Here is a 121,896-nt window from a genome sequence, read left to right as displayed (position 1 = left end):
CTTTTTGGATTGCCTCCTTTTGCCTTACAAATTTCACCTCTAATATCGTATTTATCTACTTGGGGGAAATGTAAAGGAGTCACTTCAGGCTTATATAAAATATTCACATCACATTTATTCTCTCACTCCACTACTAATATTCTTAAGGAGAAATTGCAATCTCGATTATCCACCACTTACAGGGACCAAGAATGGATAGATTTATTACTCAATTTAGGTAAAGGTGCCCGGGAATCCAGATTGAAATTTTCTTTATTCAAATTACTCCATGACTGGCACTGGTCCCCAGTAAAGTTGAACAAGGCAAGCTTACTTCCACATACGAATTGCTCGAGATGTAATAATTATGGTTGCGATATCATGCATATTATATGTGGATGTCCCATGATTCAATCTTATTGGCATTACATAGGCCGGACATTAAGTCACACTGTTTCATTGCAACTACCGCTTTCACCGTCCACAATTATATTACATGATTTCAGATCCTTTCAATATCTTTCTAAACCTCAGAGTAGACTTCTGCATACTGCATTAGCAACTGCCAAAATCTGCATACTCAGATTATGGAAATCTCCAACTCCACCATCTCCAGAATCCTGGCTTACAACAATGATACAAACTGCTTCCCATGAAAGAGTTATATATAATGTAAATAATCAGTTAGATCTGTTTAATCGAATTTGGGCCCCCTTCTTCACACTAGATGATACTTCAGTGAGAGATAGTGCTTCTTCTACTTCTATGTCACATACCTATACATCTTAATCTATTATCAATTTGAAAGATCTTTCCTTTTTTTATGGAATCTTTTCTATCTTGCAAGGAAATTATTTTATTGGCTATGTTTACAGTTTTCCTCTTCTATCACATTATTAATATGATATTCAGATTATAACGGTTTTAGTTTTTTCTGCTTAGATTGATGATATTAGCATCTCTTATAATATATACATATCGCTCTCTTATCTTATTTAAATTTTCTATTGTATAATTTAGATTTTACTATATTTGTCATGATTTATCTTTTTACTTTCTAATGTGTTGACCTACAGATAGTATCTTTTATCTAATGCAATGTTTATATAATTAGACAGTGTAATTAACATGCTACACATTTTCCTTTCCATAGTATATTGAAATGAGTTAATGTAATTTATTATTTATTTCACATATGGACTAATACTGTTAAATATTTTATATGCATTGTTTTTGTACATGAAATACTAATAAAAAATTATATCACGGAAAAAAAAAAAAAAAAGAAACATATCTGAACTTCAGAATATGGAACAAGCCAGAGCATTCAAAGAAATACAAGATATGCACAAGGATGCATTACAGAGAACATTCCATAACAGAGTGAACAAGTAGAATTCCAGGAGGAATTCTAAATCAAACATTCTAAATAAAATACAATCTATTTTAATACTATACCCTAGTTATAAGTAACCTGTCTCCAACGGCAGCCCTAGCTGGAGTCACAGATGGGTAGATTAAAGCAAGGCACAATTTTAACCCAAATACACGTTTACCAAGTGGAGTCCCGTTGTTAGGAAACAGTATTCAGCTTGGGAAAGGCAGAGATAAAATAGGATGAAATTGATCCAAATATGTACCAACCCCACAGAAACACAATTTAGAAAGAATCATATCAAATATTAACTTTTTCGTTTGAAAAAAACTCCAGATTTCCTTGACGGCGAAATAAGGAATATATCCAGTGTACCTGTCTTCTCGGGATCGAGCAGGCAAACTGTATAGATTATTCCTCGGTAGCCTAACATGGCCGTACCTGAAAATTCATCCTCTTATATTTTTTAAATCACGTTTCAAATATGCTTGAACAAATCACTGTATTTTTAAAATAAAGCTCCCGTTTCCTATTATTGCTACAGAAGAGATGTTATGATTGCCTCATTGCCACCGCTTCAATTAAGGTAAATATAGTCTGAAATGACTGGAGCGCTCACTTTTGTTTGGTCTGAGAGTTAGCGTTCTAGATTTTTAATACGGTGCCGTGTTTACCCACACCCAACATGGCAGCGGCATGACCGGCGGCTGTAAGCATGCGCACTCAAGTATAGTCTGACATGTTGAAGTGATGGACTAAATGATCACTTTAAACCGAACGCCGCCCGCCTCGTTCCATGGCAGCGGGCGCGCGCCAGGAGGGCTTCCAACGAGAGCTTGAGTTGAAGAACGGCTCGGTGCTGCGCCTGGAGCAGCGCGGCCTGGGTGACGTTGGCTGTGTGGTGTGGGATGCAGCGCTTGTTCTGGCCAAGTTCTTGCAGACTGAGGATTTCTACGACCCACGCTCCCAGCATGTACTGCGGGGCTGCTCGGTGCTGGAACTGGGCGCAGGCACTGGAGCCGTGGGACTCGTGGCGGCCACACTAGGGTAAATATGCATTAAATTACTGCTCATCGCTGAAGTTCTGCTTTATACAGAGTTTTGACCGTTTTAGGCAATCCTTGGTGCTTTAAGTGCAAATTTAGACGTGCAATACAGTACACACAATTTTATAGAGTTCCTGTTTGTTCTAGTATAGTACCGGTACTGTCACATTAAATGTACTGCAGCAGTCCAGTTATTCTTCCTTTCAAATATTATTCTCCCTTTCAAATTAAATAAGTTTAGGCACTCAGAACCTAACAGCACCTTCCAATTTAACGCACTGACCTTTCTTAACACTTAATGGCGACTGCTCTAACATTACGTATTAGCTGCGGGGAGGGGGCGGGGCTACCTGGACACCTGTGAACCCTTTACTAAAACAAAACATTGGCATTTGGTTTCGCCAATCGGCTGCATGAGCAGGTTACAGGTACTGGTGTCTGCTGAAATGGGAAGTGGTGTCTAAAATGGGCCACCATGGATCCCGACTTAAAATCTGTCCACATGTTTTTAATCGGACTGTTCTTTCAGCAAGTGTCTTACCTTTTTTAGATTTTTATATTTCTTTAAAGTTGTGTAAAAAAAAAACATAATAAACAATAGGGAGAGAAGCTAAAGTCCAACCAGTGTTTGATGCAAACTAGCAGGCAGCAAAGCAAAATATCAAAGACTATTGTCCTTTCAACAAACTAGGGCTCACACAAAAAAATGGTCACTTGGAGTAATGCACTAAAACATGCAAATTGTGGTTTAATATATACATTTTCGCCTGCTGCAAAGCAAAATATCGAAGACTATTGTCCTTTCAACAAACTAGGGCTCACACAAAAAAGGGTCACTTGGAGTAATGCACTAAAACATGCAAATTGTGGTCTAATATATACATTTTCGCCTGCTGCAAGTTGACGAAAGAAGGTGCTGTGATAACAATAAATTAGTTTCAGCAGAAACATGCAGGTTTCCTGAACTTTTCTCTGAGGAACCACTTGAACAGCCTTGTAAGGAAGATAATATTCCTATCTGCAAATACTGTACCTGTTCTCACAAAACACTGCTTCCCTTGCCTGCTTTGAAAACAAAGTTACATTTGCTAAAGTGTGCAATTTACTTCGTCCGACATAATGGCACCTGGACCTACCATGGCCTAACAAAGCTGTCAGTAAACACAATACAATATAAAGCGTTGAATTAAAACAAAAACAATTGATTTCCTGCTGAATGCATGCTATACATGCATAATAATGTAATATGTTTTCAAAAGCTTCTTTTTATGAATTACCTACATGTAATAATTTCTCTTCAGACACATGCGAGGTATATAGCATAATAATTATATTTTGCTGTATTTTAGGGCACATGTTACAATAACAGATTTAGAAGACTTGCAGGATCTGCTCCATGTTAATATTGAAAAGAATAAACACCTTATCTCTGGGTCTATTCAAGCCAAGGTGCTGAAATGGTTGGTATGTCTTTGAATTAAAATTTTTTTTTTAAAGTGTGCTGTGTTGAAAGCGTTGTCTTGACTTTTCAGAAATTACCTTTTTTGAAAATCTACTCCTATATCTAACTAAGTCTGCATGTCCGCATAGCCTTTGTAATTGTACAATTTTAGCATAATGGTTATATACTAAACAGAAATTGCACTTCACGTTCGTTTCTCATGACGAAATGTAATGCATTTTTGCCTTCACAATCTGTCTGCTTTCTATTTATTTTATGTGTTTGCTTTAATCCCCCTCATTTTTTTCTCCAAAGGCGTGCGTTGATTTATGTTTCAAGTTAAAACTGTGATGCACATGTTTATGACCAGTCTGTAGAATATGTTTATTTTACTATGATCGCTTACTCTTTTTCATTGTCAGGTTGTTAAGAGCATTGTTCCCTGATATTGTGCACATGTACGATTATTGGTTATCTTGTATGTGATTAAATATTTTTTTTGGGGGGGACAAGAAATGATGTTGGAGTAGTTGATACAGTGGCTGACATAAAGGAAAATACAAGGTCTGTGCCCTATCTAATAAGTTATTCCTCCTATGCCCAGCTCGTCTATCTGTTCCTAGGTTTGTGTCCAATGGGGAGGGCTTTAGCCCAACTCATAGCTCAGTCTCATTAAATTTTTTATTTACGAATGTATCCTTTTTGTCGCACATTAAGCTGTCTTTTAAGACTTCAGCCTCTGTGAGTCTGCTCTTTTTGACTTACTCGCTATGTCAATTTGCCTTCTACCGTTGGAATTATCACTGGCCAAGTGAATGGGGTTTTGGGATGCTACCTCCGATATAGACACTGCAGCAGGGGATACTCACAAGGAGATATCCCCAGCCCCAAATCCCTTTTTGTAAATGTGGACTCTGCTATTGCTAAGCCATGGAAGGGTAACACTAAAGCTCTAATACAGTTATTCCCATTGTTGGGAAGCTTAAAGCATTTGTTCCAGAGATTAAATCTTTCAAATTCCTTTAGTCTTGTAGAGTTATAAGAACACAAACCAAGAAGAAAAATGAAAGGGAACAGTAAAGACTGCAATCTGTTACCAAGCTGACCAAAATACGTTAATCCAACATAGTCTCACCACGCCAGTGGTTCTTTTGTTCGTTCTGATAAAAGCTCCTTTAATGTTCCCCCCAATAAAATACATTATTGGCTTTGTGCCTGTAGGCCACAATATAGTCTGATAAGGCAAACAGTACATATGGCAATTAAACATGCAATGTTCAAATATCTTTTTTCATTAAAGGTGAAACCTCAGTGCAAGGATCATAAGAGTTTAAAATGATTTACCCCAGTTTTCCTTTGCGCACTTAGGGAAACTGTCGCAAATGTGTCTTTTTAATTCACAGTCAAGTGGATATCCGTAATAACCGAATTTGTCAGAGTTTGCTTGGGTAGCAAGTGGGTACTCAAAACCTATTGACTCTGATAAAGATGTACTATTTCTTCAAATGTTGGAGTTGAAACTATAGTTCTGTCCTTTATCTTTATTCTACTGCAGCAAGGGGAGTGGCCCTGAGGTGCACTATGTGTCACTCACTCATATCCTGTCTGCTGCTGTGCCTATATCACATTATCTTAATTATTGTCTATATTGTTGGGTGTGACAAATGTGGAGGCACGCCTTGCAGGCTCTTTGCTGCTGCACAGAAACAAAAGTTATAACTTGCGGACGTTCGGGATGTGAAATCTTCCCATCGTCTAATTCATTGGCAGTAGTCGCAGCTCCAAATGCTAATTGCTTGTGCCCTAGATTGGCATGTGTTTGAGCTCTTAAGAGGGCTTTTAATGAAGACACTTTATACATAAACTCCCTCCTCTAAAAACGATTCACAAGATCATCCCACACGTTGTTTTACCCGCTGGTTATTCACTTCGATTACCTCAATCCAGGCCTGCCAAATCCTCATTTTTGCTTCGGAGCCTACTCTCCTTTCTGATAAGCAGAAGGAGTTTCTTCATTCCTTTCATTTGCATCTTAGCTTGAATGGCTAGTTCTTCAACTAACATTCGGACATGTGAGCCTATTTTCTTAGAGCTTTTAAAGGCAGCCAGGTAGGTCTTCTATAATACCTTTTTTGTTCGTGCACTGTGAGATATCCTCTAAATCTTGCTTGTTGCTGTAGACTTTAAGATTACATTGTTTCTGGATACGGATATACTATAACAGTTATTTTTAATGCTATCTATTCTGTACCTGATGGAGTTTTGTAAACTACTCCCAGATACGTGTTATAACAACATTCTTTACAAGATCTGAACATTGTTTTGGGTATTTTGGTGAAGCCTTCGTTTAAATCCTCGCCTTCCTGTGATGCCTTTACATCAATTTGTTAACGTTTTGTGCTTGTTGCTTCAATAGGTGCTTGGAAGTTATACTCTATTCTTCAGACATTATGGTTATGTCGTATCAGTCCATACTTAATGTTCAAGATAATTTAGGATTTAAATATGTATTAAGAGCTCTGTCTTCTTTTTTTATGCATGATGTGCCTAATTCCAACACGGTTGCTCCATCAAAATGTGAGCAAGCCCTCCGATTGTTTTATTACCGAAACAACAATAACATTAACATTGGGTAGTTTTATACCTCCTGGTGGAATTGAATCTCCGAGGAAAGTCTCTCGAGCCTTGCCAGGAAAGATGGGTCTTATATCGTCTATTGCTTTGACATATTATGAGTTCCCATTTTGATGATTCTCATGCTGAGTACCAAATGGGGAAAAGATCATTACATGTGTTTTCAGAACCTATCCGCAAGAATTGTCAGGCGTTTGCATGTGCACCCCACATACATTATGTAACTACTCTCCTCAGATTGATAATGACTCAATTTGGGATGGCCGTGCTGTGGTATGTGTTTTGTTCCATGCACTCTGTGTGTTGTCTGTATTCTCTGCTCGATAATCTGTTGGCAAGAGAATAAAATAGAGGGTAGTCTGACGTAAGAGTAAGGCAAATTGTTTCTATTCAGGGGAACTGATACTCTTATTTGAAAGACTCCCTGTGTTGCCAACACTCAGTCGCTATACCCAACCCAGGTCCTTGGCAGATTCCTGTGTTTGGAACTGGAGTTTGGCATTAACAGGGTGGTTTGAGAAGTATTCATATGGGGGGGGGGTGCTATGCCTCCTTCCACGCATTTTAATCTGTTTCTGGGCTCACATAAATATAGAGAAAGTGTCACATGAGTTGTTTGTGGAGCAGGAACTTTGCATTAAGTTTATCAAAGCCACTCTTGGTGAGTAACCTCACCTAAATGGTATATAAATAAATGTAACATTGCAAAATTAATTTGCTCTATTTTTAAAAAGAAAACCATTGTCTTAGCAGCCATGAGTTATGCTTCAGCAATCCGCTACTAACATTTTTTATGTCCCTTGATGTTGGACCAAAGCAAATGCGGCATTTAGGTACCGATCAACACAAAAAGGTGATGGACGGAGTTCTGAAACTTTTCAAACACTCACCCCCAGTCAGAGATGTGGGTTAAATCCATCGTTCTTTTACTCACCATGCCACCTCAGTTTGGACCCAGGCATATGCAGTCGTGAACCTGGCATTACCATGCCGCAACTTTATCTGGCATATTATTTATCTCCATGCAATAAAATACTTGCAGCAAACATCCAAATGTGCTGCCAACTGTCCATTTGCTCCTTACCTTAAACCACAGGTAAACTGTTTGGAGCAAACTGCAACTGCGAACTGGTTCAGCTTGGGAGGGATATATCTGTCATGTGGATAGTTGGGTGTGCCAAACAACATTGTCGCTTTTCTTACAGGTGAGTGATCGTAGTGTGTGCTCTAAATTTTATTAACTTGACACCAGGGACCTTCATAAGTAGCACAGTTTGTTTAAAAAAACAAACCTGCGCTTTATGGGTTGGTGTACATGTTTGTATTACTCCACTTTAGACACATGCCAGAAAAGCCATGCTTTTGAGACCGTCATAAACCATACAGATATATAGCTTTGTATATTATGTTCATCATTTTTAGACTTGCAGTTACGTGTATGTGTGTGATCTATTTTTTTGTACATTTCTTACTTTTTATTTCTAGGGGTGAGGATGTGTCGGACTCTTGTCCCACACCTGACTACATACTCATTGCAGACTGCATTTACTACGAAGAGGTGAGTATCAGATTTGCAGAAGATGGACTGCTTTTAGATTTGTTTAATTAAAATTGAAGCAGAGATCATTTTTTGCTTGCATACATAATGTTAAATCTGTTAAATGCATGTATCACAATTTACATACTGGACTACATAAGAAGGAACTTATGAGCCATCGCCACCCAGTTCAGTTGCCATAATCCTCATTTTTTGTTGTTAATGTTTGCTGCTTTTTAAAAATGCTGGCCAAGATTTTCAGAAGTAAGGTTTCAGTTTTTTAAAGCTCACCGAGTTCCACTGTCATGCATTCTGTATATTCAACGATATTTATTTAATAAAGATATAAATGTAATATACATTAGTTTTAGGTAGTCTGTCCCGTTGCTTGTGCAGCCTAATTGTTTTTCTGTCACACCTTTAATTATCCCTATGCTGTAGACATCTTACACCGAAACGCAGGGTTTAAGAATGTACACGACAGCCGAGTGTATACTTTTATAGGTCTGTATCCCATTTATTCCAGTTGCTAAGCCTGTGCATAAAAAGAGAAGACTATACGCAGGGGGTCTCCAACCTTTTTGTGATGAGAGCTATTTTTGTTCAATGAAAATCATGCCGAGCTACTATTATTAATATTATAAGAGAGACCACATTAGACAAGTTTGCATTAGTGGCCACCATACGCAAGATTACCAGCAGTGTACCAGCCAGAGTTGCAAGCAGTAATGTAAAAACGTTTTTTTTCAATTTGGAACATGTTTATGTGGGTAATAGATAACAGCCATTGCTGTAGTGCCTTTTAGTACTGAGCAAATAAGCCCATACACTACAACATTATCTATCACTTATATATCAGCTTTAAAAATATTTCATAAATTCAGCCATTTTTCTCCAAACATCAGTTCTGAAAATACATACATTCGTCTCAAATACACACACTCAATTTTGGTACAATAACATAAATTCAACAAAGCAAAAGCTTCTAATTTAGCAGGCATAGCTGCACACAGGAGAACTACTAACAGGTAGCTGGAGAGCTACCAGTAGCACACAACCTACTTGTTGGAGAAGCCTTCTCCAGCTTGTTCCGACCCTGTCCAAGTTTGTGCCAGGTAACGTTATAAAATTGATATATCAACCTTGCAGCCAGATTGAGAAAGGGGTGGGGGGGGAGGGAGCCTGGCTCACTTCAGCTCTTAGCAACCTATGGTTATAAACCAATAGTTTACCTAGGTGTGGCTATAACACATGCATCTGATTCTTTGTTGATCTTTTAGACGCTTTAAGCAATCAATGGTAGAGTTTTTAGGTATTGCTTGAGATGGCCTCTCACTAAGTTAATGCATCCCAATTAACTTAAGAATGATTCTTGTTTCTCCCTAGCGCATATCTGGATTTTCATCAGTATATTACATTTTGGGTTTCTGACTGATGGGAATGAGTAAATATGTGAAACCTTAGAATCCCTTTTATCCATCTGAAACTGGTAGGTACATGTAACGAAAACTGAAGAAAGGTTAACCAGCCTTCGATTTCCAGTTTTTGTTCCCTTCACTTGCCAGCAGCAATACAGAATTCAAATATTTAAAAATAAACTCATGCAGATTTGCACATTATTTTGGCACTTTCCAGTTACAAAACGTTAAATAACTGTAACCTCTCAAGCCATTTATGTAATGAAAATCATCAGTTCTTACTTAAGTCATAAAATAAAAACTTTGAGATCTCTTTAGCTATCTTGCCGAGCTAATGCCCTCAAATATAATACACGAGAGCGGCGCCAGCCTTGCCTGAGCCATTGTTTGCGGTATGTGGCACTCATGACACATGGAACATTGATTGTTCACGGGCCTACAGTGGTTCATTCGATATGAATCTGCATAAAGACTTTGCACTTTTAACATTTTACTCTGCGTTACTTAATACTCGGTATGATAAAAAAAAAATCACTGGGTTTATGCTGTAGTCTGGCGTGCAGGTTTATGGCATTGGTGATCAAGCTCCAGGAAAGTGACTTGAACTATGTCAGTATATAGGTCTGGTGGCCTAGCTCCTGTCACCATACCCATTGCCTCTGCACCGGTCACACATACCCCTTACCCGCACTCTCAATAATAAACTTTCTCTGGGCTCCTGAACACAACCCCTAGCTTGTACCACTGTCCCAGGATAACTTTTAACTTGTGAAGGTCTCTTTCTGGAATGGTCGTACTCTATCTTTAATCACTACTTTTGGCCCAATGTGAATGTCCCCCCTGTATTTGGCCTGCTGCAGCTCATATCTTCGTTGTTTGTGCTGGGTTTTTCCTTCAACCAGCTGAAGTCCACATTCATGTTCCAGTACTTTGTACACCTATTTATGAAGTTTGATACCTCTGTCAGAGCAAGAACCAAGTCTCCAAAACTTGGTTTCTTTTCCTGCTGGGCGAGCTGTTAATACCTGACCTGGTCTGAACTGTGTCACTGAGGGCGTCTCTTGCCTTAGAACCCCACTGAACAGGCTCTAACTGTACTGGGGTTAATCAGGCTTATGGAGACATGCTACAGAGAGAATTAATGTTCTTGCACACATCCTCCACATCAGAGGTTGAACCTATCTCCTTCCAGTGGCCGGGTACCATCTCATCCATACCAGGGGTTTCTAGGACTGATCCATGGGTGCTGGAGATCCCATGAATACCCATGGTACGCTTTATTTACCAAAAGCACATTTTAAAAGTGGAGGAAACCTAACTTCTAGGTTGAGGTTAGATTCTTCAGGCAAAAACCCAGGAGGAATACAGTAGCTAAAAAGAAGCCCTTACAGTATCTGGGTTAGGACCGCTTTTTCTGGAATCCTACGTAATGCATTTCGCCACGCTTCTTTAAGGAGAGATGTAGAAATATGTAGTGACCACTCCAACATAGTCCAAGTGCTCAAAGATGAAGTTTATTGATAATCTGCCTTGAACGTGACTCCTCTCTTGCCAGCACAGAGCCAACTGGCAACAGTAGAACCCACGTGCCGAAGGGCTCTATCACGACCTCAAGTAAAGAACGTCCACAAAAGATGCCTTATAGGCATAACAAAGTACATACCCATACCTTCTCTGCATCTCAATATGGAGGCTTCAAATAGCTTCTGTATCTTTGAATCAATTATTCATGGAGACAGAGAAAAGAAATTCTCTCTTCCTGTACGTTCTGAGCAGTAGGGGCACCCCACCTACCCGCAGTGCCTTTGGTTTCTGGATATTCTGGTTGTAAGTTCAGGAATAGACCAGGCAGCACAGAGCTATATCCCTAATGACATACCCTATGAACATCTGCGGCAGAATATCAGGCAATCCCTTGTATTTTAAGTTTTCTCACTGGAGGGAGTGGCAATGCCAGACTAGGATCCAAAAGCAGCGTTGTCATATTTTGTCAGACCGGCCCCCATCCTGCATGTAGTGGGTGAGCCTGACCACTACAAGGGAGGTTTGGCCAAATTCCCCCCTTCCAAGATATTTTTTAAAAGAAAAAATTGCAGATATGGGGCGTTTTACAACACATTTTCACTATAGAATCTTGTCCAGTGAGTGGATGGATGGGGATTGGAGACAGCCTGCATGGCTTGATGAATGAATAGTTGGATGGTGAGTAGTGAGTGGGTGAGAATTCAAGAATGGGTGGGTGAGAATTCAAGAATGGGTGACTATGGATAAAGTCTTAGCTACGTGGAGCAAATGGTTGCAATGCACTGAGCAACTGTGGGCGATTTAGTGTTCATTTGGCCTTCTGCATTAAAAAATTCTCTCCCAAACACTACCCCTACCAATTCTTAAGAAACCTATATAGCCTGGATATATTTAACACGGTGCTCTAATTTAGTGCCTTAAAGAACTAAACTCAAATCATCAAGCTTTGAGCTAAAATGGGACAGAGAAGGAGATTACTATGTAGTGTTTGAATTGCACAACTTGAGACCAGGAAACTTTCATAAATCCCAGCTTCCCCTTGACCACATTGTATTACCCTAGGCCGTTTTTCACACCCCCCCCCGTGCCTCCTTTTCCTTCATCACATCAGAGCATCTTGAAATACATCCGTTCGGGGTGTGCTCTGCACAAAAGCAAAATACTATGTTACTTTACTCCATCTTTAGCAACACCTAAGGCAACATTTAAGGGAAAAATACTTTTGACGTCTTCTTGGTTTTCTAATAGCTTTGTCGTAAGGGCAGTGGTGTTGGGGGCATGAATGTTTCCAAGTTCATAATTATAATCTATTGCTTCTAATAATTGCCACTACATGCAAATACTTAATTTAATATACTTAACAGAAATGCAGTGAACCTGCCACATTATAAAGAAATACACTGTTTTCAAGAGTCTTTTTCATATACGTACTGGACTCTGAGCCAAGCTGCAGCAGGCCACTCGCCCCTCGTCCCCCTAAAGCCTTGAAGGTCAGCCCTGCTTGTGGTGACACTGCAGGAGGCAGGGACCACCTAAATGCAAAACAAATGGCTTTGAAGAGATTGTTCTCACAGGGCACGCTTTAACACCATTTGTTGTACAGTGTTTATTTTTCAAGCACTGAAGTTCTTCAAGCTGGGAATGTAACTTGTCCAGCCTCCCAGCAAGAAAACCGACCCCCGACAGCACTGAGACTGCCCCCCCCCCCCCACCCTGCCAAATGCCCTGTGTCTGGTAGCGTCAATCCGTTCCTGGGGGGATTTAAGTGGGAAAGGAGTTGTTGCAAGGGGAAAGGCTGTTGCTTGGCGAAGAGTTTACACTGTTGTGGTGTTGACTTCAAAATGGTAATATATGTATGTTACAATGATTTAATTTTAAAAAAGCATTGAAACTGCAAATGTAACTCAATAATAATTGTACTAAAAAGTTTCACATATTGCTAAACTGTTGTTGGAGCTCAATGGCCTAAAATGCTACAATTGGTCGAAGTGGAGAGAGTAGAGCGGCAAAATAACAATACAATTTAAAAGCAAAATGTTACACCCAAATCCCCCCTCAAATACCGTTCATTAGTAAGTATCCCTGTGCTTCCAATTCTGAAAACCAGCGTTCTTAACACTGCAGAGTTGCAGGTATGTGACACCAGTACAGATAATCAGTCAGATTGCAGAGTTGGACTTCTAGGAAAGGCCATGGTAGACTCCACTTGTGAGAAGACCAGTTGCTTCCCTAGGGTTCCACCATGTTTCTCGTTGGGAAAAGCACAAAGACTACTAGGCCACAGCTGCCAGTTCCCTCGTCCTGATTAGCGTTTGAAGGTGTAAGTCCGAAAAGTCTAAACAACTGTGCCAGAGCAGATTTCTGCAGGATTGCTAAACACTATTTTCACCGTCTGTGTAGGCATTTAAAGCCACCATTACTACCTCGCTGTGAGGCGCACCTGTTTCTCAATGTTGTCCGGGAGAACCTGAAAAATAGTTCCCGGGTGCCTATCCCCTTCACATTGCATTCCCTACTGATCCATCCTAACCCTCTAGAATTCTCTGACCAATGACTCTTTTGATAGAGCTGTCGGAAGCCCCAGGACTCAAAAGTGGGTACCTCCTGCAGAGGTTATGAAGGGTTCCTTTCCTTTTATCCAACGTCGGAATGGAATTTACCACACAGAGCTTCCATCTTAGAATGTAAGTCACTTACGCCTTAAGTTTTGCCATTTGGAGATCCATCTGAACAGTGTGCATTACCGCCATCGTAATATGTGCCATTTTATCAGCAAAGTAGGTATGACTGGCGTTACTGGCATCAAAGCCATTTTTCTGTTGTCCGCTCCACCTTCTGTGAAGTGTCCAAAACAGTTTGTCCCTTTAGGCTCATTCTTATGAGCAACATTAGGGTCCAAAAAAAGTCTTGATTTCTGCTTTGTCTGCCACAGGGACTTTGTCGGAAAGTAAACTGCTACTGAAGCACTGTTATCCAGTGGCAGAATAAGTCACCAGGGACTTAGTGCACTGTTCTGGACATGGTCCCAGGCTCCACTCCCAGGGGTGCAGCCTCAAGTGTGGTGGCAACCATGGCAGCTTGGGTTGCCGCCCCGCTGGCAGCCCACATTTGGCATTGTTCTCTTTCCTCCCTCCAGCGATCCATCAAGTCTCCTCATTCAGCATCCCCCCCCTCTCCATTTAAGAGTGTGCTTAAAAAGAAAACCTCCTATGTGAACAGTCATCCCGAACAAGATGATGAACCCTGACTCTCCACCACTCAAATGTCTCGACCACCCATAGACATAATTCACATGTAAATACTTGCCTCATTCTTTATTACAATCATTACTGACCTGAGCGCACATCTGTTATCCACTCGCCAAACTAACGGACCTTGTATCAAATTGATGCTGGATTTATCCTCATGAGACGATACAGAGACTGCAAATTATTCTCTCCATGTTCTTCTCCCCCAAGTACTCCATTCCCAGGGTCTATTCTTGCATCCCTGCCTCCTTTTACTTTCCTCGAACACACCTATTCCTGAAGAACCTAATACTCAGACCAAACCCATGCTTCAAAGTATTCCACAAGCATACCCTCATACTCTACAATCACAAATCAAAATTCGCTTTATTCAATTCAAGTATTAAATCATAAAAGCATGGTACAAGAAGAACGTAAATCAATTCTACAAAATGATTTTAAAAGCCATTAAAAAACGTTATTAAAAAGACTTCAGCCTCGTACTTCATCGTCCAACATGTGCATGGGTTAGAAATGAGATCCTGTTGATCAGAATGAGGGGATGAGATATTACATTGTTTTTCTAGATCTAACAACCCCTTTCATATATTTAACTATACAATCATTGAAAATCTAATTTTCTAAAAGTTGCAATTTAATAAATGCGAGACAGCATTGTCTCAGTCCTAGCTCTTTTAAAATTGGCAGAATCCATCTTTTCCTTAATGTATAAAAATTGCAGAAAAGCATTGTGAATCGTGGTCTGTGAGGATGTATCGTCACATGGGCAAGGGTCTAGGGGATGTGACCAATCGTTCTTGTTTTGAAATGTAACCATGTTGTTAAAGTTACCTAAATGTAAGCGTGTCGATAACATCCTGTCGTAACTTCCCTTTGTATTTAAAAGGTATGGTTGTATCCAGAGCAATTGGTTCTCTCTATCAGTAGGTTTGTCATTATTAAGAGACAATCTCAAATTCTCTGACAAGTTAATGCAGGTGATCTTTAGTTCTTGCCTTTGCATGGTAGAGATGCTAACAGGGTAGGAGAAATATTCAGGATGTCCCAGATTGACCACAAAGTGCTTGACGTAATTAAGCCACGGGATACTTGAAGCACGCTGTAGGCTCAGGCAATCTTCAATCACGTCCCTATTCAGACCTGTGGCCACGCTTCACCAGATCTTATGCCACAAAAGCACCGACTGCATTTTAATTAGGTCAGTCCGATATGCCATTCCCAACTTGGCATGGACAATATACGTAGCTGTTTGTGGTAGCTAAAAGATATCTAAAAAATGTGTTCTCAATTATCTGCAGTGAATCCACATTTACATATCCGAGCTCCATACACAGCAGTTGAAATGCATCTAGCGTTGTAAATTGTGAGCAATTCTGCGATGGGACGCTTGCCTAACTTCCTGGCAACATTTGTCAGAGCTTCTATGGCTTTGACAAATTGCAATTTTCTTGCTCTACTGACGTATGCCTGTGACCCCCCTTTATCGAAAACAATACCGAAGGTATGCAAAATAATTAACAAATTCCAATGTCTTGTTGTCAATAACAATGTCCCGACACTTAACACTAGGCTAGCCATATTTCATAACATATGTTTTTGTTATATTGACATTGAGATCTAAGTTAGACATGTTTGTTATAAAACTCGTGACGCTCTTTTGCAAACCAATTTGCGTGCGGGATAAAAGGACCGCATCATCCGCATATAGTAATGCTCCTATGGGTCGTTTACCAATGCGGGGTAGATCCCGACATTCCCTGGATAATGTAACACCTAAGCCATTTATGTACATAGGAAGGGGGCTAGCACACACCCCTGCCTAACCCCCTTCTTAACAGCGAAGTTTTGGCTACGTTCTTCTGCACTGCCATAACGGATACTTGCCTGGGCTCCTTGATATAACGATCACACATTTACACTACATCCTATAACCATAAGCTCCAAATCTAGCCATCCTAAATACCACTAAAGACCAATCTGCACAAGCAACCTCCAAATATCACTTTCTCTCAACTCAGTTACACACCACATCAACCATCTCTTATTCATGACATCACACCTGTCAAACCTGGCCAATGAAAAGTAGTACTCTAGTTTCTAACTCATATTTTGTAGCATGTCTGCCCTCTATCTAAGGCTGAGCTTGATACTATTGCTCTTACTTAAAGGGATTCTGCTCATTCTCTATATCACCATTTTAGCTCTAGGGTGCCTAGTCGCCTGCCTCGGTAGAGCAGTAAAAACTGGTGGGCGTGGGAAGGGTGCCTTAATCCACAAGAAGTAGCTCAAATGCAGACTGGTTAACTGGAAAAACTCCTCAACCTGGAGATTATACGGCATGATACCTTAACGGCTGAGGTTGAACATCCTATACATTCCACCTCTTGACAGAAATAGATTTACTGATGGTTTCCTTGATTTATAGCACTCATCTCTTCTGATCATATTTTCTGGGAGGCTTCATCATCCATTTGGGAAAATTACTAAGCCACCAACTTATCCCTTTTCCAAATTTTCCTATTTGACATCAACCTATTGCAACATCTAATATTTGCTACCCACAATAACTGCTCAACCCTGGCCCTGATTTTATCTTTCTTTTTAATAAAGGTACACGACAGACAAAACTCTAACCCTCTCAAATTGAAATGATCAGACGACCTTTATTTCTTTCAAAATTCTGACTGTAGGAAGCTGGCTCTATATTTAATGTACTAAAAGGAAGTACACTGTTCAGAGATTCCAGGGGATCCCCAATTAGTGTGTAGAGGTAAAAGCAGATCATTCTAATGCCCTTTTTGTGGTAGTGTGAGCAAGCAGTTAGGCTTATCAAAGGGTAGTGTTAAGCATTTTGTGTCACACACAGAGGCAATAAATAAAACACACTCAAGAATAAATCTGGGACTAATTGGTTAAAAATAAAGTTGCATCTTTATATTTTTAGAAACCAAGAACTTCGTTCAATAGTGAATAAATGCTTTGTATGTCGATTTTATAACCAAATGCAGTTCAAGACGCACATACTTATGAGTTTCAAAGAACAGCGGTTACTACCATCCGACAGAGACCGTCACGGTCAGGGAGAAGAAAAGCATAGGGTTAGATGGGAGACTACTGCCAACACATTTACCGTTGTGGTCGATGGAAGCACCACTCCGCCATGGAGTTTTGGGGGACAAAGGTTGACCTGAGTTCAGGGAAGTTCTACTCCAGGGGAGTCTGAGTTTTGGAAGTCCCAGGGCTCGGACACGCAGGCAGTTCTTGGTCAGAGATGCCAGAGGTCTTGGGAAGCAGAATTAGTTCTTCACTGCTGGCGTTCAGCTATAGGTGTGGTGAGGGCCATCTGTAGCGCCTGGGGCAGTCATGCCCAAGTTGCTGCTTTCACGCAATCGACTCCACCAGAAAGGGGGTACAGGTTCACAGGAGCCGGGCTGTTTCCAGCATTGGTTGCAGGTACTTTAAGGATCCCTCTGGCTAGTGGATGCGTTCAAGGAGTCTGTTTCTGGACTGGTGACCAAAAAGCCTTGGCTGCTTCAAGTTTTGGTTGCCTAGGTGAATCGCATCACACGGTCAGTGCCAGTCTTCACCTTGTGGCGGTCTTTACAGGCGGTGTGCCGGGGACTAGTACCACTTGTCCAAAGGGAGGTCACAGGCAATTGGTGAAGACTGGCAGGGCTCTGGGTTTCTTGGAAGCTGCACAGGTTTTAGGGAGGGACGGCAGGCCACAGTTGAGTCCTTTTGCAGTTTGGCAGGGTTTGGTGCAGGTTTTTTCCTCCGCAGGGCTCAGTTCCTGGATCAGCTGCATGTTTTCTTCCATGGTCATTTTTAGTTCAGTGGGATCTGAGGTTCAGGTCTTGGGAATCAACCTACATACTAAATCTAGGGGCTTTGCATTGGGGGCACAGGTAGTAGCCAATAGGCTACTTATCTTTAGGGTATCTACATCCTCTAGTGACTACTTCCTGTGGGGATGGGCAGTACCCTAACCCTGATTTGAGGGTTTCCCACCATCTCAAGATAGTGGAATTTCAGTAGAAGGGTTCGCCTCATTCGCCCTGCCCTAGGGGAGTGCAGGCTGAGGGGGGACCCTCCTCCTCCTCATCTAAATAATTTTCTTCCTGCCAAGAGTGCAACAGGAAAGGGGGCTTGGCCTCCCCCCCTCTACTTGGGTTTCCTGGCCTGGATTGTAATGGTGGCACTGCCTTTAAACTTCCTGCCCGAGTTGGCTATCCTGTCCTTGGAGAGGTGTGAAACACCCCTGCCCAGAGCAGGTATTGTTTCTGTCCTCTGGGAGTGCGGGCTCTGACCTTATGAGGTCAAAAACATGTCCGGTGGTGGCAGGGTGGTGAGCACTGGCCAGAGACCCCACTAGTGTTTGGTTATGTTTGGTTATGTTTCAGGGGACCCTCTAAAAGGGCCTCCTGTCTGAATGTATTCATACATCCAACACTGGCTTGAGCGAGTAAATAAGACCATATGTTTGGTACCAAACATCTCAGAAATCAGTGAAGCTATCATGGAGCTAGGAAACTCGCGTCCCAGCCCATGTACTATTTGTAGCTTCCCTGTTCACTTACAACATCACAGAATAGACTGGACATTGTAGGGGCATATCTGCTCATGCTGATACGCCCGCCCACACATGGGATATAATGCACACTTCCTCAGGGCTAAAGGCCTGCAGTAGGGGTGACTTACCTGTATCTCATGCAGTGTATGGGTGGAATGGCACATAGGGTTGTGGCCATGTCGACTGTTCGGATATTCCTGCACGAGGAAATGCAGCCTGCAAAGACAGAGTGCATAGCTTTAGTGATGGGGCCCTGGGATGGTACTAGTACTCAGCCCCACCTGACCCTCTTCAGTATTCATTACCTAGGTACCAGGGGTACCATTTACTGGGGATTTACAGGGTAGCTGAAGTTGTTGCAATCGTGGTACAGTGTTTTGGGAAAGAGATCTGGCACTGGGGACCTGGTTAGCATGGGCACAGTGCACTTACAGTTCAAAAACACATAAGGCAAAAAGTGGGGCTAACCATGCAGAAAGAGGCACTTCACTACACTGACGCTAGCGCTTCCTCCCCATGCCAAAGTGGAGGCAGAAATGGTCACATTTGGAGACTTCGAACACAGTTTTGGCAAAGCCAGTAGTGGTCTTAATGTGCTAACACATACATATGCAAATGTACCTATCTCTGATGAATGTTTGCAATGTTCAGCATTCCGTCCATCATTTGTTGCTTTTGCCGCCCTAAGTGGTAAGGGTATGCCCAGAAGTGGGTCCCATGTTCACTGGATTCAAGCTAGCCTGGCTGATGAGGGGTGATGCCTCGAAACCGGTCCCAGGATGCTTGTTTTGGTTCAAGGTAGGACCTGGCTTGGCAGTTCGGGCTGGACTGTTCCCATGAGGCACAGGGTCAAGACTGATTTGCATATGGCTGGGTCCAAACTGGTTTGGCGTGGTGAGCAAAAGAACAATGGATTAAACCCAGATCTTTGTGACTGGGGGTGAATGTTTACATTGTTCAGCATTCCATCCATCTTTTGTTCTTTTTGTCTGTCTCTTTCTGTGCCTCATAGGTCTGTTATTTCCTAAGCTTGTGGAGCGAAATGTAATTATTTATTTGATCTATTCTTGAGAGTCCTGTGCTGTGCAGTACATCAGCTGTGGCGAAGTCGAAAATAGTGCTTACAGATAAGAGGCATGTTGTACAGGCGTGGCATTTACTGTGTGTGATATTTGTACTCTGTGTAATGGCTCATTAAGTCCAGATCTGTAGGCTTTTCCAGGACTTGTTTCTCACAGTTATTGGTGAATGTGGTTAACCAAGGTTAAAGTACCAGAAACACCACAAATGTATGTGTCCTACTTCTGTTGTAATTGGAGGTTTTGTTTGGCAGTGCTGTCGTTTGTAAGTAAATTACCATATTCTTTGTCTAGTCTCTAGAACCCTTGCTGAAGACATTAAAGGAGGTAGCGAGTCCCAACACCATTATCCTTTGCTGCTTTGAAAAAAGGACTATGGGGAAAAACCCTGCCATTGAGAGAAAGTTCTTTGAGGTATGGTTTCTTAATTGGCTATTTTGTTGTCTCTTTTAAAGAAATTCCACTACACTCATTATGATTGTGCCTTTTCTTGACACTGAAAACCCTCCTATTTTAAATCTGAGTTTACCTGGAGGCCTACTGGTCTGTTAAGGCGACAGCAAATTATACCCTTTTTATGTTTAGTGTATGTATGTTTGTCTATTTCATTACAGTTGTAAGTGCTTGTGTTGCCTTCATTTCCAGGGCGCTTTTGTGGCTATTTAAAAACAGCTAGGCAAGCCGATTAAGAGCATGCAGGCACAGCCTCCTCTCTCTTCATCCCTTTTCAGTATTCACCCGAGCTGGATTAGGAGGAGTTTTGAGGGGACTGACTTGCTATGGTTTGGCCTGGATCACGCAACTACATATCTTCATATGCTTTAAAGGTTCCTGTGGGAGGAGGAGCTACGCTCGTAACCAAGATGGCCGCATAAGTTCCCGGCTCCGTCGACCTCCGCCAGAAGCTCATGAATCCTGAACTTTATCCTGAACTCCCGCCGGACTCCCGTGCTGGTGAACAGCATCTGAGTCGAAAGGTGCAACCCCGAAATCTCTGGCGGCCCGGACGGCGAAGCTATGCCGTGCGCCATTCTTGGCCTGCCTCCGATCTGACGCCGGGGCCTCGAGTTTTAACTTGGCCGGGTTGGAGTCGAACAACATCGGCTGTGAAAGGTGGGTGGATCCGGTCTCGCGAAGCGGCTTTTTTGTTTCTCCCTTATTGGATGGTGCCCCGGTGACTGCTTTACCCTGCAACTACAGTGGCCTGTTAATATCGTCTACTTGTTCGGGGATCCGCCTCCCGGAGACCCCGTTGAGCTCCCGGTGGTTCTCTGGGCTCGGTGGGCTTGGCGGCGACGGTGCATCTACTGTGCTGTGGACGTGCTTTATAGTGGTTTCTACAGCGATTCTGCCCTGTGCCCCGGAGAAGTCGACCTCTGGGGTTCGGATACCCGCCCGGTCGCTCATTGAGGGGTGATGGAGCGGACTGAAACTACACCGTCGCTACGCACTGTAATGGCCGCCATTTTGCAGCTTCACGAACGGTTCACCGCCAACATCCAAGGGATGGTCGTAACTGCAGACCGTATTAGTTCGAGACCGGGTTCTGACCCTTTGTTGTTAGACAGCCGAGATACTCCACCCAAGGATACCGTCTTTATTGGCACCGAGGTCCCCGTGCTGAATGTTGATTTGGACCCTCCCAGCAACCCTAAGATGGCGGCTATCAAGGCCGAGAGGACTGGATGTGAGTTAAGCCGTACATTGAAGCCACCCGAGTTGGATATGACTGCCATTATGGAACAATGTGCCTTCTACTACGACTGCCAACTTCGACTTTTGCCTCTTTCTGTGATCGATCATTACCGCCTTGCTGCTTTCTCACCGGTGGATAGTGGACTTGCTCTGACTTTTGAACTTTGCGTACGTTTCTCCTGCTTTTCCTCTCCTTGCATTAACTTTGACACTCTACTGTTTTCTGGTGTTCCTGTTGTGATGGCGGTTCGAGTGGATGTACTCAACGTGAAGAATCATGGTGATCTATGTGTGCTGGAGGGGCTTTTCGTGATGGATCGTGAGGGTTTGGGCTGAACTTGATTACGCTTCAATGCAATGTCTCCCTTTGTTTTTGCTGGGTTGTATCTGTGGGAGCGGAACCGGCTGTACGTTTGATTAGCCTGGTTACTGTTTTTCTGATGTGTCTGGACGGGGTTTGCTATTTCTGTTGAGCCGGGGTCGGACGGGATGTTCTCTTCTTCTTTGTGTACGGCTCCCCTACAGACTATCTCTTGATTTGCAGCGCTTTGCTATTCTGCTGGTAGGGGGTGTCTGCTTTTGGCGGGGGGATGGGAGTCTGGGAGCTCGTATCGTACTGAAACATCCTCCTCCTCCACCTTTTCCCCATCCTTGGGGTGTAGTTTAGGGGGCGACAGGCACACTGCTAGTGGGGTTGGGTCGTAGCCATAAGCAGGGGTGTAGGGTGGTGGGTTGCGGGAGGGTTTTTTATTTTTCCTTTGTTATTTTCTATGACCTTTCTATTTCCCTTTTCCCTCTCCGCGAGAGCTGTGGCTTATTCTCCTGTTTTTTCCTAGCATATCTGGGTGTCACGTGTATCCATCGTATATCCTGTATTTTTGGTGGGTGGATGAGGTGGGGGGATGCCTGCGGTCATTGACGTTTAACTGCTTGCTCCAGCCTTTGCTGGTATTGATTTTTCTCCTGCTCATGACTGTATGGTGTTTCATTGCTTCGTTCGCACGTCCACAGCTGCGCTGTGTTTCGATTGGTGGCGCCCGATATGTGTATTATTTCTCTTGTGTTAAAATAATAAAAATATATATTAAAAAAAAAAAAAAAAGGTTCCTGTGGCCTGTAAAAATGTAATGCCTCCTTCCACGATTGCAGATGTATTGCATAAGTGCTTGAAAATCCTAAGCCTCGTGCAAACAAACAAAAAAAATCTCTAGATGTTTTTCCACCATGTTCATCCTTCCAATTAACAAAGGGAAAGATGAATTCATGATTGGTGTGTTAAGGCATTAAGAATTCCACCTCTTTCCCTTCTTCATCCCTCCCCTTTCCTCTTTTCCTGTCCTCCAGATTCTCATTTACCTATAGAAATGTCTTTTGTCAAGAGTAACTATTAAAAAATAAATGTTTGGGGCTGTGGGACTGTGCACTTTACCACTGCTAACCAGTGCTAAAGTGCCTGTGCCCTCTCCTTTAAAAATGTTGAAATTAGCTTGTATCAAATTGGCAGATTTAATTTACTTGTAAGTCCATAATAAAGTGGTACAACATATATCCAGGACCTTTAAATTCAATGCTATTGGTGACTCTGCAGCACTTATTATGCCACTCATTTAATACCCCCTCCATTTAGCTGGTGTGTGCAGATTTAAACTGCCATTTCAGCTTAGTAAAATAAACCTTTTGCCAGGCCTAAACATTCCTTTTTAATACATATGGCATCTGTAGCGTAGGCCCTAAACAGCCCACAGGGCAGGATGCAGTGTATTTAAAAAAATCTGCACATGGATTTGTACATTTTACATGCCTTGGTAATTAAAGACTACGTTTTTCACTAATGCAAAGCCTGCCTTTACCACTGGATAACACTGGGTTACCTTATTACATTTAATACATGCTAACTTTCATTTGGAAGTAGGAATGTCAAGTTTGGTGTCTATAACAACAGTATTTTTAAACCCTCTTAAATCTTTTTGTTTTTAAACCCTTTATTGGTTATTTGCTTAGATCAAGCCCATTACCAGGGCTAAACATAACAAAGCGGTACGATACAGGTGCAGCACAAACAACAAAAGAAAACAAAGAAAAAACCTGCAAACAGTATATTCGCTCAGTGTGCCCCCATCTCCAGTTGCAAGTATCCAAGCCCCCTTCCCCACTCCTCAGTCTCGACCACACCCAACCCAGTACCCCTCAGTAAGTGCTTCAAAACCACAACCATGGTTGTCTTCCAGGGGATCCTCCTCAATAGTCATAAGCACTGAATGTTCCTGCCCTGTGCTGGGACCCCAGAGTACATAAAAAATATATTTGCCCGGTTGAATGCTGTCCTGCTTCGCACTCCTAAATAATAGAAATATAACCCCCCCCCCCCATGGAGCATACACATGGTGAAGTAAGAAAACACCTGTAAAGGTGTTTCATTCTAATAACATGAGGCACATCAAAAGACAGTTTCTGAATAAAGCGTGGGGTTTTATTTGTGCAACACTCTCTAGCAGAAAGGTTTTCCCAGATGTCAAATGAAACACTATGCAAATGTGTATGTGTATATAAGTATGTGTGTATATAGATATAGATATATATAGATATATATATATATATATATATATATATATATATATATATTACCTACTGGCGGTCGCCAGTAGGTATATATAGTTAGGATTTTTTCTCTATGGGTTTTTTGAAAATTCTATGTCTAATAACTTTGGCGTTTGTGGACGGAATTGGCTGAAATTTTCAGGAAAATGGCACATTTTGTTTCTGAGCAGCAGAAAATTTGGGGGGGGTTCGTCCAGTGGGGGCCGAGAAAAAAGGGGGGTCCCAAAACGTGTTTTTAACATTGAGTTTTCCATAGGGCGGTTGGCCTCACTTTTAGCCCGAACGGCTGAATGGATTTGCACGAAACTTGGCAAAATTGTAGGGACTGGTAGCCCGATGTGCCTTTTGTAGGTCTCAATATATGTGCTCCAGTGGATTTTGAGAAATTAACGTTTAAAAAAAGATATATATCTGTAACAGCGGACCGGGCAGCGCACTGGTTCGCGGACTTTTCGCGCAACGGAGCTTTGTGAAGCGAAGCTGATTGGTTCTCCGGCGTCTGTCAACATTCCAAACAGTCCGTAGCGGCCGCCATCTTGTCTCTCGGTAGGATCGAGAGACAAGAGGAGGTCAAAACAAAGGGGGAAATAACTATAAGGGGGCATAGTAGATCCTCGCTGACCCCCTAGGTTTGATGTGGAGGTTTTAAAAGGGCCCCGCGGGGCAAAAAAAAATAATAATAATAATAATAATTGAACGGCTGAATGGATTTGCACGAAACTTGGCAAAATATTAGGGACTGGTAGCCCGATGTGCCTTTGCTAGGTCTCAATATATGTGCTCCAGTGGATTTTGAGAAATTAACGTTCAAAAAAAGATATATATCTGTAACAGCGCTCCGCTTCGCGTAACGGAGGTTTGCGAAGCTGATTGGTCATTCTGTCACTGGGCTATAGTTGGGCTACATCTGGCTGATATTTGGGCTACATTTGTTTTTTTGTGTGTCTGGCGGCCATCTTTGGGCTACATTGGGCTACATTGGGCTTCATTGGGCTACATTCGGCTAATTAGCAAATAGCTCATCGCAAACTAGGAATGGTAAAGAATCGCTATTTATTCCTTAAAGTTCGCTATTTAGGAAATGCAAATAACTTTGATGATACATATGGCGGTTCATCTCTAACAAGATAAGAAGCATAGGGATACATTTATGATGACTGGCGCATCACCAGGGATGTGTTAGTCATTCTGTGCCGCTGTTCCGTCACCTATGGTGTGCTGCATTTACAATGCGGCGCATCATGGGGCAAAAACAGCACAGATGCGTGATGTATCTGTGCCGTAAAGGTGGCGCATTGCTGGAGTTGTATCGCAAGTGTGATGAAGCTCCAGCAAGGGTCGGGGGTGCCCCTGTCGCAGGGTTTCTGTTCTCACACAGAACTGTGGACAGAGGATTGGAACCTCGGCGAATGCATTGCTGGAGTTGTATCGCAAGTGTGATGAAGCTCCAGCAAGGGTCGGGGGTGCCCCTGTCGCAGGGTTTCTGTTCTCACACAGAACTGTGGACAGAGGATTGGAACCTCGGCGAATTAGGGTGTCCCAAAACTCACGTTAGTAATCAAAAACTATTTAGCAAGCTAGGTACAGTGTCACATTGGATATAACAAACTCTCAATGTTTAGACAATCCAGAATATGAACTTATAGTACCTCAGGATACGTGGAACTCATGAACAGTCGGTCGTTATAGATTTCTTAGAAACCAGAACATGGAGTTAAGAAGAACAGATGTGTATTTGAAATGTTTATTTACTAATGCCGTCTTCTCAGGCGTAGTACCTTAGATAATAAAAGTACACATATTATCAGTAGCAAAATTACCAGCATAGTTACTAGTACATAAAAAGTGAATGGTGATAGTATGTTAACATGCTGTAAATGAATAAGAGTTAGCAACACTTATAAGCAGCCGCGGGCCGTGGAGGGAGTTACGGTGAGGCAGGGAGGCGGGGAGGGGGAGAAGCAGGGTGGAGAATACAAGTACACATATTATCAGTAGCAAAATTACCAGCATAGTTACTAGTACATAAAAAGCGAATGGTGACAGTATGTTAACATGTTGTAAATGAATAAGAGTTAGCAACACTTATAAGCAGCCGCGGGCCGTGGAGGGAGTTACGGTGGGGCAGGGAGGCGGGGAGGGGGAGGGGCAAGGTAGAGAGGGCTCCACCCTGCTTCTCCCCCTCCCCGCCTCCCTGCCCCATCGTAACTCCCTCCACGGCCCGCGGCTGCTTATATCTCACCCTCCCTAATACACATATTATATTATTTGCTAAGAAGGTCTCTTTGTGTTGGTTTAGGGCGTGCCCATACTTTAGTGTCTTAGATTTGAAGGAATCACATCAGCATACACCAGCTCTCTCTTCATGTGAACCGCACCAACTGTTGTGTATGTGTGTTCGGCAAAGCAATATAAAACCCGCCTCATGCCCAGAATTGGCAGAAGTTGCACTTATGTTATGAGTATGAAGTCGTGGAGATCAGACCTCATAACAATTCTGTATCGTGTTGTTCTTGAAACTTTAGCACTCGCTGTACAGATATAGTTTAACAAGTAAAGCAGATAGTAGACCAATAACATATTATTCTCATGTAAACCACGATGAACTACTAGGTGGAAAGCTAAAGCAACAACTAAGTGTCGTGTGCAGAAGTTGCAAAAAAGGAAAAATGGCGTTTAAACCGGTAATGAGCCCATGCTAACTTAACACGGTGTAAAGATATCCAGGACCTAGATGACACCTCCTCATGATCCGGAAACGAACTGAATAAGATAATAGAAGTGCCATCTCATGAGAGCAGATTGCAAGTTTATATGTGGACGGTCCGCAAGGTAAAGCATTAAAAACTAGGAACATTTAATGCTAAAGAAAAATAAAACAGCCAAGTACTTTATCGAGTCTTAAGCCAATAGGCAAGGTAAATAATAAAAACTTGACAAATAAGTCAATGAATTGTCAATGAAATGCTAGTACTCAGCATATCAAACATGAAAAAGGTCTATGACATAACTGTGTATGCAAAATAAGCTGCAACAGCCTCCAATAGGAAGTCACCGTCTTCATCCGGAAACAGTTCAGCCATCCAATTTAAAAGCGGAAAAGAACATACGTGCTCTCCCAGCACCGGATCCTCTATCACCATCAGAGGACAGCTCGGTGGGTTTTCAAGAAAGCTCTGTTCCAAGAAAGACTGTGCTGCCGCCAGTAAATTCCAGGGACCAAGTAGTCCATGCATCAATGCCACAGCCATAATCCTTTCGCCAGGACAAACCAACTCGTGAGTAATGATAGGAGTCATCAGCTGATTAAAGTCGACGTCAGGAGAAACCGGTCCGCAGAGACACAAATCAATGGCCCAATCGAAATCACAGGTCAGGCAGTGAAATACAGGCTGGACACAGGTGAAGTAGGAGAACCGAAAAGATAATCCATATGCCGTGCTTAATATCGCCAACGGCATTGTGCCATAATATTCTAGCATGCGATTGCGGAACAGTGTCAGCAGCTGCAGGGTCGGAGGTTGCATAGGAGGGACATCCATATTTAAAAATGTAAAAAAGCACAAGAGCGTCCGCTGGTAATGCAAGTAAAAATGCCAATCCACGAACCAGAGTGCAGAAAATACAATGAAAGGAAGCAGGGATGACTCCAAAGATTTTCTCAAATGAAGTCACGAGACCACTGGTAACAACTTTAAAAAAGTGCACCAGGGACTTTGTGGAGGATGCGTTAAAGATAGTCGGAAACATGTTGCTGAAATTGAAAGGCAAATGTTAATTGAAAAAGGTTTTGCACCTCTGTATGGGTGTTCGCTATGTGAAGTACGAAAGTTTCACGGGCCGAACTCAAGGCCACCTCTCTCTGAGACAAAAGAGCTCTTATTCTTGCCATGCCGTTGAAACGTGTCTCAAGGTTGGTATTTGTGGCCAGATTGAAAACTCCCTATGTTCATGTGTGGGAGGAAATAGAACATTTCTGCAGCAAATAACCCGTTCACTTACTGTTACGATAAAAGGAATACTTTTAATTAACTCAGAACAATCTTCATTATTGAGCATCAAATAACTACCATTTTCCAACAACTTGAACGTGGGGATGATAGCAGGAACTGGCGTGCCTTGCAACACGCAAGCCATATTTGGTCGGTGTTTGTTGCATGAACCGTGTAAATGTATGTGCCTACACATTAGTGAATGATCTGGCGTCTCAGTGCATTCCTCTCCATTCAGATAAACTTCTTGATCATCTTTGAAACATCTGTATGTGTATGGAAGCGACCAGACCTCATGAAGAAAAGCACTACCTAAAGGTTCATAACGACCTATTGGTATATATTTCATACAATTTGAAAACTTATATAAAGCAAAAGGCAGCGTTATTAAACCGTGGATAAGGCATGTTGCCAAAAAACCCGCAATCCTCTGCTGATGATGTCACTGAGCATGTCATGAATGATGTAATATGTGACATCATCAGCAGTGGATTACGGGTAATGGTATCTCTAGTTTACTCCCTTATAGCTGTCTTTCTTTTAACATAAGTGTCTGTTTCCTTCCCTTATACTTACTGTTTTTGGGTCGCTTCCGGTTCGCGTACCCGCGAGCGAACTGGGAAGCGAACTAAGAGAAATAGAGGTTGGCACAGTTCCAAATATTGTACCAATTTTTTAATAACGGGGAGGTAGTTCTGAAAAGAACTTTTTTTTTTTATTTTTCTGAACATTTTTTTACTGTTTTTGAATTTTTCGGAACAGTTTTATATTTTTTTGGGTTTTTCTTGGAGGGGGCAATGAAAACGATTCATTGTAAAGGGCTCAACAGGAGCAACAAAACAAAAAAAAGAAGTATTTATTATTTTGGGCGTTTCGGACAAACTTGCATATGATAGTCAATAGCTCTGTTGATCAGAGTGATGCTTTTTTCTCCGTAGGAAATGAATCCATCGCAAAATGCGCAGATGTGTTTTACATCACCAAATCTCATTTGTATATTTGGCACCATCTCCCTGCCCTCTGGTCCCGTTACTTCCGGTACAACAGATCTTCTGGCCATAATAGGGAGATTATCTAGGTCGTTCCGAAACTGTGCAGCACTGTAGTTGTTAGGATGCCACCTAGTCATATGGCGATGCATTGTGTAGTTTCCGAAACTGTATTTTTTGTCGGTCCCTCTGGACAGTCTATCTTGACATATAAGGCAAGTTACGTATCTTGCATTTACTTTTTTCTGACCTTTGGGAATTTAAAAAAATTGCCAAATGAAGTTTTCTTTCCGGTGAGACGTCCTGGGCTGCTCAGGCAAAAACTGCCTCTCTTCGTGCTCGTCCTCCTGTTCCTCTTCTTCTTCTTCTTGTTGAATTACAACTTGAGCAGGTGGTCCACTCTTCCTTGGATGTGGTGGAGGTGGTGGGGAAGCACCAGCTGAAGCTACTAAAGAAGCCATTGCTCAGTGATCACAAAGGGTCTTTCTCTCACAATGATGAAAGTCAGAGTGAGGAAAGAAGGAGGGATTTTCATCATTTGGGAAAAACAAGAGTTCTCAACCAATCAAAAGTGTTCATTTTAGATTATATGACCTAGTCTTACATCATTAGGAAACCAAAAGTGAAATGAACCAATGAAAAGTGTTATTACCAAGTCACATGACTTGCTGTGTTTACGTTAAGCGCTTTGCAGGGCCTCCCGGTTTGCTTCCAGAAACCTGCGCTTTGCGACTCGCTTCGCGTACCAGTTCGCTAACGTAGCACGTCATATGACGTATCACGCGACAACGTGAAACGTCATGCGGACGGGAGGCGTCACGATGTTGTTTTCTAACGCGGCACTTGCGGTAAAGAAACGTTTACCGGCTCGCGGTCTATTTCGCGGCATCAAGGTCAGCTAACGGGAAGCTTCCCGATTCGCGAAGCGGGAACGAAGAAAAAAAAATATTTAAAAAAAAAATTATTCATAAACATATAAAATATATTTTGGGATTTAAAGAAGAATACATTTTACAGCTACAGATATTAGCTGTTAAAAAACCATAGGTTATAGACCATATATAGTTAGGAATTAGCATTTACAAAACCTTGAAAATTCACTGAAAAAACCATAGGTTATAGACCATATATAGTTAGGAATTAGCATTTAGAAAACCTTATTTTACTCACACAAAACCATTGAAATTCCATATATAGTTAGTTGCACTAACTATATATCGCGCACCCGCAATCCACTGCTGATCATGTCACATATTACATCATTCATGACATGGTCAGTGACATCACTGATGACATCACTGATGACATCTCAAATGACATCACTGATGACAACATCCAGTGACTGTATGTTTCTGTAAAGTTAAAATATGTCTTAGATATTGAAGAATGAGTGGATGTATAAGTGTCTGGATGAAGGATTTAGTAGGTGCGTGACTGACTGTATGAGTGAGTGATTAAATGTGTCTCACTGAATGCATGGGTTAGTGACTAAACTTTCTTAATTTGTGCATCATTATGTCTGTTGTGATGTAAACTGCTGCATGTGTTGATCATTAGCTATACGAGAGGCTATATGTGTTATTAATTGGTTGCCCAAGTATTTCTATGGGAGATTGTTTGTGTGGGGGTGGCTGGGAGGTGTGTGACTCTGTGCATAGATGTGTGAGCAGTTGATTCACTAGGTGTATGAGTTCAAGAGTGCATGTGGAAAAAGCTACATGGGCGGTTGACTGTGTGCATGAGTGTATTGATGAGTGAATGGATATCTCAATGCTACATGTCATAGTAAGTACATATGTAAAACACAGTACATGTGAGAGTTGGCATATATAAATAACTGTGCATGAGAGCCACTGAATGTGTGAGTGGCTGTATGGATCATTGTGAACTTGTATCAGGGATTGTATAAGAGAGTAAATATGTGTTAGTATATGTTTGAATAAGTAAGGTGTGTATAACTGTATAGTTGAGGAAATGGAGGTGAGATTGTTTCTTTGCATGACTGACTAGGTGTGTGAGTAACTCCATGGATGAGTGACAGTGTGTGAGTGTCTGTATACACTGAGTGTATCTAAGGTTATATTAGAGTCTGAAGAGGTTTATCGTATTAGCACAAGAATGATGTCAAATGAGATGTCATCAGTGATGTCATCAGTGATGTCATTTGAGATGTCATCAGTGATGTCATCAGTGATGTCACTGACCATGTCATGAATGATGTAATATGTGACATCATCAGCAGTGGATTGCGGGTGCGCGATATATAGTTAGTGCAACTAACTATATATGGAATTTCAATGGTTTTGTGTGAGTAAAATAAGGTTTTCTAAATGCTAATTCCTAACTATATATGGTCTATAACCTATGGTTTTTTCAGTGAATTTTCAAGGTTTTGTAAATGCTAATTCCTAACTATATATGGTCTATAACCTATGGTTTTTTCTGTGAATATAGATATATATAGATATATATATATATATATATATGTGTATATATATATATGTGTATATATATATATATATATATATATATATATATATATATGTATATGTGTATGTGCGAGCACTAATAACACACTTGCAAGTAAGCAAATGCAACTGTTAAATATATGGAATAAAATAAAAGCAAATAATGACAATACTGGATGTCCACTGCAAGAAATAAGCACTGTTAAATGCAAGTAATCAGACACAAGGAATTGAAGGAAAGTATGAAAAGATATATACATTGAATACATCAGATGATTACAACCACTGACGACTTGAATGTGCACACAGACACACTCCCACATCACAATGCCAATAATTAGAGAAAATACATCACCGGCTGCAATAACTTCATCTTAGCCCACACCAGACTGGATGATTCATAGCCGAGGACAAGAGACTCAGCAAGCCGGGAACTGTCACACTGAATAAAACGCATCTATCCCTTCAGGTCAAAACAAAATCCCACTTTTAAAGTCAACAGACTCCAGTTTTATAATCTCAATGCACTAGAAGTTTCAGAGAAGACTTCCTCTGCGCCAAGGAATCTTACTGGAGTTGACCGATCTCCCACAAGTATTCCAAAGGCAAAGGAGTTCTCATGTATTCTTCTGCTCTCCCACAGATTCCAGCCCCTTATCTTAGTGAAGCTTAAGAAAGTAGAAAACCTCTCCAAAAGTACAGAAAACAATCTTGAACTTGGATTACCTAACCAACGTGAGTGATCTGGGGACCTGGTTGTGTGTTCACAGCTCAAGCTAGACAGTCAGAATTCAAGAAGGCACAAGAGCATGTCAAAGCCAATAGTACAAACTTCATAAAACTTCCCAATATGCAACATAATGCACATTTGGGCACCACTGCCTATAACACTACACTCTTAAGACAGAGAAGTACGTTCCACACCTTTTTCTCTCTCATGCTTTCAAACGCACATCCCACACTTTCTGTTCCTGGCAAGACTGTAAAAAGCAAACACTCCCACTCTGAAGATTCAAGGAGACACGAAATGCATAGGGCAAAGTGGATTGGAACACATAGAATCAATTAAAACAATGGTAGTCAAAGGTCATCACATTCTTCCAGTACATGGGAGTGACTCTGGCTCTACAAAGGCATAAGCCGAAACGCGTTGGCTTCCGTGTTGGGTGTTGCGGCTATATAAGTGTGGCTGGATCACCTGAAAGGGATGATCATTATGAAGATATATATATATATATATCTCAAAAGAGTTGCCCCACTGAAGCAGTCACACACGAGGGGGTTAACCACACAGCTGCCACAGGCGGTTGCAACACAGCGCTCCTGTCGCGCTTCCTCTTATGAAGCCAAATGCGTTTCGAGTTTAACAACCCTTGATCACTGGCAGGCAATTCATTTCAATAGTGCACGGACTAAGCAGATCGTTTTCAGGACCCCACTTGGGGAGTGAACGTTTGAGCCTAGCAGCATGATTCAAACTACAAGTACCAGCATGCTACGGCGCCCACTGGGGCGGGGCTTTTCATTAAAATAAATCGGTTCTTTAAATTCCGCCTCCTTTGTTCAGCTAGCCAGTGATCAAGAGCATAATGCTTGAAACGCGTATGGCAAAAGGGAAGCCTGCTACCTGATTTGAATCTGTGCAACCTGGGGTGAAAGTGCAGATACCTTCCGTGTGTGGCGATTCCTCTTGGGGCAACTCGTGTGTTTGATATATAGTGGCTGGTCCGGCCACGGAAAAGCCCCACCGCTTGCCAAGGCGGGTCTGGAGTGCTCGGCGAATGGAGCGCTCGCATGAACGGAAAGGCGCCAGCCCCACAGTGTAATACTTGCCAGTGGAGGACAGTTTGGCGAGGATTCTCACCCTCACGGGTATGACATTTTTGAACTGAGGCTGTGGAACCCACTTGGGGAGTGAACGTTTGAGCCTAGCAGCATGATTCAAACTACAATTACCAGCATGCTACGGCGCCCACTGGGGCGGGGCTTATCATTAAAATAAATTGCTTCTTTAAATTCCGCCTCCTTTGTTCAAAAAGAAAGAGTATCAATAGACCAGCATTATAGTGCGTGTAAAGCACTGTGATCTTGTTCATCTTATTGCACAACAGATCATATTGATGTGTGCTCGCGCCTTTTAAAACGCGATGATTAAGTACCAACATAATTATGTCTCATTGCTGCGCAACTAACAAGAAAAGTCTTTTGTCAAAATTACCTTGATAACCTCCAAGCCCCAGTGGGCAACAGTAAAATATTATACGTCCATGGAACCCATCACAGATATCAAGCCCCAGTGGGCATTATAAGATATCTATTGATACTCTTTCGGTTACCTGGCAAAGACGACCTTAACCAATAGCGCAACAGTATATTTAATGAGCCAATGGAATCCATGCTTTCTAAATAACAATATGCTCGATACACAAAGTAATGTTTGACCGTTGGTGGTATCACGGTTTAAAATTAAATTAACATGCTGGTGCATTCTTTATGTTCCCACAATGACAAGGTATAAATCTACGTAATTTACAACATATTATGAATTTACATGTAATGTTAAAACTGTGATGAAATTTACTATTATTATTTCATGAATAACATAAGATGATGAAACCAAGAGTTACTAAGAAATATTACACCAGAAACTTGTAAGAATTCTTGTTATGCCTTGAATCTTAACCTATGACATCATGTCTGCCGCTTTTCCTTGTTTACACATGTGCACGAATCACACTATGGGTGTTTGGTATTGGAGCAAATATATATACATATATATATATATATATATATATATATATATATATATATATATATATATATATATATAATTTATATTCACTGAAAAAAACCACAGGTTTCAGGGACATAGTTAGGCTGACGCTTCACTCGTACAAAACCAGTGAAATTCAGCCGTTCTAGTTAGCTGCTAACTATAATTCGCGCCCCCCACAATGCACTGGTGATGACGTCACATATTACATCACTCATGACATGGTCAGTGACATCACTGATGACATCTCAAATGAGATCCCCCAAGCAGCAATGCTGCCCGGGGGATGAAGTCCACATTAGTCCGGAAGGTCCTCCAGACACAAGGGGACCTCATCTCCCCACCACCAGTGCACCAAGAGGCGCGTTTGCGGAGTGGTGTAAAAAGGGCCGTGGTCTCCCACAACCTCTCAGCACTCCCACTGTGTGGGGCTTACCCGAGGTAACAGGTGGGTTAGTTGGCCCCTAGGAACCCTCTGCATCGAAGGGGGTGCGTTTGCAGAGTAGTAGACAAAGGGAGCGGGGCCTCTGCCGAGTTGCCGATTTTAATGTTTTTATTTTAGGAAGGGGGCTGTGTGGCCTTCTTCGCTTGCCCTTGACCATTTATGGCCTGGGGACTCTATCCCCTGGGGCCAGAGCAATTTTTTGTTTTTGTAATAAAATGGTGGGCCGCATGGCCCCCCTCCCGAGGCCGATTTTGTCCCAAGGGACCCCACCCCCCGGGGCACGGCCATTAAAAAAAAAAAAAAAAAAAAATATATATATATATATATATATATATATATATATATATATATATATATATATATATATATATATATATATATATATATATATATATATATATATATATATATATATATATATATATATATATATATATATATATATATATATATATATATATATATATATATATATATATATATATATATATATATATATATATATATATATATATATATATATATATATATATATATATATATATTTATATTGCTGCACACTTTTCGTATCCCGAAAAAGAAAGGCCGGCACGCTGGTATCCAGTTGCAAAATTTTTAATCACCAAACCCCCCTCACCCCTTACAGACGCGTTTCGCCTTCACAGGCTTCGTCAGTGTTACACTGACGAAGCCTGTGAAGGCGAAACGCGTCTGTAAGGGGTGAGGGGGGTTTGGTGATTAAAAATTTTGCAACTGGATACCAGCGTGCCGGCCTTTCTTTTTCGGGATACGAAAAGTGTGCAGCAATATTGAAGCGTCTCACCAACGCTGGCGTCTTTGGCACCCGGGAAGCAGTGGAGCGACGGCGGTGATTAGAAACCGTGCCTCAAAAAAAAAAAAAAAAAAAAAAAAAAAAAAAAAAAAAATATATATATATATATATATATATGTGTATATATATATGTGTATATATGTATATATATATATATGTGTATATATATATATATATATATATATATATGTGTATATATATATTTTTTTTTATTTATTTATTTATTTCATGGGAGAGCCGCCTCCGTCCTCCTGGACCATTTTTTGGCCCTGTGGACCCCATCCCCTAGGGGGCTGGCCATATAATTTTTTATTTCAAGGGAGGAGGGCCGAGAGCCCCCCTCCCCAGGCTGATTTTGGCCCCATGGACCCCATCCCCTGGGGCCTGGCCATTTTTTTTTTTTTAAAGGAGCGGCCCCCATCCGAACCATTTTCCGCCTTGGGGGACCGATCACCCGGGGCATGGCCAGATGGTCGCTGAACCGCAGGGTGAGCCTGAAGCCCCCTGCTGTCGCAGCCGGCTCCCGTCTCCTGTGGGAGCTGGCTTGGTTTTTTACCCCAAAGGGAGCTACTGAGATGCTCTCACTTGTTCAAAGTGGAGTACTTGTTTGCTATAGGATCACGGGAGATCATTGCCCCCGAGACCTGGCCCACCCGGGGGCCTAGTTATACAAAGCGCAGGAGACATTTGTTTTTACATTTTCTGCTGGATTCGTGGACCCAACGCGATTCCTGCCCAAAAAAAGATAAATGCTTTTATTTGGCCCTGGCGGTCATTGTGGGACCCCCTCAGCAGGCCTAGGGTGTCAGGGTGTTTCTACCCTGCCCCCTTTTATTGTTTATAAATTCAAGAAAAGCAACAGGTCGCATTTCGAATCCTAGTACAAGCAATATGATCAGTTATATTTGCAGCTCGAATGCGGAAACGTACAACGGAACAAAACAGTCAGGAAGCAGTATGCTCTCGTTCAGTGTTGGACAGCAACTCTTGATAAAAACTGGTTCACAGGTTCAGTGTAACAATATGGCACATGATATAGTTAGTACAGAGGCCCATTTATGAGCAGGTCACAGATATCAAACTAACGCATCTTTCCAATGCATCAACGCGCCATCACATCCTTTTCTGCACAGCCTCAGCTAATGTAGCCCTTAAGCTTCTGCAACGATTGGGGAGGGGGCGCTTTCCTCTTGCCGTGCTTTCAGTCCAAAAAGGGCTCCCATATATTTTTTGGTCAAGTGGCCATAGGCATTAGTTCCCAATAGGTTGTCAGCTGAGTGCGACTAAAAGTGACGTCTTGTATCCACACCTTGCTAGTGGGAGCACGTTTATCCCTCCATTTATAGCTACTCATTGTTTGGCAAGCAAGAGCAGCATGGCGTTTCATTTACGATTCTCCGGTTTAGTATCTTTGACATGCCAGAGTAAGCCTATGAGCGGCTGAAGTTCGCTAGGGGTCCCCAAAATCTCCTGTGTTTTGTTAAATATGTCTGCCCAAAAGGCTGCTTTAAGTGGGCAATACCAGGACATCTGCAGGAAGGTGACAGAGGCAGAGCCACACCTCCAGCAGGTGTCGTCAGGCCTGTTCCCCATACGATGCAACTGGGAGGGAGTTCTATAGTACTTGTGTATATATTTGAAATATGTAGTATCCTGGGTTGCTATTAATTATGCTGTGCCATTGGAACCCTGCTTGAGTGATGTAAAATGGAATGTTGGGAGTGGGAACTCACAGTTGGAGAAGGGCTGAACACCTAGCTGGGTGCTCCTGGTGGGGCTTATATCTACCGTACTACAAAGCTGTAACCAACCTGAATAAATCCTCCTGAAATACTACTACCAGCGTGGACTTGGTTACTACATATGTATTAGCCTAAGCTTGTGATTTGGTGAGAGCATTAATAGTTGACTGCAACAAAAGTCCCAAATATCATCCATTATCTAAATGAGTGGGCTGTTTTTAAGTTTTCAGTAACAGACCTGAGGTGACGGCTATTTTGCAATAGAAAAAGCACTGAGAGGCAACATAAAAATTTCAATGCACAAATGCATAGAACATCAATCAATCCAGACTCTGTAAAAAGTGATCCTTTAATGGATTCTTGGACCACTCGTGGTGTAAGATGATGGAACAATACAGCCAACGCGTTTCGCCCTAGATGGGGCTTCCTCAGGACAATTGTCAGAACGCTCCAATCCTATAATGGTCACTGAAGTCCCAGGATCATTATATCATAATACTCCAAATTCATATGGCATAATTCCATTGATACAAATATCCACAAGGAAACACTTTCAGTTTATTCTCCCACTTTGGTACAGAATCCACAGTCGCTTAAATCACGGCGCAAACTGTTCAATATGCATAATGCATTCCAAATAACAAATTCTTCTGTTCACTATGATAGGTGACAATCCTAAGGGTAAATCGCGTATTCCGCAAGCATTACTGCATTTCAGCTCCTGTAAGGTATTCCAGGCATTCATGAGCCGTGTTCCTTTGCGTGGGCATGCAGACTCCGCCTGTGCATATTTCTAAAGTAAAAGACCGACTTCAATTTTATTTGAATATTTTTCAAATGACAACTGTTGCACTGCAAACTGTGATTTTAGGTCTATAGCGTTTGTTGCATGTCTGGACTGTGCGTCTCATACTAATTATGTTTGTGAGTTTATGTAAACTAGACCGATAACTCAGTCATCTCCGTTTATATTAGCTTCTGCAGGTGGATTTCGAATGGGAGGCAGTTCCTCTGGATAAGCAAGATGAAGAGTATCGAAGTGAAGACATTCACATTTTATGCATCCACAAAAAAGTTTAAGGTAGTATGGAATATGTATATACTTTCATGGTGTACTATGCGATATGTGAGATGACGTTGGCTAATCAGGTGTCTGCATAAGGCTTACCAAAGGGAATAGGGGACATTGTGAAATTGGTATTGCTGTTTTACTAACAAGGGGAGGGCCTTTTTTTAACTGTCCTGAGGGATTGAGATGTTAAGGATTTCCCATTTTTCTCTACTTACTCTAAAACCATCAGGCCCTTCATCTTCTCTAACACGGCTGGGATTGGAGATTTTGGGTAGGAGTATCAATGTGACCGTATTAGCACACAGGCTGATCTTAGGCTCGGTCACATCAAATCGTATGCCCGTGATGAGTGTACGCTTCCAAATTTGAGCTTTACAGGGCTTGATCGCTAAAGCAGGAGATCGGGGATCAGCCCTGCATAGTCTTTCTTTGTAAGAACACTGCCATAGAGACCCCCATTGACTCTGATGTACTCTTCTGGTTCATGATAATACACCATGATTCTCCTTACCATAGGAGGAACAATCCCACTCTATGGAGCACCGTCTCTAGGTTTTCCCAGCTCGCCCTATCAGAATGCTTTTTCTGCATCCAGCCCCATAAGGAGAGCAGGGATCCCTTTCCTTCTTGCTTTTTCAACTAAGTGGGGTTCTTAAGGATGTTGCCCAGCATTTGTCTTCCTGCTCAGTGTCCTTTCTCATTTTGGCCAAGTTCTCAGTTAAGAACTTCTGATATTTCACCTTTTAGCTCCAAGAGGCACAACTTGATCCGTTTCAGGAAGGGCATCAGTTGTTGTGTCTGTTAGTAAGGATTGTGATGAATGTTTTAGCATCCAACTTTAGCTAGGTTATGGGTCTGTAAAATGTTCTCTCTTTCATTGTGTATTATAATGCCTCCTGCATTGAACCTGTGCCTGCTATAAGATGGGCTTACAAATTGTACAAGTTGGACAGTGGGCCAAGAGGCTAGAGCTAAACATCAATTGAGCGATAAGGCCTCTTGGGCCTGGGCCCGTGTTTGTATACCCGAAGGGCTTGTTGGGGCTCACAGTGTTTGTGAAGCTCCTCGACCCGATCAGCTGGTATTCTTAACATCTGTAGGGACACAAGGTATTCATTGAACTTGGGGCGATTGCTCCATCCCCCCTTGTAAAGCTTCTGGTAAAAGGCAGAGTAGAAATCCCTCTTTGCCTTGTCATTTCGCCCTGGCATTTCTGGATTGATTACTGCATGCTTTGCCTCTTTGTTACTGGAGTTTCGGATCCAGAAACTTACCTGCTTTATTGTCATGCTTGTTAAAATGTTGTCTCTGTTGTAGGAGAGCAAGCTTTACTCTGTTAGTCCTCAGTACTGTAGTTGGCCAAATGTTTGGCCTTTAAGTCTGTACTTACGCTTCTGTCCCTGCTGTGCTTCTTTGAGTTCTTCAATGGGGTATTCTGCTAGGAGTATATTCTCTGTTGGCCCACACCCTTCCAAATTGTTTTGGATCGTTTGTGTAAGTTTGTATGTTTGTCAGGGGTGTCGTGAACGCCCACCATCCCTGCCGCTTTAGCAGCTGCAACAGGGATGGTTTTTTTGTGGGCCTCTCTTTTCTGCAACTCAGCAGATAAAAGCTTATAATTAACACAAGAAGGATGGGCTTCTGGAAAAGGGAAAGTAGGATGAACAAGTGGATGCACGAGTGGATGAAAGGAAGGGAGGTGAAAAGATGATTGAGTCAGTGAAAGGATGGATGGATGGGTGAATTAAAGGATGAGTAGGAAGAAGGATGGACGGGTGGGTAAAAGGTTGGGTGGGTGGGTGAAAGGATAGGTGGATGTAAGGATAGAGGATTGGTGAAAGGAGGAGTGAGTGAAAGGATGCAGATGAGTGGCTAAAAAGATGGGTGGGTGAGAGGCTGGGTAGGTGAAAGAATGAGTGGGTTAGACGATGTGCAGATGGGTGGTGGAAAAGCTGGCAGAGTGAATGGAAATCTGAGAGGATATAAGAGTATGACTGAAAGGATGGCAGAGTCGTTGGAAGTCTTAAGAGAATGGATGGGTGAGTGAAAGGATGGTAGAGCGAATGGGATACTCAGAGGATGCCTGGATGGCAACGTAAATGGAAATCTGGGAGGATGAATGGACACAATCAATTGATGGATGAATGGTTTTATTGATTGGCTAAGTCAAATGATGGATGTTTGGGTGAATGGATGGATTCATGCATAGATGATGGATGGGTGGCTGAAAAGGCGGATGGATAGGTGGCTGAATGAAATGTTTAAAGATGAAATGATTGAAGGAATGGATGGATAGAATAGTGAAAGATAGATGGATGGATGATAGAATGTAAATGTGAAATGGTGGATATCGAACAGGTAGATGGAAGGGTGAAAGGATGAATGGTTAGCTGCTTGAGGATAGCTGCTTGGATGAAAGGGAGCTCTTCTAGAGAGGTTGAGGCTCACTTGCTTCGCTTGTTTGGTGCCCCCAGAGCTTTGGTTCCAAGTGAGGGGTATATTAATTTTCTGGCTACTCCCTTGATATGTAATGTTGTGTAGTTCCTATAAAACCTATATAGAATCTGCGCGATTAGACATCATACACTGTAGGATTGGTGTCGGACTGATTCTAAACACCCCACCTGGTATGTTGGCCTGTATACCAGCTAGCTCACAGTGCCACTAGAAACTCCTCTTATCAGGGCGAGAATAGTTCTTAGCAACTATCGAACATGACAACCCTGATCCCTCGGGACCCTGGAAACCGTGTACTACTTTTCGCTCAGACACTTGTGCTCACTTAGTCTTCAGAGAGATACATAGAATAAACGGTATGGACGTTTTTCAATAAGTATTTATTTAACAGTCGTTATTCTAGTGTGAAACAGGTGTGCTAAAACAACCAGTAACAGATATAAATGATTTGAAGCACCAAGAAAGTAAAAGGATAGTAGATTTCTACCATTTTGCTATAACCATCAATACAGGCAAGCATATAAAATACATGACAATAAAATGCGAACTCCTACGATGCTACCCTAACTAGATGTACCTAAGTTTACCTAGCAAGTATACAGGTGTTAAGCCAAGAATCCCTCTGTGATAAAGTCAACCCCATTACCTGAAGTGTGAGACTGTGGGACCCCGTCTTGGTCTCGAGTTGGACACCCTTCAAGGGTTGTTAGAACACTGCGAGCTGGAGTATCTACATGCAGAAACCTCAGCGTCTCACAACCGTGTGTCGGCAGGGAAATCCTGATCTCCTCTACTTGTCTCAGCAAGATGTGATGTTTTTATACCCAAAGGTCTCCCCGGGGGTTCTACCTTGCTGTGCCAGTTGTCGGACTTAGGATGACATCTGGAATGAACTTTATACAGGAGATGGTAGTCCTGCTGAGTTTCCAAGAATCCTCCTGCATAATGTATGAGGCTTTTACCAGTGAAAATCCTGCGTTCTGTGTGCAGTGTCGTATCCAGGTAAAAGGTCAGTCCCCAAGAACCGTTATGTGTGTAATGTAGGGGAGGGTATAGGGGAAAGGTTACAATGTTACCTGAGCCTATATTGGGGTACCTACCTGGAATATAACAGTATGTTGGGTATCTCTGAATATCTTGGCTCATTTACAATACTCTGTTGTCTGGGTGCCCCAGCTCTCCCATTTCATTAGGGAATGGGCGTGGTCTGACTTGGATATCACCACTATGTCGACTCCTTATATTTTGAGAAGTGGAGTTTAGGATGCAAATATGAAGTTGATTTTAATGCAGTATTTATGTGTCTAGGCAAATGAGTATAATCTTTAGCTGCAGAGTTAAATTGTTGACAACTGTTTATAAACCCTTGTTCTGTCTGTATCTTTACATGTGTCTATGCATGTGGTGCTGTTACCAGACAATACCAGGGTCCCAAACTAAGTTCCTCCCAGGACTAATACCCCCTGTCGTCCGCCAGTTACTCTCAAATTACAGTGCCCATAAAGGACTATTGTGAAACATGTATAGCTTGTGCATTTAGCAAAGTGTAAGTTCCTCCCTGTATGTCATATGTAGCCTGTCTATCTGTTCTCTCGTGATCATTCAACAAGCAACAATTGGGTTCCGCCTTCATAGTATGGGCTCGCTTGTCTCGGGCGATGCCCAGAACTGGAGTGTTTGATTGGCTCAGATGCTCCATCCATCACCACCCCCTTTCGTACTGCTTTGTTCGCCATAAGTCGGCAGGGTATACTCAGACATGAGTCCCTTGCTCACTTTGCCACTGGTTTCAAGCAAGCCTAGCTGAAGACGGCTGTAATGCCAGAAACCGGTCCTAGGAACCTTCCTTCCGGTCCAGGGAAGGCATGGCTTGGCAGTTCGGGCTGGACTGTTCCCATGAGGCACAGGGTCAGACTGATTTGCATATGGCCATGTCTGAACTGGGGTGGCAGAGTGGGCTAAAGAACGGTGATGGATTAAACCCAGATCTGTTGACTGGGTGTGAGTGTTTGATTGGTTCAGATGCTCCGTCCATCACCACCCCCTTTTGTACCGCTCCGAACTGGAACTCAACGCCCCAAGTTCATTCTAAAAGGGTAACTACGAGTTGAGTGGACCACCTAGAGGGAAAAAAGTGCCATCAATTTAAAAGGTCTTGAATGTCCCAATGTGAAGGTGACCACCCAATGTAAAAAACTTTGCAAACCATTGATAGTAATCTTGCGGTTCACTAGGATCAGTGGCTGTTTATGAGAGAAACTCCTCACACCACTGAGGAGCCCATACCAGTGATAATGGGAGGGTCTACACATGTCACTTCAGCATTAACCTGAATCTTTCAGCTTCTGCCTTGACTGACATTCAACCTGTTCTACCGCAAGTCCTCACCTCCTTCTCAGGTCATGTAAATGTAAATGTTTTTGTACTTGTATAGCGCACAGCTACCCGCAGTGGGTTTCCCGGCGCTTGTACGAATACCGCAAGGGAACCCTTCCTGGCTTTCCCTGTGAAGTGTCCACTCCTGGGCACCCCCATGGTGCAGACCAGGCATCCCTCGCGTTGTGGGGGCTGTTGTGGAGACTAAGCAAGCTATTGCCCAGAGTTGCAGCGTGGGACCCATGATCAGAACAGGCACTGAGGCGAGAATATCCGGTCACGGAATTAATGAGCCCGAGACCCGCCGAGGTGGGAATCGAACCCTGGTCCCTGGCCAGAGCTCTGCATTGAGGTCTGCCTGCTCTAACCATTGAGCCACACTTCTCCACTTCTCATGGTGCATTAAACTCCTCAACTGGAGCAATGGGTGATTCTACTGTAACTTAGCTGCAGACTGCACCTGCGGCCTGTCCTGGTCACACAGGCGTGCATAGTTAATGGAATTTAACGTTCAAGGCCTCTTGGTTTAAATATAGTATGAATGAGTCTACAAATACCCCATACGCAGCTTACATTAAGTAATAAGGCGATTGATTTTCACTTTATCAGTCAGCCGTGTACTCATTTTTTTACATTAAAACAGTGATAAGTTACAGAGACCTAGAATGTTTTGATTGACATTGAATGCTAGAATACCAAGACTAATCGGTTGACTTTTTGGTACCTCCCGTTTGATAGTGTTTGTTAGTCATGCAGGTTTTAATGTAGTATTCCATCCTGACTGCAGGTGGCAGTACTGAACTGGCGTACTCATGCAGTTCTTCTTGCCATAGAAAAACTCAACAACTAGGACTGGCTGCACTGTTGTTGGACAGATAATTTAGAAAAAGTGTGCCAACTGGCAGCCCTTACGTGTGCAGAGAGGTGCATCAGCACATGCACACTTTAAATGTTTTTATTTTTCTCCTACTTTTTTTAAGGGTAGATTTACACGTTTCCAGTGTGGGAATGGCACTGCAAATTGTTTAAGAATACCAGCAAAATTCCTACAATTTTAGTACTTCATTACCTTTGCAAGGTCTGTCTTAAAAACCTGTGCTGGTCTATCCTTGCCAATACGGATTGAAATGTAGGACTGTGACGCCATGTAGTAAGTGAAATCTGTTGTAAGGAACACAAAAAGCTATGTGAATTAAGGCCCATTGTTTATATCTAGCTTCTCTGTATGTCAGACAGATGGTAAACCTGTCTTGCGTTTGCTGTAATGAATCCATCCCTGGTAACTATAATAACCTCTAAACCAGGTGATGAACCACACATTCGTCTTGGTGTCTCTGTAAGCCCCCCTGTGGGCCTTCCTTATGTTTATTGGATCATGGAGGAGATCTGTATCAGTGAATTAACACTCGCTGCTGACATCTGCTACGACTGCAAGTCACCAGTTTAAGTCCCAGTGAGGCTAACTCAGCCTTACAACCTTCTCTGGATGACAATTTGAGATCCAGCAATACTGAATTTACAGGACCTAAAACAGAAGTGCAGAATGAAGAGCTTCACAAGAAAGGATGATAATTATTGTAGGGTTTATTTCAACGTGCAAAAATTTGAGACTTCAGGTTTTTCAGGAGATATGTCACTGAAAAGCGCAGTATCTAGCGCCGTGGCTGTTTTCACATGTTAAGCTCTTGCATGTCATGGCTTGAGAATGTTGGAAGCTCCATCATGTACCACCGACGAAAAGAAAACCTCCTTGGAGAAATTCGACAGGCGACCTGCTAGATTGGTTTCTGGGCCATTATTTAACTGGTGTCATGCTGCTTTGATCACTTTGATGCCGATTGCTGCTTTTTTGGGCCCAGAAGAGTGAGTGGGAACCTTGTGCTGCCCCTGGAGAATGAGCGGGGTGGGTGTTTGTGGGTCACGTGTCTCCGATGAGGATGTTTCAGTCGTCTCTCCCAAGTGCCTGGATTGTGGCTGCCTGCGTCGCCCGTAGGCTGACAAGTTAGGCAGGCAGCAGCTTATGCTGCATGTCCCCTGCCAGGTCGCATATGGTCTGGTACTTGCCGAGTCCCCTATTTGTCTTTTGTAACTGCAGCCCTTGTACGGATGGGGTCACCCTCCCTCCTTCAAGGCAATCAATCAGACCACACCAATTTTTACTCTTTGGAATAGGGGGAGTTACCCCCCGGCCGTATTTTATTACAAAATTAAACCTTGTTTATTCATATTATGTACAATTATGCAGAAAGTCCGGATACATTGTTAGACAGCTGGTGTAAAGTGGCTAACCTTAAACTCTAATACACATGACACTCCTACCGTAAATCTAACAATGCATATATTCACTTTCTGCGTGTCCCCTCTAGAGCCTACGGCAAGGTCAATGACTGGCAGCCTCTAGATCCCAGTAAACTACAACTTACTCCGCCGGAGTAGGCTTGTGCTGGGGGTACAGCTTATCAGACGGATATTCTCCCCCGACGCCCTGTACCTTACACTCCATAAACGGGGGCTGCCAAATTCGGCATACTTGCGCCTTGATGCGCATGCGAGGGTGGCGACAGGCCCACTGGGAAGACTGTCTCGCCCCCGCATCCCGACAGCCTACCTACCGGCTGTCACTGCGCCTGGAGTTACATGGTTCTGACCGCTAAGGACCGAGACAATGCTTACCAATCATGACCTTACCGCCACAGGACAGCATAGTTGCCCGATAATCCGTTCTCCCCCTCAGCCCACTAGGAAGGTCATGCCCTGCGACTCGCCCCTACTGAAATCAAGTGACCCTTCGCCTTAGGCGATATGGGCCATTACCACCTAGGCGCAAGACCCGGATTGGAGGTGGACCCTGCATGGCACTCCGTGCCTCCTGCCCTGTCCCTGAAACTGTTCTCAACCCTAACTTTATGCACCCTGGCCTCGTGACACTGCAGGGACAATAAAATTAGAACGTCCATCAATGTATTGCCCTATTGACAGGCTAAGACTTGCACTACTGCACTTGATACTATGCTACGGTGTACTGACGCAAAAGATTTCTCCTTGAGTCACAGGGCAAAGAAAATCGCAAACTTACGCTACTGCACGAGATACTATGTAACAGTGTACTGATGCAAACCAGGGTCTTGGGTGATTAGCGCTCCTAGCCTTAAGGTAAGAGGTAACACTTACGCTACTGCACATGATACTATGTAACCGTGTACTGACGCAAAAGATTTCTCCCTGAGTCACAGGGCAAAGAAAATTGCAAACTTACGCTACTGCACGCGATACTATGTAACAGTGTACTGATGCAAACCAGCGTTTTGGATGGCGCAAAGCCCTGACTCTTGAACTGCAAGACAGTGAAGCGTAACATCGCCATGTACCAGAAGTGGCCCTGACAATTTGCTGACATTGTGGTATGGGTAAATTCACAGGTGTCATCTTTATGGATTCACCATACATTAAAGGAACCGAAAACACCGATGATTAGCGCTCTTAGCCTCAAGATAGGAGCTAACCCTTACGCTACTGCATTTTTTCATGATACTATGTAACAGTGTACTGATGCTAAAGATTTCTCCCTGAGTCACAGGGCAAAGAAAATTGCAAACTTACGCTACTGCCCGCGATGCTATGCAACGGTGTACTGATGCAAACCAGCGTCTTGGATGGCGCAACACCCCTGACTCCTGAAAGACAGCGAAGCATAACACATCGCCACGTAGCAGAAGTGTCCCTGACAATTTGCTGACGTCGCTGTATGGGTCACATCACAGGTGTCGCCATTATGGATCCACCATACATAAAGGAGCAGAACACAGATTATTAGCGGGGGCATAGGTACAGTAATATAAAAAAGGGTCATCAAATGCAGAAGTGTTTGGGCACATGGGCACAAAGGGTGCCATGGACATGTAATGCATACGCGCTAAAGGGGGTGAGCAGGGGTTATCTTTGGAGTGTAACTTCTTTGCCCTAACTAGAGTGGTGGTTTCTGCCTAACTTTGGTGCAAGCCTCAGCCACCCAGAAATCCCAAGATTGGCATCAAAGACTTGGGATATATTTACGTGATATTACAATGGCTAGTGATGTCTTCACGTGACGCCAATAGTAAGCAATCATGTTTCATTCTGAGAAAACGCCCAAGTTTTGTCCATTCCGTGGAAAATAGTGGGCACTCCATGGATGCGTAGCATTGCGTTCTTACTCCATGAAGTAAGTTCTACCCCAAACTATGGCATGAAATTAGCGCAAGCAGGGATATATTCGCTTCCGCAAGGGGCATAGCTCCGGTTGCATTAAGCGAAGAACATTGAAATCATCTTTCAATTAAAAAAGTGCCTAGCATAGCGCCAGCTGTTTTAAGTGTGGAACATTGGAATCATACTTCCAATTAAAAGCGCCTAGCATAGCACCCATCTCATTAAGGGAGGAACACCCAAATCAACAAATCCAATTAAGAGCGCCTAGTATAACACCAGTTGTATTACACGAAGAACATTGAAATACGATTTTCAGCGACTTTGAGAGTGCTAAGCAGAGTACCAGTTTCATTACATGAGAGCATTGCATTTGTGTTTTTCAATGAGGGCGCTTAGAGTAGCACTAGTTGCGTTACCTGCGGAACATTGAAATCAGACATTCTAATGAGAGCGCTTAGTGTAGCAACAGTCGCGTTAGCTACTGAACATTGACATCTGACCACTCGCGGACCATGTAACTGGGGCCAGCCTCCAGCCATCACAAGATCTGCGCCAAATCGTACAGTGTGCGTTCCGACTGTTATCTTATACCATTTTGTTTCGACCAGCATGGTCACAAATGGCAACCCATATATCAGAACCTCAGTTTGCTACCCATAAACAGCCATCTAGCTGGGTGAAATTCTAATTTCCTTGTTTTTAGTTATTAGTTACTCTCGGCATTCCGATTAGTGTAAGAGTGCATTGGCTCATTCCAGAGCTGGCTAACATTCGCCTAGTTCAAATAGGATATTATGTTGAGAGCACTTAGCATAACCCAATCGCATTATATGAGGACACATTCATATTTGTTAGTACGGGGAGATTAAGTGGTCCCCTACCTTACCCCTGCGTATCATGCGATGCATTCGTGCTAAGATGGACATGATAATACGTTGTAACCACCCATGTGCTAACATCTATGTGGTACTACCCAGAAACGACCCTGTGGTAACATCACTGCAGCCACTTCCCTGTGGCAACAGCCACTTTGATAACACACGGTAATACTCACAGTAACCACTACTTGTTACCCCCATGTGGTAAAACACAGTCAGTCATGCGGTAACACCTACGTGGTAACACGGTCACAGGCATGTAACATGGTCACAGCTACGCGGTCACCCACGCGGTAACACCTGGCCAGTCATGCGGTCACACCTACATGGTAACACACGGTCAGTCACATGGTAACACCAAGTCACGTGGTAACAAGTTCACAGTCGCGCGGTAACACCTAAGCATTAACACGGTCGCGCGGTAACACCTAAGCATTAACACGGTCGCGCGGTAACACCTACGCAGTAACACGGTCGCACGGTAACACTTATGCTGCGGTAAACTTCAAAATGGTAAACACCCACGCAGTAAACACCCATGTGGTAAACATCTGGCCACAGTTATGCGGTCACACCTATGTGGTAACATGATCAAAGTCATGCGATAACACATTCCCGCGCTAACACCTTCGTGGTAACACAAAGTCAGGCGCTAACACCTACATGGTAACACAGTCACGTGCTAACACCTACGCTGTAACACGTTGATAGTCACGCGGTAACACCTATGCGGTAACACGGTCAGTCACGTGGTAACACCCGCACAATAACACGGTCACGCGGTGACATGCCAAAACAAACCATATAGGGCATATAACTATCAATAATACCCAACTCAACGGCCAATAAAACTTGACCCATTTTGCAACGATGCAAACTGTGGCGTGAACGGTGTGACTTTATTACTATTGACATTGAACAACTTTGCGTGACATCCAACAGGTGCGCATTGCAAAAGACTACACTTGAATGTGGCGCACTTTGATCTATGAGCATGGCGTCTCTTATTTGTGATCGTTACTTGAAAGGCTTGCGACACAGCTGATTTAAATGGCTCAGACTAAAATTAGGCTATCGCGTGCTCCCTGCTACGACCTAGGCGTTGGCAACACACACAACCAGAGGCATGCTCTGCTGCAAACCATCGTCTGCTAGCAAGCTTGAAAATAGTACCCACAGTGAAACACCAACACACACAACCAGAGGCGGGCGCTGCCGCCGCAACAGGCAGGTATAAATAGTAACAGCACACACAACCAGAGGCACGCTCTGCTGCAGTGACCATCTGCTAGCATGCTTGAAAATAGTAACACACAGTGAAACACAAACAGGACTTCACCTGAATGTGGCGCACTTTGATCTAGGAGCGTGGTGTCTGAAAGGCTTGCGAACAAGCTGATTTAAATGGCAGACTAAAATTAGGAATAATCGATAGAACAAACCACACCTTAGCAGTTGTAGCCAGGCTTAGAGCGCTCGTTCCTCTCAACACCGGTGGGCTATTTTCATTAATAAGAGCAGTTCCGTGATTGGCACATTTAATTTCCAGTATTACTTATCACATGCCATATGAGAGTTATGATACGTCTGTACAAATGTTAGACGCTAACTGGCACGAATTATATTTAGCACTACTGGAAAATTAAAACATTCAGTGACTAGAAAAAAGGGGGACTGCCAATGCAGTTTACTTGGGATTGCACTGGGAGTGCTGCAGGAATACTATGTCATACATTTGCCTCGGGGAAATTATTTGCCGCAATTTGTGGTTTTAAACTGGGACATTTACTGCCTGATTGAGAATGTTCCTGGGGACAATGTGTGGACTCGCTTTTTCACAACAACATTCTACACATTAACTTGTTTTCCCCATGCAAATTCCTTCCGCTTATAAATAGAACAAATTTTAGTAGGAAACTAGTGCCGGACTGTCTTTTCCAGGGATAATAAACCATGGCACATATCTGTGCACAGATTTCCTTTAAACATTCACTCTAAGGGTAACTGGAAACCATTTAGAGATTAACTCAAATTCCATTACTTTATCATTTTGCTTGCATATGCAGCCAAAATAAACCACACAAGTGATTTGTACAGAATCACAGTATGTTTGAGCCGTTGTCGAGACTCGAACCCTGTTGCCCGGTTTCATAGTCCGGTGATTTAACCTTTACACCACTAAGAATGCTTTAATAAACGCAAAATCTGCATGATCAGTACGCCGAGGTGCTGATGGTTAGTACCAATGCCCATAAATCTCACTGTGCAACTGCGCTACAGGCAGAGCGCTCTTACTCTGCAGTATACATACGTTCTAGTGGGTTACCACTTCAGGCAACGAAACAGAGGGTTTCAGGTGAATGGATTGCTAATTATCTGTTATGTTCTGCAGGAGCATTTATCATTACCTCCTCGTCCTGTCTTCCTCGCCACAGTAATATACATATGAGCCTCCGGCTCCACACAGAACTCCAAGTAAAATAAAAGAGCAGCGCTCTAGTCTCTCCGCATACCTTTATGTCCCATTACCGCCTCCAGATTGGGGGTGGGGGTTCTGTTTCGTTTGCCTCCTCTGTTTTGACTGCTGGGGTGCCTTAAGAGGTTGTCCATTTTTTGGGTTGTTATGCCTCTGTATATTAAAATATGTTTTCGCTGCACGGATGGTGTGGTCTGTTTTCCTTACATGAAGCTGATTGCTTTGGTATCGGCTCATATGTATATTACTGTGGCGAGGAAGACAGGACGAGGAGGTAATGCCCCGGTTACTTACCGGTAATCTTCATTACTCCGAGTCCATGTCTTCCTCGCCACAGTATTGTTTCCCTTCCCTCCCGGCCCTGGTGGTGGCTTCATGTCTGCGGCTTGGTTTTTCAGGCTGGGCTGGTTGGTATGTATCCTTTTATAGGATTGGATGAAGCCTCTGGGGCCATATTGGAGGAGGGAGGGGAGACTAGAGCGCTGCTCTTTTATTTTACTTGGAGTTCTGTGTGGAGCCGGAGGCTCATATGTATATTACTGTGGCGAGGAAGACATGGACTCGGAGTAATGAAGATTACCGGTAAGTAACCGGGGCATTCCCGCCTCGACCGCTACCAGAAAATTAGCTCAAAATAAATATTGTGCGCACTATGGGGATAGAACCCACAACCATGGCGTTATGAGCACCACACACTACTCTACTGAGGCAACGAAATCGCGCACACCTGCAAAGCATGCCCGGGGAAGTTTATCCAATTATCCACCCCACTGTGCAACTGCAGCCTTTCGTAGGGCAAAACGATGTACGAATCAGAGGGTTTCATGTGAATGGATTGCTAATTATTGTTATGTTCAGCGGGAGCATTTTTCCTTCGCCCCACTAAATAAACGCTGCGGGAGCATTCATCATTCGCCCATCGATAGCACAAGTAAAAAATTGTGCTCACTATGGGGATAGAACCCACAACCATGGCGTTATGAGCACCACACTCTACTCTACTGAGGCCACAATCGCGCACATGTGCAAGCATGGCCGGAGAAATTAACCCAATTATCCACCTCCACTGGGTAACTGCAGCCTTCCGCAGGGCCAAACGATATGCCACGGGGGGCCGCCGCGACGAACGCTGCTCCAACGTTGCTAATAGGCTGCCAAGTGCTAAGTGACGGTGGCAGAGTCCACGAACCGCTTGCTTCAACTTTGGTCCCCGTACAGCGATCTATGCTGCATGCCGAAATTGCACATTTTACTCTTTTTCAATTATTTTATGCATTGGTTGGTTTTTAAATAATTCAGCACACATTTTGCACGCTGCGAAATATCACGCGTGTTATCTAATCTGAAGCATCATCGTGTTGAGCTTCTCCCTACCTGAATCGCAAGGAGGGGAAGCACCTTTTAGCACAGCATTTTTCAGGGCAGCAAGCAGTGTTTGGCTCAATCTCTCTTCCTGTCCGCCTCGTTCCGACAGGGTAATTAGTACCGTTGTGCGGAGGGCGGACAGGTGAGAGCCAAGCACTTCCGGAACTTCCGGTAACCACAGCAGCGGGTAGCCCTCTAGTGGTTTCTTCTGGGGCTATTTAGCCCTCGCACCCCTCTGAGCGCGCAGCGATTGCGCGCAGCCGAAGACACGCCGAAGAGCAGCCAAAGAGCTGCCCGTCTGCGCCATAACGGGACCGGGACCAGGGGCCCTGCCTTCCACGCCCTTGGACTGCACTACAATGGAGAATCCCATAATTAGGTACTCTCGCCAACATCTATTAACACTTAGTCAACCCTTAATTTCTGGCTGCGTTAGTAATAAATGGCCATGCCCGGAAGGCCCCTTCTCTTGTTGTAAATGTCATTTCCAAGCCTCTTTTTTAAACTCCACTAGTAAGGTAAACACTGTAACGGACTTACCAACAAAAGATATAAAATGTTTATTATTAAACGTTTGCTCCATGCCCAAGCATCAAATCCAAATATGGGACTTATTACAAACATCTCAGCCCGATCTGGGTTTTTTCACAGACACATGGCTCAAACCCCATACAACACCTGCTATAGCCTTAGGGGTCCCCCAAGGGTATAAGTTTTTAAATATAGATCGTCCAGATAAAGTAGGCGGTGGAATAGCCATTGTACACAAAGACTATTTGAAAGTTACTATCTTGGAACAAAAATGTAGCCCACATATGGAAATAATGGTATTTAGAGTAATTACCGCCACAAGAGCATCTTGGAAGGGAGTGTTGGTTTATCGCCCACCAAGACCTAGCTCAGGTTTTACTCTCTCTTATGGAGCTTTTAGCTCCTCACCTTAGAGCCAATGAAAATTTTTTGCTCCTTGGCGATTTTAACATTCATACAGATATACCAGAGCTTCCTGAAACTAAATCCTTACTAGCTGACCTGTCCACCCTAGGTCTGGAGTTGCAGAACAATGGACCAACACATAAGGGAGGCCATTCTCTTGACCTGCTCTTCTCAAATAGTACCAAAATTCAGTGCCAACCCACCATCCAGCTAGATTGGTCAGATCATTTCCTGCTGGATTTCTGTATATCAGAAGTGGACATACGCCCTAAAAAGAATACTCTTCCACCAGTATGGCGTCGACAGTGGCACAGAGTAACGGTGGAGGAGTTACAAAAGGTCTGGGAAAAACCTAACACTACGGCAACAGAAGATGTGGAGGGTGCCTTAGCTAAATTTAATGATTCCATAACTGTAGCAATAGATAAATTGGCCCCCGTGAAGTTGCATAAACAATTCCCTGCAAGTAAACAAGAAAAATGGTACACTGAGGCATTGAGAGTTGAGAAGCAGAGATGCAGGAAGATAGAGAAAAAATGGAGGAAAGCACGCACAGAAGAAAACAGTAGAGCACATCGCGAAGCCCAGTCTTAATATTATAAGAACATAAAACTGGCGCGAAAGAACAGCATCATTCAGCAACTCGCAGAGGCGGTCAATTCCTCTAAGGAATTATACAAAGTAGTACAGGCATTCGTAAAACCGACAGCCTGTGATAGCCCAGACGACTACTCCCATTCCCTTTGCGAGAACATCTCCCTGTTCTTTGAAAACAAAATCAACTCGATTTACGAGAATTTTGAAGGCTCCCAGTCATCAAAGTAATATCTGTGCTCCTACTCCGCCACCTACACAAAGAAATGTCTCCTTGACAGCCTTTCCACCAGTCGGTGAACTAGATCTTCCTTCCCTCATTGGCCACATAAAGTCAGGATCCCCCGATGACTTCATACCAGCAAAAATGATGGCCTCGCTGAGTACTCTTCTCGGACCTCAAATCCGAGATATAATAAACCACTCTCTTAGGGAAGGACACGTGCCCAGGGAATGGAAAAAAGCGGTGGTGAACCCTATCCGGAAGAGTGCCGCACTTCCATGGACAGACCTTTCCACCCTCTGGCCCATCTCCCTCCTGCCTTACCTTAGCAAAATGACCGAGAGGCATGTAAACACTCACTTGTCGAATTACATCGAGACAGCGGAGGGCCTGGACCACTCTCAATCTGGATTCAGGCCCAATCACAGCACCGAGTCGGCCCTCATCTTAGTGACCGATAACATCAGGATGTCACTCGATGAGGGGGGATCAACGATTCTGGTGCTGTTAGATCTATCCGCTGCCTTCGACACGGTGTCGCATGAAATACTTCTCGGTCGTTTGAAGGACGTGGGCATAGAAGGCATGGCTCTGTCCTGGTTGGAAAGCTTTCTTTCGGGTCGTCTACAAGGAGTCAAGCTGGGCTCCCATAATTCCATCTCAAGGGAGCTCACCAAGGGAGTGCCACAGGGCTCATGCCTAAGCCCCACACTTTTTAACGTGTATGTGGCCCCCTTGGCGGACATTGTAAGAAAATATGGGTTCACCCCGGTGTCGTATGCTGACAACACCCAACTTCTGTTCCCCTTCCAGACTCTCACGCCCGCAATTCAAAAATCTTTTGCAGATGGGATGAGAGCTGTGGCAGACTGGATGGCACGGAACTATCTCCAGTGTAATGTAGCCAAGACGGAAGTCATGTTGTTTGGTGGGGCTACCCTCCTATGGTCCCCAGAATGGTGGCCCTTGGAGCTAGGACCTGTACCCAGCCCGAAACAAGTTGTTAAAAACCTTGGAGTACGTCTGGATCAAGCACTCCTATTCAAAGAACACATTAACCAAGTTACAGGAGTGTGCTTCCGTGTAATTGGGCTGTTACGGCGTGTTTTCCCGTTCCTGCCTGATAACTACAGGAAAACACTAGTCCAGACATTAGTGGTCAGTAGGATGGACTATTGCAATGGTCTGCTGATTGCGGCAAATGAGGAACAAATAAAAAAACTACAAGTAGTCCAAAATACTGCGGCGAGGCTGGTTGTCAATGCTCAACCTAGAACTTCATCTCGTCCCCTTCTTCATCAGCTTCATTGGCTGCCGATAAGACAACGTATAGAATTCAAAACGTGCTGTACAATACATAAATGTCTGTATGGTACAGGTCCCAAATATTTGAGGGAAAAGTTTGTACCATACGTCCCTGTACGCACTTTACGCACCAGTAGTCATCAGCTACTACAGGTCCCAAGGTTTAGAAGAACCAGACACGGAGGTCGTGCCCTCTCCTACAAAGGCCCTGTTCTTTGGAATTCTCTTCCACCCATGCTGAAACAAATTCTTAATTTAGAATCCTTCAGGAAAAATCTTAAAACTCATTTATTCACTCAGTTTTATTGTAACATTTTTTTTTTGCTATCTGCATATGATCATGTTGGAGCCCATCTGATAGAAGCACAAGCGCGGAGATATCCCTTCGGGAATTGAATCAAGCGCTATATAAGAAAATAAATAAATAAATAAAACCATGCAGCGGGATATCCGGCTGGAATCCTCCTCAGTTTGTTGTTGTTTGCTCCTCCCCAAGACCAAAGCTCCTCCGCCACGCCCACGCTGCCCGGACCAGTTTCTCGCTCCTCCGACCATGAGACCGCAGCCCTGCAGAGGGAACAAAAGAGAAAACAAATTACGGGCCGCTGGTGACCCGGGTGCTGCGCCTGCGGGAAGCAAAAGAACAAGAGACTGTTTCGCTCCCCGCACCCTCTTTTTAGGTGCCCTCGTGAACCGGAAGCATTAAAGTGCTTCCGGTTCACCTCCCCCCGGTATCCCGCCTATGCACCCCTCACGGGAGGTGGGAGTAGTCCCACCCCCACCACCTTGTCCCCGCGGATCGGCGCGACCGCCATAATGGCGGCGCCCGCTATTCTATCTCTCGCCTTGCCCACACTTCGCCCCTTGCTTTGCGCCACCCCTGAGGCTTGGCGGAGTTACGGGGCGCACCAAAGGATTTTGGGGCGGAAGCAACCACAAGAGAGAGCCCAAAGGGATGGTAGAACAATCCAGGCTTTTTTGGGCTGCCAGAAAGAAGACTTATTCACAAAAAAAATCTCATAGCAGAGATGTAAAGTCGTAACAGCAGCCCTCTGAATTCAGTCTGATCGCTCACTCTCATACAGCACTTGTACAAATCCGGCATTAAGGCGACAGACTTGCAACAATCGCATAATCTATTCCAGCAAACACCATCCAAAACAGCAGCCATTCACACAGCTAGCCTCTCTCCAGCCAGTCCACACCGCTCTGAAGTCTTGTTACTAGAACACTTTATCTTTAGTTTACACCATTCATACCTTTACTCAGGGCTTTAAGTGGGCCGGGTCTCACCGGGTCTGAGCACAGGCAGTTTTTGAAAGGGGGCCTCGAAATGGGTCTCTATCTGGCTCTGTTTTGTGCCCTGGCACAAGCGGTCCATTTTTTTTAATGGACTGCAGTGACAGCCGGCACGTCTATGTTCGCTGCTCAGACTGCTCACTTCTCACTAGTGGAGAAGTTACGGCATGCCGTCATGCAAGGTGAGGGTTGTAGGGGAAGGGAAATCTTTTAAAGAGAGTCATTTTCTCTTTTTAATTGATGTTACTTGTTATATCATATCTGGATCCAATGACAAACAGCCAAATACAAGTGGGGCAGCACACTATGCTAAGCACAGATTTTTAGCTTACGTGTTTTAAGCCACGTCCTTAATTACATTGGCCACGCCCCTTTGAGAGACCCTCCAGTTTTTTCATCCCACTTAAAGCCATGCCTTCACTCGTTTAGTTTAGGAAGACTGCAAGAAAGGGATGTACAGGTCTTCTACGCAGAAGCCCTTCAGATCACAGGCTCCAAGCCAGACCTCTGCAGATAGCTGGGGAATACATGCAGACCCGTCTTTACTGATTGTCGTTGTCCTCACACCTTCTGGTTCTCATTAACCCCCTCCCTTGCCCCCCAATACTTGCATCCATCAATAAAGGCAATCATTCATATTAACTCTTATCTACTAGCTACAAGCGTGACCTGGCTGCACAATAACTAATCTCATTTGGGCTTTGCATGTCACACATGGTTACAGATTATCCCATTTTTACCCTGGTGACTTGTTTAATTGAGGTGCACATCTGACGCACTTAATTAGTTTCAAGGATGGGGCCCATTAAGCGTCCTGCTGGAAGTGGGTTGAGTAATACCACACCTGGTAAATGTCAATACCACAGGATAGTGTGTTAACATTATTTTCTAGGAGTGGCAAAGTTATGCATAATTCCGTGAAATGTAAATCAGTAATTTAGTGCTACATTTTAGCATGAATGGCGTTTGTGTGTCGATTATTTTATGGCTGGAATGCTGAGTGAATCGAACATTCACCTCCAGTCAAGAGAGCTGTGTTAAATCAATTTTTGTTTTGCTTACTACGCCAACCCAGTTTTGACCCAGCCATATGCAAATCATTCATGACCCGCTCCGCATGGGAACAGCCCAACCCGAACTGGCAATCCAGGTCCTCCCTGTACTGGAAACCAGCATCCTGGACTGGTTTCGGGGTAAAACCACTCATCAGGCAGGCTAGCTTGAATCCAGTGGCACAGCGAGCAAGGGACCCACATCTGAGCATACCCATCCCGCTTAGGGCGAAAAGTGCTGCAGCAACAAATGATGGATGGAATGCTGAGAGAATCAAACATTCATTCCATTCAAGAGACCTTCGTTAAATCCATCGTTTCTTGCTCACTATGCCACTCCAGTTTGAACCCAGCCACATGGAGTCAGGCTAGCCTGGCTGATAAAATAATTTCAGCATAAAATATTATGTAGTGAATTAGTCATTCCCAGTTCAAATATAAGCTCATTTTACCTTACAAAAATTGTCTTTTGTTCATTAATTTGAGCCTTTTTTGTCTTATTCTTCTCTTTCTGTAGTGTACAGAGATTGGACCTTGCATGTGGGAGTCTGCAGGAAGCAGCTGGTGGGAACGGTTCAGCTTATTGAAGACATCTGCTCCATATGAGTGAAGAAAAGGACCTGGTCAACGGGCGTACGTCAGTGGTCCGAGGGCCCATGTTGGGCTTTTGGTGGCAAATGTAGTCCACTTCACGTTCAAGCAGAAAAATAGAGGTCCTTACTTTGAAGAGATTGACTGGCCTCCAGCATAATTAGGGGGTTTATCTGGAGCCCCTTTGTGTCCTTTAGGTCTCCAGCCTATCTACTTATTTTAAAGAGATTCCACCTATTATTAGCGAACTTTATCACAGTCAACTCAATCACTGAATATTTCCAGACAAACTAATCTCTATTCGTAACTTCAAGAGATGAGAGGTAAAGAAGGCTGTGCCCTTCGATAAAGATTTTCAAGCACTCTATATAAGAGTCACCTTGAAGTTTGTATTACATAGTGCCAATTTCCTTAACCTGTTTATATGTATACATACATACACACACACACATACATATATATATATATATATATATATATATATATACATATATATATATATATATATATATATATATATATATATATATATATACACTGAAAAAACCATAGGTTATAGACCATATATAGTTAGGAATTAGCATTTACAAAATCTTGAAAATTCACTGAAAAAACCATAGGTTATAGACCATATATAGTTAGGAATTAGCATTTATAAAACCTTATTTTACTCACACAAAACCATTGAAATTCGCATATATAGTTAGTTGCACTAACTATATATTTCGTGCACCCGCAATCCACTGCTGATGATGTCACATATTACATCATTCATGACATGGTCAGTGACATCACTGATGACATCACTGACATCTCAAATTACATCACTGATAACATCCAGTGACTGTATGTTTCTGTAAAGTTAAAATATGTCTTACATATTGAAGAATGAGTGGATGTATAAGGGTCTGGATGAAGGATTTAGTAGGTGCATGACTGACTGACTGTATGAGTGAGTGATTAAATGTGTCTCACTGAGTGCATGGGTTAGTGACTAAACTGTCTTAATTTGTGCATCATTATGTCTGTTGTTCTGTAAACTGCTGCATGTGTTGATCAGTAGCTATATGAGTAACTATATGGGTTATTGATTGGTTGCTCAAGTATTTGTATGGGAGACTAAGTGTGTGTGTGGGTGGTTGGGAGGTGTATGACTCTGTGCATAGATGTGTGAGCAGTTGATTCACTAGATGTATGGATTCAAAAGTGCATGTGGAAACAGCTGTATGGGCGGTTGACTGTGTGCATGAGTGTATTGGTGAGTGAATGGATATCTCAGTGCTACATGTCAAAGTAAGAACATATGTAAAACACAGTATATGTGAGAGTTGACATATATAAATAACTGTGCATAAGAGCCAGTGAATGTGTGAGTGGCTTTATGGATCATTGTGAAATTGTATCAGGGATTGTATAAGAGAGTAAATATGTGTTAGTATCTGTTTGAATAAGTAAGGTGTGTATAACTGTATAGTTGAGGAAATGGAGGTGTGATTGATTCTTTGCATGACACTAGGTGTGTGAGTAAATCCATGGATGAGTGACAGTCTGTGAGTGTCTGTTTACACTGAGTGTATATAAGGTTATATTAGAGTCTGAAGAGGTTCATCATATTATCACATGAATGATGTCATTTGAGATGTCATCAGTGATGTCATTTGAGATGTCATCAGTGATGTCACTGACCATGTCATGAATGATGTAATATGTGACATCAGCAGTGGATTGCGGGTGCGCGAAATATATAGTTAGTGCAACTAACTATGTATGCGAATTTCAATGGTTTTGTGTGAGTAAAATAAGGTTTTATAAATGCTAATTCCTAACTATCTATGGTCTATAACCTATGGTTTTTTCAGTGAATTTTCAAGGTTCTGTAAATGCTAATTCCTAACTATATATGGTCTATAACCTATGGTTTTTTTCAGTGAATTTCAATGGTTTTTTAATAGCAAATATTAAAAGCTGTAAAATGTATTCTTCTTTTAAAGGAAAAATATATTTTATATGTATTTAATAGAATTTTTTTTATGTATATAATTTTTTTTTTTTTTAGTTTCGCTACCGGTCCGCGCACCGGGTAGCTTCCCGTTAGCTCAATTTGGTGCCGCGACCCGATCCGCGCACCGGGAAACATTCCGTTTGCACAACTGCCGCGTTCGAGAACAACATTGTGACGCGTCGCGTAAGCGCGACGTATCGCGTTGCCGCGTAATGCGTCTTATGACGCGCCGCGTTAGCGCACTCGGAAGTGCTCCGGAGCGCGAACGAGGCGCAAAGCGCAGCACCCCGGAAGCGCTCCGGGCGCGGAGCGGGACGCGTAACGTAAGCGTGACAGGTCATGTGACCTGAAAATAACACTTTTCATTGGTTTAGAACATTTTTTTTTCCCAAATGATGAAAACCCCTCATTTTTTCCACACTCTGACTTTCATCTTTGTGAGAGGAAGACCTGTTTCTGCTTGTTCAGTCATGGCATCTGTAGTAGCTGCAGCTGGTGGACCCCCACCACCACCTAGGAAGGAAGGACCACCTGCACAGTTCCTTCCAAACCAAGAGGAAGAGGAAGCGGACGTAGAGCCGAGGCAGTTCTTGCGTGAAGAGCCCCGGCAATCCCACCACATAGACCATTTAATATGGCAATTTTTTTCTTACCCTCAAGAGCAAAAAAAGGTCAATGCCCGGTACGTGACATGCCTCATTTGCAAAGCAGTTCTGTCCCGAGGCACAGACAAAAAGTATAGTTTTGGAAACTATACTATGCACCGCCACATGCAGAGGTGGCATCCAATCAATTATAGCGTTGCTGAGGTGCGTCACCTCCAGGATAACCCACCAACTCCTGTGGCCAGTATATCGTCACAGGAAACTCTATCGGGACCAGAGGCGAGGGAGACGGTCCCAAGTATTCAAAAGAATTTTGTGCACCTGAAGCTAGTGAGCATTTATTGTGGTGAACTAATTTCTTATGGGAATATGAGTATCATTTTAATTAATAGAGCATTTGAAAACCACAAGTGCTCAAAACACCCCAAGAAGTAATTTTTTTTTTTTGCTCCTGTTGAGCCCTTTCTAATGCCTGTTTTTCGTTGTTCCCCCCCCAAAAAACAAAAAAAATATAAAATTTTTAAAAAAGACAAAAAAAAAACTTTTCAGAAAAAAAATATATATAAAACAACAAAAACATTAAAAAAAAGTTCTTTTCGGAACTACCTCCCATTTTTAAAAAATCACTACAATTTTTAGCACTCTTGACTTCATTTTTCTCATGGGTGCGCTTCCCGGTGAGCGCCCCGTTAGCGCAATCAAAAAAAAACGGAAAAAAAACAAGAGAAGGAGAGCATAAGGGAAAGAGAGAGTAATGTTAAGAGACAGACAGCAAGAGGGAGCAACACAGAGGTACTGTGTAATACATAGTAAAACAGTGTAAAAGATATAAGAAAGTGTAAGAGAGTAAAAAAGGAAAAAATATAAGGCTGTGAAACAAAGAAAGAGAGAAGAAGAATACTAAAGCAGAGGCACGTGAAGAATGTGAGTGGCTGTAAAGAGTAAAAGGAAAGAGAAAAAATGATGTACAAATAAAAGGTAATAACGGAACCAGATTTAAATAACACTGGTGAGGGAGAGAGAGAAAAAAGTAGTGTGCATAACTAAAGAGGGATGAAATAAGATGGATAAAATCGACTAAAGTTAAAACATGTGGATTGACAGAGAGAAAAAACTGAAAGATGAGGACATTTCGGACACTCAAATGTTGCAAGTTATGTTCACTCAAAATAAGGACATTTCGGACACTCAAATGTTGGAAGTTATGTTCACTCAAAATGACGACATTTCGGACAGTCAAATGTTAGACGTTATATTTAATTTGGAAAAAGAATCTGAAAAATAAATTTATATTTAATAATTCTAAAATTGTTTGAGACATTATTTATTTTGTATGTAATTCTTAAACTAGTACCAAATTGATTATAATGTAAAGTCAGATTTATAGTATACTGTGCAACTTTTTTGTGTTACATAGTAATTTTGCTCATAGTTACTTACTTTCTCCCACTATATTATCTCCAATGTGTATTTGACATCTCTTTTTCATCTCCTGCCTCCATGTTGTTTCTGCTTCCCTGACAGACTATGGTATAGATTCCATATACCACAATAACTTCTGTAACAACATGCAAATTATCTACAGAAGAGACGGTGTACATTGACTTTAAGACTCAGCATTGGTACCTACATGTTGGTACTTAAAACACCCAAACAACACAACAACTCTATTCAGAGATACCCTACCTCTAAGCACTTTAAATTATTATTTTAGTGTTTCACTGAGTTTTCCCCATGTGTAGGCGTGGGGGAGGTGTGTGTGGGGGATGTTCGGGGGGTGTCTGTGAGGTGTGTTTGTGTGTGTGTCTGGGGGGATGAGGTGTATAGGTGTGTGGGGTATGTGGATGTGGGTGGGGATATGGGTATGTAAGGTGTGTGTGTGGGTGTGAGTGTGTGGGGTGTTTGGGTGTAGGTGGGAGTGTGGGTGTGTGTGTGTGGGTGTGGGAGGTATGTGTGTAGGATGTGTATGTATGTGTGGGATGTGTGGATGTGTCTGAGTTGTCTCTGTGTGTGTGGGGGGAGATGTGTGTGTGGGATGTGTGGGGTGTGTCTGAGATATGTATGTGTGTGCGTGTTGGAAGGGGGTGAGGTGTGTGTTTGAGTGTGGGTGTGTGGGATGTGGGTGTAGGTGTGGATGTGTAAGGTGTCGATGTGGGTGTGTGGGGTGTTTGAGTGTGGGTGGAGGTGTGCGTGTGTGAAGTGTGTGTGGGGAGTGTGTGGGTGTGTGCGTGTGGGTGTGTGTGGGACATACTTGTAGGTACCTAAAACAGCCACAGAACCCAAAAGCTCTTTTCAGAGCTACCCTACCTGTAATCACTCAAAAAGATTATTTTACACTATTATTTTCACTATTTTTCACCAAAGTACGCTCCCCGGTGCGCGTACAGGGCGCTCCCCCCGCGAAAATCGGGGAATTTTTTTTTTTTTGTCCCATGGGACCCTTTTATGGCCCCCACATCCAACCTAGAAGGTCGGGGGGTGTACCCTGCCCCCTTTTGCTCATTTCCCCCTTTGATTTTTGCCACCTCTTGTATCTCAATCCTACCGAGACACAAGATGGCGGCTGCTGCTGACTGTTTCGAATGTTTACAGACACCCGAGAACCAATCAGCTTGCCGTGCGCAAGTCGCGTGGCGCGCCCGGAGCGCTCCCCGGTACGCGTTCCGGGGCGCGCTTACAGATATATAAATGTTTTTAAACCTGAATTACTCAAAATCCACTGGAGCACATATCTTGAGACATAGCAAAGGCACATCGGGCTACCACTCCCTACAATTTTGCCAAGTTTGGTGAAAATCCATTCAGCCGTTCGAGCTAAAAGTGCAACAGACCGCCCTATGGAAATTTACATGGGGAAAACCCGTTTTGGGACCCCCCTTTTATCTCAACCCCCACTTGACGAATCCCCCCAAACTTTCAGGGAAGGAGCGGAGCGCCGCGAGGCAAAGTTGCTGAAAAATTCAGGCTGATTGCTCAACCGGCGCCAAAGTTATTCCAAATAGAATGTTGCGATTTCCCTATGGAAATCAATCCTAACTATATATACCTACTGGCGACCGCCAGTAGGTTATATATATATATATAATGTTTCGATCTGCAGTAGCATAGGCAGATGTGGATGTAAGCTAAATAAAAACAATGAAAGAAACTTAAAAGAAATATGCTTACACTCTCGCACTCGCTGCATCGCTTTGTAGACAGAAAATCCATACCAATTGAAACTCCAGCAAGAAACTTCTTCTAACGACCTCTGGTGCCACACCAGTAAGAAGAATCATCAACAATTCCTTAACTATGGGAATGTTTCCAGAAGATCTAAAAATATCACACATAATGTCCATTTACTAAAGAAAAGAAACCTGAACCCGTTTAATGCCGACATCTATTGACCAATTACAAATGGATCTTTCCTGGGCAAACATGTTAGAAAGAGCAGCGTTCGCCCAGGTTCATTGAGGATAATTCCATACTTTCAGACTTCCAAACAGTATTCCGTCCAGGAAGAGGCACAGAATCTACCCTCATTGCCATTTGGGATGACCGTAAGAGCATAGTTGACTGGACGGGGTTGCTGCACTACTTCTCTTGGACCTCTCATCTGCCTTTGACACAGTTGACCATGATACTCTAATACAACGTCTCTGCGAAGACAGCATAGAGGGACTGCGCTTGACTGGATACATCCAACCTTTAAAGCAGAACTAATGCCATGCATAAACCCTCCCCCCCCCCCCCCCTCTGTCTCATCCAAACTGTACTGCACAAAAGCAGGGATCCCTCAAGGCTCTTATCTTGCATAAGCTTTTCAACATCTACATGAAGTCATTACCAGCACTGATCAATTAATTTCACATCCCATGCTATAACTATTCATATGAAACAACAATACGCCTCAAACTGGAAAGTACCAAAGACATTGGAAACTTGAGAGCTAAAGGGGAGACTGGCTGTGGATTCCCTCCTCGGCCGTCACCTACCCAGTCGGTCATTGGGCAGATTTTCCTTTGGTCTCTCCTACTATTTACCTCTCCTCTCCCTTCTCACTCCTCCTCTCCCCCTATCTGCTCTATTTGTCTCCCTTTCTCTCTCTTTAATGTGTTTCATATATTTATCTATACCCCCTTACCCTTCTAAGCTCCATTTACTTCGTCTTCTACTCTCTTGAAAAAAAAATAATAATTCTAGTAGCTGATGTAACGTGTAACTGATGTAATTTTGTAATTTTTGTGGAACCTTATGTAAAGCGCTCTGATACCTCCGGGTCTAGTCAGCGCTATATAAAACTCTCAAAATTAAATTTTTTTTTAAAAAATCAGTGGATGACATGGAGCCATCTCAAATTTAATTCTTCCAAAACTGAAATACTCACATGTGGCGATTGGAAAAACTATGACCCACTCACCGCCTGGCGATCTGGGAACCCTGCCTAAAGTATCTAAGGAAGTATGAAACCTCAGAATTACCATAGACTCCAAGCTATCAATGAATGCTCAAGTAGACAAACTAGCATGATCAAGCTCCCCCCCCACCCCCCGCCCACTCCTTGGAATTTCTAGGATTTCCACACAAGGTCCAGACTAGTATCTCTTGTTCTGTCTAAACTCTGTTATACCAATAGCCTCTACCACAAATCATCTTTAACAACTATGAAGACTACAACGGATTCAAAACTTTGCTGCCAGACTACTATTACATACAAAGCCACAAGCCCACATCTCCACTGCCTTGAAGGCCTTAGATTGGTACTGGTTGCCAGAAGATCCACATTCAAGTGGATTTGTATTACCCACAAAGGGATACATGGAACAGGGCTGCTCTTCATCAGGAAAAAAATCACCAAATACATTCAACAAAGGAACCTCCACTCTAGATTGGCACCTCGCCTCAAAATCCCACCACAGAAGGAAAAACCAAAAGGTGGCACATCATTCTCTGTTCAAGCAGCCAAACTATGGAACTCTTTACCCACAAACATAAGATCCATGGATAACTACCTTCTCTTCAGAAGACTACTCGAGTTGGCTCTTCGCCACCAAACTCAAACATAAATATACAGCATATCCCTATGTATATAAGCATTTATTTAGGCTTTATATGTGTACCTAGATATGTGTATTCCTTTGTATAAACGTGTATAATAGTGGTTTATAAATAGATATTCATTAGTTCTGCTTACCAAATGAACATATTACTTATGGTTGTATTCTATTCCGGCCGTGACGGGGTACCGACGGACAGAGCGGGCCGCCTTCCCTGAGCTGCCCCCAGGTTGAGGTGTGGCCTCTTGTCTAATAATTTCGGGTACATCCAGTATTGTCTGAAAAAAAGAAAAGATCGGATTACTGGTTTGATATCATAATACACATTTCAGTTTTTTCCTCTTTGGCGGCAGCAGCAGCATTACCTCTTTGGGTCCTGTCGAAATCCTAGATACATTCTTAGATCAACCAGGCTGAAACATGAAGACCGTCTTTATAACTAAGCAGTTTAAATCCATACTGCTTCTTGCACTGCTTTTTAATCCTGTCTGTGCGAGCAAGTTATTAAACATTTGTTTTGCTCCTACTAGGCAGTTTTAACCTCACTTCCTCACTCGTTACATTTTACTTTGCGCTGCGTCCTCACCACACCATGACTCATCTGTGGGATTTAGTATCCCTGATAGTGTCAGAACATCTTAAAACATTCCCTTGCATCATCTCAAACCTTTTACTATTCAGATCTCTCTAAGGAGCATTTCTAACGGACTCGTCCTCTCTCCACCTTACTCATCCCAAACCTCCCCCTACTGCTGTGATCTCCAAAGAAGCACTTTCTAGACCCTTCCACTATCCCTTTCAATGCAACCAACAGACTCACATGTCCACTGCTCAAATTAATGTAATATTTCCCTATACTAGTACACTAGCGTGCTACCTGCAGAAAAGCGATTAAACACCTCATAAGGGGTAGCAAGTGCTATATAAATACAAACTCTCCCCTCTTTTATCCCTTTTCAATCCAAACAAACTCACAAGTCCACAGCTCAAATTAATTTCATATCTCGCTATACTAATTCACCACTAATCCTTTTTTGGTTCTGGAGTAGCGTTCTACTCTCAAAAAAACTCTTCAATGTCCGTCCAGGGTAGTAAGTGCTATATAAATGAAATTACATGATTAAATGGCTATGTAAAATGAGGTATATCTGGATAACCACTAGGAAGATAAGAACAAAGATAAATGAACATAAGAGCATGAGTAATTGGCAAGCTTATAAAACATTTCTTTGACCCCAGCCACTCCAAGGATGATTTGGAATAGTTATTAATAGAAAACCTGGTTCCCATCAACTCGCAACACAAACTCAAAATTGATACACTAGCAACAGTCTTAGATGTATCATCTTAGGACACAGGAAGAGGGCCTGAAGGATCACATGGCATGGACTCAAGTTTGAAAAAAACTACTATGAATAAAAACCTCCGTGGTACCATCTTCTGAACTGAATTTTAAATTGTATTGAGGCTCCATTTTTTGTGTGCCGTTTTCTATACAGTGTGAACTACACCCGAAGGTGTCGGAGCGCTTTAGTTAAGCACCAGTTACGTTACAGACAGACACATAAATTTTTCTCAGGCATGGGGAGATTAAGTGATTTGCCCAGAATCACAGAAAGTTGAGCGTCCCCGCCGAGACTAGAACCAGTTTCTCCAGCTACGAGGTCGACTGCCATAGTCGTTAGGCCGCATTCGCTCCCCACAAGGTTTGGTATAATTGTGCAACCGAAGCGTTTGCATCTGCTGTCGATTCCCTAAAGTTATATTAGTATTTCTCTAGACTAGATATGCACCCACAAGATTTCCATCTTCGCTCCGAGGTGACTGGAAAATAACAAGTCACTATTATTACATTGCCCTTTGTAGAATCCCACAAAAACCAATTAATACAGCTACATAGTTACAATATCAATAAGACCCTAAACTCTGTTCGATGGGGCTCGTTTTCTTCAAGGTTTGAGCAGGAAAATAATGGGTACAACTTTTTATTTTCATACAATTTGTAACTTGTATGCATTCAAAGAAATGCCTATGAGTCGATTACACTGGTTGGATATAATACCCAGCATCCTCTGACCAAACTACCCCGATGAGAACATCCCATGCATCTGACATCGACACCGAACTTATGACGTTGGATCCCACTGCAGCACACCAATGTGCAGAGCATAACTACGGAAAGGTGTATCATTTAAGGCTGGGGCTGGTAGACAATTCAGTCTAATACAACCAAAGGAGGAAGCAGAATAGGCATGCTGGCACCATTAATTGCTTGATGAAGTAAATTAAACTCCACATGTTGGTTGCAAACATGGGCTCAAGCACAACTATTGGCTCTGAAAAGTATTCAGTTTATGAGACTTGCTCAATACAAAAAAGAATGTGTCTGGGGGGCACAATGATAATTAGGAAAAATATGTATATACTTTCAGAAAATATTACTGAGTACCATCCATATTCTCATGGGGGTCATGCTGCGTCCACCCACTGGCCACATCAGAGGAAGGAGAAAAGTGTTCTAGTTTCCTTGCATTGGATGACTGCATTACAGAACAGAAATACAATTGTACAATATATTCTGTGATGTAAGAGTACGACGTATGGGTATGCTTGCTGTCATATATGCTTGAACCAGATGCACAGATCAGGAAGCAATATTATACGTGATGAAAGAGTACGACATCTGTATGTTTGTCTGTGTTATGCATGCCTTAACGTTTTATGTCTTGACCATTCAACATGATGTCTGAGAAACAAGAACGTTGTTTAAAGTGAAATCTGATTACTAACTTATGAATATGCTTACAATATTTGTTTCCAATGTGTTTGCCGACAGGGAAGTGGCTACTCCTTATGTCCAGGAATCAAAACCAACCCTAAGTTAGGGTACAATTATTAATGTCTTATATATGGGTGCTGTCAACTGCGCTGTGCATTTTTGTAAGCATGATGTCAACACCTGTTCACCAGTGGCTACCCCACCATTTTTTGTGTCTTGGTGTCCACTATGGGTTATCTTGATAACAGTCTGCTAGGCAGTTTATCAAACATATACATATATTTCAAACGTCTTTTTTCCCTAGAATTTGTTTATTAAACTTTGTGGACCTCAAAATGCAACAGTGGCAGCAGGCAAGCTTTGTTTGCACATGGGCCAATACACATACGGGCCTATAAGCCCTCAAGCAGTATTGTGCCACCCCCAAAAAGTGCTTTACAGTGCAAAATACTAATGAAACGAAAAGAGACATCTATCTTTCCACAGCACAACTGTCTACCATGACTAATGTATGACATTTCCCTCACCCCCTATCTAGACCCTCACCTCGCCTTCCTTGGTCATGTATTAAATGCGCTAATCTTGGCCTCCAGTGACCAGTGCGTGCATGGCTCCAAGTGTATTCTGCAATATGCGACTGAATCTTTCCATATGTGATAATACTTTTTGAGACAACCCTTTTCTATATAAATCCGGCATTCCAGCCCCATGCTGCGGTAGGTGCCTTCCTTCCAAATATCTAGGGAGGGTGCCTGAGGATCCTTCTATGCTCTCGCTAGGTCTCCTTTTGGCAATGACATGGCCCAACCAGAGCAGGGCACGTTTGTATATGTTACCATCTGTGAAATGCAACTAGGCACACCACAGAGTCATCGCTAGAACCCCTGCCAGGGAACAAAACACTCACTCCCAGAAGGGGGGCAACGTCCTACATCCTCAAACCATGTGTAAAAAGTCTCCCGCCTTCGTCTGGCTGTGCAGGCAGTTGGCAGACCCAATCAGTCCCATCCTCCAGTCCCTCCCTGGTAAAGTATACTGTATGTAGGTATCGCAAATAAATCAGCCGATTCTGGGGCGTGATGGCCGTTTCCCTCTTTGAAGCCAGCGCCTCCCCCTAGTCCTCATCCTGCACGGGCCCTACATCTCACAACCAGGCCTCCTACAAGGGCCTGAAGGAATCGGGGTGTTATCCACTAGGATCTGTAAATATTGGATATCTTGTGTTCCGAGATGTTACTTAATAAAATTGTGCCCTTTAGGTGGCTAAACACTGGTATGACAGCTGACGGGGAAAGGTTGGCGTGAGAGTAGAGGGGGAAAGGTAGGGCGTGAGAGCAGGCCTAAGTTCCCACAACACTTTGCGGTGTGTGTGTGGGACTTGTAAAGTGCACTGCTGCCCGTAAGCGTCCTGGCGCTGAAGACCGCTGGGGAACCAATCCTGGCTTTCCCTGTGAGATGGTCCCTTCTGGGTATCTCCAAAGTGAAACCAGGCATCCCCGGCGTCTGTGGGGGGCTGTTGTAGAGATGAGGCAAGCTTAATGCCCAGAGTTGCCGAGTGTGATCCCTGGTTAGAGTAGGCACCGAGGCGAGAATTATCGAGTCCGCTGAACCCTGGTCCCGGGCCATTCTCTGCTTCCGGGTCTGCCGCCTCTAACCAGTGAGCCACACCACTCCGTGGAGGCCGAAATCCTTCCTGAGCTCACCGAATGACTTAAGTGAGAAGTTGTGGAACTCATCACCTAACTGGGAGAAACCAATGAGGTCCTTTTGCTGAAAATCCCACAGCCTCACCGTCTTTCACCAAGTGCTACCCATCCATGAAGGACTCTCCAATGTGAGATGGTCCCTCCATCCCATAATGGCCATCGTCACTCCCCAAACCTTGAGAACCACCCAAGTAGCTGGAGGGAGCCCCAGCACTCTGTCCCTCCATACAGTAAATGTTGGAGGAGACATCTCGCCAAGTGCCCATCCCTCTGACACGTAGGCAGGGTCTCTGAACCACCAATCATCCAAAACTGCCAGCTAAGCCACCCTGAAATAGGAACTGACATCAGGTGTAGCTATGCCGCAATCATAGGTCGACTTGCAGCACTTGGACAGTGCTACTCAGGGATCTGTAGAAAACCCTGCAGGAGTGAATCTGTGTGTGCGAAGAGGGCGCCAAAATGGAGAACCGAAAGTTTTGGAGTTGGTATAACAGGCATGGCAGTGCCACCATTTTGAAGGTAGCAAATACAGCAAGCTGATGGATGGAGTGCTGAAACTTTTCAACAACTCACCCCTAGTCAAGAGATCTGGGTTTAATCCATAATTCTTTTGCTCACTATGCTACCCCAGTTTGGACCCAGCCATATGCAAATCAGTCTTGACCCTGTTCCCAAGTGCCCCTCCCTATGATACGTAGGAAGGTTCTCTGACCCCCACCGAACCACCAATCTTTCAAAACTGCCAGCTGAGTCACCCTGTATTGAGAGCAGACATCAGTTGTAGCTATGCCGCAGTCATAGGTCAACTTACAGCACTAGGACAGTGCTACTTGGGGCTCCGTAGAAAAGCCTGCAGGAGCAAGTCTGTATGCAAAGAGGGCACCGGGATGGAGAATGGGAAGTTTTGAAGTTGGTATAACAGGCAGGGCAGTGACACCATTCTGAAGATGGCTTACTTTCCCATGAGAGAAAGTGGCATGAGGCCCAGAATATGAAATCAGTTGCCAACATAGCTAGCTGGGGCTGAATATTTTGCTCTCTTACTTCTGTAGTAGGGGATCTCTGTGTATAGTCATAATCTAGTGAATAGTCCCGCCCATGTGCGTGGACCCCGGAGCAATCAAAAATAATCTCTTACAGTGTCAAAAAATGCAGAAAATGCATAGACACTTAAGAGAGAATTTAAAGACAGATAATGCAGCCAAAAAGGCTACACTGTCCAGTACTTCAACTAGAAATTCCACCATAAAATCCACAAAACAGCAAAGCCTGTACAGATTTCCCTTGCTTAACAGCAAAATCCCTCAGGAATGATAGAGAGAAGAACCTGGACAGACAAGCCCCATAGGCTGCCATTATGTGGCTTAATTAGGATACTGTGCCTTTAAGGAACCTTCCAGAACCTTCTCCCAGTATCCCAGAATGCATAGCAGGTCCAACTTAGTTTCAGTTCTTTTTTCCGGCTCCTGCAAGCAGGACCCTGGAGCATTGAGCTCTCCCTTTTCAAGGGTTTTTGTTAGTGTTTTACACTAATTTCGATTTTTGGTGCTTTTAAAGTACTTTGGTGACTTTCTTTCTGTGTTTCTGCACTCTTTTTTGTCCATAATGCCTGCATTATTCGACAAATGCCCTGAGTGCTCAAGGAAGAAGGCCAAGTCAGACTCCCATGAGGTCTGTATTCTCTGCCTTCCCTCTTCCCACATTCCTGTGGACTGTGTGATCTGCAGAGGCTTCTCTGGAAGGACCCTGAAGGAGAGGAAGAAGATCAGGCTTCAGGGACTTGAAGAGAGAAGGTTGAAGGCACGAGGTGGGTCAGGAGGGGCTCCTTCTACCCATGCTGAGGGCTCTGGGGGGCTCCCCAGGGGCAGGAAGACCAGCCCTCGCCCAAGATCTCCGTCTGGGTCAGTTGCGCTGACCACGACGTCGAGGGGGCGGTCAACGGCCAGTTCCAGGTCTCCCCAGGGCTCTGGGTCGAGAAAACGTCGCTCGTCGAGGAACGTGTTCCGGCCGCCGTCGAAGCCGGTGTCGATCTCCTCGTCGTCGGTGTCGGCGTCGAGTGGTCGACATCGGAGGGCCCGGCGTCGGCGCTCGCCGTCGAGGCGACACCGCCGTTCGCCGTCGAGGACATCGTCGTCGAGGGGATCCTCGTCATCGAGGCCGCCGTCGAGACGGAAGGCGTCTCCGGCGCCGAAGAGGTCGACGTCGAAGCATTCTAAAAGACCGACGTCGAGACGGTCAAGGAGATCGACGTCGAGAAGGTCCGAGAGGTCGACGTCGAGAAGGTCCAACGGGTCGACGTCGAGGCGATCCAAGAGGTCGACGTCGAGGCCGGCGAAGAGGTCGAGGTCGCCGTCGAGGCACCATCGCCCGTAGTCGAGGTTTCGTGGTTCGTCGATCTGGTCGGGGTCGACGTCGAGACGGAGACACGGTTCGACGTCGAGAAGTGTGAATCGGTCGACGCCGAAGGACCGTTGGACGTCGAGGGGCCATCGGTCGTCGTCTGGGCACCGATCTTCAGCGTCTGGAGGTCCCAAGGACAGGCCCAGGACTGTGGGGGGCTCCCCACACTCCGAAAGAGATGGTGGCTCGCCGGGACCGGCGCATTCCGGGGTGGATACTCCGATGAAGCCTTCTACACCTCCTTCGCGGCCGGCTATGCCGAAGGGTCTGCCTCCGAAGGCCCCGACCCCACCTCCGAAGCCGGGTCCGCAGACCCCGCGTACGGTTACTCCTCCACCCCCGGTCCCGCCGAGGGCGGTGTCGATGCCTAAGTTTCCGACGCCTCCGAAGAAGACGCCTAAGAAGCCTAGGACTCCTGACCCTGGGAGGCCGAAGGAGCGTCCGAGGCCCAAGAGGTCGAGGTCTCGCTCGGGGAGACTGGACAGATCGAGGAGTGGGCATGGATCTTCCTCACGATCCAGGCGTCACCACAAGAGACGTCGGTCCAGGTCACGTTCTGCCTCTGGGACCCGTTCCTACTCGCCCACGCTGTCCGATTCGCCGGAGACTAGAGTGTCTCCGATAGACGATATAAGCACATTTCAGGAGGTTCTCCTGCGTGGAGCGGCGAAGTTGGGCATCAAGGTTGAAGCGCCTACGACTTCTACCTCGGTGATATTTGAGACATTACACAAAAGGCACTTGTCTCGCCCCCTGTTACCTTTGGTGCCGGGGCTCCTTGAGCCCGCCGAACAGCTATTCCTGACGCCGGCAGCGGTGAAGTCTGCGCCTTCCAGGATCCTAAAGAAGTACAGGGCTCCGGACTCAGACCCAGCCTTCTTGAGGAAGGACCCGGTACCGGATTCAGTCATCGTGACTGCTGCACGAAAGCTTCATGCCACCTCCCCTGCGTCCACGGTGCCTCCGGACAAGGAGAGCCGCTGGATCGATTCTGCTGGTCGTAAGGCGTGTGGGACATCCGCCTCGTCGATGAAGGCCGCCAGTGACTCGGCTTTGCTGGGGCGTTACGACCGGTCCCTGTGGGACTCGATGGAGCAGTTCGCAGACCTTGTCCCTCGAGACCGCAAGGAGGACTTCATGGAGATCGTCCAGGAGGGGATGCTGGTCTCTAACCAGGCCATCGGCGCCGCAGCGGACATATCCCTGCTGTCCGCGCACGGATATTGCCACGGGATTCACCAGAGACGCCATGCTTGGCTCAGGTTGACGTCACTGAAACCGGAAGCACAGCAACGCGTGGCGAATCTCCCGTTTTCCGGAGATACCCTCTTCGGGAAACACGCGGATGACGAGATGGCCAGGATGAAGGCCGAGGCGGAGACCCTGACGGCAGTGGGCTTGGAGAAGCCCAAGGAGAAGAAACCCTTCCGACAGTACCAACGTCGGTTTGGGTCGCAGGGTCGTGGAAGGGGTCAGTCTGCTGGACAACATCAACAGCAGCAACAGCAGCAGCAGTACAGGCGGCCCTTCCAGAAACGCCAAGGTGGTAGAGGTCGTCAACAGTCCTCTACCGCGACCAAGGGCCCGGCCGGGTCCCGTCCCTGAGCTGTTACTTCCCCCTCGTCCGTTACCCGCTCCGGTGGGGGGAAGCGTTCAATTTTTTCTGGCAGAGTGGAGAAAAATTACTCAGGACAAGTGGGTGCTGAATATTGTTTGCAATGGATACAGTCTACGTTTCACCAGCCCTCCTCCATCGATTCCTCCCGTCAGCTCGCAGTATCAACTGCGCGAGCTTCAGGCGGAGGCGGACATTCTGCTAAGGAAGAGGGCGATCGAAGGCGTACCTCTGTCTCAAAGAGGAAGAGGTCTTTACTCTCGGTTCTTTCTTGTCCGCAAGAAGGACAAAAACGAGTTCAGGCCCATTCTGGATTTGCGACAGGCAAACAAGTGGATTCGCAGAGAAAAGTTTCGCATGCTGTCGTTGCATCAGATCTACCCTCAGCTGCAACGTGGAGATTGGATGTGTGCCATAGATCTACAGGACGCATACTTCCACGTGCCCATTGCATGCAAACACAGGAAGTTTCTGCGATTTCAAGTTGGCGCCAATCACTATCAGTACACGGTGCTACCCATCGGGCTGAAGTCTGCACCCAGGACGTTCTCGAAATGTATGGCAGTGGTAGCAGCTCACCTGCGGAAGAACAAGGTGTTTGTCTACACGTACCTGGACGATTGGTTGATCAAGGCCTCCTCCTTCTCGGAAGCTCAAGCACACTTCCAGAAGACGTGCGTTCTCTTGAACAAGCTGGGGTTGCACATCAACATGTCCAAGTCGGTCCCGATTCCGGTCCAGTGCATCCAGTACTTGGGAGCCTCCATCAATACGCTGTCAGTAAGCGTGTCTCCTTCGGAAGAGCGACGTTTATCACTCCTTCGGAAGGCTCAGGCTCTCATGGACACTCCGTCCACGACAGTGAGGACGGTGTCTTCTCTGCTGGGATCGATGGCCTCTTGCATCTTCCTCACTCCTCACGCACGGCTACAGATGAGACCTCTGCAGGAGTGCTTGGAGGATCAGTGGGACCAGAGGAGAGGTTCTTGGGACGACAAGATACGACTGTCTCTACATGCTCTTCAGTCTCTGAAGTGGTGGTGCTCGACGGAGAATCTCCTCAGAGGGGTTCCCTTCCACAAGGACATTCCCACACAGACCATCGTGACGGATGCGTCTCTCCAAGGCTGGGGGGCGCACTCCGGAGACCTGCAAATTCAAGGGGCGTGGTCCCCGACGGAGTCCACGTACCACATCAATTTCCTGGAACTGAGAGCTGTTCACTTGGCACTGAAGGCCTTTCATCCGTCCTTTCAGACCAACTCTCTGCTTGTTCAGACGGACAACACGACAACGATGTATTACCTCAACAAGCAGGGGGGCTCGAGATCGCGCACTCTGTCGCAGGAGGCGCAGGCGATCTGGCACTGGCTTCTGGCTCGAGGACTGTCGATAACGGCCACCCATCTGCCAGGTGTGCAGAATGTTCAGGCAGACGAACTGAGCAGACTCATTCAGGAAAACCACGAATGGGTCATAAACGACGAAGTACTAGGAGAAGTCTTCGCAAGGTGGGGAACTCCAGACATAGATCTGTTCGCCACCGCCGAAAACAGCAAATGCCGAGGCTTCGCCTCCAGGTACTACCAGCCGGGGACGCTGGGGAACGCGTTATGGATCAACTGGTCGAACAGCTTTCTGTACGCTTTTCCACCAATTCCCCTGATTCCGGCGGTTCTCATCAAGCTGTCCCAATCCAGGGCGAGAATGATTCTGATTGCCCCGGAATGGCCCAGACAGTGGTGGTTCACGGACCTGCTCCACCGTTCTCTCCTTCCTCACATGAAGCTGCCGTGCAGGCCGGACCTTCTCACGAAGTTCGGGGGGCGGATGGTGCACCCCAACCTCTCGTCTTTGAGTTTGGCGGCATGGCTCCTGAAATAGTGCAATATGGCCATCTGAATCTCCCAGAGGATTGTATGGACATACTGAAGGAGTCTAAGCGTCCTTCCACTAGGACTTCCTATGCTTACAAGTGGAAGAGGTTTCGCATCTGGTGTAGGTCTAAGAGCTATGACCCTACGACATGCAAGGAAGATGTCATCCTTCCATATCTGCTACATCTGGCGCAGTCGGGCCTTAATGTCCATTCCATTAAGGTTCATCTGGCTGCTTTGACTGCCTACAGGAAAGGCCCTTCACAGACTTCCTTTTTCCAGATCCCTGTGATCAAAGATTTTTTGGAAGGCTTGAAGAAAGTGTTCCCTCCTGTCAGGCTTCCTTCGCCTTCATGGGACCTGAATGTGGTGCTGTCCAGATTGATGAAGGAGCCTTTTGAACCCATTCATAAGGCTTCGTTGCAGCACCTGTCCTGGAAGGCGGCGTTCCTCGTGGCCATTACATCGGCCCGCAGGGTGAGTGAGATTCAGGCATTGTGTTGCCAAGAACCTTATACTGTATTTCATAATGCTAAAGTTGTTATGCGTACTCACCCTAAGTTTCTTCCCAAGGTTGTTTCTGATTTTCATATCAATCAGACTATCACTTTGCCTACGTTCTTTCAGAACCCTTCATCTCCGGCGGAAAGGTCTTTGCATTCCCTGGATGTGCGGAGGGTGCTGAAGTTTTATCTTGATAAGACTAAAGATATTCGTAGGTCAGACCAATTGTTCATCAATTATGGCTCAGTCAGGACTGGTCTTGCTACCTCTAAACAGTCCATCTCGAGGTGGATTGTGTCCTGCATACAGTTGTGTTACTACAAAGCTAATAAGACCTTAGGGGGCAAACCTAAGGCTCATTCCACCAGGGGCAAAGCTGCTACGACAGCTATGCTCCGTAATGTTCCCATTGCAGAGATCTGCAAGGCGGCCACTTGGAAGTCGGTCCATACCTTTGCTAAGCATTACTGCCTGGACTCTGATGCCAGGGCAGACGCTCAGGTTGGGCAGGCTTCGCTGCGGAATCTGTTCGCACAGTAGTGGCGTTATTTTATTCTCCACCGCCGCTTGGTGTGGGGATGGGCTTGCCATTCTATTCACTAGATTATGACTATACACAGAGATCCCCTACTACAGAAGGAGTAGTTTCTGTCCTGTAACTCCAGTTCTGTAGTAGGGGTATCTCTGTTATAGTCATAAGCGCCCTCCCGCCTCCCCGGTGGAGAGTTATTCATGTTCATAATGCTACAGGTCTGGCGTTTTCTACGCCTTCAAAAAGAACTGAAACGAAGTTGGACCTGCTATGCATTCTGGGATACTGGGAGAAGGTTCTGGAAGGTTCCTTAAAGGCACAGTGCCATCGCTATCCCTGATGACTATAAGATCACACGCAAGGACCGCACCGACCATACAGGAGGTGGAATCGCTATCGTCCATAAGAAATCAATCCGCATCTCAACCAGCTCTGACGCCAACCTCGCTAACTCCGAACACCTTCACTTCCAGATCCACATCGACCCAAGACCACTCTCAGAGGCACCCTCCTCTACAGACCACCAGGACCCCGCGCAAAATTCAGTGAAGACATCACGGACTTCATCACCCCACATGCGCTCCCCTCCAAAGACTACATCCTTCTGGGTGACCTCAACTTCCACCTTGAAAAAATCAACGACCGCAACACCGCCACCCTCTTGGACAACCTAGCCAACCTCAGACTTAAACAACTAGTCACTTCCCCCACCCACATCGCAGGTCACACACTCGACCCCATCTTCACCTCCAGCAACCATGTCTCCTTCAGCCACAATACGGATCTCCTCTGGACTGACCACAGCTGCGTTCACTTCACCTACAACAAGCCGAAACCCATCATCCACCTCCAACCAACTCTACAAAGAAACTGGAACAAAATCACCACGGAGCAGATCTCCACATCGCTCCTTCAAACCTCCCCAGCCCTCTCTTCTAACGCCAACGAAGCCGCCTCCAACCTCACCCTTTGGCTATCCAACACCGCCGACACCTTAGCACCACTGAAAAAACGTCAACACAAACTTGGCATCAAGAAGGCCTCTTGGTTCAACGATGACCTCAAGAAGTCCAAGAAACTGTGCCGCTCCCTTGAAAAGGCCTGGAAAAAAGACCCTTCCACCAGTAACAAGGACGCCTTCAAAAGCGCCATCCGTACTCACCACCAACTGATCCGAAAAGCCAAGAAAACAGCATTCAAGGATCGACTTGACAACAACGCCCACAACAGCAAGGAACTTTTCAACATCGTCAAGGAATTTTCCAACCCCTCGGCCAACTCCAACGACATCACCCCCTCTTAAACCCTCTGCGATTCCCTAGCCTCTTTTTTCCACAACAAGATTGCTGACATCCACAACAGCTTTGACAACCAACCCGGAAGCCAACCCACCCTACCATCAGCTGACCATCTTCCCCCCGCTAACACCCTTAACGCCTGGAACCCAATCTCCACTGAGGACACCATCCGCCTGATGAATTCCATCCACTCTGGATCCCCCACAGACCCATGCCCTCACCACATCTTCAACAAAGCAGACTCCGTCATAGCCCCGCACCTCCGAGACGTCATCAACTGCTCCTTCAACTCCGCTACCTTCCCAGAAGACTGGAAACACGCTGAACTCACCGCCCTTCTGAAAAAACCAACAGCAGACCCCACCGAACTCAAAAACTACCGCCCCATCTCGCTTCTTCCATTCCCGGCCAAAGTCATCGAGAAAGCTGTCAACAACCAGCTCGCCGCCTTCCTCGAAGCCAACAAATCACTCGACCCCTCACAATCTGGATTCCGAGCCAAACACAGCACTGAGACCGCCCTCATCGCAGCAACAGACGACATTCGAACTCTACTGGACAATGGAGACACAGTCGCCCTCATCCTCCTCGACCTCTCTGCAGCCTTCGACACAGTCTGCCACAGCACCCTTTTACAACGCCTCAGAAACATCGGAATCCAAGGAAAGGCACTGGAATGGATCACCTCGTTCCTCACCGGAAGAACCCAGAGAGTCCGCCTCCCACCATTCAAGTCCGAGGCCTCTGAAATCATCTGCGGCGTACCACAAGGATCCTCACTCAGTCCCACCCTCTTCAACGTATACATGAGCCCCCTCGCGGCCATCGCCCGCCAACACAACCTCAACATCATCTCTTACGCGGATGACACTCAACTGATCCTATCTCTCACCAAGGACCCCAGCACCGCCAAAACTAACCTACACGAAGGAATGAAAGAAGTCGCCGAATGGATGAAACAAAGCCGTCTGAAACTGAACTCAGACAAAACAGAAGTCCTCATCTTAGGTAATTCCCCCTCTGCCTGGGACGACTCCTGGTGGCCGGAAGCCCTCGGAAATGCACCCATCCCGACAGACCACGCACGGAACCTTGGCGTCATCCTGGATTCTTCACTCTCAATGAACAGACAAGTCAGCGCCGTATCCTCTTCCTGCTTTAACATTCTTCGCATGCTCAGAAAAACATTTCGCTGGATCCCCACCGAAACAAGGAAAACAGTCACCCACGCTCTAGTCACGAGCCGACTGGACTACGGAAACACCCTCTACGCAGGTACCACCGCTAAACTCCAGAAGAAACTACAACGAATCCAAAACGCCTCAGCCAGGCTCATATTAGACATCCCACGCAACGAACACATCTCTGGTCACCTTAAAGACCTCCACTGGCTACCCGTCAATAAGAGGATTACTTTCCGACTGCTTACCCACGCACACAAATCACTCTACGACATCGGACCAGATTGCCTCAACTCTCGACTGTCCTTCTACACCCCCTCCCGCCAACTTCGCTCTTCCAGCCAAGCCTTCGCCAATGTACCTCGCATCAACAAGACCACCATGGGAGGCAGATCCTTCTCATACCTGGCTGCCAAAACATGGAACTCACTCCCCGCTTACCTTCGCCTCACCCAGAATCACCTAGCGTTCAGAAAGCAGCTTAAAACGTGGATATTTGACAAATAATCCTCCTCCCCTTCCTAAGCGCCTTGAAACCCTCTGGGTATGTAGTGCGCTATATAAATTTTATGACTTGACTTGACTTGACTATCCTAATTAAGCCACATAATGGCAGCCTATGGGGCTTGTCTGTCCAGGTTCTTCTCTCTATCATTCCTGAGGGATTTTGCTGTTAAGCAAGGGAAATCTGTACAGGCTTTGCTGTTTTGTGGATTTTATGGTGGAATTTCTAGTTGAAGTACTGGACAGTGTAGCCTTTTTGGCTGCATTATCTGTCTTTAAATTCTCTCTTAAGTGTCTATGCATTTTCTGCATTTTTTGACACTAAGATTATTTTTGATTGCTCCGGGGTCCACGCACATGGGCGGGACTATTCACTAGATTATGACTATAACAGAGATACCTCTACTACAGAACTGGAGTTACAGGACAGAAACTACTCCTTCAGCCTCTTCCAATGTGACGTACAACCCCAGGTACCGGAACCCTTGCTGCAAAAGTCCCTTTGCTCACATAAACTCTGGGGCATCATGACCTACCACATAGAACAAGGATTTGCTATGGTTGGCCAGTAGCCCAGAAAAATCCCCATAGATCTGCAGCATCTGAAGCGCGCCTGGCCTTGACAACTTAAGGTCTGTTAGGAACATAAGCACATTGCGTATAATGTAATTAGTTTCTCCTCTCCTAGTTCCCACTTGAAACTCTGTAGCTGCGCCTCTACGCTGGCCCACTCCACCAAAGGCTCGTTCACCAGAGTGAAGAGGAGCAGTGGCGGTACCTGTGAAAGGGCGGAAGGGCTGCACCCTGTTTGTCTTCTGGCCCATTTGTGTTTGTTTTTGCACAAATGTGCCTGCACCAGCCTTTAGAGATGTCCGGGGCTGGAGAAATTCCATCCCTGATCTTGGGGCCTTGCCACGCCTCAGTGCCTCCCCTATAGGTGACGTACTTAGGCGTCACAGATAAAGTTAGCCATGGGCGCTGCAGGCTTAAGCCCTGCAGTGGCTACATGTAAATCAGCTTGTCACTCCACCCTTTCCCAACTCGACACACTCTGCCGGTCACACGCTTGACCCCATCTTCTCCGCAAGCCCCCACGTCTCCTTCAACCATACCACCGAACTCTACTGGACCGACCACCGCTGCTTCCACTTCACCTTCAAGAAACCCACCACGCACCACCCCACCCAACAGATGCCTCACCGCTGCTGGAGCAAAGTCACCGAAGACCAGCTAACCACCACCCTCGCCAAGAGCCCACCCGCCGACCATACCGACACCGCTGCCCGCAACCTCAGACAGTGGATCAATGACTGTGCCAACACCCTCGCCCCAATCAAGAAACCCTCCAACAATCATACCAACAAGAAAGCCACCTGGTTCACTGAAGACCTCCGGGCCTCCAAGCAAACCTGCCGAAACCTGGAGAAAATCTGTCTCCGTGAACGAACACCGGACAGCCACGACGCCCACAAGAATGCCACCCGCAGACACCATCAGATCCGCCAAAAGGGCCTCCTTCAAAGACCGCCTAGACAACAACGCGCACAACAGGAAAAAGCTCTTCAACATCGTGAAGGAACTCTCCAACCCCAGCTCCAACACCAACGACGTCCCACCCTCGCAAGACCTGTGCGACTCGCTGGCCACCTTCTTCCACCACAAGATCAGACATCCACAACAGTTTCCATGCCACGACCGTCCCGACAACCACTGAGACCTCCGCCCCCATGACCACCATCCGCACCAACTGTCTGCTCTACTGGGCCAACATCAACGACAATGACACCATCAAGATCATGAACACCATCCACTCCGGATCTCCATCAGATCCATGCCCACACCACATCTTCAACAAAGCCAGCACATCCATCGCACCCCATCTCCGTAAAATCATCAACACCTCCTTCGAGACAGCAACCTTCCCGGAGAACTGGAAGCACGCCGAGATCAACGCCTTACTCAAGAAACCCAAGGCGGACCCCAAGGACCTCAAGAACTTCCGGCCCATCTCCCTGCTCCCGTTCCCGGCAAATGTCATCGAGAAGACCGTCAACGAACAACTGACCTGCTACCTCAAGGAGAACAACATCCTGGACCCTTCCCAGTCCGGGTTCCGCAGCAACCACACCACCGAGACTGCCCTCATCGCCACCACCGATGACATCAAGTCCCTGCTGGACAACGGAGAAATGACGGCCCTCATCCTCCTGGACCTGTCAGCCGCCTTCAACACGGTCTGTCACCACACACTACGAACACGCCTCCACAACGCTGGGATCCAAGAGAAGGCCCTGGACTGGACCACCTCCTTCCTCTCCGGCAGAACACAGAGCGTCCGCCTTCCCCCCTTCTGCTCCGAAGCCACCAAGATCATCTGCGGCGTACCCCAGGGCTCATCCCTCAGCCCAACCCTGTTTAACATCTACATTGCACCGCTCGCCCACGTTGCCCGTCGGCACGACCTCAACATCCTCTCGTACGCCGATGACACCCAGCTGATACTCTCCCTCACCAAGAACCCCCACACCGCCAAAACCAACCTTCACGAAGGAATGAAGGCCGTTGCTGAATGGATGAGGAACAGCCGACTGAAGCTGAACTCTGACAAGATGGAGGTCCTCATCCTCGGATCCAACCCTTCGGCCTGGGACGACTCCTGGTGGCCGACCGCACTGGGAACCGCTCCAACACCCACCGACCACGCACGCAACCTAGGGGTCATCCTCGACTCCACCCTCTCCATGACTAAACAGGTCAACGCCATCTCCTCCTCCTGTTTCAACACCCTCCGCATGCTCCGTAGGATCTACAAATGGATCCCCACTGAAACGAGAAGTACAGTCACCCAGGCCCTTGTCAGCAGCAGGTTGGACTATGGAAACGCCCTCTAAGCAGGAGCCTCGGCCAAACTCCTGAGACTGCTCCAAAGCATCCTCGACATCCCTCGCCGCAGCCACATCACACCCCACCTGAGAGACCTGCACTGGCTCCCGGTCAACAAGAGGATAACCTTCAAGCTCCTCACCCACGCACACAAGGCACTTCACAACACCGGACCAACGTACCTCAACAGACGACTCACCTTCTACACCCCCACCAGCCTGCTCCGCTCTGTCAACCTCGCCCTCGCTACAGTCCCCCGCTTCCGAAGAGCGACCTCAGGCGGCAGATCGTTCTCTCACCTCGCCGCAAAGACCTGGAACACCCTCCCCATCCACTTACGGCAGACCCAAGACCTGCTGACCTTCAGAAAACTCCTCAAGACCTGGCTTGTCGAGCAATAGCAGCATTCCCCACCCCAGCGCCTTAAGACCCTCACGGGTGAGTAGTGCGCTTTACAAATGATATGATTGATTGATTGATTGATTGACACAGAGTTGGGAAAGTGTAGGGGGAACAAGCAGAGGGAAGCCTGGTACTTGCAACCTCCTGCGCAGGTGTGACGTTTCAGTGTCCTCCAGCGCCGGAATCAGAAAGGAGTAGCTGTACTACAAACGGGACCTGAGAAGGAAATAAGGTGAGCAAAATGAAAACTTTTTAAATGTTATCTACATATTGGTGAGAGTGGTTGTCTGTGGGTGAAAGTGTGTGTGTGTGTGTACTAGTGTGTCTGTGTGATCAGTGTGCCTGTGGGAGTCTGCATGGAAAGTCCTGGGGGATTTTATCAAAGGAATTTTCCCACATTTTTGCGTTTTAGTTCACAAAGGCTAGGCAATGTTAGACAACTTGCAACTAGCATACTATGAAACTGGAGATGCAGAAAAATGAAAATATAAGACAACAGCCCTGCTCAATTTATGCAACCACAGTCTGGTACAGTATTCCCTTATATTTCAGAACTGCCCTAATGCAACATCATTTTACCAAATAGCGAAGGACACCACCTCACCCTTTCTCAACTTGTTACAGGGGGGTGGGTCGTGGGTCCCACCCTGTGACGAGTTGGGAAAGGGTGGGTAGAGGCTGCAAGCAGGAGGGAAGTCGAGGAATTGAGTCTGCGCAGTTTATTATCTAGACTCTAGAAGACACTGCACAGGCTGGAAGTTTCAGCTGCTCTGCACTGTGAGGAAGGCCGTTTGAGGTCCGATGTGAGACGTGTCACTGTCTGGCATATTCATCATGCATAACCTTTTTATGAATTACTTTTTTGTAAGAGGACTGGTGCTTCGATAAATGACACTTTTTTGCAAAAGCACACACTAACTATATTGGTCAATTAACAACCTGGTGGTATTTTATTTCTCCTCCAAGTTATGCAGAATAGAGATTTCGCTGTTGCTGTTTCTGGAAGGGTGTAGGCGCTAGTATTCTGTAGGCGGACCGATGTGAGGGTAACTGAGTTCTTACTGTGAGGGGAGTTGTTTGTAACATCTGGGCCAAGGTAGGCCAGTGGGGGGAAAAAGAGCAAAGCAGCAAGACTCCTTTTTGTAGGTGGTAGGTAGGTGAGCGCTCAGTCAGAGAGGTAGAGAGCCGGGCCTTGTCAGACTGTGGCTGTCTGCTTGACAGTGGAGCCCTGTTAGTTGGCTTTTCATCCGTACACTCGAAGAGTTACTCGGCACCAAATGCAAAAGACTGAGTAACCGTGTTCAAGTCTCGGTGCTCGTGGGTAAAATAAAAAATGAATTGGCCAAATGGCTAGGGCGGCGACCTCGAATCTAGGGAACTGGGTTCGAGTCTTGGCAATGACGCTGAACATCCTGTGATTCTGGGCAAATCACTTAATCTCTCTGTGCCTAACATAAATGAATGTGTCCTCATGTAACGCAACTGGTGCTATGTAAAGAGCTCTGATACCCTCACATCTGGCAGGGCAGGAGGATTGCAAGCAGGAATTTAATTAAAGGCGAAAAAGAGAGGCACCTGTGTTGTAGTTGATAGTATGGCCCTGACTTATGATCCCCGGCAATCAGAAGGCAGCCACTGCCTTACAGGGATTCGTGGGGTTGGACTCAGTGAAAGGAATTCAGACATACCTGTTAGCTGGCACTTTCAATAGAGGCATCGCTACATTTCCAACCAGCTATATCGCTCTAACTATTTTACAATCACAATAGCAAGCAGGGTTATATTTCACGTAGGAAACAAAAACCTTTAATGATACTTTGTTAGAGGGCATTTTTGCCTGTTCCACACAGCTGCATGGTTGAGGTGGTGAGTCCTCGTTGGAGAAGGCATTTAAGTGTTCCTGAGAGTTGTGGCTTCTGTCAAATCATCGGTACATTTGACCTGTTTGCTATTGGTGATTAGAAATCTATATGACGTAAAGGGTTAATAATCAGAGAATGCTCGTTGAACTCCCAAATGTCACTAGTAGCTGTTGTTGGATGTGGGTCTGCAGGGTAGGATAACTTTGTATCATTGACTGACAGCTAGCCATCAACGGAGCAGATTTAGGGGAGAGATAGTACAGTCCAGCAATCGGAAGCAAGTAGTTTTTTTGTGAGAGAACAGAGAAAAATTAGTTACGTTACTCGAAAAAAAGTATGACCAGTCAGCCATTGCGCACTCAGCACCTGATTAGTGAACCCATCATCTAACTCACCAATGTGTAGAAGTCTTGAATCTTATTTTGATAATATGTAGAACAAAGGCAAGTACACTCTCTGGCGAGTGCACCCGTCAGAGAAAGGGTCCATTGGAAATAATATAGCACAATCTGATTGAGATTCAGGGTGCTCTACATATTCCTTGGTAACAGGTGGCACTTTGCCAGTCGTTTGTTCAAAATGTTCTGAAGAGGGTACTGCTAATATTTCCCATATTTTTCTCAGGATAAGAAACAACTATTTTATTTTTGTCACAGGTAAGTCAGATTGAAATAAGTGCACAATCTTTTCTCCACCTTAGTGCTTAGAGCCTATTTAAAATATATGCAAATGTTTTGGCCTTCAAATTACTTCTTCAATAGGCCCTATGTCATTAGTACTTTTTGTGCTTCCATATACGGTATTTCTATTGACATTTGAGACCAAAATGTACAGGTTGCCTTCTATGTGTTTTGTACTGTATTGAAATATGGCGCGCACTCCTATGAAATTTAAAATTCTGTAATCTTTTGTATTTTACCTTACCAGTGACTGCCACATTTTAAATTGTCTTATTGCCCTTGACCGTGATGTGGAATGAGGTTTTGTAGCTTAAAATCAAGATTGTGTGATTATGGTATATGATGCTTGTTAATTTGCAAATACAAATCATGTATTAAGCAAAAGATCCACTATTGATTTGAATTTGAAAACAGATTATTGTACTTTACACACGTAGGAAAAATGTATTGCCATTGTTTATATGACTAAAGGGGAAGCTGCATGATGTTGGAGCGTACATAAACTTAACTAGTTAAACATAGCGAGCGGGATAACCCCTTCTCGTCAAACTGTACGGCCTGCCCACAAAGCAGCGTGAATTGGGGTTCAATGAAGCGCACATTTTATGTACTGTTTACTGTCAAATAATATGCTAAAGAAAAAAGACAACAGCATTCCAGAGACACCCGTAGCGCCTTCTGCTGCCTTCTGATTCCGGTCCTAATTGCCTCTCACCATTGGTTGCCAGCTTGCTACTTGCCTGCAGCTTTATGAAGATGGCCGTACAGCATTTTACTTTTTTCTAGCTTTTTTTCTGTGTGGTTTGAGTCCTTCCACGTTGCACAACTGGTGTTTGTAGAACTTGTCTAGGAGTCTCTATTTAGCTGTGAAGTGATTCGGGCTGCTCACTGTGCAATTGTACCACTGCTCCTGTTGATGCGGCAGGGCCTCTTCTCAGGGTGGCCATCACCCACCCAGGCAGCTGTTCTGAAGTGGGCAGGTCGAAGGGGCACCATTCAGAAAACCTAGAGACGCTGCAGCAGGGTATTGCACAGGTAGTTAAACCATGGCATTGAACACAGGGTCGTGGCAAATGGCCCACCTTCCCCCGCTCTTCCCTCCTCTGTCTCTCACCACTTCCGGCTCCACTGTCACAAATCAGCCTATCTCATGCCTGGGAAGAAATGACCGTGTGCGTGCTTTGCTGAAAACACACCTCATGCATCTACACATCAAGAAACTGTTACTTTCGTAGTTTACTGGGAAAGCTTTGTCCTCCAGTTCTGGTTATAAATCATCGGTCCTCCCGTTCTTGATATTTTCCCTACATCCTCTGGTTACTTAACCCCTCCCATGCTCATGACGAGCTGAGCTCGTAATGAGCCACGGCGCTCCGGTGCTCATGACGAGCTGAGCTCGTCATGGCCCGTGGAACGCTCAGGTGCGGGGAGAATTCCCCTGCCGTGCTGAGCGTTCCACGGGAGCCGGTACACCTGTGACATCATGAGCACAGGAGCACCGTGCCTCATGACGAGCTGAGCTCGTCATGAGCATGCGGGCGCTGTGGTTAACCATTGTCCTCTGGTTATTTAACCTCCATCACCTGGCTGTGGTTAATTAACCTCTTTCCTCTGATTATTTAACCTCCGTTCTATGGTTTTTTAACCTTTTTTCTCGGACTGTGGTCATTTAACCTCTTTCCTCTGACTCTTTCTCAAATTTGCTTGAAAATGCACCATTTGCCCACTTTCTTTTTCAAAATTTTCACGGTGGGGCTGGAGAACCCCCCCGAACCCTCCATAGGTGGTTCGGGCTCGCTCACTACACTCGCTCGCCGCAGTGCAGTACAACAATTGTTTTACGCCTCACCACTTTCAAATGTCACCAGCTGCCTCTGGAAAGGGGGCATTGCTAGATACAGAACAGCCTGAAGTTAGCCCCCCCCCACTTACATTTGGGCCATTGAATCCGTGTATAGAAGGCATGTATAGCTGATGTACTTAGGGCCGAAGTTCAGTTTCTGCAGGAATGAGAACAAAAATGGCCACCCTGTAGAGCCACAGGCCTAAAGATCCACCTGTAACAGTCTACCATCTCTGAGTAGATGTTTTGATCTCTGATATTGTCTTGTGGCCCTGCCTGGTATAAGCCAGACTGATCCGTGTGGATCAGGGTGTCTATCACTTTGACCAGCGCCTTGGCCTATTCCTTGACCTCTTTGGGGATAAGAGAAATCGGACGATATGACTCGCTTAACTCCGGTGGCTGTTGTGGTTTCGGTATGACAATAATGTCTGCCGTCCTGAATGCATGAGGAAGAAGTTTGCCACCCGTGGCCTCCTGGAAGACTGCCAGTAAGTAAGGCCCTGTGTGCGTCCAGGTGGCCCTATGGAACTCGACCTGTAATCCATTTGGCCCTACCGCTGTTCCCTGATAAGGCTGAGCTAAAGCCCCTCCCAATTCATTGACTGTCAGCTCTTCGTTGAGGGTGTCCCTGTCTTCAATTAAGAGAGACCTTGTTGGAATGTCGAGAATGATCGCTACTACCTCTGTTGGGCTCTCCGTCTCCCACTAGCTTAGAGTGCTCTGTAATAAGATATTGTAAACTTCTTGATAACATTGTCTTTATCTCCATCCCAGGTAAACCAAGTCTTTCGAACAGGTATGAAAACAATATGCCTCAATATATATATATATATATATATATATATATATATATATTATATATATATATATATATATATATATATATATATATATATATATATTGAAATCCACAATCCTGAAGCGCCGAACACCAACAGCAACGGACGCAGCCAGGTACAGACCACAAACCAAGGAATTACAAAAAAATAGTGTGCTTTATTCCATCAATGGGGATGGCGGCATGACGCGTTTCGTCCGGAAAACCGGACTTGATCACATGACAAGACCCAGAGACATAAGTGGTTAAATACTGGTGGAAAACGAGACTCCTCCCACATATGAGTAGACATAAAAGTAATATCGTTCAGTGAAGAAAGTAAATCATCCATATACTATGTACAAAGTGAAATAAATGCTAAATGCAATAACACTAGAATCACTGTACAATTAAAATGTCTTCAAAACAGGAAAAATATATTTTTTCACATAGTAGACATAAAGGGCAAGTGCCCAATGGATAATCATAATACCTTATTAGCGCATTAAAACTGAACCATAAAAGTCAATCTCAGTGGGGTATGTTCTAAAACCAGTAATGCAATTCATAACCACATAAAGTATTTAAAGTGCATAGAAGAAAAGTGCAAGGTGCAGAATCCCAAAAATTCAGCAGCAAACATTTTATATCCAGATAAAAATCCGGAGCAGATTTAAAAAAACCTAATAAAGTGCAAAGTGCTAATAAAGTGCAAAAAGTCGGCAGTGCATATCTATAGTTAATAAAGGGATGGGGAACTAGGGCAATCACATCTTTTGGAATTCATTTGATAGCAGACATTAGGACATGCCTATAAACTGCAAGTTAAAAGTTAATCCAGCTCAGCATATAGAAAATCAAACATCAATGCAAAAAACAATGCGATGGTCAGAGTAACAATGTAAATTCATCCATAAATCATCCATAACGAAATCAAAATAGATTAAAACCATATACAAAAGGTATAAAATCCATTATAAACAGGTTATGCGTATGGTGAAATAAAATATTTACAGAAAATTATTCAGATCTTCTCCCATGTTAAGCCCATTTGGGATCTTATTATTTAACCTCAGAATATATTGGCTTTCTAGTTGTCTAAGTCTCTTCTCTCTATCTCCACCCCTCTTGTTCACGGGGACTGCATCAATAACAAAGTATTGCAGGTCATTCAGGTTGTTATTGTGTACCAGCTTAAAGTGGCGTGCCACTGGATAATTAGGGTCGGAGTTCACAATGGCACGTAGATGCTGTAATATTCGATTGAATACTTGCAACTTAGTGCTCCCAACATAGTATAGCTTGCACGTGCATCTTAAAACATAGACCGCATGGTCTGTTTTGCAAGTATATACATTCTTTATGGGAATTACTGCATCCGTAAAAGCCTCAACAAACTCGCTGGTGTTCACACCGAATTTACATGCCCGGCATGAACTACACTTCCGAAAGCCTGTTTTGCTGGAGTACCAATTAGGTTTAATAATCGTTTCAGGGCTAGTTTTGACTAGAGCATCCCTCATGGAGGGTGCTCGTCGAAAAGTGATATTAGGAACGTCTCCCACCAATGGTCCCACCACAATATCTGTTTTTAAGATGGGCCAATTAGATTTAATTATTTGCCTCATCTTTTTGTGTTGGTTGTTAAAAGTGGTAATTAACCGAATGGAAGATTCTTTCGCTGTAACAACTGCCTCCTCAGAGGTGTCTGAAGCAGGTTGTTGTAACATTACACTTGTTTGAGCTGATAAAGCCCTTTTGAGAGAATTAGTGAGGTTGGAGACTTCATAGCCTCTTTGTAAAAATCTTTGATAGGATCCATTCAAACAGTTCATGAGGTCAATCTCATTGTTGCATATCCGTTTAATTCTTAAAAACTCCCCATACGGGATGCTCTTAATAAGATGGTGGGGATGGTTACTCTGGGCATGTAGGATTGAGTTCCCAGCTGTGGATTTTCTATACATCCTAGTCATGATTTCATTATTCTTAATGTAGACCTCCACATCTAAAAAGTTGACACTAACATCGCTAATATTGGCACTAAACTCTAGGTTTAGAGAATTGTTATTGATATTACTAACAAATTCTTTTGCTGATGAACTGCACCCTTGCCAAATTATAAAAACATCATCGATGAAGCGCCACATCTTAACTATGCCAGTTTCATCCTCCTCCAGACTCCGGATGCCACCCAGGACGTGCCTCTCCCACCAGCCCACGTGTAAACACGCGTAGCTGGGGGAGAAGCACGCACCCATGGCTACACCACGCAGTTGCTGATAAACTTCATTATTGAAAAGGAAAAAATTGTTCTTAAGGCATAAATCAATCATACTGATGAGCATTTTACTATGTTCATAGAACTTAATATCTCTAGTAGATAAAAAATATTCAATAGCATTCAAACCATCAGCATGATTAATGGAGGTGTACAAAGATGTTATGTCCATGACTAAAAAAAGATAGCTAGGATTCCAAACAACTTCTTTAAGTTTCATCAAAAAGTCACCAGTGTCTTTTAGGTAACTAGGAAGTGCCTCCATATATTCATGTAAATAGAAATCAACATATTTGGAGAGGGGTTCCAACAGGCTATTTTGGGCAGAAATGATTGTCTCCCATCTGCTGTCCTGATTTGAATTTGCAGTCAGCAATGGACATTTCATCTGAAGCCTTATTTTCAAACTGGCATTTGAATTCCAATTGTTTTCCTACCTGACACGTTTCAGAGCTCCTGCTCTTTTCCCAGAGGCTTGCTAACAGTCCACAGAAGCAGCAGCAACTCTCCCTCTGGGTGCTAATAGGTAATTACCCTCCGGTGGGCCTCGCAGGTGAGTCCCAGTGCTTGTGCATGCTGGGAGTTGTGGCATGTGTTGTGCCCATTATTGCCCTCCAATAGGTTCTGTAGACATGCTGTAAGAGTATTTCAACATTTTCCTAGCCCTCCTGTGGGCCTCAGAATGTAAATCCTGTTTGCATTCAAAAATCCATTGTGCTGCTACCGGGCGAAAAATAATTCAAAGCCTGCAGCCCCAAATGCCTTTTTGTTAGTGGTGCATTCTTCCACGACTGGAATGTTGAAATAATGTTGCAGCAAGAACACAGAATCTACTGGAGGGCAATAATGAGCACAATTCATACCACAACTCCCAGCATGCACGAAAACAGGAGCTCACCTGACAAAAGGGGATACTGGTTGGTGGATACTCCCATTAAACAGAAGAACATGGTGATGGGGCAACAATACATTAAGCACTACTGTTATTGCACAATTGGAGCAGCAGGGGAGACATTTACACAATCGTAGCTGGTACAACAAAATGAAACATCACAGGACATAAAACATAGTTAAAGAGAAGACCCCACAGCAATGTTAATAGCTTCAGACAGTCCATAGTATTCCATCCATCCCCCCCATATTTTATAGAATTTGTGTGGGCATCGCCTACTGTGATAAGTTACTCTTTCAGCTGCCATAACCCGATCCATACCCCTCCTCCAGTCAGTCAGAGTAGGTGTCTCTGTGGGCTCCCATCACTTGGCCCAGTCTCCTTTGGCTACTATCAACATTAAATTACATAGCAAGAGTTTAATTTGTGTAACATCAAAATCGTTGGGTATCACCTAAAGGACATATTTAGGGTCTTCTGGTACCCGCACCTCCAGAATTGCGCTGAGTTCCAAGAGCACCCGACGCCAATATGTCGGTACGGCTGAGCATGACCATAGTATGGATGAAGTTACTCCTCTCCACCTGCATTGTAAACAAGACGGTGAGGTTTCTGTACCAATTTTATGCAATATGACCCTGTCATAATAAATCCTATGTAATATTTTGTATTGGATAAGACGCTGGTGGGCTCTAAATGCCTCTTCTCTCTGCAACTCCCAGTCAAGATCTTCGAGCGCACCGAAATCAACTTCCAGAGTATCTGTCCATTTTAGGAGGTTATCGGGCATGGTATTATTAATGCTTTTATAAGTGTATGACACTGCTGTCTCTTTCAACTCCTCTAGTAAAAGCCTTCCCTTTAAGAGAGCAAACTCTGGAGGCTCTGAGGAGATACCTTCAACTTTCCATGCATGTGCACGTTGTATGTATTGATAGTGTTGGTGATCATGGAGTCCCCTTCTAATAAATCACTGACTTTAGAAATACCTATTCGATATCAGGATATGAAGCCTTTCAGTTTGGGTTTTTCTGTGAGGTATCTGCCCAACAATAGTGGAAAGTCCCAGGTGATTGTTTGTTTTCACGTATCTAGAGAGAGGGTACCCCACTATCTCCAGGGAACAGGGTACAAAGACAGTGAGTCAAAAGGAAATCCCTGGGGAGCACTCGTTATTCTTTCATTCCACTATGTGTGTGCCCATAGTGGAATGAAAGAATAACGAGTGCTCCCCAGGGATTTCCTTTTGACTCACGATTGTTTGTTTTCAGCCTATTTAGGCTTTGTTCCCTGCCTCCAAAGTTATTTGAGTAACGGTTAGGAGGCTACATCTTCCTCTACCTCCGTAGAGGAAATGGTGGTATGGGCGTGTTTGGAACTGGGTCATTACCAGGGCATAGGTGGGGTGGTCTCTGTTCACAAAACTCCAGTCATTAAAAGTGATTAAGTGGGATGCCCAATAATAGGCCCGAAGGTCTGGAAGACCTATATCCCCATTGTAGGGGTTGCATTGAAGTTTGTGAAGAGCTACTCTAGTGTGTCCATCGTTCAAAAGTAATTGTCTGAGTTCTCCCTCAATTGAAATGAAATGAAATGAAATAAAGTATTTATAGAGCGCACGGTGGCCAGAACGGCTTCCTGGCGCTGAGAGCTCTACTGAACAGAACAGACAGGGCCAAGGAATTTAGCAGGGGTAGGCCTGGGCAAACAAGAATGTTTTAAGCGCTTTACGGAAGTGTGAAAAAATAGGGATAGAACGCATGGAAAGAGGGAGGGAATTCCAAAACCGGGGGGCAAGGACAGAGAATCTGGTTCCACCAGTGCGGGATTTGCGAAAACGGGGAATAGTGAGGAGGGCAGAGGAAGACGAACGGAGGGTACGGGCAGGGGTGTGAGTAGAGATCAAGGAATTGATGAACGCTGGAGCAGTGCGATCAACCGCCCGAAAGACTAGGCATCCTAGTTTGAACAGGGATCTCTGTAAGACGGGGAGCCAGTGAAGAGATTTGAGGACAGGAGTGATATGATGAGATTTGGGAAAGTGAAAAATAAGTTGGGCGGCCTGGTTTTGGATTGCTTGAAGACGACGGGTTTCGTAGGCAGGAATACCCACGAACAAGCTGTTTCCATAATCAAGGCGGGAGGTAATGAGGGCCGAAATAATAATTTTGAGGGAATCAAGGGAAAAGAAACGGGAGATCTTGCGAATCAGACGGAGGGAAAGAAAGCAGGAAGACACTACAGAACTGACCTGGCCGTGCATTGAAAGGTCATGACTGACCTTAATGCCCAGCGTTTTAACAGAAGGAACAGGGATAGGGGGGGGACCAAAGATAGGGGGCCAGAAGGCTGAGGACCAGGGGCTGGATGAGCCACCAGTCAAAGCAAGCTCAGTCTTATCTGGGTTGAGCTTGAGATGATTGGCGCTCATCCACTCGGAAATAAAAAACAAAGTGGAGCGAAAGAAGGATAGGTTGAAAATATCTTCAGGGAGCTTGTAAGTGTGTTTTAGGGCATATAAAAATGTAGGGAGGAAAATCATCTGAAATAATGCTGCTCTTGCAAGGAGTGTTAGAGGAAGTCTCTTCCAGCGGTTGGCATCTGCTTGGAAGTTAGTTAATGTTGTCCTGACATCTTGGGCGATGCTTCGCATAGGGTCCAGTGTGAAATGAATCCCCAGTTATTGGAATCCCTCTCTGGTTACATTGAGTTGAAGGGTGGAAATAGCCCCTGACGCAAAAGTACAGATTTCCCCCACTTTATAGTGTATCTAGAATGGACCTGGTATTGGTCACATGCACGTAGGATTAATAGAATCGGTACTTTGGGGTGTGAAAAATAAAGCGGGATATCGTCTGCATATGGGGAGATTTTTTTCCTCCAAGCTGGGAGAACCCTCTGATTGGTAACCCTTTGACCGCAGGGTGGGCTCAGATCAGGTTTTCTAGTGGTTCCAAAGTCAGGGTAACGAGGAGCAAGGAGGGGGGCAGCCCTGGCGGGTTCCCCTCTTAATACCTAACTCAGGATACAGTCTACCATTGAACCTCATAGCAGCTGGCAGGCGGTCTGGTTAGAGTAGGTTTATCCACTCTCGAAATCGGGGTCCGAAACCCAATCTCAGCAGTGTTTGGGTCATGAAGGGCCAGTGGATTCCATCAAATCAAAAGCCTTCTCAGCAGCAAGTGATACTAAAAGATGAGGGTCATGTCTGTTTTGAACTGATGCCAACAACATTTTAAATATTACATACATATAGACCAGGGCTTTCGCAACCGAACTTACAATCAGCTTGTGACCCACCAGCCGGTTCTGAGCCTCAAGGTGGTATTCATTTACCTTTTTGTAGAGAGGGCACCTGTGATGAAGCATACCACAATATTATGTGGGTGATGTGTCCTCTTCCAATTTCTTCGGATGCTTGGGAAAACTAATGAGAGTTGCAATCAAGATCTTCTCGTAAATGACTACGTGCTTGTTTGTGTATGTGTTTGAAGGGAGACTATGCTTAGGCCAAGATTCCTTCCCCTCTGCCCTTTTGTGTGAAAGAGAAGTTAGAAATTGTCTGCCACCGGCACACGTCCCTTTTCTCAACTTCCTGCTGTTGCTATTTTTTATGGTCCTTATAATTCCTCCTGCTTGTGTTCTCATACTCCCTTCTCTGCTGCTTTCAAATACTCCTCTGTGCCAATAACCAATTCTCTGTCCTGTCATTGATTCAACAGTCACCTGGGCCCCACCACCCACTTTACATCCCATGCGGCAGCACGAATGCTTCACAACATCCCTATGTCACGATCGGCCAAACCTGCACTAAGGGCGCTGCATTGGCTGCCAGTGCGAGAAAGGGTGAAATTTAAGTCTCTCTGCCTTGCATATAAAATCTTGCAAGGCAAAGGCCCTCCTGCCCTTCAAAAGCTGGTGACCCCTTACAAGGCAAGTAGATCATTACGCTCAGACCAACAACACTTACTCACGATCCCTAGGGTTAAAAAGGCTCGCTCAGGAGGGAGGAGATTCTCCGTAAGGGTTGCAACCCTTTGGAACTCACTCCCCCTAGGTTTACGCTCGGAGCCATGCCTTCTGCGTTTTCGTAAAGAGCTGAAGACCTTTCTCTTCTGTTAAACCGCTGTGCTTCTCTCTCTCTTAATCTGTGGCTCTGTTTGGCGAAGCGCCGGGATGCTCTAGGGTAACCACGCGCTATACAAAACTGTTTTAATAATAATAATAACATCTTACTCTGTATCCTGAGCCTATAATTCCTTACACAATACATCCCCCTTCATATGTTGTTCTCTCATCAACTTTGTGCTCTTTTATGCAGTCTGTGCTCAGTTACCCTCCACTTGTCATTTCAGCTACTGCATCCGCTTACCCTGTGTGCTTTTACCAATATGGTGCCCCACGCTCACTCAGCCCCTGACACTCAATTCTTCCTTTCATTCCCACTCTGTCCTTTCTCACTCTGTCCCCCTGATCCATTACTTCAGAGTTTATATTTTATTCACTATTAGGCTGCTCAGGCTTTTGCAACATAAAACAGAAAAAAATGGAATCGCGCTGTCCTCTGGATGGTGAGGTAGGCTTAAAGGTTGTGTTGTGAAGTAAGTGATTGATGTCTTAGTATTTTTAAGTGTTATTTTTACAAGAGAAACTTAGTGAATGTTCGAACCTTTAATCAAAGTACTGTCTTGACCCCCCGGCCCGGCTCTCCCGTGCTGCTGCACCTCTCTGCTTCCCTGAGTGTTTTCTCCTCCCTTTCCCCCTTTTGTCAGTGCTTTCTCCTAATTTTCTACTGCTTTCTCCTTTCTTTCCCCCATTTTTCTGAGTGCTATTCCACTCTGAAGTGGGCATCCTATTGTGCCCTCGTCCCTGGTGCCACGGTCTGGTTCTGCAATATGAGCTCAATCTCTAATGCTTTCATCTTTTTGGTACTCCAACCTCTTGTACCAGTACTTCCTGGAGGGGAAAAAAACAGACTAGTGTGAGCTAGGAATAGCGAAGCCTTAAATATAACCTATTCATACCATCAACGTATAACTTTTTTTTGTGCTCGTTCAACTATCCACTCCTCTGGGGCCTCTCCATTTAGTATGCCACATCTAAGGCACCCCCTCCACTGGCTCTCCATCTGTCATACCCCATTTGATGACAGTCTTTGATACCACCTTTTCTAGAACTCCATGCACTCTGCGTCATTAGCATTTCAATTTCTTCAATGTACGGGTAGATTCACTTCATTGCGACCCAGTCACATTTGAGCACACTTTTTCTAGCATTGGATATTTCATAGGTTCCAGTGATTGAATCATCCCCGTTGTCAAGCTGGGAGTCCAGGGCCGGCTTTAGTGCTGGTGGCGCCCGGTGTAACAATCATTTTTGGTGCCCCCACACCCTAAGACCGCCTCCTCGGATTCTCTCATAAGTGCCCCTCAACTCTCCAATCTTAAGTTACTTCTAAACACAGCACCCTCTCCACAGGTCAGTGCCCAGTGCGGTTGCGCCAGTCACACTGCCCTAAAGCCAGCCCTGTGGGAGTCTCATGGTATAATTCAAAAGGAGGCAATACAAAACATTGCCTGCCTGGTAAGGATTCAACACTGCCCCCATCAGTAGCTTACTCATCTTATTAAAAAAAGACCTAAACTCCATCCAATGAGGTTAAAGTTCCTCCACTGCTAAGAGCCACCATACCTCAGATTTCGACTGCACATTGTGTGGAGGGGATATGAGCTCTGCTGCTTTAAGAAGTCTACTTCTGAGCATTTATTGCTTCAGAATTCTTATTTGCTGACCCTAGAACAACCTCTTCTTTATATTGGGTTGTATCTGAGGTAAACAGACCATGTTAAAGAAGGGGCCTTTTTGGACCTTGTGGCAAGCTAAGACTCCATTTTGAGCAACCCACAAGGAATGCATATATTGTCTTCATTCTTCCCACAAGGCTAAGGATTGCAAGATTTGATCACAAATTACCAGTAAAACTCTCAGACATCGAGAAGGGAGGCAGTTTGCCACGCCTGAAGAAGTTGCAGGCTAAAGACGCACCATCTTCAGAGGAGGCCTCTGACAACTCGACTCACGGGCTTTAAAAAGTTTCCAAAAGGAAGTATTTGAACTACAGAAAATCTGGCAAAAGCATCCTGAGAAGAAAAACCATCAACCTCAATGGAACCTCCTGCAAAGATCCAGAGGAAGACTGGGGTTTCCCTATTGGTGTTGGCAGTAATCTAACTGGCACTGAGCAGGTTCCTGTGGTGTGTGACCCCACCTTCGCTACTTACTTTGTGGCACCATTGAAGCTGGTTGCTTTGAGGCTATTAAACCTGATGAATGAGTGGGACTACTAAAGCATGTTTCTGAATGTAAACAATGTAATACTAGTTGCTGGGAGTGTCTATTAATGCTGAATAATGCCTTAGACCAGTGGCCGGGGACCTGAAGCAACTGGTGCATACATTGCCTATGCAGCGGCAATCAATATGCGACCAGAAGGGCCTCATTCCTACTGAGGACCAATGATGAAGTTTGGGTTTTCTGAGAATACTAGGCCCATACTAAGGAATGGCATAGCTGCGTTTTCATACCTTTATACGTTTGTTTTTCTGTCTTGAGGCATACATGTCTTCCTTTGAGTTGATAGTTTATCTGTGATTAATGAACTGCTGATCTTTCTGTTATGGGAGATGAAGTATCAAGAGTCAGTGGTTTGGATTTGTTGTCCCTTGTTAATCAATTCCTGCCTGCAAAATCGGATCTACTTTATTGGCTAGGTTTGCTAAGGATAGCTGTAGAATTGGTGATCGCACAGGAGTACCAGACCTTCCGAATCCTCTAAGTCTTGATGGGTGTTGTATTATCGATGCTCGATACGTCAATACTTGTTTGGCCTAGAAGTGCATGCACTTCATGAATGTTCACCTCTCCGTGCTGTTATGCTGCTTAAACTCAGAGGATTCTGGGGTGTTATTGGGATTGCTACTTTGAACCTTTTTATCCACTGACTCTATGAAACACACTTTGAAAGCTGCATGTTTCTGCTAGTTTGCCGCTTATTCTTATTGTAATGCTTACAGCTTTGGAAGATCTGCTTAGGATCACTCTTCTCCACTCTGCAAGGTCTATCCAGTGCCCCCATCATTTCTTTTTACCATGGTAACCTTCCATCATGTGGTCAGTACTCGCTGCCTTTGCCCGGTGTCCATCCCATATGCCATTTTTCCTTTTCTGGTGTGTTCCTTTCTCTCGCTGTCAACCTTCTCCTATAGGATTTCTGACCAGGAGGGATGTGGTCACAGTTTGTAATATAGTGCACATTTGAAATGTTGGTCCTGGTATCTTTGTGCACTGTTGAATATACCACTAATCAAGGATATGGAGGCATTTGGTGTGCTACTATTATGCGCCTATTTGCATCTCTTTGGGTAAGTCCACTGTTTTAGTAGTCGGGGTGGGGCGTTCCATGGGTACCATTGGGAACTGGGAGGTCTGAGTGACCCAGGAGTACAGAGTAGATGGTGAGGACCTTATGTGCCTAAAGATGAAGGGAGTGACTGGCAAATATCCCAGAGTAAGCCTGGAAAGAAAAAATAAGTAACAAAATAGAGACAAAGAACAGTTCTGCATCTGAGCATCTACAACGGTGCCTAGGTTCCCAGCACAGGTGTGTTGGTTTCCAGATTGGAGCCAGTTTTTTCTTGATTCGAGGGGCAGCACTGTTTGGGGTGGATGGGGTTGCTGAAGTAGGGTAAACGGCAACTGCCACAATTGTGTGCCTTGCATTTGTCATACCCCACACGTGCTGCTGCATCTTGAGCCCCCAGATCCTTAGCTTCTCTAGTCATGTTTTTGATAAGGTCTTGTTAATTTTTGTGGTATGTCTGGGATAGTCTGGGAGGAGTTGAGAAGGTGGCCAGATACCACAATCTGCCTTCCCACCAACCACAGAACTGATGACATCCATGCCCTCCTTGACCGGGAGAAACAGCGACACTAATCCTCCTCAACCTATCTGCAGCTTTCGATACAGTCTCCCACCACACGCTCATCACAAGACTACACAGCATTGGCGTTCCAGAAGCTACTCTTAAATGGATCACCTCCTTCCTCACTGGATTACACAGAAAGTCCTCCTGCCACCTTTCACCTCTGAATCCAAAGATATTGTCTGTGGAGTACCCCAACGCTCATCTCTCAGCCCCACCCTCTTTAACACCTACTTGACCCCACTGGCCAACATTGTTAGATCACTCTGTCTCAACATCATCTCATACAACGATGACAGGCAACTCATCCTCTCCCTCTCCAAGGACCACACTAACACCAGGACCAACTGGATGAGGAACAACTGCCTGAAGCTAGACATGGATAAAACAAGATACTGCTGTTCGGAAATGACTACTCCCCATGGGACGACTCCTGGTGGCCCACAGAACTGGGCCCAGCTCTCTACTCTGGAATTGAAGCCCACCTCATCCATAGACTTCAGGTCATACATAATGCCGCCGTCAGTTATGACCTTCCCCGTTGAGCCCAAATCACCCCTCACCTCAAGGAACTCCACTGGCTCCCATTACAGAAGAGAAGCCAATTCAAGCTGCTAACGTGTTCAAAGCCCTTCACAACTGCAGTCCCACCTACATCAACCACAGCCTGAACTTCCACCAGACACCTCTGCTCCACCTCCCTCTTGTTGGCATTCCCCCCGCTTCTGCAGTTGCAGTAGCGGTGGACGTTCCATCTCCTACAATGCAGCAAAGATATGGAATGATCTCCCTCTATACCTCTCAACCTTCTCCTCACTACCAGAGTTTTATAAAATTATTGAAGACCTGGCTCTCTGACGGAACCACTGGACCACTGGCATCTGGATACCCTTACGAGTGACCACCAGCTCTCTAGATATCGACTGATAGATTGACGCTGGCTACTTGGTGTCCGAACTTCGCTCCTTCCTTCTGGCAGACAGCCATAGCAGGCTGCACCGTATGAAAGTAATGCCTGCGCCTCTGCCTTGATGTGCTAGTCTGTGCTACGTGGTCTAGGTGCATGCTGCTGTCCGTCACTTATTTCTTAGTACTAGTACTTAAGCTCATGTGAACCGAATCAGCCACACTGCGACCTTATCCTTGGTGGGCTCACTTGCCAGGTGCGCGCCATCTTACCCACACTGTAATCCCACCACTCAGCACCATCTCCCACTATGAGTCTCCTGTACTCTGAGCCCTCATGCAATGTCCCTTACCCAATTTGTTTCCCCCCCAACCACTCCCATTAATTCCTGGTACTATCCTTTTATGTCCACCAGGGGTTTCACATATTTTTAAACATGGGTAACTGACCTGACAACCTCCCCTTGACTTTCCAGTCCGCCGCGGGTATTGTTCCGTTTGTGCGGAGAGAGCCAACGGTGAGGTGTTCCACTACTGCTTCCTCGCTGGCTGCCATCTTTGAGGTTAGCGGTCCAGCTTTTCTGCACCTCAGGCGATAAATTAAGATGAAGGACCGGGCGCTCATACGCGCCAAAGTCAAGCCCGTCTGCGCCTGTCTGTGCCCGTACTGCGCCAGGATACCTGCTCCATCCGTAAGATACACAAGCTTTGGGCTCTATGGAATACTGGCAAATCGATATTTTGTCAGATCCACAATTGGTGCTCTACCATAGACTATTACAAATGTCGAGCCTGTAACTTTGTTTTTAAAAAAGGTTGCACGGATCAGCAGGGTCATGCTATTCTCCCAGCGAGAGGCAAGTCTCTGGAGGGGGTTTTCCTGTATGTTACTCAACTCAAGGTCCTTTATTAAAAAAATATGAATTTGTAGATCTTATGATTCAACACAATCCAGAAATTACTTTTCTCACAGAAAACTTAGCAGATAGCTCCTCTGACTCAGATCTTAATTTCGCCATCCCAACGGGCTTTAATATTGAAAGGCTGGACAGAACAAACAAGAAAGGTGGAGGAATTACAATTGTGTATCGCAGCTCAATTAATGCTATATTTCAGCCCATATTCCATCTGGACTGTGAAGCACCTAGCTTCAGCTTAAAATGGAGTAAGTTAACCACTTTCAGGGATCACTAATCTATCGACCACAAGGCCCCTGGGCCAACTTTATCCAAAAAATTCAGGACTTTATGGAATCCTGAATTAATTACTCCAGCTTCACGCTTGTGGGTGATTTTAATTATCACCTTGAGCTTTTGAACAACTGATAAGGATCATTTGGTTGATACTCTTAAGAGTTTCGACTTAAATCTGTTAATAGAGGATCCCACCCATCTGGCCAACCACCCTCTAGACCGAATTTTCACAAATAATCAGGAATTTAAAGTGGACAAGGTCCTGCCAGTAGTATGGCGAGACCCTAAGGTGATTCTTTTTTCAATCAAGGTTCCCCTTAACAGAGCTCCATGTAATAATAAACCCAGAACCATCAAGTACTGGCCCTGGAAAAATCTTAATGTTGAGGCACTAAAGGACATACACAGTTATTCAATCCCTGTCCCAGATAACAGTGTGAATAACAAAGCAATCAACTACACTTACTGGCTAGGTACAGCAGCCCTTAAATTGGTACCAGAAAAACATGTGAGTCACAGGAAAAATCCATCGCCCCCATGGTGCTCTCAAGAATGAAAACCGTTCAATGGACGTGCAAGCTTCAAGAGCACAAGTGGAGGAACGAATACTGTCCAGAAGAAAAACTAAGTATAAAAAATTACTTGCAGAGTATAAGGCATTAATTAGTCGCAAAGTATAAGGCACTATTAAATACTTCTCTGAAATAGTAAGCTTAGCTAAAAATTCAACAAGGGATCTTTTTTAAACAGTTGCATCTCTTTCAGAATGGAGCAACAGTAGTACCTTTAATCCTGCTAATCATTTTGGAACAAGCTGGCAGATTTTTCCTAGTCTAAAGTTAACCCTATCTTTCAAGTATTTTTTCCTTCGCAGAACACGTTGTATACAGGAGATGCCTCAATCCATGCTGATGTGCTGAATACACAGCAAGGTCTTAGGCTCCCAGAGATCCCACAATTTAATAGGTTCTCCCACTTCACTAAGGAAAAAAATTATCCGTCTCATTAATTCCAACAAATCCGGGGCCCCCTCGCACCCCTGTCCCCCTCAGGTTCTCAATCTAGTGGCCAGATCAGTTGCCGGGCCACTCATGGAATTACTGAATGAGATACTGATTACAGGGCAGTTTCCGATCAAATGGAAAAAGGCTTATATCCTTCCGCTGGTGAAAAAACCCCTCTCTAGACCCAAAGAAGGTGGAAAGCTATTGGCCTATATCTCGCCTCCCTTTCCCTGACAAAATATTAGAGAATGCAATGAATGAGGAAATATTAGCATTTTTAGATGCCAACCAGTTGCTTGATTCCTCACAGTATGGTTTTAGAGAAAAGCACTGGACTGAATCTGCTCTGATAGCAGCCTCAGAGGATTTGAAAATGGTAATTGACAAGGGCAGCAAAGCCGCATTGGTTTTATTAGATCTCTCTGCCGCTTTTGATGCGGTTCACCACTCACTCCTCATAAATAGGCTCCATTCGCTGGGCTTAGGAAACCGCACTAGCTCTGCTGATTTTGTTTCCAAGTGACAGACAACAGCATGTAGAGATGGGGACGCAAGCTCCGAGCCTTTCTCCCTGCCCTGCGGTGTGCCCCAGGGGTCCGCCCTTGGCCCCATGCTTTTTAATATTTATCTTACCCCTTTATCAATCTCATTCATAGCTATGGCTTGGCTATATTCTCCTATGCCGATGACACTCAGATAGTGGTGTCTATCTCGTTGGACATAACAAAGGAGGCAAGTAATTTCTGCAGCTGCATGTCCCAAGTTGTAAGCTAGATGCAAAGAAAGAGTCTAAAGCTGAACTTCGAAAAAAATGAGGTTTTGCTTTTTGGGAATGAGACATGGTGGCCCTCGGATTTAGGCGTGTTACCAGCGCTGGTTCATAAAGCAAGACATTTGGGAGTCATCTTTGACACCATACTATGCTTCTCAGAACGAATGAATTTGATTACCTCCTCTGGATTCTTTCTGCTGAAGGTCCTCAAAAAAATCTTCCAGTCTATTCCTTTTGATTTGCAAAAGAGAGTGATGAGGGGTCTCATCTTCTCGAAGATGGACTTCTGCAGTGCTGTATATTTGGGCACTCATAAACACTTGATGACGAAACTGCAGTCTCTGCAGAATGTGGCAGCAAGAGTGCTGTTGAAAATTCCTAAGTTTGCACCTATATCCCAATCAATGCATGGTGTGCACTGGCTTCCAGTGAGAAAAGGATCATTTTCGAGGCCCTGTGTGTGATCTATAAGGCCATCCATCAGGCCGGTCCTATTTACTTTCAAGAACTGTTCTCTGGGTACACTCCTAGCAGGAACCTTAGATCTAGCTCAGCATGAATGATCACTATCCCAAGAATAAACTAAGCAAGATGGGGTGGAAGAGCGTTCTCTATCTGTGGAGGGAAACTCTGGAACTCTGCCTCCTATTCTATGCTCCCAACCTACCCTGCTGCAATTTAGGAAGCAGTTGAAGACTTGGCTTTTTATCGAATCTGTCAGCTAAGCTGCCTTCAGAGTTGTCTTTTTCAATCTGGCAGGAGGTTCTGTTGTCTATTTTTCGGCGCTGAGACACCCTCGGGCAATGGCATGCTTTATAAAATGATTTCATTCGTTTATTCATAGCTGTGAGCCTGTCAGAGCTGTAGTGGGGTGGGACCTGATATTGACCTTCTTGTCCAACAAGAACCCTCCATTGAATCGCATTGGACTGGGTGAGTTTTGTGAAAGATCACAGGAAACTGACATAGAGCACTAGTGACTTGAAGCTTCCAAATGAGGGTCTCTTGAAAGCTCCTCTCTCTGTGCTTATTAGTACCTCATTCTCTATACACATTGCCTTCTGATCGGCTTAAATAAAACGCCCAGCTGCGCCTTCGGCAACCTGCATTCTCTGCTCTCCCAGGGCGTTTCCTATACCTGCACTAAAACATGCACCACCCTTTATAGGAGCTCTCCTGCAGGTCCGACCGATATCTCCACTGTACTGGCGCTGACGGCAGGGTTGGATTAGGATCAAAAATCGGCCCGGGCACAACAAAAATAAAAAGTGGCCCACATTTGCGTTTTACCTTCCCGCAAAACACTACTTAAGCGAAGTTTTATGAAAAGAAAGAGGGTGGGGGGCATTTTTTATTAACTTCACTTAGATTTAAAAAAAAATGCACAGATTAGTTCACACTGCTGAGCCACACATAAATGTAAGTGAGTACCACTTCTGCTCAGGCCCCCGGCCCCGCTCAACCAGCAGATCTTAATGGGTTGGCCCAGCGAGAGAAAGGGGGTGATACCTCCGCTCATCTGTCTCTAGAAAGGCCACTCGGGCACCCACTGGGCCGCTGGCAGCATCCTAACAGCACAGAGAACCCCCAGTCTGCCCAAAAAGGCGGCCCACAGCTGGAACTCGGTTATGTACCCGTTGGCCATTTCCCGAGTGCCCGCCTTACCAGTCCGACCCTGGCTGACGGAGCCTGTTTTTATCCACAAAACAATCTCATGGCAGAGACCAGAGCAGGCCCTGGGGTGGGCTGCTTTAGCTCCACCATTGGTCCTTATTATACATTTTCTCGTCAAAGAGTTCCAGATGGTTTTTTATGTGATTTGGCCCGCGCTCAGTCATGCGGTGTTCTACCAGAAATGCTGGCTTTCATGCTAAAAACTAGGGGGCAGATTTACAAGCCCCCTGCGCCACCAGTATGTCACTTTTCGTGATGTACAGGTGGCGCAGGGGGCTCCTCCATATTTACAAGGACAGGAAAAGCCACCCTGCGTGACTTTTCCTCTCCTTGTAAATACGGCCCCTTCACATGCAGCACTTTGTGTTGAAGGGGCGTTCCATGGGTGTTGCTGTGGGTGTTCCCACGCAACACCCATGAAACAAGACACATCTCCAGATTTACGAGAAATTGTAAGTCTGGAGATGCGTGACGTAGGGAGGCGCAACGAGGAGAAATGTTTTCATTTCTCCTCGTTTTTTCCTCTTTCAATGCGTGCTGCATTCTACAGCCCGCATTGAAAGAGGAAAAAGCCTTTAGTGATTGGTTTTTTTTGTGCTGGAAGGTGCCCCTTCCTGCACAAAAACAATCTCCTAATGGCGCAGGCATCCTTTCACCATCGTGCAAGGGTGCCTGCGCCGGCGCTTGGCAGCTCTTTGTGCGCCAACGCACGGGAGAGCACCAGCCGCGTAGCTAGGGGGGGCGGTCCGGCCCAGGCGGCACCTTATCTGAGGCGGCAGAGCAGAGGCGGCGGGCCGGCACTCTCACTGACTGAGTGGAGAGCCGAGGCCCGGCCCGTTGCGGCCGCGGAGGCCTGCTTCAGTGACCTGCTGTGTGTGCCTGTGACTAGGGAGGCCGCGGCGCCGCGGTGCTCAGCTCTGCTTGCCTGCCTTAAGTTTACGCTGATTACACGCACCGCATACATGTCAATCATGACAGTTACCCAGAGGCACAGGCACTGCACTTCCAATTGAGACAGGGCGGCAGGCCCCACCAGGGTTGCCTGCCCTGGGGCCCTGCTGCAGGCAGCTGCCCTGTTGCTTCCTAGTGCTACAGTAGTACTGTAGAGGAGTACAGTACAGTACAGTACTGGGCTGTGGCGGTGCCGGTGGGTGGCTGCGGGCACCGGGCGGCACTCTCTCTACTCTGCGCGACTGGAAGCCTCTGCTGCCTGCTGCCATCAAGGCTCCTATCAGAGGTCAGGTCGTCACGCACAACAGCAACTACTATAATTGAGGTGAGCATCTACAATACAAAGTGTGTCCTGCCTGTCCCTCCTAAATATGAAACCCTAACTACAGATACCTTAATTCTTTGGCACAAGAAAAATTGGGACAATTGTTTGCATGGATAATCAGAGGCGTATTTCCTAATCCCAGTAAATACTGTGTGGTCTGGTTTGTTGCAAAAGCAGATGGAGGACTGAAAGTGTTGATACCTGTCCTTCTTCTATGACCTCCCTGCCCGCAGGCGTCTGACGTCGTCACACGGACGTGTTTGCTAGGGACCAGGGTTGCCAATCAGATTTCACTGAAACTCTATTAAGGACAGAACCGAGAAGTGTAAAATGTCAGAAAGCCCTTGAAGCGATCAAAAGTCCCGAATTTGACTGAACCTGGTCATCCTTCATGAGTCTGAAGGACAACTTTGAAGGCTGACTTTGATTCTGGGGAACAGGGTTCGAGTCTCGGCAGAGGCCCTCAAACATCCTGTGATTCTGGGCAAATCACTTAATCTCCCATTGCCTGAAAAATGAGTGCGTCCGTCCGTTGTGCAATTGATGCTCGTAAAGCGCTTTGATTCCTTCGGGTCGAGTTCACGCTATATAAAACTGCAAAAAATATAGATATATATATATATATTGAATATTTGATATGGATGTGGCCGCGCACTTAACGCCCGCTTTTAGAGGCTTACTCGGAGAACTTATTCAGAACTAGAATATTCAATTCAAGACCTCAGCACTGGATATTCAACTTGTAACATTATTGCAAGCTTGTCTGTCACAAAATGGACGGTGTTGGGCCATTATTTTTGCTGAAAGCCTTTTAAAACAACGGCCTCATATCCTGTGGCAAATGGCTTGATGGTGATTTCTTGACAATTCTTTAGGCTTTAGACAACGCCAAGACAGTTGATTTTATTTACTGCTTAGTTTGTGGTAGTGATTGAAGGTGGTGGGCCTCAGCACTCATTGTTGAAGACAAACGTTTTTTTCATCGTCAAATTTTCACCCCGAGCAAGAGGGAGAAAGGGAGAAAAGAGGAAGAGGAAACAATCACGAAAAGAGTGACTGACAACAGGAGAAAGCAGGAACAAAAGGAATCTGCAAAGGTGACATAAAGAGAACTGAAGTTGAGGGTGGTGGCAGGCAGGGGCAAGTTGTGCTTAATCTGAACCAGTGGGTAGAATTGGGGCCCACCCACAACCATTTTTGGGGACTGGCACATATTTCTCCTTATTACACTTTAGCCCAGAGCAAGACAGAGGAAAACACAAAAGGGTGAAAGAATTAGGAGGAGCAGGATGGTAAAACAATTACAATGGGAGAGAGCATTGATGAAAAAGAACCTGCGAGAGTGATATAAAGGGGGAGGGAGTACCTGGTGATAGATGAAAAAGGCATGAGGTGGAATCAAGACTAGCCAGCTAAAGTATTTGACATCCGAAATTCCTCAGTGCCAGCAGAGAGCATCTGAGAAAAACGTTGGGTCACTGCACTAAACAGCTCTCTTCATGGACACCTCACTTCCTCGGCGCTATTAAAGGGGACGTCAGATATAGAGAACACCTCCCCAGCCCCCTCCAGAGTACTACAGTCTGGGAAGGCAGGTTGGGGTATCTCCTCATTTTTTATTTTTTTTGAGGCAGCAGCCGCAACACTACAAAATAGTTGTACACCCATCCAAACTGCTTGAAATGGTTTGCATTTGTGCTACAAAATGATATCTTGCTTTGTGGGCACAGCCAGAGGGGGGGGGGTGGGGGGGCTGATTCTTCAAGCAAAAGGCAGAGTGGAACTCCAGGGGCTCTAAGAAGGGGTGAAAAACATCAAAGCCTCATTAACAAGTAAAAGGTCTTTTAAAGACCTGTGTAGTACTCGGGTGCTGCTGTGTGTGTGCCCGGGAAGCTATCTCATCCCGGGCTGCCACACACAACGGGGGGAGGCTGAAGCCCTTTGAGTCCAATGGGCGTTGCGCGCCTGAGCACAGCTGAGTTCTAACAATTGAACCACGTCTCGCAACCATTCCGATTTTGAGAGGAGTAAACCTCTCAATGCCCATTAGATTCCCCATGTTACACTAATGTTCCGATTTGTTACCTTTGCCTCAAATTGTAAAGCGCTCTGATTTCACGCTATATAAAACTTTATAAATTACTAAATGTAACTTTCATGATCGAGCTAACTGTTAGCAGCAATACTACGTGTCTCTCCTCGGAGACTCTGACATCTTTCAAGTGCTCACCGTCCTTTTTCCTTCCCCAGTAGCCGCCCCCCAATTCCCCGCTCCCCCCCCCCAGGGGCGGCACTCTGAAGGGTAGCCCCGGGCGCCACAAGCTCTAGCTACGCCCCTGGAGAGCACAGGAATGCGACATATTCTTGTAAATATGTCGCATTCCTATGCTCTGAAAGTGCCGCAGCGTGGCGCAGCCAAAGGGCTTGCGGTGCCACGCTGCAGCACTTTCTTGTAGATCTGCCCCTGGGAATTCAATGTACATGCTCTGTAGCACAAAAGATGCAAACGTAGGGCACCACCTCAACAACTCTCTATATGACCTATAACCCCCGTTCTGTGAAAGCATGTGCCGCGAAATGCAATATTACCTCTACTGACCTGGTATGTCATATTGGTTTGAACAGTCCATTTCATTATTCTAAAGACTTTACCACATTGTTTCAACTTTTTTTGTCCTCAAAAACGTCGCCTATCTTTGTTCTGCCGCGTGCTTATAAAAACTCCTCGAATAATATACTGTTTTGGCGCACAGTAGAGAGCTGAAACTTTTTGCATAAATTAAGGGCCGACTCTGGCTCTATAATTCAGTTGGCTGGCCTGTTTCTTTGGCATATATAATGAAAAGTTGTTGTTTTTTGTAGAAGACTGGGAATGTGTGTCAAGCTTTGATAAAGGAGGAATTTAATAAACCTTTTCGGTCCTGCGGTTTCTGCCAGGCTGGTGACCGCAAGATGGCAGTGTAGCGCTTCGTAAAACTTCAGATAATTAAATACCTGTGCAGTCCCATTGCTCCATCTGACTGGGCTGAATAAACGGAGTCTAGCAACACACCGTGAACTGAACAAGCCATCTTAAGGAACGTCTCCACGTGTTTAGGTGTGCGCAGTAACCGGTACATTCTGTTGAGTTTGAAGAGAGGTGCCTTTCGCAGCCTCACGTCTAAAGTTCGCATGCCTTATTTAAACGGCCTTTTTCCGGACTGCGCGTGAAATATTTAGATGTACAGTTGTAGGAGTCCTCTCGTAATAGGAGATGCAGTAAGTTGATTCTGGGACAGTTTGAGTACAGAATGGAGATATTTTATGTTAATTTTCAGGAGGTGTGTTTGGTAACACAAGTTTCATTTCGCTGATCCAGGAACCTCATCTGGCAGTGCCGGCGGAGGATGATAAATTAACACAATTTTAATCCTAACATACGCGCAGCTGAAATGTACACTTTTTCCTTATATGTGCTTGATGTTTACGGGAATGGTCGGCATCTAGGCCTTTTCCCTATGGTGTCAACGACGTTTTTGGATGTTTGGGGTAGTTTGTGCTTACTTGTTCGTAACTTTTTTTCCTACAAATTGTATCCACGCCAAATATACATCATTTTTTTTCAACACTTTGAGTGTTTGAAATAATATAAAGGAACTGATATAATAGCCAAAATGAAGCTACATTTGGGTTTTTCTTTTTTGAGGGAAAAAAGTGCTGTGCAAGAAAGTGCATGTTGTTTTTTCTTTAAAAAATGTTAGCAATAAAAGGTATGATGTGCTACGATCATTTTCGTCCCCAAAATACAATGAATCATCAGTGGGAGCTCAATAAGCATCATCTAATGTCCGATGTTGGGGCCACTCAACTTTAACTGTATTTGCCACTCTCGGAACAAGAAATGCCTGTCCTCTGCCAGCAGGTTCTGGTACTCGCAGTTCAAAGGGCAATGCCTTTTCGACCTTTTCAGTGACATGGTAGAACGTTTTCAGCTATGCCTTTCCGCAGCTCTCCTTTATTACCATAGAAGTTCATTGCAGACCACTGCTCTCTAATACAGCATGCCCCAGCACGGTCACTCCACTTCTGGTACAATGATCTATGGAGACTGTCATAATGTCCATTGATTCAGTTCAAGAACCATCCATACCTTGTCTTCAGATACAATGGGCAGACAACCTCAAATCACTCAACTTTAGAGCTTCGTTCCCGACCACTTAGAGTTTAGCCATCTCGACACTCCTGCAGACTCCAAGATAAAACTGGCAAAAACATAGGCACCTGCTATATAAACAACTTGCAACGCTAAGTGGAAGCACTTCTATGTATGGTTTATGGTTAGAGGACTTAACCTCATCTTGATGCAACCCCTATCAGTCTGTAGGAAGACAAATGATGCTTCCGTATTTACTTTCCTAGGTGATCATGAACCAATTAGTGCTTTTTTTGTGTTCCCCCCTGGGAGGCTCCCCCCAATATGATGGGAGTTGAATACACTGCTTGGTCAGCTGATGCTCCCTTCCTTTGAGTCGATCCAAAGGTCACATCTCATGTACCTGTCAACAAAAACTGCACTGATTTGAGATCTCTCCTCAACAAGGTGAGTTGGAGAACTACAAGCATTCCTTATAAAGGAAATATACATCTTCTACACAACTAAATAAAGTCTCCTTGTGCACTAGGTTCGTGCAGAAGGTCCACTCAGGCTTTTAACTAAATTTTCCGCCATTCCCCGCTCTTTTCTTCCACACACACCCATGGCATTTTCATGATCCTTACGCTTGTTGAATGTGTGCAGATGCATTAGGTTCTATAGTGAAAAACCTAAAGACATATACATACTTCTGACCAGTTTTCTTGTCTGGCTACTCAGCCAGGGGTCACCTGCTGCTTAAACAAGGTATTGTAACGTGGGCTGTCTGCCTACATCGCTTATTTGACAAGGTAAAGCAAAGCACCTGCTTGAATGCCAAATGCGGGCCCATTCTACAAAAAAGTAATGTGAACAACAGTTGCTCTCGATGCAGGAGTACCTGTCTTGTATAGTTGCTGTTACCAAGTACTCCTGATTGGACGTGAATATGTTGGCCTACGCTTCAGTGGGTCAAGCAGTTCCATGCAACTTATTTGAGCCTGCGTCCCGCTTTAGTCGCATTTGATTTACTGCTTGTTATTCTGATTCAAGCAAGTGTCTCTATGAAAGATACAGTGCTGGAGAAGAATGGAATTACTTTTCTGTAACTAAAGTTCTCCAGTGTTGGTATCTTTACATCTGACCCTCCCTCCTTCCTGGTCAAAGCATCACTTCCTATTCTGCGTACCTGCACACTTTTGCTATGAAATCTGACCAGTACCCTCTAGGGGTGTAGAGAGCTAAGTATTACCTTCTGATTGGCTGAAGTTTGGGCTATTTTAAATGAGGGGGTGTGCTACTAAACAAAGATTGTTGGACCTATGACTATTTTAACAGTGTTTGTTGCTGTTATACTTTATTGGGGATTCTCTGTCTGATGACGGGGAAGGATTGAAGCATGTGAATCTATGAAAGAAACCAACTCTGGAGAACTGGAATTACAGGTAATTGGATCACTGACATAATATTGATTACCAAAATATCCCCATACACAAATATCGACACATAAATATTGATATCAAAAATATCGACATCCTATCTTTATAATATAAAGTACAAAAATATCGAAAAAATAATATAGATGTAAAAAATATCAACATACAAAATATCTTTTTATATATAAAAAATAATGTTAAATAAATTCAATAATAAAATTCACTTAAAAACATTTATTTAGATGTAATGTACATATTAGCAAATATAAATAAATTCAAATAAATGTAAACATACATATATAAAATGGAATGTCTAAATGTATATTTACTTTAAAACAATTAAACTAATAATTTTAATTTATTTTAAAATGTTATAAATATATACAAATTTATATATATATATATATATATAATATACAAATTTATATATATATATATATATATATATATATATATATATATATTACCTACTGGCGGTCGCCAGTAGGTATATATAGTTAGGATTTTTTCTCTATGGGATTTTTGAAAATTCTATGTCTAATAACTTTGGCGTTTGTGGACGGAATTGGCTGAAATTTTCAGGAAAATGGCACATTTTGTTTCTGAGCAGCCCTTGAAAATTTGGGGGGGGGTTCGTCAAGGGGGGGCCGAGAAAAAAGGGGGGTCCCAAAACGTGTTTTTAACATTGAGTTTTCCATAGGGCGGTTGGCCTCACTTTTAGCCCGAACGGCTGAATGGATTTGCACGAAACTTGGCAAAATTGTAGGGACTGGTAGCCCGATGTGCCTTTGCTAGGTCTCAATATATGTGCTCCAGTGGATTTTGAGAAATTAACGTTCAAAAAAAGATATATATCTGTAACAGCGGACCGGGCAGCGCTCCGGTTCGCGGACTTTTCGCGGTACGGAGCTTTGTGAAGCGCAGCTGATTGGTTCTCCGGCGTCTGTGAACATTCCAAACAGTCCGTAGCGGCCGCCATCTTGTCTCTCGGTAGGATCGAGAGACAAGAGGAGGCCAAAGCGAAGGGGCAAATGACCATAAGGGGGCATAGTAGATCCTCGCTGACCCCCTAGGTTTGATGTGGAGGTTTTAAAAGGGCCCCGCGGGGCAAAAAAAAAAAATAATAATAATAATCGAACGGCTGAATGGATTTGCACGAAACTTGGTAAAATATTAGGGACTGGTAGCCCGATGTGCCTTTGCTAGGTCTCAATATATGTGCTCCAGTGGATTTTGAGAAATTAACGTTCAAAAAAAGATATATATCTGTAACAGCGCTCCGCTTCGCGTAACGGAGGTTTGCGAAGCTGATTGGTTCTCCGGCGTCTGTAAACATTGCAAACAGTCCGTAGCGGCCGCCATCTTGTCTCTCGGTAGGATCGAGAGACAAGAGGAGGCCAAAGCGAAGGGGCAAATGACCATAAGGGGGCATAGTAGATCCTCCTTGACCTCTTAGGTTTGATGTGGAGGTTTTAAAAGGGCCCCGCGGGGCAAAAAAAATAATAATAATAATAATCGAACGGCTGAATGGATTTGCACGAAACTTGGCAAAATTGTAGGGACTGGTAGCTCGATGTGCCTTTGCTAGGTCTCAATATATGTGCTTCAGTGGATTTTGAGAAATTAACGTTCAAAAACAAGATATATATCTGTAACAGCGCTCCGCTTCGCGGAGATAAAATTATATCTGTATTACCTAGCTGTTGCTAACACCAGTTAGCGACGGCTAGTAGGAGATAGCGACCATCTTGGGCCCCACTTTGCATGTGAGTGATATTTATCACTAATGACATGCAAAGTGGGCATGCCAAGATGTTAGCGACTGGAAACAGTCGCTAACATCGCTATCTCCTATTATCAACTTTTGGAAATATTCGCGATAAGCGCGAATATCTCCAAAAGCTAGCACCTGCCCTGAGCAGTTCTTAGCCATGTTATCCAATGGGAGGTGGATAACATGGCTAAGAGCATTAGCTCGGTAATGCATGAATATCGCTGAGTTTTCAGCGATATTAATGCATTGCGGTCGTTTTTTATCGTATTTGCGATAAACCTTGATAATAGCAAGGTTTATCTGCGATAATTTCTGACGATGCTTAGCGGTAAAAAAATCGTTGCTAAGCATCGTTAGGGATAAATATCGCGTAACTTTGGTAATATGCCCCAACGTCTGTTAACGTTAGATTCGAAGGAAATCAGGAAGTGTTGAAAAACATTGTCTGCGCCATCTTGCCTTTTTTCAAATGCCACACTTTTGTCGTGCACGGCAGTCATTTTAGATGCCTTGACCAGACCCACTCTGTGCACGCTGTCGATCCTTAGCATGGCTCCCCACCCTCGCAAGCATCTCCCCCAGGCAGTGGTCACCCCCGCTCTCTGTCTTATGCATGGGTAATAAACCACCCCCCATCTGGGCTGCTCTTCCCTGAGAATCACACCCTGTGCCCGCCCGACACCTCCCTTTCGCCCTATTCACTACCGCACCCTCTGACACTCCTTTTCCTCTGTGTCCGATTGTCCAGGCCGGTCCTAGGGTATCAGCTAGCCCTGCAGATGTAGTTTATGGCCCCAGCTGTAAAGAATCACCCCTCTTCAAAGGAGTTATAGTAGATCAAGGCCCACACTCGATGAGATCCGTCACAGCAGACGCGTTCCTATTATCTGAAAACCATCCTGTATTGTGATTGGGGAGGGGACCGAGCCTGAAGCGGAAGATTCCAGGGATGACTCTTTGTACATCAAAGTTTTTACAATTATGTGTCACATTAAAAATATATAGCACTCCAACAAAGTAGTAAGATTATAAAACTTTAATAACTGATAAATATATACAAGAAAACAAAAACAGTAATAACATATAAACATTTTTAGGGAAAAACAACGAAGTAGCGGTCGGCTGTGCGAATAGTCCCAACGCAGCACAACGTCCAGATTTCTGGCGTGGGGCGTCGCGGGGGGTGGGTCATCAGTAGCAAACTGTTGTGCGAATAGTTCCAAGGCAGCAGAACGATGGCACCAAGGTGATGTCCAGTAAGTTGCCGCACTGGTTTTGGTATCCTACAATGCTGCTCCGAATAACGGCATGGGGCGCCCCGGGGGAGGCGGCGTGAATGGGCCTCTCCAGGTGGAGTCTCGTCTGTTGTAGTGGGGCGCCCCTTTACCGTTTCAGTTGCCATTCCGTCCGCTTTTGGTCCACTGTGTCAAAAGCCGCAATTCAGCTGAGTTGCGCCCACTCTTGCGGTGCAGCGATAGGCGGCTGTCACAGGACTCTCAAAATGGCGGCAGGCTGTTTCCTTTTTGGGCCTGGTCCACTGAAATGGCCCTGGGACACCTTGGAAATCGGACGCTTGTCTGCTAGGTCTTGGACCCCATTCTCGAAAGCGTCCCCTCCGCCTTGAGGATTCATCAAAAGTTTTGGGGGCCCCCGACTCCTGTAGGCTTCTGGTGGGGAGCGGCTGCCATGATTGCTCGCGGAATGACCACGACGGAGCTACGAGATGGTGGTGCTCTCATGCTGACGCCAGCTTCAGTCTGAAACATCCAGAAACAAGGTGGGGCTTTCATCGTTTGGGAAAAAAAAAAGTTTTCATCCAATGAAAAGTGTTGTTTTTAGGTCATATGATCAAGTCTTCCATCATTAGGAAACCAAAAGTAAAATGAACCAATGAAAAGTTTTATAAACAAGTCACATGACCTGTTATGCGGCATAGGGTATAAAATGCGGAGAAAATACGTTGGCACGTGAGGCGGCGTCAGTAGCGGACCGATGTGCGAATAGGCCGAAGGCAACACAACGCGCCAAGATCCGGATGGCACCGAGGTGGTGTCCAGCAAGTTGCAGCACTGGTGTGGCCATCCTACAACGCTGAAAGTCGGCGTGGGGCGCCCCGTTGGCCTGTGAGTTTGCGTCAGTAGCGGACCGATGTGCGAATAGGCCGAAGGCAGCACAACGCGCCAAGATCCGGATGGCAAAGAGGTGGTGTCTAGTAAGTTGCCGCACTGGTGTGGCCATCCTACAATGTTGAAAGTCGGCATGGGGCGCCCCGTTGGCCTGTGAGATGGCGTCAGTAGCGGACCGATGTGTGAATAGGCCGGAACCAGCACAAGGCGCCAAGATCCGGATGTCACCGTGGTGGTTTCATAGTTGAGAGGCACTTCATCTGCAGTGGGGCGCCGAGATCCGGATGGCACCGAGGTGATGTCTAGCAAGTTGCTGTACTGGTGTGGTCATCCTACAATGCTGAAACTCGGCGTGGGGCGCCCCATTAGCCTGTGAGATGGCGTCAGTAGCGGACCGATGTGTGAATGGGGCAAAGGTAGCGCAAGAATATTTTCTGAATAGAAGACACCACAAGGCGCTGAGATGCCAAGATCCGGATGGCACCGAGGTGGTGTCTAGCAAGTTGCTGTACTGGTGTGGCCATCCTACAATGCTGAAACTCGGCGTGGGGCGCTCCATTAGCCTGTGAGATGGCGTCAGTAGCGGACCGATGTGCGAATGGGGCCAAAGGCAGCGCAACAATATTTTCTGAGTAGAAGACACCACAAGGCGCTGAGATGCCAAGATCCGGATTGCACCGAGGTGGTGTCTAGTAAGGTGCACTGGTGTGGCCATGCTACAATGCTGAAAGTCGGCGTGGGGCGCCCCGTTGGCCTGTGAGATGGCGGCAGTAGCGGACCGATGTGCGAATGGGGCCAAAGGCAGCGCAACAATATTTTTGGAATAGAAGAGACCACAAGGCGCTGAGATTCGGTTAGCACCGAGGTGGTGTCTAGCAAGCTATGCAGCTGAGTTGCGTGCGCACTTGCGGCGAATAGGTCGAAGGCAGCACAACAATGTTTTCTGAATAGAAGACACCACAAGGCGCTGAGATTCGGTTACCACCGAGGTGATGTCTAGCAAGTTGCCGCACTGGTGTGGCCATCCTACAATACTGCTCCGAATAACGGCGTGGGGTGCCCGAAGGGGGGGGGGGAGGCGGCGTGAACGGGCCTTCCTAGGTGGAGGCTCGTCTGCTGTAGTGGGGCGCCCCTTTACCGTTTCAGTTGCCATTCAGCTGAGTTTCGGCTGCTCTTGATGCTACAGCGACAGGCGGCTGCAACAGGACTCTCAAAATGGCGGCCTGTTCTTTGGATTTGGGCCTGGTCCACTAAAATGGCCCTGGGACACCTTAGAACTCGGACGCTCGATTTTTTTTCCTTTCCTGTACATGCAAAAAAAGGTAAATGCCCGGTACGTTACACGCTTCATCTGCCACGATGAACTCTCCAGAGGAACCGAAAACAAATATAGTTATGGTAACTATACCATGCATCGTCATATGGAGAGGTGGCACCAATTAATTATAGTGCTGCATAAAAGAGAGATTTGGAGGAGAACCCCTGACCTGCTAATACATTCATCAAAGAAGTGGCACTGACAGCATCAGAGGCAAGGGAAACGGTCCCAAATATTTAGAAGAACTTTGGAAAGATTAAAATGACATGTTTAGATTGTGGCAAATTAATTTCATGTGGACAGATGAGTGTTACTCTAATAAATACAGCATATGAACATCATCATAGTCGATGGTTGGTAGAGACATTTTGACTATATCCTGGACCTGCCCGTCCTCGCCCAAAATGGCGCCGGAATAAATGGGACTCGTAACTCCTTGTTGTGTACTGGTTGCAGAACCTTGAAATCACGAGATACGTATGCAGTTTTGAAGCACATGGCGGGCGGGGACGAGAATTGATTGAATATTTCGACATCCCTATTGATATTAAGTTCTGATGTGTTATTGATTACTGTACTATTGAAAGTTCGAATTAACGTCACCCATGGTACTTGCCCGCAAATGTATATCTAGATAATTTTATTGTAACTGGCCCTGTCGTATTTTAATTATAAAATGTACGTCCACCGATTCCGTAACTGTTAGACACCTTAGTTCTTGCAACCTAATGGCCCGCCCGTTACGTTCCTCTACAGTGTAAATGTCTACTCATCATATACGATTACAGTTTGCTCCGTGGCCGGCCCACGTGGTTATAGGCTAGTATTTGTATAATGAAATTTTCACAATAAAGGTTTTTAAAAGAAAACATGGTAGTAGTATATATATTGGTAAAGTTTTTAATAATAGTCACTGTTTTAGAATCATTAAAAGGCAAGTGAAATAAAGCAGACCAATTACATGAAGGGTAAAAGGTATAATACGAAGGAACGCAGTAAAGATAAATGGTCAAGGGCTGTTGTGTTTTCTACTCCTGCAACATAAAGTGATCGATAAGAATCTCATATTCAGGCGTATCGGCGACTAAGACAGCAGGTCGACCCTCTTTTGCTCAACGGCTCCGTCATGGGACGAAGAAACGCTCTTTTTCTCGAAAAAAGAATATATTTTACTTGCAGGACAGTTGTAAATTTTCCGGGAAAGTACATTAGCCTGGAACATTATAACATATATTTAAGAAAAAATAATGTTCGGAAGTAATAAAAAGCGTAATTTTTAGGTCATATGACCAAGCCTTTCATCATTAGAATAAGAAAAGTAAAATGAACCAATGAAAAGTTTTATTAACAAGTCACATGACTTGTTATGCTTACGTTACGCGCTGCGCGCCCCGGATGACTTCCGGATGCGCTAACGCGGCACGTCATATGACGCATTACGCGACAACGCAGGTCCAGAATATAGTCAAAATGTCTCCACCAACCAGCGGTCGGAACACAACCCCTTTCAGCAGGCTAAATAGTTCTGTTAAATGACAACAGATGGGACAGGCAACAAGAACCATCAGTCAAAGAGGGGAGGGCTAGTTCTTCTCTACCGGGTTACATTGGGGCGCTACCGGAACTGATCGAATTGGTAGTCTACAGTGTTTCTGGATGTTTCAGACTGAAGCTGGGGTTAGCATGAGAGCAGCACCATTTCGTAGCTCCGTCGTGGCCATTCCGCAACCAATCATGGCAGCCGCTCTTTATCGTTATTTTGGGCGGGGTGGGTGGCGGAGCCGAGCTGTTTTGCAGCCATCATTGTGTGGAGTTCAGTTCATCTCACTAGTTTTGTATTTGTCATGAGGGGTTGTTCCTAATGTTTCTATTTTAGCGAGGTCAAAAAGAGATCCCATTAGTGGCCTACTGATTTTGCTCGATTCCTTTTCTTTTTTTTTTTACACGATTTTTCGTTATCTGCAAAGACTAAACAGAGTATTGCGACTCTGTGTTTGTTTGTAAATAGAGAATGAACCAAAGAGAACCAATTCTAAAACAGTAAATACTTGGATAACAATCAATCAAATGGAGAGAGAAGCAGGCACGACGTATTACAACGGGGGCAAAGGCCTGCGTTAACTACCCTTCACTATGTGCAAAGAGAGAGTACTCCTAATAGAAATGAGGGGGGGGGGCACCATTCAAAGCAGATCAGTGTGCATAAACACGAAAATGTTTTCACTTACCACGTACTTGACATTCGACAGCTTATGATATTTGCTATTAAAAAACCATTGAAATTCACTGAAAAAACCATAGGTTATAGACCATATATAGTTAGGAATTAGCATTTACAAAACCTTGAAAATTCACTGAAAAAACCATAGGTTATAGACCATATATAGTTAGGAATTAGCATTTAAAAAACCTTATTTTACTCACACAAAACCATTGAAATTCCATATATAGTTAGTTGCACTAACTATATATCGCGCACCCGCAATCCACTGCTGATGATGTCACATATTACATCATTCATGACATGGTCAGTGACATCACTGATGACATCACTGATGACATCTCAAATGACATCACTGATAACATCTCAAATGACATCACTGATGACATCTCAAATGACATCACTGATGACATCACTGATGACATCTCATTTGACATCAATGACCACATCACTGATGATATCATTCATGTGACAATACAATGCATCTCCTCACACTTTAATATAACCTCTGTTACACCCAGTGTTAAATGCAGAGTATAATTTTTGAAACCATTGACACACCAATACTAGTTACTACATACGCACTCAGTGATTCCTATGTTTACACACACATTCACTCATTTACCCATACAATCATTCATACATACAATTACTCATCTTTACAACACTATCATATGCACTCATACACCTATACAGACTCTCACACTCTGTCACTCATCCATGGAGTTACTCACACACCTAGTCAGTCCTGTAAATAATCAATCACACTTCCATTTTCTAATCTATACAGTTAAACATAGAGCACCTTACATTTTGAAACATATACTAACACATACTTACTCTCTTATACAATCATTGATACAAGTACACATTGATCTGCACAGAGTCACACACCTCCCAGCCAGCCACACACACACTCAGTCTCCCATACAAATACTTGGGCAATCAATCAATAACCCATATAGTTACTCATATAGCTACTGACCAACACATGCAGCAGTTTACAGAACAACAGACATAATGATGCACAAATTAAGACAGTTTAGTCACTAACCCATGCACTCAGTGAGACACATTTAATCACTCACTCATACAGTCAGTCACGCACCTACTAAATCCTTCATCCAGACACTTCTACATCTACTCATTCTTCAATATGTAAAACATATTTAAACTTTTCAGAAACACACAGTCACTGGATGATGTCATCAGTGATGTCATTTGAGATGTCATCAGTGATGTCATCAGTGATGTCACTGACCATGTCATGAATGATGTAATATGTGACATCATCAGCAGTGGATTGCGGGTGCGCGATATATAGTTAGTGCAACTAACTATATATGGAATTTCAATGGTTTTGTGTGAGTAAAATAAGGTTTTTTAAATGCTAATTCCTAACTATATATGGTCTATAACCTATGGTTTTTTCAGTGAATTTTCAAGGTTTTGTAAATGCTAATTCCTAACTATATATGGTCTATAACCTATGGTTTTTTCAGTGAATATATATATATATATATATATATATATATATATATATATATACATACACCTATAACATACAATCTAATAAACATTATATTATAAATTAAAACATTAAAATAGTTAATTTTTAAACTTACATTTTGCACTTCATTGAGTGCAACAGTAGGGAAAGTGTTGGATAGGGTAGGGGTAAAAATTACTATTCCCACTCCAGTGAGTGCAACAGTAGGGAAAGTGTTGGATAGCGGAGGGGTAAAAATTACCATTCCCACTCCAGTGAGTGCAACAGTAGGGAAAGTGTTGAATAGCGGAGGGGTACAAACTAATATTCCCAATGAAGTTAATTCAAAATTAAAAACAAACAAAATATCAACTACAGTACAAAAAATTTTAAAAACAAAAAAGAAAACATATATAAAAATAATAAAAATTACAAAACAGAGAAACATATTATAATGTTAAAAAAATCTAACAATTACCTACAAACATTATTTTATAAAAATTACAAAAAATAATTTACAATAAAATAACTATATCTAATAGAAATTAATTATAATCAAAAATATTATTTGTTACATAAAATGAATATTTTTTATTTCCTACCCTATAACACCACATAATTCACAACACACATCTAAATTTCTAAGAAAGTATACCTCCATAATTAACATAATTAATTATCAAGTAAACAAATAATATTAATTAAAAAA

General features: G+C 44.6%; 1 protein-coding gene across 2 annotated transcripts; it reads left to right on the top strand.

The window, feature by feature from the left end:
• Nucleotides 1-2,101: 2,101 nt before the first annotated feature.
• On the top strand, nucleotides 2,102-62,112 carry VCPKMT (valosin containing protein lysine methyltransferase). Of its 2 annotated transcripts, XR_013600868.1 has the most exons (7): nucleotides 2,102-2,401; nucleotides 3,750-3,860; nucleotides 7,961-8,033; nucleotides 20,146-20,265; nucleotides 38,361-38,466; nucleotides 41,745-41,923; nucleotides 58,124-58,677. XR_013600868.1 is itself a non-coding variant. In XM_078659713.1 (6 exons), exons 1-5 carry the CDS (start codon nucleotides 2,151-2,153, stop codon nucleotides 38,463-38,465), a joined length of 660 nt encoding a protein of 219 aa, XP_078515839.1. In that variant the 5' UTR covers nucleotides 2,102-2,150; the 3' UTR covers nucleotide 38,466; nucleotides 58,124-62,112. The 2 variants fall into 2 exon arrangements, 1 of the variants encoding a protein (XP_078515839.1); XM_078659713.1 differs by lacking the exon at nucleotides 41,745-41,923 and having other exon boundaries at nucleotides 58,124-62,112.
• The last annotated feature ends 59,784 nt before the right edge of the window (nucleotides 62,113-121,896 follow it).

This window comes from Lissotriton helveticus, chromosome 9 (genome assembly GCF_964261635.1).
Source record: "Lissotriton helveticus chromosome 9, aLisHel1.1, whole genome shotgun sequence".
NCBI lineage: Eukaryota > Metazoa > Chordata > Amphibia > Caudata > Salamandridae > Lissotriton > Lissotriton helveticus.
Note: the sequence above shows the minus strand (reverse complement) of the source record. Positions and strands in the feature narration are given on the sequence as shown.

Bases quoted from the DNA above. Each gene is read 5' to 3' on its own strand.
- VCPKMT (XM_078659713.1), top strand. From the start codon at position 2,151: ATGGCAGCGGGCGCGCGCCAGGAGGGCTTCCAACGAGAGCTTGAGTTG. The intron at 2,402-3,749 runs GTAAATATGCAT...GCTGTATTTTAG, and splicing joins CTCGTGGCGGCCACACTAGG to GGCACATGTTACAATAACAG. The intron at 3,861-7,960 runs GTTGGTATGTCT...TTTTATTTCTAG, and splicing joins CAAGCCAAGGTGCTGAAATG to GGGTGAGGATGTGTCGGACT.